At 53.4% G+C, this 113,844-nt stretch overlaps 3 protein-coding genes and 1 long non-coding RNA gene across 7 annotated transcripts; 2 read left to right on the top strand and 2 right to left on the bottom strand.

Moving 5' to 3' along the window:
* The first annotated feature begins 6,458 nt into the window (after window positions 1-6,458).
* On the top strand, window positions 6,459-20,290 carry LOC141977709 (acidic leucine-rich nuclear phosphoprotein 32 family member D-like). 2 transcript variants are annotated; one of them, XM_074939317.1, is made up of 7 exons: window positions 6,459-6,575; window positions 12,913-13,062; window positions 14,923-15,045; window positions 15,586-15,787; window positions 16,172-16,287; window positions 16,798-16,843; window positions 18,407-20,290. In XM_074939317.1, exons 1-7 carry the CDS (start codon window positions 6,522-6,524, stop codon window positions 18,493-18,495), a joined length of 780 nt encoding a protein of 259 aa, XP_074795418.1. In that variant the 5' UTR covers window positions 6,459-6,521; the 3' UTR covers window positions 18,496-20,290. The 2 variants fall into 2 exon arrangements, with proteins under 2 accessions (XP_074795418.1, XP_074795417.1); XM_074939316.1 differs by having other exon boundaries at window positions 16,169-16,287; window positions 18,407-20,288.
* Window positions 20,291-27,213: 6,923 nt separating this feature from the next.
* ZNF414 (zinc finger protein 414) lies at window positions 27,214-50,042 on the bottom strand. 3 transcript variants are annotated; one of them, XM_074939409.1, is made up of 9 exons: window positions 49,902-50,042; window positions 36,454-36,607; window positions 34,633-34,743; window positions 33,547-33,654; window positions 32,323-32,428; window positions 31,115-31,653; window positions 30,029-30,079; window positions 28,558-28,716; window positions 27,214-27,704 (listed from the first exon to the last, which is right to left on the bottom strand). In XM_074939409.1, the coding sequence occupies exons 1-9, from the start codon at window positions 49,983-49,985 to the stop codon at window positions 27,628-27,630; spliced, it is 1,389 nt and encodes a 462-aa protein (XP_074795510.1). In that variant the 5' UTR covers window positions 49,986-50,042; the 3' UTR covers window positions 27,214-27,627. The 3 variants fall into 3 exon arrangements, with proteins under 3 accessions (XP_074795510.1, XP_074795511.1, XP_074795512.1); XM_074939410.1 differs by having other exon boundaries at window positions 34,633-34,740; XM_074939411.1 differs by lacking the exon at window positions 30,029-30,079.
* On the top strand, window positions 46,226-70,989 carry LOC141977754 (uncharacterized). The gene is made up of 3 exons (XR_012636280.1): window positions 46,226-47,229; window positions 49,721-49,812; window positions 70,959-70,989. It is a non-coding gene; the product is annotated as an uncharacterized LOC141977754 (long non-coding RNA).
* MYO1F (myosin IF) lies at window positions 60,154-106,430 on the bottom strand. The gene is made up of 28 exons (XM_074939412.1): window positions 106,387-106,430; window positions 93,638-93,775; window positions 85,188-85,277; window positions 84,143-84,237; window positions 81,779-81,866; window positions 81,040-81,129; window positions 80,041-80,172; window positions 79,446-79,580; window positions 77,601-77,733; window positions 76,856-77,052; window positions 75,834-75,914; window positions 75,058-75,144; window positions 74,450-74,536; window positions 73,891-74,058; window positions 72,859-72,944; window positions 72,041-72,122; window positions 71,846-71,952; window positions 70,888-70,986; window positions 70,529-70,673; window positions 69,618-69,732; window positions 68,308-68,477; window positions 67,641-67,786; window positions 66,889-67,035; window positions 65,911-66,059; window positions 65,289-65,372; window positions 64,256-64,457; window positions 63,492-63,658; window positions 60,154-60,379 (listed from the first exon to the last, which is right to left on the bottom strand). Exons 1-28 carry the CDS (start codon window positions 106,387-106,389, stop codon window positions 60,303-60,305), a joined length of 3,300 nt encoding a protein of 1,099 aa, XP_074795513.1. The 5' UTR covers window positions 106,390-106,430; the 3' UTR covers window positions 60,154-60,302.
* Window positions 106,431-113,844: the final 7,414 nt, after the last annotated feature.

Here is a 113,844-nt window from a genome sequence, read left to right as displayed (position 1 = left end):
ACACCAGTGTCTTTGATCCCAGGCTCTGTCCTTCTATCGAGGAGAAGATTGAATGGAGTTTTACTGCAAGGTAATGTCCCTTTACATTGCTTGGAAATGGCTCCCCTTACTGGTCCCAGCATGTCTCTGCAGTTACAATGGAGCCTAGGAAAGGCTTTCATTGCAAAGAGCTCAGGGCTAGAATCTCAGCTGTCTCTTAACTCAATGGAACTAGGCCCACTCACACCAGCTGAGATCTGGTCTTCAGTGTCTCTGATAGTAAAGGAAGGGAGGATACTGACCCAGAAGGACCAGCAAACTAGGCCTTAAAGTCTATGTAGCTGTGTGTTTTGCCAACCCCAAGCATTATAATAGCATGAGTTAGGGTCCAATCAATTTAGCTAATCAATTTTGGGTTTTCTTTATTTGCTTTTTGCTTTCTTGAGTCATTAGGGTGCACCCAGGTCATATTTTCAAGCTTTTCTTTGCAACCATCAGAGGAACCCAGTGATATATATATATATATATATAGAAATATATATATATACATTTTAGTGAAAGCTGAGATTCTCACCTAATCACATGCCTCCAGGAACTGGGGCTTTTTGGAAAAATGCCAAATATTGTGAGACTTGCAATTAAGTTGCAAGAGTTGGCAACACTGATTGTAAGCTCTTTGTGGCAGGGACCATCATGTTGTTTGTGCAGCACCTAGCACAATGGAGTCCTGGTCTAAGACTAGGGCTCATAGGATCTACCACAATATAAATAAATAATAATAATAATAATTAATAGCGTATCCCTATATAAAGGTTTTGGTTATGGGATCACCTATGAGGTGAACCTTCATCCTGTATTTTAAGAGACATCCCTTGTTTAATGTCTCACCATCTTTCCCCAGTAAGCAGCTACTGAGAAGCATTTGATCAGATAAAGAAAGGAGCAGACCTGGTGATACAAATGAGAGTTTTGTCCCAGGAATGAAACATTCTGGGAGGGTGCTCCTTAAAAATAAGCTTTGCTCTGGATTTGAATGTTGTCATTCTTTCCCTTGAAACGTAATCCAGTTCCGGTCACCAGTTCCCAAAAAAAGATATGGAAGAAGATGGGTGGGTTCAGAAATAGGAGATGATTGCTTCCCTATAAAGAGAAATTGGAAAGACTGAGGCTGTTTTCTATAGCTAGGAAATGAAGAGGACAGGCTATGCAAAGTAATGGCCGGCATGGAAAAATACTGATTGAGAACTTCTGTCCATGCTGACTCATGAGACAAGAACAAGGGGGCATTCCAGGAAATGAAAAGACAGCAAATCTAAACTAATAAAATGAAATACTTTTTTATGCAACATATAATTAACCTGTGGAACTCCCTGCCACAAGTGTGCTTGAAGCCAAGAGCTTAGAAGAGTTAACAAAAGATATTTAGATGGGTAATGAGAACATCCAGCATTATGCTAGGGGAGAAAAGTAGGAGGGTTATTAACTCTCCTGCTTCAGGACATAAACCAGCCTCTAATTAATGGGGGTTAAGAAGAGATTTTCCTGTGGTCCTTCTATAATTACCTACTTCAGGGTTTCTTACACCTTCTTCTAAAACATCCGGTACTGGCCATTGTCAGAGACAGGATACAGGACTATATGCACCACTGATTTGATCTGATCTGACAGTTCTTATGTTCCTATTTTGAGGCTGTGTGATCAGAAAGCCATCGTAATTCAGAGACAGCCATTTATGTCAGATCATTTGTGGTGACTGGTTTTTGGATAGTGTTAAATTTGATCTTAGGGCTTGCCGACATGGAAACTGGAATCAGAATAACTAAATCAATAAAAAAATGGTGTTAGTAATACCAAAATATGGCTTTCTTATTCCGAAATAAGTGTCCACACACAGACTTGCACTGAAACAGCTGCCAATGGGAATTACCTATATAGTTATTTTGGTTCACGATCCTGAATAGCCCAGCCCTTAAATTCATGTTAATTCTGTTGGTGAATTACCAATGTAAGCTAAATCTATGGAAGCAAAGTTTAAAGTGCCTCTTCAGTAGGAGCTTGTATCATTTAACTAGCCTGATTCTAAATCAATTTAGTTACATCAGTGCAATTTTTCTAGTATAGACAAGGCCAAAATTCAACTTTATAGTAAACCCAGTGTAAGGACTGGTCTACACCTAAAACTTAGGCTGACCTACCTATGTCATTCAGGGGTGTGAAAAATTCACACCCATGAAAGACATAGTTAAGCCGACATACGCTCTGGTATAGACACCACATTAGGTTAATGGAAGAATTCTTCCCCCAGCCTAACTACTGCCTCTCAAGGGCAGGAGTTACTGTGCTTCTGTAGGTTTCAGAGGAGCAGCCGTGTTAGTCTGTATTCGCAAAAAGAAAAGGAGGACTTGTGGCACCTTAGAAACTAACCAATTTATCTGAGCATAAGCTTTTGTGAGCTACAGCTCACTTCATCAGATGTAGTGTAGACATATTCTAAGGAATCCCAAATGGCTGAGCACTAAAGCCAGGCTGGGATGATGGGTGCTGAAAGAGGGAGGGGAAGTGGGCAAAAGAGCATTGTCCTCGACAAAAGAACAGGAGAGTACTCTTAAAAGCACCGTTGAAAGGACCTTAAAACAAATGCAGATTAGGAAGCAGAGCAGAACTATGGGGCATATCTTCCAGCAGCTCCACTGGGGATGCATCAGGACCATACAAGGCTGCTTTGGCAAGTGAAGATTCCAGGGGAAGGGGATGAGCCAGCTGGGAGCCAGGCATTTCTTTATTAATGGGACCTTGTTTTATGAAACCTAGATCTTTGCTCTATGTCTACATTGAGACAATAAATCCTAGCTCTTATATAAAGCACTTTTCAGCCGCAGCTCTAGAAGTGCTTTACACAGTGTCATTATACTCATTTTACAGGTGACACCCCTGGATTGTCGATTGCTCATCATCTGCAGGGGGTGGCAATTCAGACTTGATCGAAAAGCAGGAGCCTCTGCTGTCCCTCAGATCAAGAACCCACGTGCCACAGTTGAAGGCTGTAGCAGACTAAAAAAATCTCAATTTTTAGACAGGTTTCAGAGGAGCAGCCGTGTTAGTCTGTATCCGCAAAAGGAAAAGGAGGACTTGTGGCACTTTAGAGACTAACCAATTTATTTGAGCATAAGCTTTTGTGAGCTACAGAAGGAGACAGAGAACCACGCCATGTAAGCATGCGTTACAATAGCTCTGGCTGGATCCCTCTGCAGCTGAGCAGGAGGAGCCACCAAGAGGATCTAGATTAAGGAGTTAATACAGTTTCAAGCTGTTTGTCACCTGGCCTGATTCTTTTACATTTACACAGCAATCAGGCAGAGCTGCAGGGAAGAGTGCCAAGGACTGTAGCTGATTCCCTTCCCCCACCCCTCTCTCAGCTTTGAGATACAGGGGGGTTAAGGGGCTAGACTACACTTGTAGTGGTCGTGGGTTCATGTCTTGCTTGATCTCAGTGAAAGGCCACCTCCAGTTCCCCCCCGCTGCAAAAATGGTACCTGACCCATATGGGTAGGGACCTCAAAGGTGGGTAGATGTGATGCTGGCCACTCCACTCCCTTTATGTATTGTGGCTATGGAAACTGAGGTGCCCTAAACCACATCAGCCTGATGAGCCGCTTGACTTGACCCCCTTCTCAGGCCCTGACACCCCCTGCCCCCCACCTAAAACTCTGTAGTGTACCAACTAAAGGGGCACCCATGCTGTTATAAAGGTAGGAAGGAGATGCCAGCAAAGAGGCCCTGCATAGGGAGGGGACCATGTGAAGGGGGAGAGGAGGACGAGATGGTGGGGCAGCAGGGGAGAGAGGAACAGAACAGCTGGGAATGGGAGATGAAATGAAGAGTGAAAGCAGGCAGTGAGCCGGATTGGTGCCTGCCAGGGCCCACGTATCAGTCACTCACACCTGTGCAGTGGGGGTGTACAAGGCTCCTGCTGACCTGGCTGGAGGGGTCTGACACGGGAGTATTGACCCAAGCAGCGGGGCAGATAGAAAAGCAGGCCCAGGGGGCCAGACCCTGATCTGGTGAGACTGGGGCTACACCAGCTCGAGATGTGGGCTGGTGAAATCCTTCTCCCATTAAACACACAAACACTCTCCTAATATTACTTTGTCCTGAAGGCAATTGCTGTCATCGCCAGAGGGATGCTGTGCCTGGTGGCGAAGGAGGCTGGAAGGGGTGAGGCCTATGAGCCAATCATTCCACGAGCATGTGGCCCTCGCTGCACTGGAGTTGGGGACCCAGGGGGTTCTCTAGTTTGTAGAAACTGGAGCGGCTTTTGAGTTAGGGGAAATTACTGTGTTATAAGGGGGGCAAATTTGGACCTAAGGGCAGGAGCGAAGGATGCAGCAGTGGGGATCTGAAGGTGAAGAGGAATAGCAGCAGGGTTAGGCTCCCGGCCAAAGGAGAAAAGGGGAGTGGCCTGTGGCAGGCGGTACAAAAGTGATGACCCTTCCAAGTTCTGCCATCAGATGTTACTTCCTTGTCAAGGGCCCACTGCCTCCAGGACAAACCCATCGACCCTTCCACCTCCATCTCTCCCAAGGTGGGCAGCGGCTGTGCTACGAACACCTGCTGGGCAAGCCACGTTTTCCCCAGGTTCCTGCTGATTTCGATGGGGGCTGGGCCATCATACCAGCCCCACTGGATCCAGGCTCATTGGTGCGGCTTGCCCGTCAACACGGAAGGACAAAAGAAATACATGGGAAGGAGAGAGAGAAAGGGACTCCTTCTTGGGTTTCCTTCGAGAGCAGGTAAGGTGCTGAAGTATTACAGCAATGAGCACAGAGTAGCATTAACGGCTAGCCAGATTAGCTAGGGAGAAGCCAAAGGTTGTGATGCTGCAGCTGTGCAAGTGGTCATAAGACGTGAGTTTGTCCAGTGGCCAAAAGCTTCTCCCCCCCCCCAACGTAGTCACCCTTCCCCAGGATTTTTGGGCTACAATAACTTGAGTATTAATTTTTGTGGGAGCCACTTGTCTCCTCTGATTTCCCCCTGCTTGGAGACATCTGGGATACAGGGGCCAAGTCCTGGGAAAATTCCCTGTAGGTCAGTCTGAGGACGGGAGGGTTTTGCCTCTCCCTGAAGCATAAGTTTCTGGCCCCTGCCAGAGGTAGAAGACTTGGCTACAGGGACTGACGGTCTGATCTGGCGTGACAGACAGTCAGAGACGGGGTTATCGGGGTTGATGGTCTGATACAGCATGGGAGGCGGCTATAGGGATAAGAGGCTACAGGGATTGATGCTCTGATCCGGCGTAGCAGGGGATTGGATACAGGGTTATAGGGACCGATGGTTGGATCTTGCACAGCAGTGGGTTGGATACGGGGCTGACGGAGCACAGCACTCCCAAGACAACGCTATCCTTGTGCACTCTTGGCAGAGGAGAGGAGCAGGGGGCTAAGCCAGACCTGTTCCAGCCTCTCAGTTCCTTGCCAGGCTGGTGAGCCAGGGCTGTGGTGCAGTGGTTAGTCAGTCAGCAGAGGCTGCCACAGAGTGGGTGGGCCAGGGAGGCAGCACAGTGGTGGTCCTGACCAGCCAGGGGTGCCACGGGCTTGAGGGGCAGTGGCGGCGGTGCAGTGGTGGGTCCCAGCCAGCAGGGGGCGCCGCAGGGAGGGTGGGCCAGGGCAGCAGGAGGTAGCGCAGTGGCAGGTGACTGCCAGCAGGAGGTGCCGCGGGGCGCTGGGGTGGCAGCGCAGTGGCTGAGTCCCAGCCGGTAGGGGGGCCGCACAACAGCCGCGCAGTGGCGGGTCCCGGCCGGCAGGGGGCGCCGCCGGGCGGGCGGTCTGGGGCAGCGGGCGGCAGCGCAGTGGCGGGTCCCGGCCGGCAGGGGCCGCAGAACAGCCGCGCGGTGGCGGGTCCCGGCCGGCAGGGGGCGCCGCGGGGCAGCGGCGCGGTGGCGGGTCCCGGCCGGCAGGGGGCGCCGCGGGGCAGCGGCGCGGTGGCGGGTCCCGGCCGGCAGGGGGGCCGCAGAACAGCAGTGCGGTGGCAGGTCCCGGCCGGCAGGGGGCGCCGCGGGGCAGCGGCGGGTCCCGGCCGGCAGGGGGCGCCGCGGGGCAGCAGTGCGGTGGCGGGTCCCGGCCGGCAGGGGGCGCCGCGGGGCAGCGGCGCAGTGGCGGGTCCCGGCCGGCAGAGGGCGCCGCGGGGCAGCGGCGCAGTGGCGGGTCCCGGCCGGCAGGGGGCGCCGCGGGGCAGCGGCGCAGTGGCGGGTCCCGGCCGGCAGAGGGCGCCGCGGGGCAGCGGCGCAGTGGCGGGTCCCGGCCGGCAGGGGGCGCCGCGGGGCAGCGGCGCAGTGGCGGGTCCCGGCCGGCAGGGGGCGCCGCGGGGCAGCGGCGCAGTGGCGGGTCCCGGCCGGCAGGGGGCGCTGCCCCGTAGGTTCCCCCTTTGTTGCCTTTGGCGCCTTCCTCTATATAAGCGGCTCGGGCGGCGGCGGCGCTCTCCTGGCTCGGGCGGCGGCGGCGCGGGGCGGCGGCGGCGGGTCTGAGGTGCGCGGCCGGCGGCGCAGGATGGAGATGGAGAAGCGGCTCACGCTGGAGCTGCGGAACAAGAAGCCGGCGGAGGTGAGCGGGGCCGGACCCGGCCTCCCCCGACACGTGTCCCCGGGTGCGGGGCCGCCGGGCCGGCGTCTCGTGGGGCCGGCGGCTGCCGTGAGGGGCGCCGCCGGGGGGGGGTGAAATCCGTGTGGGGGGAGGGGGAGCCGAGCCCCCCCCGGCGGGGCGGGTGGGGGAGGGGGAGCCGAGCCCCCCCCGGCGGGGGGGAAGGGGCCGGAGAGCCCCCCCCGGCGGGGGGGCGGTTGGCGGCGGGGGAGGGGCAGGAAAAGGCTCCGGCCCCGGCTCGGGGGGCGCGTGGCGGGGCCGGCCCGGGGGGCCAGCGGCGGAGGCTCGGCGCCAGGCTCGGGCCCCGCGGGCCGGAGAGCCGGCGGCCGGGGCTGGGGTTGGCGGCGTGTCGGGGGCTCCGGGCCGGCCGCGGGCAGGAGCCGGGCTGCGCACGTGTGCGGCGGGCCGGGGCCTGGGCGCCCGGGCGAGCGTTGCGGGGAAAGCCGGGCCGGGCCGGGGGAGCTGGCGCCCGGGGGCCGGGGGCGCTGAGCGGCTCCCCCCCCGCCCCGGAGCCGCGTGTGTCCCGGGGCCCGCCCGCGCTGGCGGGGAGCTGGTGGCAGCTGCTATTGAAATACAGATCCTGTTAATATGGCCGAAGCGTGACGTGCCTGCAGCCCCAGCCATGCCGGCTCCAGATCCGCGGGGCCTTCTCAGCCTGCTGGTCCCCCCTGTCGGGGGCCTGCTTTGGCCTGTGTCCCCCAAGTTTCACCGGAATCCGACCGAAAAGCGCCGGAGTGTCACCGCGCACGGGCCCTGAAACGCTGCTTCCCTTCTCATTTCGATCCCAGGGGTGTAAAATCAATTGGCCTGTAAATATTTGTATTTGCATTTCAGGGTACAGTATGTAGAGTCGTAAAAAGCAAGTCCTGGTAAGGAACTTCGGTTTGTCCGGACTTCGCTAGTGCTTTTTATGTAGCCTGTTGTAAAACTAGGCAGGTATCTCGGTGAGTGGATGCGCCCTCTGGAAGACCTCTGTGTACCCTGGGTTGAGAACCACTGCTCTAGAACATGGTGTGTTTTTTTTAAATAGTCTGTAAAACTTGCATCTGGTGGCCCCTGCCCGGACACAGTGCAGGCAAAAGACCTATCTGGCTTCAAGATTAAACTCGATAAGTTTATGGAGGGGATGGTATGATGGGATAACATGATTTTGGCAATTAATTGATCTTTAACTATTCATGGTAAATAGGCCCAATGGCCTGTGATGGGATGTTAGATGGGGTGGGATCCGAGTTACGACCAAAAATTCTTTCCTGGGTGTCTGGCTGGTGAGCCTTGCCCACATGCTCAGGGTTTAGCTGATGGCCATATTTGGGGTGGGGAAGGAATTTTCCTCCAGGGCCTCTGCCAGTCTGCCCTGGAGGTTTTTCACCTTCCTCTGTAGCATGGGGCACGGGTCACTTGCTGGAGGATTCTCTGCACCTTGAAGTCTTTAAACCACCAAGTTGAGGATTTCAATAGCTCAGACATAGGGGAGAGGTTTATTGCAGGAGTGGGTGGGTGAGATTCTGTGGCCTGCGTTGTGTCGGAGGTCAGACTAGATGATCATAATGGTCCCTTCTGACCTTAATATCTGAGTCTGATGTCTAACCATGTTTTCTCCTGGACAGTGTTAGTAGAGTGCCCTCTTGCCAGTGAGGATGGGCACCTGAAACGCACATGTGGCACTCAGCCATGTTAGATCTATCCTCAGAGAAGGTTGCATACGTCTCTTGCCTTGGAATTTGGTGTTACTGGTTAAAAATTAGTCAAGGGGTTTTATAATTTTTTTTCCATTTTATGTAACTGATGTTTATTCCTTGAGCAGTGACTGGCCTTTCCCCACTCAGTGTAGCTGTGCACAGAGCTCTTCTCCTTTTTGAGAGCTTTATTCATAAACTATCTCCCTGCTTTTCTCCACATCACCCACATGAATAATCCTGTTGAGTCTCCCTGGTGTACTTCAGCTTGTCATGACTGCTTTGCATCCTCCCTGTTATCCCTCATGGCCTTTCCTAACCGCACCATGTGTGGCATCTGGCTCCTCTGACACTTTGATGCCCCCTGTAGTATTTATTTCAGGCCTCCTGCCCTGTTCAGAGTTTGTGGTGAGTGTTGGCTGGTTTCATGGACTGCTTGTGAAAATAATATGCCAGATGTCTTGTGACATCAAAAATGGATTCCACTGATGCTTGGCAGGGGCAGTTCCTGGTCTCTGAATCAGGGATTTGTCTTTGAAGCTTACCCAGGCTAATACAACCCATTTCTTTCTTCCATTATCTCCCCTAATTGTTTGCGTGTGGTTCAAGTGGACACTTTTTTTTCAGTTACTGGAGGTTGGGGCTATTGTCACCAACAACTTTGGCTAGGTTAGGAATAAAAACACCTTTCTTCAGGCTAGGAGTCGGCTCAATTTGATTGTGCCTACATTGGTGTTCGTTGGGGTTTTCAGTTAACACTTGCTTAGGTTTTTAACTGCTAAAATAGCCCTAATGGTGTTGAACTGTCTGCATTTTTAGTGGCGTTTTCGATGCAGTTAAGTTTGCATATATGTTGAGCAAACTCATTTCAGGTGTGGGGGTTTGACACCCTTTGTGCTAGTCTAGATGAGAGCCTGAGTGGCTCCTCAAACCTGGCTTTTGTGGGGTTTTCTTAGCTGTTTAACCACCTTGTAAAAATGCTGTTGATGACTCGGAGTAGTATGGGAGTGGGGGTTCAGAGAGAACGGTGAAGAATGGTGTAGATCCATGCTCCAGTGTGACGGCTGAGACCCCGGACTTGGTTTTTGTTAATACCATAGGTGTTTTGCAATTTTTAAAATAAAAACATTTTCATGAAATAAAGTGGAGCCAGTGTTTTGCTAGGTTTATCCCTTCACTGCAGTGATTGCAATATCAGGATTGCAGCATTGAAAGGGCAGAAGAAAGGACAAGTGACTGGTCAGTCTTTCACTGAGCAAAAGGAGTGAAATGTAAACAATAAAGCAGCAGCAGAGATAGGGCACATTAGTGACTGTCCCTTTATTTGTATTGTGGTAACTCCCAGGAGCTCCAGTCATGGGTCAGGACTACACTGTGCTAGGTGTTGTACAAAAGAATCATTATTGGTACGGTCTCAGCAGTGGCATTGTCATGGCCTGGAATTGCAGGTGAGCATGCAGGGGGTCTTCGAAGGAACTGGAGAGCAAACAAGACTCTGGTAGCTGTTTGTAGGCTTCTGGAGAAAGAGAAGAATGAAAACGTTGATGGCCTTTAAAGCATTGGAGGGTATTGAAATCACTGGGATGCAGTGCAGTAGAGAGCTAGGCAGATCTGCCTTGATGGTGGGGACTATTGGGGCTGAGTTCAGCTGGTAAGGAATCATTTAAAATTCCCTAGTTGGTCCTTGGTAAAAGGATTGGAACAACTTGACCTGCCTGTTGATCTGTAGGAATTCCTGGTGATGTAACCTGCAATTTGGAAGCGATTTGTGGCCTGTTTAAAACCTAGTCTGATTCTCTGCTAGGTTCCCCTGTGTTTGGCCAGCCTGTTAGCACTGTGGCTCCCTTTGGGCTAGTCTCTCAGACCCAGCTCTCTAGAGAGGAGCAGAAGGCTGCTAAGCTGTTTTCCCCAGTGCTCGTTGAGAGCACTTAACTTTAATTTCCCCTGCACTCTTCCCCCATGCTCCGCTCTGATCCTCTGCTGTAGCCACCCCAATTTTAGCTGGCTGTTGTCCAGGTGCTGGGCTTGAGGCTACACCTTGCAGTAAGTATAGGAGTGGAGCTGAGTTGCCAGGCTACTGAAAGGAGTGCAGGGGTTCCTGCTGCTCAGCTCACCATTTGAACCCACAGGGTAGTGAAATGAACTTTCTCACATTGAAGGTTGGAGGAAATGTCATGCCCAGTGTCCAAGCCCCAGGGAGCAAGTGCTGACCCTCTTCCCCCAGCCCTGCTTGAGATACTTCCAGGTTATGTGATTCTTCCCCTTCTGGAATTGGGGCAGCTGAAAAATTCACCTTGTGAGCTGGGAAAAAGTCAAGCTAGCAGAACAGTGTTCTCTGCCTAGTGCAAATGAGTTAATGGGGAAAGGAATAAAGAACTCTAACCTCTCCCGCGTCTCCCCAAATGTAACTGAATATGTTAGGGGTGAAAAGGGAGCTGTTCCTATGTGTTCCTTAATATAGGGAAATGTGGAGGCATAAGTGGACACTGAGTGCTGTGGCTGGGTGGGAGAGATCCTGGCTGTTGGTCTCAAGGTGAAATTGCCCTACAAAACTGAGGTCTCCTGCAGTGGGAGGAGTTAAATCTCTTGGGGATGGCTGGTGCAACAGGATATGGAAGGGTCAGCATAAAGAATCGGGGATCTCTGGTAATGCCTGATCTTTGGGGAGAGGGGTTGATCAGATGCTTCTTTGAGTAACTTCTCCCTTTTCTGTAATCTTAGTCAGTTGCCTTGGCTGTTCTTTTCAGCGAGCTGGTTGGCTGATCTTTTGTCTAGCAGAGCTATTGGTGGCTAGCACCTCCTTAGCCAAGCAAGGAATGCTGCCCCCGCCTTGTGGTGGGGCCAGTTCAACTGCATTGTTGCTGGAGTACTTAGACAACACAGCTGAGCAGCTGAATCTTGAGCATTGGACTCCTGCATCCTTCAAAAGTGCTTTGTCTTTCATGCCTGGGTTCATGGGTGCTGGCTTGACTTGCTATCAGTACCAGGCTTTGTTTATAACAAGGCCTTCCTCTTATGTAGGTACAATCTTGAGTCTAGGTAACATTTATGTAGGGAGATACGGTCTTGCTCTTGATTCACCCACAACTGTTTGGCAAGCCAGAGGAATGGTGTGGATCAACTTTAAATAAGGCTAGGGACGTAAGGACAATTGTGGGCATTAAATAGGACCTGACTCGGGCTAGACAAAATGCTTTCTAGATGGTGGGATGGCAGGGGAGGCAGTAATAGCAGGAACTGGGGTATAAAACTTAGTCAACTGCAGGGTACCCTTTTACAAACAGAGTATTTTTTGATATTTTGCAGCACATTAATCACTTGTACTCACTCATTACGTCAAATGTTGCAAGCAGAAAATAGGAAACTCTAAAGTACGTGAAGTGGCAAAGAGGGTGGCTTGTGCTTGCTGCTTGACTCTAAGAAACTCTTCCCACTACCAATTTTATTGTGCCTGATAAGAAACTGTCTTTAAATGTGGGGTTAATGTGATCATTCTAAAATAGGTTAAACGGTTTTTCTGGTCAATGTGAACCGAGGAAGGTGGGATTCAAAGGATGAGTTTGGAGAGCATCAGTAGCTTTTTAGCCAAGGATGTGACTTTTGGCCTGCTTTGAAGAACATGTAGGACAAGAGCCCACTTTGGGAATTGAGCCTGTAACAACTGCTGTTGGAGTACTGGGACCCCTACTTGTTTCTGGGGTTCTTGCCATGCATGTTTGCCTATCTGACAAGTCATCAGAAGCAGCATGTGTGGCTGTGGGGTGCATGTGCCTCAACTGAAGGGAATAGATTTTTTTACTGTGGTAAATACTGAGTGGATGTGAGGTCTGAGTGTGAGCTGACCATGTTAGAACCTGTTTATAAAAAAAAAGTTAGAGCAGAGGAATTGTCATGCACCCCACTGTGCTGTGCTCCTCAGCTGGCTGGGGGCTAGTGCACAACGTAGATGGAGAGTCTGGCCTTTGAGCCGGGCTGGAAATGCTGCTTTGAAAGATTTTTCCAGCATAAGAGGGAAATCCAGATGGATGGAGAGATGGGACCCAAAGGGGATTAGTAACTGGATAAAACCTTGTAGTTTCAAATCTGGGTGAAAATAATTGTCATATGAAAGCTCTTTGGTGCCATATGAAATGAGTTGAGATATTTCAGTTCAGCTCAGTTTTGATGCCCTTGTTAACATTTCGCTGCTTGGACGCCACGAATTAGCTGGGCCACAGAGACTGAGCTCTTTTTAGAGGTGATCCCACCATATCTTGGTGACATGGCATAGTGGCAGTGAAGATTATCACTGCCTTCCCTTTAACTATGGGTAGGACTGTGGTATCTAGGGACTGCCATGTCTGGCACCTTGTACCCACACTAAGGTAAACTTGGTTTACAAATAGTGGAGTACTTGCATACCCCCTTAACAGGGTGGCTGAGGGGGGGTTATTTGGTATTGGTGCCTTAGACTGGTGCATGGTGCTTCAATTTTAAATCGGTCCCACTCAGGAGCTTGATATTAATGGGTTAATTTGGTAGGTTAATACAAATTGATTTTAGAGCTGAGACACTCCAGCAGTTGTAAGTGACAGTGATGGCTCCTTGTGCCAGCTGCTGAGTATTTCTCCCTCCTCCTGTAGGTGAAGGAGCTGGTGCTGGATAACTGCCGCTCGGACGATGGGAAGATCGTCGGCCTTTCCTCGGACTTTGAAAATCTGGAGTTCCTCAGCATGATCAATGTCAACCTGCTGTCTGTCTCCAATCTCCCCAAGCTCAACAAACTCCGCAAGGTAAGCTAAGGGGTGGTGCCAGTCGGACATGAGGCTGTGCAGCCCTACCATGAGTTTTCTGGCAAATGGGGCAGTAGTGGCTGGCATTAGAGCTGAGCTTCCCTTATAGCTATTACTCCATCCCCTTGTATCGCTGTCCTACTTCATCAGATGTATCAGTGCCTGCCTCCTGCTTTCATGCACATATGTGCTAGAATAGCCTCTTGTGATCTATTCTGAGCACACCTGAGTGTCTCAAGTTGAGCACCCAAAACTAGAGACCACTTTTGACAATCTTGGCCTCTTCCCTAAGCCTCTCCCATCACAGGGCCGTTATGCCTCTTTTGGTGCTGCAGCTACCTTACTGCTTTGAAGTGCTGAGCAAAAATCCCTTTCCAAACTGAAGTATGTTAAAGAAACATTTCTTAAAAAGCAGGAAAGGCCTGAAGCCTAAATTAATCTCCCCTTAGCCCATATGCATGGACCACACTAGAAAAATTCTGTTGCTGGTCCTGGGTGCTAACAACTGGCTCAGCACCGGTTCAGAAGCCATGGGGCCGTCTTCCTCTCAGGCATTTGCAATGAGTTCTCAACTCTTGCTGTCCTCGGCATGTCCCTCTCTACACCTGCAGCTAAACCAGCATGCGAACTTGTTGCTGACACCTGTTGTGGGTACTGCCTTACATCCCTCAGCTGTGTGGGGAAGGGGCCTGAGCCTCTCAGGAGCTGCTTTGCTGCACATGATGTTTATATGGGGGTTAATTGAATAGAGGTGGGAGCAGTAACCAAGCAGGGTGACTGTACAGTCTCATTTAACCATTTAATAATCTTCTGTCCTCCTTTGAGAGGTTGAAGATCATATATGTGATGGCGATCACCCTATGTGCATGTGACTCCAATTTGCTGGAAAGCACTGTGGTCTTAGCAGATGCCTGTGACTCTGATCCCAGAAGCAACACTGCCTTTGGGGGGGCGTACCTCATTGTGATGGGAGCTGCCTGGTGAATGGCTGGCTGTGCTAGCTTCTTTCTGAAAATTTCCATCATTGCAAACACCTCTGGAGTGACTGAATGTTGTAGGGTGGACTGAGCTCCAGGGTGGCTGTTGGCATTTTAAGCACTACCATATTTTCTGTGAAACAATGGTTGAAATGCAGGCAGCTGCCTGGAGTCTCGTCTGCAGTAGCCCTGCCACCAGTGGAGATGCAGTGGTGTGAAATCTTCTGGAAGAAAGGATTAGTGTAACCAAGGTTGTAAAGATCCTTGGCAGTTTCATATCACTGACCTTGTGCTCTGACTGGTGTAAACATGCCCCTTGTAGCTGAAGTCTTAGTGATTTCCCCCCCCAATGCCAGGCATGTAGGAGAGTGGAGGAGTAAACCTCACATTATTGCTTTTAACTTGGATTTTTTGGCACTGCTTCTTAACTTGAGGGATTGTTACTAGTGTGCCATATACGGCCTTGAGTGGGCTCAATAGAGCTCCCTTCTGACATGATCATTCTGCTGTTTGTGTTAGGGAGGGTGGGGTATCAGAGCTGTGCTGGAAAACTGCCCAGTCCCCTGCCCTGATTCCTTATTTCCCTCCCTTTCCAAACAGCAAATATTCAGGGGGAGGAGAGGGGCTCATGTTTGCCTGCTGTGGGTTACATAATGAAGTTAAAATAGATTCTTAATCTGCAGTTTATAGGTAGCAAGGTCTAGTGGCTAGAGAACGGGGTTGGGAGTCTGGACTCCTGTGTTCTGGTCCATGCTCTGACTCACTTTGTGGCCTTAGAGAGTCAATGACTTACCCATCTACCCATATGTAAAATGGTAACGTTACTCACCTATGTCAAGTGTTGAGATCCTCTAAAGCAATGCCTCTGAATGTTTCCTGGCAGCTGGAGCTGAGCGATAACCGGATCTCCGGTGGCCTTGAAGTTCTAGCAGAGAGGACCCCTAACCTGACCCACTTGAATCTAAGTGGCAACAAAATCAAGGACATCAACACCCTGGAGCCCCTGGTGAGTGAAAGGCCCGGTGCATGGATCTAACTGATAGATGCTGTTTCCTTTGGGGGTCATGTGGGTGCAGCTGAAGACAAACTATCTTGATAAATGTTCCAGTAGTACTTTGTGGTTCTAATGTGAACCGACGAGTTGCCCAATGTGTGGCTGGGCTAATAGTTATTGGTGCCTCTGTCTGGAAAACCAGCAGCCAGTTGCTCAAGGAACATGAAATTAGGCTGGATGAGCAAAACTGTGGATGTAATGCTCAGTGTCCACCTGGGAAAGGACTGCTAAGGGGTCGGATGTTTGAGGTAGGTGGCACCTGGGGGTGTCATGGAGAGGACTTGCTTGGTCCCCATGGGGTGTCTGACATCAGTCCTAGGTTTTCTAAGGGGCACATATTATAAAAAATAGTATGCATGAAAGAGTTCCTTTACTATAGGTCAGGTAGTAAACCACCTGCTCCAGGCACATCCTTATATCTCCCTCATCCCTTTGCTCATAGCAGGTTTACCAGAATGGTCTCCTAATGGCCTAACAAATTAATCTTTGCAGAAGAAACTGCCGAATCTGCATAGCCTGGACCTCTTCAACTGCGAGGTGACAATGCTGATCAACTACCGGGAGAGCATGTTTGCCCTTCTGCCCCAGCTCACCTACTTGGATGGGTTTGATGCTGATGACCAGGAAGCCCCTGACTCAGACCCTGAAGCAGATGGTGATGGGCTGGATGATGAATATGATGAGAACGGAGAAGGTAAAGGGGGCTTAGTGGCTTTCTGTAATTGCCTCCCACCCATTTCACTAGCTGACCCCACTGACCCCTCCATAGTGGTGTGAACTCATTACCAAAGTCTAATCTTGCTTCGGTAATCCCATCTCCCGCAAGCATGAACTGGAAAACCAAACTTCATTTGACCCAGCTGGGCTTGTCAGTTGACATACCTCCTGTGCATAGGTCTGTTCTGTGGCACAGGGCTTTACCTAATGTCAGTGGGGCTGTTCTAGGTTAGTTGCTTTTTCTGAGTTGGCACAGCTGTGCAAAAAGTGTCTGGGAGCATTTCCTGGCTCCCTGTCCCTGGTGTGTTGCTTTGAGCACATTGGTGGGGAACCCACTCATCTCCCTCTGTTGTGGTAGAAGGTGAGGAAGAGGATGATGATGAGGAAGATGAGTTGGATGAGGAAGTCATTGATGACGAGGAGGAGGATGAAGATGATCTGGAAGGTGAAGAGGAAGAAGATGGAGTAGATGATGAGGTGAGGCTATTCTTGTTGACTTGACATCAGCGTGAGCCTTTGGGGCTGCCTGTTAGTAAATACTTCATCTGTGCTCTTGCTGATGAAAATCAGTCCTCCTGAGAAACTTTGTAATCTGGCCAAGTATGCTGTATCCTTGCCTGAAAAGTGCTTGCTAGGTACTCAACTGCTCTGGGAAGTGATGTCTGGATTCCTAATGCTGTAGGTGGGGATGGCATGAGGGGGAAACACCTTGCTGTGTTTCCAGGTGACATTACAATTTCTCTTCTTTGTGCCCACGAGTTCCTGTCCCTGTGGGGTTAAGGATGAGGAAGGGGAGCAGGCAACAGGGTGCAAGGATGGGGGTTAATTTTGTTACTTGGCCATTTTGAGTTCCTGTGCTGCCAGAGGGCAGTGTCTTGAAGTCATACTTGAAGAGACCATGAATGATGACTGAGTGGAAAAGGAATTAGATCTCTAGTGACTGGATCTTGGTCCTTGTACAAACAAAGATTCTTTTTTTAACTCAAGGAGGAAGAGGATGAGGAGGATGAAGATGACGACGAAGGTGAGGAGGGTGAGTAGATATAATTCTCCTAATTAAGGTGCAGCACTCACAAAGGTAGCATTAACCATCCATTACTCTGATGCCAACAGTCACTGTCTCCTTCTGGGGGCTGAGCAATAGAACTAGACACTTCTATCTTTTATGGCAAGGAAGTCTCGCTCCCGTCACCACCGAACCGGGACACTGTCCCAGAGCTAAATAAAATGTTAAGTCTTGAGGTTGGGAAACAAAGCACACAAGTCAGGAAATTCAAAGTTAGGGCTTCCACTCTGCTACTCAGTGCATCCTGTGCATTCCACGGGAATGTATTAGTTGCACTAAACGTCCGTCCCAAACTGCACATTCTGTGTTGTTGCGGTCAATGTTGCATTAGAAACACGAACTTTTGAGTTTCCTTATCTTATCGTTTTTTCCAGCCGTAATGCTGCATTAATTTTTGCATTTGATTTGCACATTTAAGGGAAAAGACCTAGTAGGTCTTTAACTGCAGGTGCTCATTGTTTTTAAACCACTATTGAATGAGGGTGGTGAGATCCCAGAGTGTGCTAATGTAAACATGCTGACTGAACATTCAGTGCAGCTAACTCAGATTAAATCAGTCTCGGGTAGAATCCATTTTCCTTCCTCAGTGAACTCTATAAAACAAGCCATGGTTTGTAGCTTCTAGCCTCAGATCCTGGAGTCCCTGTTTCTTTTGCGACTTATGGGGAAATGGCTGACCTAACTTTGCACTCTTACCAAAATACTACTGCTTTGGACTGAGACCAAGCATGAATCTACAGCCCAAGAGAAACTGGTTAACACTAGAACTAAATTATACCACCATCCCAAGATGTTTAAAACAGTCAGTTGGTATTAATAGGTTGTCAATTGCTAAAAAGCTGATCAGGTAGATTGGCAAAATAACCCAGTTCTGTGTAATTCAATATGATACTCTGGAAGGAGGAGAGGCTCTAATGGAAGCTCTGCTGTGTTAGAATTTTTATAAAGCACTTGTTCTAGGAACTGTGGTTTCTTTTATACGCTAGCTGGGGTATCACTTCACTCTAGGCAACAAAGCACTGGACATCTCCTTCTAACTTTGAAGAAAATTCCCTAGATAGTTGAAGACTGGATCTGGATGGGCTTACATATAGTTGATTATTTGTAAGGGTATTTATAGGAAAATGGAGGTTGGCGCAACTCTTGAATGACAAATCACCAAGAATAAACTTGGCTGAGAGTCTCAAAAGTGACTGGTGATTTTAGGTGCCTCAATTTTTGGGTTCCCCAATTTCACACCTTGAAAAAGGGGACATTAGAGTTCAGGTGGCCACAGTATCTAAAATTTGGGCCCTCTGAAGTATCTCGAGCACCAAAAATCACTCGTCACTTGAAAATCTTGCCCAAGGCTTTTGCTTGGATGCCATGTAAAATGGAACAGTGGGTGGGACTCCGTACAGCAATTGCTGTGATTCTAGTTCGTACTTGTTCACCTGCGAGATGTGTAGCTTAAATAGCCTGTGAAGAATGAGATCAAATGCAGTTCTGCAAGACTGCGAATAGAATTTAATTCTTACTCCCTCCCTGCAGACCTTCCACAGGGAGAGAAGAGAAAAAGAGATCTAGAGGATGAGGGAGAGGAAGATCCAGAAGATGAAGAGGATGAGGAGGATGACTGATAATCCTCGCGAGCCAATCAGTTTTACGGACTATGACTGTGCTTGTCCTAACCTCCCCGTTGTGTCCACGTGAGACTGTAAATCCCCTCTCCTGGCCCCTCCCCCCTTTGTATGGCTGCAGTGTCCACAGTATATTTTTTTAAGATGTAGAATACCGTAGGTGTTCAGGGGAATCTTTCCATACAAGACTCACTGTCAAGTATTTTATGACCAAAGGCTTTCTCCGTTCTGTGGTTTGCACAGCATTTTGCAAAAAAAAAGTTCTCCTCCTCCTAGAGCATCTCTCATGTCTGAAATCAGCCTTACCACATGGGACCGAGAGCTCCAGCAACCCTTTGCCATCCCACATGACCACAAGTGGCAAGCGCTCACCACCTCTGCATACATGTCCTCAGCCCAGCATTTGAAGAAGCTGCAAGCATTCTGAGCAGCGGATGCAAACTCTGCTCATGAAAGTGGACACTGAAAGCAAACAGTCACCCAAGGTGAACTGAAATCACAATAGTGGTGTGATAGTTGGAGATGCTTGAAGATACTTTGGGGGTTGGGGGAAAGGGCTCGAGTCCCTGAGAGAATCTACTCTTTGCTGCATCTCAGACCTGTTAGGAGGAACTTTGCAGTAGCCTTGTCTCATGCTTTCCTATTTTTTTTATAAACTGGAATTTTTTTAGCCATTAGCTACTTCTTTGTAGCTTTCAGTTCTTGGATGTCTGCAAAGCAATTCTGGTTGGCAGCTGTGAATATCTTCACTTGCCATAAGGTGGCTTTCTCTGCCCCCTGCCAACCTACACCTTCAAAGAAGGATAGGAAACATCAGGCAAGGGGATACTGCACTGCTACCAAACTGCATTTGTCACTGTACAGAATAACCATTATCACTGTGATACACCTAACTCGGCATTCACCGGGAGACCGTGTTAGCCTAAATATTCTCAGGGTCCTTCTGGCTAGCCAGTAACAGCTCTCAGCAGTGGCCTCAGTCGCTAGCCTGGCGCATGTACACCTCTCCTTTCCTTTTCAGAGTGATGAGAAGTCCAGCTCTTTCCCATTTATGCACTATGTGCTGTGACAGCTGTCTCTCTTCCCCTTCACCCCAACCCGTAGGAGTGGAGCCACTGCTTCTCTGACCTGTTTGAGGCATTTTTTTTAGAACAGGGAGGGTGGAATCCTGCCAAGTGCAACATGGGATTTCTGACCTGAGTTCACATGATACATCTGTTAGTTTCTAAGGAGGGCTTTGGCCCCATGGCACCAGGGGCATTAACCAACCCTTCAGTATTGAGTGCCTAGTGATCTCTGCTCAGATAGGTTGGTGAGAGTGGGGGAGAGTAACTACCTTTTAACCAGGTTTGTGGGGTGTTCCTTGAGGCTTTATACTAACGCAGATGCATTGGCACTTAACAGGGTTCTCCCTCAGCCACTGTGGGCAAATATGTCAGCACCCAGCAGTTGCACGTATTCCTCTTGCAGCAAGAAGAGAAAAATCTCACCCCCCTCCTATAAAAGGCAATTTTTGCAAAGGTGCGTTGGGTACTGCAGCACATCTGGATTTCTAGCCCTGCCCTTGTCTCTTGCATTGTACAGTAGCTATAACCATTCAGAGATGAAACTTCTGTAAAATGCAAACTGAGTAACTTATAAATGCTAAAGGAATTTAAAAAAAAATTCAGAGCAGCAGTTGGTATTTTTAATTTCTTCCCTGCATTTTTTCAGCAGATTGTATGGATTTTATATTAGCCTAGTAACTGTCAGGTTTTGATTGGTCAGACTAGTCCCAGAAATAAGGATCTTCACCCCTTTTGTATCTTTTTTTTGTTACAAAATTTGGATAAAACTTTTAATAAAGACTTCAGTTTTTAAAAACCTATTGTAACGGATGGTGTGTTCACTGCTTCTTGGGAAACTTGCTCAGAGCAGGGTTTTCATTCCAGGACTCCTCATTCTAGAAGCACAGCTTATGGCTAGCTTTTCTTGTGAATGCCAGGATCTCTTCAGGGAAGCCAATGACTACTTTGTCTCTGGTTACCTTTAATAGGTAATAATATAGGCACATGCTCTGTATTGCTCCTTCATGATGTATCAAGTTCATCTTGGGCTTAGAAATATTCTGCTTTTTACTCTTGAAATAACTAGAATATGGAGCCTTCATTTATCTCTTTGCTGGAATGGAAGACCTGGTTAAAATCTGGAGGGCTTGTGCTACTTTATTAGCTCCATAGGGCAGATGCCCTTAAATTCCATAGGAAGAGGCTGACTTTCAGGTGTATTGAAAGGGATCAGGTTGATTGGGTGGGGAGGCAGAAGAAATTCCAGATTTCTTTCCAATCCTGCTTGATTGGCTTTTCTGTAACATCCACACTTGCCCCACAACACAATTCCTGCAGAGCATTTTGCCATGGCCAACTTGCTTAAAGGGACACTGGCCAAACATGTTGCCTAGACCACTCACGCCTTCGTAGTCTTGATTTGCAAGGACCCTTCCAATAACCCTGTCTGAGGAATTGTACTCCAGCCCTGCAGCCTACTGCCAGGGCCACTCTGGGTGCAAAGGAAGTTTAGCTTCCTAAAATGAGATGGAAAAGACCCTACCAGATGAATTTCAATCTTCCTCCCTCCCCCATAACAGGGGCAGGGTTGCTCTATATATTGGGTTTTGCTTTGCTGGCTTTAAACAGTCTCTTCCCCCTGCCCCATCCTGGTGTAAACAAGAGGAAGTTGCGTCCCAATAGTGACTGATCAAACTCTCCTTGTCTGGGATCTGTAGGGGCCCCCACAGCATGCTGCTGTGGCCAGCTGAGCTACCTTATGTTGTCAGGAGAAGGCCTGGCTGCTACAGCAAGGTGGCAAGACCGGCAACCGTGACTCTGCTCGAGGACAAAATCAAGTGCTCACACTTACCCAAGACCAGCTGCGAGTTGGGAAGCAGGTACCCCCAGGAAGGATGGACAGACAACCTAGAGTGGTTCCCATAGGAGATCCAGGCTTGGGAGAAAAGCACCACCCCAATAGGCCCACAATCTACAAGGAAAAAGTGGAGGGGGAGTTCTGCAGCAGGTCCTGAGCACTGGTCTACTGCAGAGCTGCTTTGGCTAGTTTTCTGTTCCACCTAGAGGCTGCTGGGAGGCAAGGAAAGTCCTGTTTTGCCAGCCTCTGATTCCTTCTGCTGGTCAGACACCCACTTTCTTCCCTTCTGGTGGCCAATAGGAGAATCTGGCCCTTTGCTGGGAGAGAGCCCTGATCAAGACAGCTGTGACTCTCCTGCTCTGCGTCCTAGCAGTTTCTTCTCTCTGGGGCCTGGGCTTTCCACGAGCCTTGCAGGTGGGCAGATCTCTGGGGAAGGCACTAGCTTGGGCCCAATCTCTGGGGTGGGGGGGATTGAGGTGAGGGACCATGAACAATCCCTGCTCCCACTCTATTTCCTGCTGCTCTGCAGAATTAGGAAGTGCTTGCCCCATCCAGTTAGCTGTGTGGGCAAAGCTGCTATTGGTGAATAGCAACTTCCCTTCATAGCACCAGCAGGGCTGTGGCTGATTCTGGGAGCTTGTGGGAAAGGGAACCTGTGGCCTGTCAGATGGCTGGGATGCCCACTTTGGTTTTTCAATGCAAAGGGAAAGGCCAGTGCTCTAAATATTTAATTACAGTATCACCCAGAGGTCCCAAACCAGATCAGGATCCCAGTGTCCTAGGTGCTGTACAGACATGAGACAGTCCCAGGGACCCTGCTGTCTAAATAGAGAAGACACAAGGTAACAGGTTAAATGGAGGCACAAGAATGACAGGGACTTGCCCAAACTCAGTGATGCAACCAGTTCTCCTGAATCCCAGGCAGGGCCTGATCAGTAGGCTGCTGCCTCCTGAGAGCTGCTTTCCCTTCCCTGGAGAGAGGGTTCCACAGCCTGACTGGCAGGAAGTTCCTCCTGATTGTCTGTCTATTTACTCCTTGATCTGCTCCAAATACCCTTTGCTGTGGTATCCATCTCAGTAAGATGCAGGCATGTCCTCTCCTCTCCCCTCCCCAGCCGACTTGCTGAAGCTGTTCCCACAACCCAGCCCCTCACAGCTGCGCTCCCTCTGGGCTGGCTGGGTGGAGTGGGCTTGTTGCTCTCTGGGCTCTCTGTTTATGCTGCCTCTACATTGTGCCAGACCCCCCCCCCCCTTTGTGAATTCCTCGGGAGCTGAGGGCTCCGCTGTGTGCCAGCAGGAAAGAGGGGTCTGGCTCTCCTGCTGGCTGACTCATGCAGGGTGTAGTTGCCACAGGCAAGTCTGAGGAAGGCTTTGCAGTTGAAGCTGCCTGGACAGATAGCTGCGGGAGGAGGTGGGGAGAAGGAGGGAAATTAACCCTTCATGGTCTTGGAGGAACTGCTCACCAGCTGTGCTGGGGTACAGGGAGTCTCCTAGCCCAGAGTGGCTGCCTACCCCTTCTCTCTGACTACCCCTGCATAAGGTAACTGTATAGTTCCCCCTTACCACACTACCCTGGGACCTGTTCTCATACGGCATTCACCACTGTGGTATGCGAATGCCTTCCACTAGAGCAGTGGTTCTCAGACTGGGGGTTGGGACCCCAAAGTGGGTCATGACTAGGCATGTAAATATTGTTTAAAAGTTAACCATTTAAGCAGTGAATTATATTGCTTAACTGGCTAACTGATTAAAGGGAGAGGGGCTGGGGCTGCTCCGCGCAGTGCGGCTGGGGTTGGTGGGCCAGCTGGCCTGGGGTTGGGGGTTAACATTTAGGATGGGTTAACTGGTAAGACTAATGCTTACTGGCTAACCATTTAATATTTTAAATCCCTCGTCAACCCCATTTTAATGCGGTTGCCAGGGCTAGCTTAGACTTGCTGGGGCTAAAGCCTGAGCCCCACAGCCTTGAGCTCAGGTTACAGGCCACCTGGCTGGGGCTGAAGCTCTTGAGCTTTGACTCCTTCCTGCCCAGGGCAGTGAGGATCAGGCTTTGGGCTCCTCCCATCTGGGGTGGTGGGACTTGGGCAGACTCAGGCTTTGGTCCTCCCTCCTGGGGTGTAGTAATTTTTTTTTTTGGCAGAAGGGAGTCACAGTGCAGTGAAGTATGAGAGCCCTGCACTAGTGCGTCAAGCAGTGTGATGTGCGTCATCTGTCTTGTTTGCTCCTGTCCTCTTCCCAGGGGGAGACTTGAGGGTGGGTGGAGTGGTTTGTTTTTGATGGGGTTTTGTTTTGGATTGTCTTACTGGTCCCATTGCTCTGTTTATGCTGGAGCAGGCAAGTCAGAGAAATGTGCTTGGTCCAGGCCATGGCGTGCCTTGATGAAAAGGACCGAGAAGCCGGTGCAGAGAGCAGCAGACAGGTTTGATGTGCTCACATTAGGCTGCGCTGCTGAGGAGCTGGGTGCAGTGTTCTTAGTGAGGGTTTCCTGAGGGCTGGTGGCCTCCTGCCCAGGAATAGGGTGTTGCTATGGTCCAGCTGAGTGGGGATGAAGACTGGTATAAGTTGATGCCAGAGCATCATTCACCAGGATAGGACAGGCTCCCAGCCAACTGGTGATGACAGCATCACTGTGAGCCTCCTGAATTGACCAATTGTGGGGGTGAAGCTTCAAGCAGGGCCTGCGTTACAGCTGCAAACTCTTCAAAGTGCTTTCCTTGTGTGCCTCCTCTCCGCACCCCAGCACCTCTGCCTTCCTCAGGTTGAGCCATGGGGGAAGGAGAAGTAGAGCTGGGTACCATCTGCCTGGCAGTGCTAGTTGAATCCCTGGCATCTGATCTGCTTCACCTAGTGAAGGCAAATACAGCCAGAGTCAGAACTGAGCCTTGGGGGGAAAAGGGGTGTGTGGGAGGTGGAGTCGCATGATGGAGGGCCAGTTTCCATGCTGCAGGTAGCCAAGTATTAAATCCCTTTTACAGCTGAGGCCCAGCAAGAGAAATTTGTCCAAGGTACCCCAGGGCTGGGGCAGACCCTGTGGCGGGCAGACTAGCTGCCTCACTCTTGCATTAGCCTGCACCTTACCCACAGGTAGGTGTGTGACTCCGGCAGCTTGGCTCAGTCCTCTGCTGAGCATTCACCCTGGGCAGCTGAGGTGGGGTGGCTTTCCCATGGGACAATAGTGCCATTGTTTGTATTTCCCAGCCCCAGCCTGTGGAGCAGGTCGGTGAGTGAGATGGTGCCTTGGCCCAGTTTGTTGTTGGGCCACTTCAAGGGCCATGCTTTGCTCTGTGGAAAGCAATAAGTAGGGGTGTCCCCCCAGTGCTGTTCAACATATTCATCAATGATCTAGAAAAAGGGGTAAACAGGGAGGTGGCAAAATTTGCAGATGATACAAAACTACTCAAGCTAGTTAAGTCCAAAGTAGACTGTGAAGAGCTGCAAAGGGGCCTTACAAAACAGCAGATGAAATTCAATGTTGATAAAGGCAAAGAAATGCACATTGGCAAACGTAATCCCCATGACATATAAAATGATAGGGTCTAAATTAGCTGATCCCACTCAAGAAAGAGCATTGTGGATAGTTCTCTGAAAACAGCCACTCAATGTGCAGGGGCAGCTAAAAAAGTTAACAATGTTGGGAATCATTAGGGAAGGGACAGATATGATATTTTCTATCTAAAGCCATGGTATACCCACAGCTTGAATACAGCATGCAGGTCTGGTTGCCCCAGCTCAAACATGATCTGTTGGAACTGGTACAGAAAAGGGCAACAAAAATGATGAGGAGGCTGGAACAGCTTCTCCATGAGGAGAGATTAATAAGACCTGGGACTTTTTAGCTTGGGAAACAAATGACTAAGGGAGGAGGGATATAAGTGGGGGAGGCAGGTCCTATAAAATCATGATGGGTGTGGAGAAAGCAAATACTTACGTGTTATTTACTCCAGCTCATAAACAAGAACTAGGGGTCACCAAATGAAATGAATAGGCAGTAGGTTTAGAACAAACAAAAGGAAGTAATTCATACCAACACCCAGTGGAACTCAGCCTTGGCCTTCACAGCACCCTTTGGCAAACAGCATTTAAAAAATAATGAGGTAAGTTCATGGTGGGGGTGGGAGTAGGTCCATCAATGGCTATTAACCAGGATAGGCAAGGATGGTGTCTCTAGCCTCTGTTGGCCAGAAGTTGGGAATGGGTTCTAGGGGATGGATCACATGATTACCCGTTCTGTTCATTTGCTCAGAAGCACCTGGCATTGGCCACTGTCAGAAAACGGGCTACTGGCCTTGATGGACCTTCGGTCTAACCCAATGTGGCTGTTCTTACGAATGGTGAACCTAGCACTGTGGCTGCTTCCAGGCTGCTACTTGATCACTGTGGGTGGGTGGTAAACAAGAGGCTGGCAGAGCGTAACTGATGGGTCTGTGCCATGCACCCTATTCCCCATCTGGCCAGGCTAGCTGTTCTTCTGCCTCCTTGTTGTTGAGATTTGTGGGCCAGGCCCCTCTCCCCTCCCAGGGTTGATGTAGAGCACCTAGCATGGGGGGGGAGCCACCTGCTCAGAGCCTGTGGGCACCACTTCAGTACAACTAATTCACAGGGGAGGCCAAACAGCCTGCAGGTTGTGTAGGGCAGTGTTTAGAAGTAGCTTCTCTATGCACCCCCCTGTAAGACTGAAACAGGCTCTGGTTGGAGTTAGAAGAGGTAGGTGGGTATCAACTGCTGGCTGGATATAACTTAGGGTTTTGTAAACCAGTCTGCCAAGAGTTACAAGCTCCCCCTGAACTAGGGAGAATTTTCACCTAGCCAGGCTGAAGGGGTTTAACTGAGCAAAAACAACCCCCCCCCCCCACATATTGACAGGTTTGCCTCCCGCTACCTTCAGTGAACCTCACTTGCAAGGAAAAGGCAGCCCCTAGGCATGGTGTGAGCCATGAACCAGCTGCACTTGGAGTGGAGGGAATTTCCCCTTCCCTCTCGCCTCGGGTTATACTTGAGCCCGCTCAGTCCCAGTCCCTGAGCACCAGAGCCAGGTTAGCCTACCCCCCTCGGGTAGATACAGCTAGCTCAAGGCTTCTGGCGCCCTTGCTCTCCCATCCCCGAGAGCTGGATTAACCAGTTGGCAGGAAAAAACCTGTTACTGCCAGAAGCATCTACACACTGGTGCTACATCAGGAGCTTTGGGCAAGTCCCTTAGGGTCAGATTTGGGAGGTGTAGAGCCAAGGAGCTTGGTTTCACCCAGAGCATGTGGCACATCGGGGTGGGGGGGGGGCGCACTTTTGAAAACTAGGCCCACCAGCTCTCTGTCTCTGTTTCCTCTGCTGTGAGACATGGCTAGCTCTGCCTTGTTTTCTTAGAGCAGAAGCTCTAAAGGGCAAAGAGGGGCTGGGTGTTTGCACAGCAAGTCCCAGCCTGCAGGTGCTGCCAGTAGAACAGAGCACTCCTGCTCAGGCCAGCTCCCTCGGCCTGGACTGATGCTGTCAGCCTCTTCCTTCGCTCTAAGCAGAATCCTGCAGGTCGACCATGTCCCCCTGCTCCTGCCACGGTGCTCTGAGGGAGCCAGGCCCTGCTATTATTACCCTATTAAAAGTCAATTATCCGGCCCTGAGGCTACTGCCTAGCCAGCCCCTCTCCTGTAGAGCCCTCCGCATGCAGGCCCACCCCCCATCCAGCTCCATCCCCCAAGGGAAACTCCCAACGGTTTCTACCCAGCTGCAGCCCACGCTCAGAGCCCTGCCTAGCAGCCCCCTGCTCCCCGCCTGGGGAGAGGTCATGCCCAAGGCAGTGTGACACAGAGCAGACGCAGCCCCCTTCTGTCCAATTCCCATTTATTTCTTAGTGACCTCATCCCCGAGAGGAAGTCCACTAACTCCTGAGCAACTCTACCAGGCTTTACAGCAAACCCTTGAGCCTGGAGCAGTAAAAGCTGGAGCAGGGGGGGGAGACATATACAAGCTTCCAGGCCTTAAATTAAAGTTTCCAAAAAAAAAAAAAAGACCCCAAACCCAAGAGAAAGCCCCCTCCCTGCTCAAACTCTTTGCAGTGCACAGCTTGAAGTCAGTGGCATGGCTACGGGTGAGGGGACGGGTGCAAACACAGCACGGGAAGAAGGGAGAGGAGGGTAGGTAGGTTCCTGCTGCAGCACTGGCTTTTACGTACACCCGTTCCTACTGCATTCCCATGCACACCTCCCTCCCCCCCTCCCCACCCCTGGCTCAGCAGGAGCATCAGAGCTGTGAGTACAGGGAGTTCTCCATCTCCGGCGGGAGCTTTGAGTGGAAGGAGGCGAGGCCGACGCCGAAGTCTGCAAGAGAAGCACAAGGTTGAAGGATCAGCGCTAAGAAATCCTCCCTGGCAGCTGCTTGAGAGGCTGTGGGGAAGTGGGACACTGGGGGCATGGCCTCCTAGCTCGTGTGGGGCCAGCGCTCTGGCTTTACGCCACGCTGCTGCATCTCAGCGGAGGCCCACGGTGTTGGGTTGGTGTAGAAGGCAAGCTTCTAGCCCAGCTGGTGACCAAGAAAACCTGGTCAGGTCCAATACAACAGGAGCTGGCAGAAAGGCCCAGGCTGTTATCTGCTCCAGGCACGTCACCTGACTCTAAAGCCTAATGATAAGTCCAAGGTCACTGCAGTTTGGTAGAACCATCCAGTTGTTCTGGGCTCGTGGGTGGAGCTGGAGTCAATGCACTGGCCCTATAGGAGCACTTTGGCCAGGACACCCGGGCAAGGGGCAGGTTTCCCAGACAGGTTGCAGGATGGAGTTGGTGCCGCTCAGACAAGTGGGGAAGCAGTTAACCTCAGGGGGCCATTTCTATGGCAGCTTTAGCAGCATCCACATCTCTCCACTCCCTGGGCATTGAGGCTTACTCCCCTACCTAGATCAGCGAGAAGTTTTTCTCCCCCCCAACAAACCTCACCAAGCCAGGCTCCCTGCTTCTCCAGCCAGGAGGGGCAAACTGCAGCCCTGTCAGGCTCTGGGGAAGGGTGTGACTTTGGGATATGACCCACTCCTTCCACTGAGACTCCAGGCACACTTGTCATGCGAAGGAATCTGGGCTGAATTCCGGGGAGCCGGATCCCCAGATCAGCTCCAACCAGCTCCTCCCACCAGCAAGCATGGCAGATTCCCATCCCCCACCTCCCCTCACTGGACCGCACCCATCTCTCCATCCAGGCGGCTGGGCAGGGGTGGATTCTTGTGCTGATCCTCAATGTGCAGCGTCATCTCTTCCCGCGAGGCGCTGGAGTACGGGCACTGCATGCAGGTGTAGCGCCCCCGCGTGTGCTCCCACACGATGCGGCTGTTGGAGGAGTGGCCTGCAGCACAGGGGGGGCGGAAAGCATGGGTGCTGACTTGCTGGTGCCCTGGGATAGCAGTCACACAGCCATCCCCCCTCGGGCATGCTCAGCTGTTGGGCAGCACCTGGGGACACACCCAGCAGCTGATGGCCGCCAGGAAGGGAGATCCGAAGGCCAAGGCAGGCAGCATGGTATATCGGACAGGGATTCAGGATGCCTGGGTTCTATTCCCAGTTCTGCCACTGACCAGCTGGTCCCCTCCCGCCCTTGGTCTGTCTTGTCTCTTGAGACAGTATGCGCTTTGGGGCAGGGACTGTCTCTCTCTGGACAGCGCCCGGCAGGGTGGCCAGGGTTGCTGGTGCCTCTCACGGCTACTGTAATGCCCCAACCTAGAAAAGGGGCAGGGGGCTGGGCTAGTGGCTGTTCCAGCTAAGCCCCAAAAGGGCAGGTCATTCCCCTGCCCAAAGCCTTCACTGCCACATGCTTGGCTCGGCTGGGGAAATCCAAGCCTCCCTGGTAACACAGGAGAGCAGCCGATTTCCCACACCGCCCAGCAGGGACAGGCCAGCAGACGCTTCTTTCAAGAGCTACCAGGCCTCCGAGACCATCCCTGCTCTGCAAATGGTCAGAGCCCGCAGAAACTGCAGGGCCACTCTTCCTCCCCAGGTATCAGGGCCAGCGCCCCACAGACACACGCTAGCACCCCGGCACACAGCCTCAGGCTGAGGGTAACAAAGCCAGCCCCGCACAGGGTTTGGTTTAAACAAGAAGTCTTGTCCCTCAAGACACCACAGCAGCAGTCAGTCCCAGACAACGGATAGACTTTTCCCCCGGCCAGGGCAGGCAGCACCCTCCCTTGTCAGCTAGAGGTATTAAACGGTTGACGTACAAGGCCTCTGTATTATGTCCCTTATCGAGGGGTTCTGAGGTCCCCCATCCAGTGACTGAGCAGTCTTGGCCCTGCTTAGCTTGCAGCGCGGAGGCAATCAGGGCATGTGGCTGCAGGTTAGAACGCCAGAATGGCCAGACTGGGTCAGGCCACCTCGCCCAGTATCCGGTCTTCCAATGCCAGGTGCTTCAGAGGGAATGAACCGTTATTGGACTAAGCCTCCCAACCACACCTATTGTGGTTGTTTTGCCCCCTGGGTGGTGCCCTTGGGCCTTCCAAGGACTAAGAGCCCTTTGTTGTCCTGTGTGACGTGGCTAATTCAAGCCCTCCTCCCTGCTTTCCTGGGGTTCCCCAGTTCCCAGGGCAGGTCACCCCCTCACTGCACAGCAGCACCACCCAGTGACCAGAGAGCAGCCCAAAGCCGAGAGGTGCCGGACTAACCTGAAGTCACACCTGAGCCAAAGCATGGGAGGCGTGGGCCGACGCACACACCTGCGAAGGGAATCGAGGGGCGAGACAAGCATTAGGCCTTCCCCTCCCTTGGCTGGGGGGGAAGGGAAGCGACCGAGAGGCCCTGGCTCGGATGCCAGCGGTGTCCAGCTGCAGCTGCCACTGGCTTTTCAGAACAAGGCTGACAAGACCAGGGGGCAGCGCTCCACGCGCTGCCCCCGCAGGACTCCACGGACATCTCCAGGGGGCAGGAAGCGGGACGGAGATCAGGGGTGGGGAAGCTGAACTGGGATTTTTTTAGCACAAGGAGGGACTTTCACGCTGGAGCAAATGAGAGCCAGGAACACGCCCCGGTGCCCACACCATCCGCAGGTTTGCCAGGGCGTTAGCTGGGCAGCAGTTGCAATAGCCTGTCACCGGGGCTCCTCCTCCCGCCAGATCCTGCGCCGAAGGGGTCCCCAGCGCAGACCGACGACGGCCATCACAGGAAAGGGAGCGGGGCTCACCAGCTGAACACAGCGGCCACAGGCTGGTGGGAGGGAGCGAGGGAGGAACAGGCCAGGGAGGAGTCTCGGCCTCGGTTACAGAACTAGAGGGAAATTCTCAGCTGGCGTGGTAACTCCTGAGGTTGGTGGAGCCAGCGTGGGATTCAGCCCAATATGCCCCCAGGCCTTGGCAAACAGAGCAGGGCAAATGGGATCCTGCATCACGCCCCATGTCTGGGGAGTCCTCCAGGACGGACGTGGGCCTTGTGATCAAGTTTCCCCGTCAAGCAGCTGGTTTGTTGGGGGTGAGATCGTGGGACGAGGGGCGGAGAAATGGAACCCACCCCACCCACCATGGAGCCCGGGACAGAGGGAACCTAGGAGCTTGAGCAAGTGGGATCTCTCTCGTTCTCAGGGTGGCAGGGGGAAGACAGGGCAGCTGGTGGGTAGCGTCCTCGGCTGGAAGTGCCTCCCTGCCCACCTGTGGGTTCTTGCAGCAGCAGCCTGGGGCGAGCCTGGAAGGAGGTTTGCTGTAGCATGGGGGATTCCCAGCTGAAGATGACAGATTTACCTGCTGGCCCTGTGTTCTCACCTTGACTTTTCTTCCACACAGCATTGGAGACCGGGAGGCCTTGGCTGGGCAGGTACGGCCTGAGGCGATGCTGAACCGAAGCCTGAGGTAAGCTGTAGGGAGACGGGTGCATGTAGGACAGGAAAGGCCCCGGCACCGTGGAGTGAGGCTGGCCCGAGAACCGGGTCAAGGACGATGGCCCGAAGAGCGAGGGCTCCAGCAGAGGGAACGGGTGGGAGGCCGGAGAGACCAGAGGCATGGACTCCAGGGAGCCGTGGAGACCAGGGAGACTAGTGGGGAGTGAGGCTGGCACCGCGGTGGAGACAGCGTCCATGCCGGGGAGGATGGCTTCTTTCTCCATGTGCCGGATGACGCTCTGGAGTTTGGGCAGCCCCTCCAGGGGCTTGGCCGGGGGGTCCTTCTCCAGGCCGGAGGTAGCAGGAGGGGTGGGCTTCTCAGCTTTCTGCGCCGGAGCCGGGCTGCTGGCGCTGTCGGAGCAGACGTGCAAGTGCTTGAAGAGGGAGCGGTGGGTCCGGAAACGCAGCAGGCAGTTCTCACACCTGGGGAGCGACAGGAGAGGGCGAGTCCACAACAGCCCGGCCCGAGGGGAAGCCCCCATCCTGCAGGCTCAGCAGAGAGGCCCAGAGCCGAGCGGACCAGGAACTCTCTCTCTCTCATGTAGAAAGGAGCCATCCCAGGCACATGGCCAGAGGTGGAGCCATTTTCTGACCCGACCCTCCCCCCGCCAAACCGGAGTCAGTGCTGCGGCTGCTTCCTGCCCCTGGGGTTGGCACAGCAGTGCCAGCGGCCGCGGGCCCCTCTTGTCAGCCGCCGCCCCCCTGCTGCGCTGCCCAAGCTGTGCGCACCTTGGCGGTCACTCCGCAGCACAGACCCTGACCCTCGGAGGCGGGTCCTGTTGGGTTGTGGGGCTCTAGACCGCAGGGGACAAAGCCAGCGCCAAGGAGGAAGAACTGGCCCATCGGATCACGCAGGGGCACGGCCACAAGCAGAGGGACAGCACAGAGCGGAGGAAAAATTTATACCCTGCAGGGCAAAGCCCACTGCCTCCTGAACAGTCCCCCAAGCCACAGGAGAGAGCCCCATTGCTTGGCACATTTACGACAGTGCCCTGGAGAATAGCTTGGTGGGTGCAGTGCCCTGCCTAGGAGATCTGGGGGCTCTGGACTCGCTGGGACCAGTGAGGGGTCGGTGGGGGAGAGGGGACTTACTTGAAGTAGCGGTTTGGCTTGTAGTGCACCTTCATGTGAGCCACGAGGTCCTGCATGCTGGGGAAAGTTTCCGTGCAGCCCTGGGTGGGGCAGTGGAATATTTTACCTGGCAGAAGAGGGGCAGAGGGGTCAGTGAGACACTCAGTCAGGGCCACCCTAGACACAACGGTCTCAACTTATATCTAGGGGATTCTTTGTAACCAGCTACGCAGTGGTTATGGAGCCCAGCCCCTTCGTCATGCACAGTGCTCACCTCTGCAAACACACACAGAACGTCTATTTGCCAGTAACCCTCTGCAGGGAAGGCAGGGAACCCAGTTATCACAGCAAGGCACATTTCAAAGGCCTCCCCGCCCCGTTTAAAGAAAAAAAAAAAAAAAAAAAAAGGATAATTAGACAGTTTACCAGCGCAGCGGCTCGGCAGAGGGTGGCTGATAAGATGAGGGGAGGGGGTTCGGAAGAGAACCTGGAGGTGGGGAAGTTAGTGAATTAGCTTCTCCTCTGATAGCCAAGGGGCAGATTTGATCTAGGTCCCAAGCAGCCAGACGCACAGAGCGGGGGCACGTTGGGGAGCATGTGTACGATCAGAGCCAGTGGGCTGAGCGTTTGGGATCAGCGAGCTGCTGTTTGTGGACACTTGGCTGGGCGAGTGCCGCTTCACACTGTCTTGGGGGGCGCGGGGGGGTTTGAAACACAACCCCCCACCCCCAGTTTTATAGCTACGAGCTCCCATTCCCACGTACTGCTATAAAAAGTTACGACCTGAGTACCCAGCACCTCCCGTTGTTCCTTGTTGGAGCAACTGAGAACTGAGCTCCTGGGAGAGTCCCACACCTGTACCGGAGCCAAGCCCATGTAAACCTGGCCTTGCAAACTTGTGCAGGGAGAATTGTCACGGTGCAAGAGTTCCAACCAGCCGGTCAGTGGGTAGCGATACCGTGCGACTTCAGTGGACAATCACAGCTCCGACAAAACACTCACGCGAGCCACCCACAAGCAACCCGCAGGCTGGAGTCTCGTCACCAGCTGCTCAGTCATCAACAGCAAACCGACGCTTTAGAAGTAGCCCAGCGGGGCCGATGCCCCAGAGGAAGCACTGGGAAGGGATAACGAGGCCTCCCCATCCAGCCTGCCCGAGCACGCGGTGTCCTGGCACCCACCTCTCGGCAGCAAGGCCCCCTTCTCCCAGCACCCCGCTGGGATGATATGCAACCCAGGTCTTACCCTCCAGGGACTGGGTGGGTCTGTAGTGGACTCTCATGTGATCCATCAGCTCCTGCATGCTGTGGAAAGCCAGCTTGCAGCCGTAGCTTGAGCACTGGTAATGCTTCCCTGGAAGGAGAGAGAGCCGCCGGAGTCATTTCTCTCCCAAGCCCCAACATCTCCCCTCCCTCTTCCCCAGAAGAAGTGCAGGGCCCCGCTGGTTCTCCGCGGCTGGCGTCAGAATTAGCTGGCTTGGGCATGACGCACATCAGCCACCTGTGAGGACACGGCCGGCTGCCTCTCGCAGAGATCCTGCGGATGGGACACGTAGCGGGTTTACCCAGGAAAGGGGTGCAGATGGCAGCAACGGCCTTTTGCTCCCCCCACAGCATACCTCACCCCGGACCTAGGGGGATCCCCCAATGGCTCATTCAGGCTGGGACTCTCTGCCGAGAAAAGCCACCAACGGGGCCAGTTCACACGGCGCGATGGTGATTTTTGCACTGTCCCTGATGAGACCCACCAAACTCATGTCATACAGGCTGCTGAGCGGTCAGATGGCAACAGTTTCTAGTCCCTATCAGCCTGGGCTCTGCTTGGACCAGAGACAAAGGGTCCAGAGCTTCAGTTCTCCCTTAGAAAGATCCCATCACGGCCCTTTTACAGTGTGGTCCCCGTTTTCTTTTCTTCCCACCTCTGCCTCTCTCCTGCCACTGCCTGGTCTCTCTCCCCTGCTCCAGGTAGCCACTGCTTTCCCTTGCCATCTCCTCTGGGTCTTCTCCCTGGGACCGTTCTCAGGGCGAGCAGGAAGAGTTTAGCAGATTAGCCCAGGAACATAGTAAAGGAGTCCGGCCCGAACCCAAACCGCTCCCCCTTCTCTAGCTTAGATGGAAAGCCCCGAGAAGGGGCAACGTCAGACTAGCAAGAATCCCAGGTGAACACTTAAGGGACAAGTTCGAGTTAGTCTCCCTAGAGAAAACGGATGAACGGTCGTGGCCCTTTGAATGTACCTGGAGCGGTGCCCTCTGCTGGAAGAGAGTTGACCTGCTGGGAATCGCAGTTCTACCCCCTCCCCGCCCCCATGCACTGCTACTCCCTTGAGCCCACCTGGGAGGGGTCTGCGCTTCGGGAGCCGCAGGTCCTGAGCTTGAGCCCCGCTGCCTCCACTTCCCGTTGGGTGCATCTGGCTGCCCGACACTGCCGGGTCATTGTCGCCTGCTGGAGAGATCCTGAATTACGACGGGCGCGTGGCCACCGGAGACGAACTCCCAGCAGCCGGGCGAGGCCGAGCTGCAGTCAAGAGCAATGTCGCCCAGTGCATAGCAAAGCTATTGCCAGTCAGCCACCAGGCAGAGGCCATCAGAACAGGAGTGCGCTAGGCACAGTGGGATATTTCAGCCGTCGTGGCGGTCTCAGAGTTCTGTATTTCGATCAAGGCCATTGCTGGGTGCCACTTCCAGGAGTTTGGATTCCTTTTCAATTGAACCTGGGTTTTGGTTTTATTGGAAGCATCTGAGCTGGTCTACCTTGCAATTCAAAACCCACGGCTGGCCCGTGCCAGCCAACTCAGGCTTTGGGGGCTCGGGCTATGGGGCGGTTTCAGTGCGGTGTAGATGTCTGGCCCCAGGATCTAGGACCCTGCAAGGTGGGACGATCCCAGAGCTTGGGAGCATCTACACTGCAGTTAAACAGCCCCTTAGCCCGAGTCAGCTGGCACAGGCCAGCCACGGCACAGACCTACCCCCGAGTACATCATCCCGGCATGGGTCTCACCTGAGCTTCTTGACATAGGCTCTCAGCCGGAACGCCAGGCTATTAACACCTCGGAAAGGTTTGGGAGCCACGCTGGGAGGGAGCCACATGCAGGCCCCTCCACAGGGCATCTGGGGACAAGGAACCAGCTCTGTGGTCACGTCTCGGCTCATCTCTATTTCCTAGCTGCTGAGGCACCAGGTCTTCCACATCCCACCTTCGGAGGCCAGCAGGAATGAAGGCCTCAAGGCCGTTTAAAAGTCAATGTCCAGTTCATGCACTAAGTTCTGAGGTCTGTTTGCTCTGGAGCAAAGAACTATTCTTTGCATAAAATTCGTTAGCCCCTGGATCCAAGAAGGGCATGCCCAGAACAGTTCTACACATGGGCGTCTCTCGCCTAGGGACGAGTCCCACGGAGCACATTAAGGATGCACTTTGGAAGTCAGAACTTTTGTTGACCCAAATGGATTCCCCCCCCCCCCCCCCCGAAAACTAAGGGGAGACACTAGATCTTCACCACCACCAGGGCTATGCCACGGTCCAGACCTGGGGGCAGGGGGTTTGTAGGTCCAAATTCAGCTACATTGAAGAGGGTAAGACATTTTTTCAAGTGGGAAAAGCATTTATTATCCTGTTCTCCCATAATTCCAAGAGAGAAGCTGGAGAGATCTTTCCACCGTCTTAGTCTGATCCATTAAATCACCCACCCACCCCGTCCAAGCCTGAAGGACTGGAGGAGGAAGGTTTCAGAATGGGAAGATGGGGGGTTGGAAGGGAGACAGCTTGGCGCTCGTCTAGCTCACATCACGGCCTCTATTCAACCTGAAGAGGGACATGCGGTCTTAACACGGGTGGGAGGTGGCAGCGATGACCACGAGACGCACACCACGCTAGAGGAGTGCTCAGCTGCGTCAGCAGGAGAATTCTGCACGTGGTTCCTGATATCCCACGTTTGACACCTCCCCGAGCAGAGCCTTGCGGGGGGAACCCACGCAACGGGTTCCGCTTGTGTGTTACAATGAGCGGGGGCTTTCCACAAATGGACGGCATCACTCTGCAGCCTGCCACACACACACACAGCCCGTGGCTCTTCCCTCCCATGCCAACTGCCTTGCAACCTGCATCCACCCTCCGCATCTCCCACAGACACTTCTGCTCCCTCTGAAACGTATTTACCGCCCAAGGAGAAGGAGGGCAACGCTGCGTCTTTCTCGGTCTTCAGGGCTTTGCTCTTGACGGGGCCAGGCGAGGCGTAGTGCTCGTGGTAAGCGAGGGCCGTGGTGGAGCGGGCAATGCTGGGCACTGGCGAGGGGCTCTTCTCCTGGTGATGCTAAACCAGACACAAGAGGACAAGGTCAGCCGTGCACAGAGAGGTCTTGTGAACGTGCAACGATGCCTCCCGTCCCCAGCTGCCAGATGTGATGGACTCCTGCAGGGGATAGGTTCTGTAGGAGAGGAGGCTGAAAAGGCCAGGGGTGATTAGTCTGGGGAGGGATACAAAGCTGCGTGGCCCATTGGAGCGGGGAGCCCACCACATCCTCTGAACATCATGCCAACCGCTGGCTGCCCCCCAAAAGCAGGGCCTCCTCTGCCCCCTGAACCAGTTGCTCCTTAAAACACTTTAGCTTCCCCTGCCCCCCCCCACCCCCCCGGGGCGTGGCATGGGACAAGCTGCTTGAACAGCGGTGACCAATTCCCCCCCATCCGCCTATTTGCTCCTCAGCTACTGGGGCATTTGGGTGCTAAGGAGGTAGCTTTACCTCGGCCTGTGGCTACAGGGCCCACGGGAGCATCAGACTTCCACAGCGAAAAAACAGGAGGCCCCTTCCAACGGGGAGGGGAGGAGCTCACAGGGAAGATTTTAGTCTGTGTGGGGAGGCATGTTAGGGAATTGTCCTGGCCCACCAGCATTCTGCTGTCCCTTGCCACTCACCCTTCCCTGCCCCTTGTCCCCCACCACCGAGGAGAGGCCAGCGTGGCTCGAATGGAGCTGGACGGGGGCAGCGGCTGGTCAGAAGGACCTTGGGGTGGACAGGAGCACATGGTGCTGGGGAAGGAAAGGAAGGGGGAGCTGCTGGAGGGGACGGCTGGCGAGGTGGGTGGGGACTGCTGCTCATTCAGGGCCTGGTGAAGGACCTGCCCCTACGAAGCTGGGTCAGGCTCTCGGCATGAGCAGATGGCAGGGCCTTCCTGCTCTAGGGTGACCAGACAGCAAATGTGAAATATCAGGACAGGGGGTGGAGGGCAATAGGAGCCTATATAAGAAAAAGACTCAAAAATCGGGACTGTCCCTATAAAATCGGGACACCCTATACTGCTCCCTCAGGCCAGGGTGTGGGGTGGCAGCACCAGTCAGGAACAAATCCTGTCAAACCAACCAAATGTCCTTCTTTGACAGAGCTCCTGGCGCAGTGGACAGAGGGGAAGCTGTAGATGGGGGACCTCTTGGATTTTAGTAAGGCTGTCCCACATGACGCTCTCATAAGCAAACTAGGAATTACTACAAAATGGGTGGTTGAAAGACTGCACTCAAGTCGTAGTGATCAGTGTCAAACTGGGAGGGGTAGTGGGGTCCCACAGGGGTTAGACCTGGGTCTGGCGCCGTTCAATATTTTCATTAATGACTTGGATCACGGAGTGGAGAGGATGCTTCTTAAATCTGCAGAGGTCACCAAGCTGGGAGGGGTCGCCAGCACTTTGGGGGGCAGGATTAGAATTCAAAACAACCTTGACAAATTGGAGCATTGGTCTGAATTCAACAAGATGAAATTCAATAACGACAAGTACTATATGTAGGAAGTGCGGGGGGGTGGGGGTGGGGGAAATCAAACACACAACTACAAAGTAGGGAATAGCGGCTGGGTGGTCATACCGCTGCAAAGGATCTGGGGGTTACAGTGGATCACAAATTAAATAGGAGTCAAACCATGTGATGCAGGTTTGAAGAAGGCCAATATTCTGGGATGTATTAACAGGAGTGCTGTATGCAAGACACGGGAGGTAACTGTCCCACCGTACTTGGCACTGGTGAGGCCTCAGCGGAAGGATGGTGTCCAGTTCTGGGTGCCACACTTTAGGAAAGAGGTGGACAAATTGGAGAGTCCAGAGGAGAGCAACAAAAGATTTAGAAAACCCAACCAATGAGGAAAGGTTAAAAAAAAACCTCAGATGTTTAGTCTTGAGAAAAGACGACTGAAGGGGACATAACAGTCTTCAAACATGTTAAGGACCGTTACAAAGAGGATGTTGATCCGTTGTTCTCCATGTCCATTAAAGGCAGGACAAGAAGCAATGGGCTTAAACTGCAGCCAGGGAGATTTAGGCTAGATATTAGGGAAAAACTTTCCAACTCTCAGGGTAGTTAAGCTCTGGACCAGGCTCCCAAGGGATGTTGTGGAATCCCCATCACTGGAGGTTTTTAAGAACAGGTTGGACAAATCCCTGTCATGGATGGTCTAGGTTTACTTGGTCCTGCCTCAGTGCAGGGGGCTGGATTTGATGATTTCTCAAGGTCCCCTCTTCCAGACCTGCTTTTCTATGATTCTCCTTGGATCAGTGCAGCAGGTGGCCAGGCATGCTGGGGGCCGAGCGAAACCCAGGATCTTGGCCAGCCTTAGCCAGACCCCAAGACAGTCCTGAAAACTAGGAGACTCTCACAAAATTGGGCCACATGCTTAGCCAAGCGAATAGGGGATGAACAGGGAGCACAGAAGAGTATCACATGGAGTGAGGGGTTTTCAGACCCATGGTGGGCTCCCAGCTGGGGCCTGGTTGGACACCCAGCACTGAGAGCCAATCATCTATGAACAGACACCACCCCCATAGAAATAGCAAGAAGAAGGACCCTATTTGACATGTTGCTCTAATGGGGCTCTCATATCACGACACCACACTTGAAACTCAGTGTCAGCTTCACGGACAACAGGTCTTGTCAAACAAACAAACTGGACATTGTTCTCTGGCTGGCCCCCCAGAGCGCATCGTGAAGGGCACCGAGTTGAAATGGCGTGTATTCGGCAAGGCGTCCAGCCCGGAAGTCTACACAGCAATGAAACAGCCCCGTGAGCCTGAGTCAGCTGGCATGGGCCAGCTCTGGGTTTTCCCTTGCGGTGTAGACATACCCAGAGTCTACGCAGCTAGCCCGTACCCCATCCCTGACAATGCAGAGTTGCAAGAACCTCCCCAGTGGACAGCTAGGGAATAATATGCCCGTAAGGATGTTTTCCCCATCCTCTGGCAGTTAGAGGTGGGGTGTGCCTGGAAGCAAGAGGGCTCCCCCCCCCGCCCCGGGATGTTCTAGTTCTTTGAGCTCCTACGCATTTTTTCAGGATCCAGATCTTCTGCTGAGCGCCCCCCAACAGGCCACTGGAAGATACCCTGCATTCGTATCAGGAGCCTGCTCCTCCCAGCCAGCGCATGCACCCAAACGCACAGTGCGCGCCCCACAGATTGGGCTGGCCTCAGAGGCGCGCACCCGCCAGTGGCCGGTTTTTGCAAAGTCTTCCCCACACGCAGCACTGAAGACATCAGCGAGCTCAGCGCCTGCAGCTAAGCTCCTGCGAGGAGTACGTAGATCAGCTGCAAAAACCCCTTCGCCTCCCCATGGCAAGGAAGGTGGGTCAGATGCGGGAAGACACTGGCTTGGTCGGTCATCTGCCTGCCAGGACAGCTGATGACGGAGCAGTGCATGGTGGGAGCCTGCTTTATCTTTCTCTCCCCCACAGGGCCAGGGAAATAGGCCTTCCCTACGTGGGTCCCAGCCTAAGCCTATTAGAAACAGACCGTCTTGAAAAGCCATTTTGAGTTTCGTTAGCTGCAGCGAGGATGAAGCATTGAGGAGCGGCAGCTGCCAGGCTGACAGACAGATGGGAGCGGAGGCAGGGAACCACACACTCACACACTCTGCTGGGTGCTGTGCAGAGACGGGGAGCCAGTCCTCACCCTGAGAAGCTTGTCATCTAAATGAGGCCAAGCTGCCAAATGTATTTCCCCAAAGCTGTCGGAGGCACAGCTCTTTAGGATGGTGCCGAGATCGACCACCCCTGCAGAGTGGCTGCATTAGCCTTGGGCTGTGAACTCCTCTCTCATGTCGGGGACTGGGCTGTTCCCCCCACCTGCACAGGGAGGCAGCAGTGGGAGGTAGAGGACAGGGCTGTGTAGGGGACCCCATGCCATTCCATCAGTCGGCTCAATGCCCCACCTCTCCCCATGGACGGCTCAGGGCAGCCCAGCTGCTTGGGGACAAGGAGGTGCCAGAGCTCACCCTTTGCTCAGACTTTCGTGCAGGGATGAAAATCTAACGCCAATGCTACTAACTACAGGGCAGGTCCAGCGGGAGAGCATTGGGCCAGTCCACTCCAGGCAAAGCGCCCACCATTACAGCTAGAGCTGGATTTCTGGTTTGCCTGGGCAGATGTCCTTGGACCAGTGGGGCTGCTTCCCCCCTGGGCATGGGCGTGTAGCTCTGGTTCACATTGGCACATCAAGAGCAGGGCACCGCCGTGGTGCAACTCACTAACTTGTTTCCAGTAAAGCCTGGTGTTTACTCTGTACCAGGCCTGAATGCAGCCGAGTACCCCACAGCCCTGACCACGGGGGAGGGTCACATAGGTTGCTCCATGGCCTCCTTGATGCTGGCCTTTCTGCCAGTTGTGGACACTTGCCCCACTAGGAACTGGCCTGTGACCATTAAACTCATTTTCATGCAAACCACTAGTCAGGTGAATGATTTTTGATCATTATTGCCCTGGACAGGATCTGAACCCATGACCTAGAGGTGCAAGGCTCCCTACTGCCAAAATCCCCAGGATACCCGCCACATCCCCCTAGTATCTAATGTGTTTCTCCTCCTGGCACCCAGTGAGGTTTGACGTTTTACAGATGACATGCCCATGGTCACACAGGAGGCCTGTGGCAGAGCGAGGAATTAAACCTGGGTCTCCCAAATGGAAGGCTAGCACCCTAACCACGCCTCTTGAAAGGGCCACAGATGGATCCCTCGCTGCCAGGGATGCCCAGGCCGCCTGCAAGCCACCGGTGAGCGTGGCACCTGCCATGCTTAGCTCAGTGCTTGGGGCAGCTGGTACTGCACAGAACCAGACCCCCTCAGGCGCCTCCGAGCAGCGAGGCTGATGGCGGGCAGAGGCTCGGTCCTGGTTTGTACAGAGGCAGCAAACTTTAAAAGCCTGCTCTGTGGCACACAAAGAGGAGCCTGTTTCCCCTCCTGGCCGTGCTGCAATAGAGCGTGTCGGGGCTAGGGATTCCCCAAGCGAACGCAGGCCCCGTGCAGTGACAAGCATCGCAGTCAGCACCAGCTAGGGATGGAAGGAGATAAGGACCTTGCCCCAACAAATTTGCCACGTGGCTTCTCAACCCAGCTGCACTGTATGGGAGTTGTCAGCCATGGGGATTGAACCTGGGACTTCTGGTTCGGAAAGCAGGCAGCCCACTGCCTGAGCTAACATCACCCCCAGCTGCTGGCAAAGGGCCGTAGCAGGTTCATTGGCCTTCGTGGGCCAGCCACCACCCAAGCACCACTCCGACCTCCTGTCTTAGTCAGCCATATTCCCCTCATGGATTTTTCAGTGGAAAAGTAAAAGCGACAAGGGAAGAACCCAGGCAGAAGAACGTCCTCGCCATGCCCAGCAACTTCCCATTTGCAGGTATAGTGCAGGAAAATACTTCCAGGTTATGGCTGGGTGACATCTCACCTTTTGTTCACCACAAGCATTTAAGCATGATCTTAAGCACTGGCAGAATTGGGGCTGAAAATTGTACTGATCCGAGGCTGGCTGCTTAACTTTGCGGTTTGTATTTAAAACAAAAAACAAACAAAACAAAACAAAAACAAAAAAACACACCAAACAAAACCCAAAAAATTATCTAGCTCTTTTCATCAAGAGAGCTCAAAGTGCTTTACAGAAATCACTATCCTTCTTTTGCAGGTGGGGAAACTGAGGCATAGGAAGGCAAAGGCCAGAACACCAGACAAACCAGTGGCAGAGCCAGAAACTGCACTGGGATCTCCCAAGTCCAAGTCCAGTGGCCTATCTACTAGGCCACCTTGCCTTCCTCTTAGGCCAGATGTCAGTTTTAGGAAGTTGGGGGGCTCAGCTTGTTCGCTTGCTGGTTTGGGGGCCTCTTTGCAGCCATCAGCAATAGTGTTACGCTACCTGCCCAGTCTGTGCCTTTAAAGCCAGAAACTCCCTGGCCTTGTCTAGAGGATTTTGCTGCCGCTACACTGTGGGATTCATTATGGGGTGAATCATCTGAGCCCTCACAGGGTCGGCACAATGAGGCTACTGCTGCTGCTCTTTTACTTCTCCTCCTTAGAGGCCAGGAGGGGAAGGTTCAGGGGCAGTTGGGAGGACAGTGGGGAGGAGTAAGGACAGAGCCAGGGAGCCAGTGGTGCAGTAGGGGGATGCGTGCAGTTGGTAGATGGATATTTGGGACCCATCAGGTGCAAAGGCTTCAGGGCCCTGCAGCTCAGGTGCCTACACGACTCGCCTGAGAAGTGGTACCTAGGACAAAGGTGAGTTACCCTGACACGTTCCAAGTGTTTCCTTAAATCCCAAAGAGGGGAACAGACCGGGCATATGGGGAGACGTAAGGCACCTCACAGGGCTATGCCTCTATCAAGGATGCCTTAGAGTGGTCCCTGGACCAAACCACAGACCCCGAGCGGAACCGAGCAGCCTACAACAACCACACACAAGCAAAGGGGGAATCTTTCAGTGGGGCGACTGGGACTTAGCTCAGAGGTGATGCCTCTGCCATCTTCTCGCCCCCCCCGCCCCCCCGAGGGATCAGAATTCCTCCCCCTCCCCCCCAAACCAATACAGGGGCTGGAAATTCTACGCTCTCTACCCTTAGGCTGGGGTTTTCCCCAGGCCGCCGAAGAATTTTTGCCCCAACCCCCAGCAGGGGTCTGAGGCCCCAGAGGGTGTTTGCTTTGTAAGCTGTGAACTTTTCAGCACATCTCCTCCTTTGGAAAAATAAAGTAAAGAGACACACAAAGTACCATGAGCCATAGCGTCAGCTTGCGGGTCTGTGCATTTGCGATCGTCAGTTTCTGTTGGAAATTCCCCCCCCCGCCACGTACAATCTCTGCAGGGGTAATTTTTTAAAACAACAAAAGCGAGAGCTACCAGGTCAAAAAAATCCCTACGTGCAAATGTTCAAATGACCCCCCAGAGGTAGAACAAACAAAAATGCTGCATAGCAGACAAGTCTGAGGGAAAGTCAATCATTCCGTCCACACTGGGCCATCCCAAAGGTTGGTTTGGCTCAGTCCCACGGACACACAAGAAACAAAGACCGACAATCACCTCCAGCTAAAAGTAATCTCAAAGTGCGTAGAGAATTCCACAAAGATCACGGAGTCATCTGACTGCCAGAGCGAAGTCTGCACGTACAACTTTAGCTCTGCCCCCACTTGCGTATGTGCCTTAGGGTAAAGGGTTAAGTTTTCCCAAGAGCACTTAAGAGACTTATGACCTAAATCCCATTGAAAGTCAACTATGCTGGGCACTGGACAGACCACAAAAGTGACAGTCCTTGCCCCCAAAGAGTTTACAATTTAAGAGAGAAGACAGCAGGTAAGTGGAACAAACAAGGAGCAGGAGGGGGGAGAGAGGGGATAGGACAACATATAGGATGTTTCAAGGACTGTGTCAATATCTAGTCTTGGGGTACTGTGAACCAGACACACTGAAAGTAATTGGTGTTCTAGATTTATCCCCTGTAGGCTAGTAAGATGTAAGCTGCAGAATATTAAATTTGGGAACGGCACGTGACCGATACAAGCCTGTATCATGATGCATATACACAAAGGGACAAAGTTAAGGTTCTACGTCAAGGTTAGCACAATATTAAGGTGGAGTGGCTAAACTGGGATGTTAAAAAGCACCTGTTTGACTTTGAAGCACAAGTCCCACTGTACATCAATAGGATTTGTGCTCCCCTCCCCCATGCAAGTTGCATACGAGACAAGGGCTCCTCATTTGCTGAGCCCCTGTTCCAAAGCTTGCTTTAGCAAATGGGCATCTTTCCATCAACGTCCTGGGGCTTGGATCAGGCCTGAAGCACGCCAGCCACACCAGTGAAAAAACTGGAGCTGACTGGGACCCAGAATTCCTGTTCTGTGGGAAATTCAGATGTTTAGAAAAAAAAAATTCTTCCAATTGGGAACGAAGAACAAAAGTTTCAGAATTTCCTACAAAACAAAAAGTAAAATAAAAATAATAATAATAAAAAGATTCAGGACCATCAAAATATTTCATTTCGATAGCATTAAAGTGTTTCTTTAGTATGGTTTGATTCATTCTGACTTGTATTAAACTCAATCTACTAAATCTACCGAATCTTAAACATTGTGTAATATAAAAGTCTGAAGAAGCAAACTGACGCAACTTTGTCAAAATGAAAAGTTTTGCCTTCCCCCGCCCCATCCAAAAAATTACACGGACGTTAAGAAGCTCCCACAAAACCTTCTGGATTTCAAAGGAAACCTGTTCTGTTAAAAGATTTTCCACCAGCTCTAGTGTAAACCTCCAGGTGCCGAGCACAAACCGTACAGCCACATAACTCAGCACGTTGTGAGTTCAATCCCTGAGGGGGCCATTTAGGGATCTGGGGGTTGGTCCTGCTTTGAGCAGGGGGTTGGACTAGATGACCTCCTGAGGTCCCATCCAGCTGCACCCCAAGCGCCGGTGGACAGCCCCAGGAGGAGCTGGAGATGAGGGGACAGGAGCGAGTGCCATAGAGCAGTAGTTCTCAACCAGGGGTCCGGGGCCCCCTAGGAAGTCTCGAGCAGATTTCAGGGGGGCCTCCAAGCAGGGCCAGCATTAGACTCACTGGGGCCAAGGGCAGAAAACCAAAGCCCCGCCGCATGGGGCTGAAGCCCAGATCCCTGCCACCCGAGGCTGAAGCTGAAGCCTGAGCAACGTAGCTTCGTGGGGGCCCCTGTGGCAAGACCCCGGGCAATTGCCCTGCTTGCTACCCCCTAACGCCGACCCTGGTCTTTATATGCAGAAAGCCAGCTATCGTGGCACAGGGGGGCCGTGGAGTTTTTATAGCGCATGGTGGTGGGGGGCAGGCTCGGAAAGGAAAAGGTTGAGGCCCCATGCCCTAGAGGATCTTAGATCTCCTCTCCGATCTGGAGCTGGAGGCCTGTGAGCCTCCACTCTTCTTCTCTCTGAAAGCCAGGGGTATTTCTGAACGGCTCTCCCTGAGCTTTATGGCCCAGCGTGCCATGGACAGGGCAGAGGAGTGGCGAGAACTCAGTGAGCCATCGAACAATCCCTGCGGATTTGGAGCAAGAGGATGGAGAAAAACCTTCCCCGCGCCCCACCCCAAATCAGCAGGGAACGGGACAGATTTTCCCCAGATTCCCCTGCTGATTTATAGCACCCCAGGTCAGGCTTCTCCATTGGGAGCAGCACCACTCGTTGCTATGGCAACACCTATTCAGCCTCCTTTCTTCAGGGGTTCGATCTACAGCAGGGAATGAGCATCTTCGAAGCCCTACGGGAAGCAGCGAGCGTGCGCCTGCGTAGCGGGAAGCGGCGGGGGGGGGGGGGGGGGGGAGAATCCAGTTTTTGGCACAGAACGTTCCGAGTTAAGAAAGGGAAGCGGCGGTCGGGTGTTTGAAATAGGGAGATTTTTTTTCAGATCCTCGTTCCTCACTTTGGACACTGCGTCAGCTCCTCCCCAAACGGCCACCGTGTTTTGAGAGCCAGAGAAAGGCGAGAGAGAATTTTAGGCCTGATCTCCCCTGGGGTTTAGCCCCCATTTCAGTATCTGGTACAGAACAGCAACCCCCCCCCCCCCAACTCCAATTCTCCAGGTCCCCGCTCCTTGTTGCGCCCACTCACCCTCAGTGCAAAGCAGGGGCAGCATGTTACCAGATCAGAATGGGAGTGCTCTCGGCCCGCCTCCAGATCAGACCATGCCCTGGTGGGACTGCACACGGTGCAGGGCCATGGGAATCAGGGCCATAACTCCTTGGTGTATTTCTGTCCTCCAAACCTTAACTCTTACGGTATGTCTGCAGCACAATCAGAGGCAGACGCACCCAAGCTCGCACGATTAAAAACAGCAATGTAGATGGGGCGGCATGGGCTGTACCAGCACGCCGGGAGCCTGGGTAAACGCTTGCGTTTCTAGCCAGCCTGCACCGAAGCCCGGGCCACTGCATCGTCACTGCTCCGTTTAGCGGCACGAGTGCTGGTTGAGCCAGCTCAGGTCGGCCTACCCACGCTGCAATCACGCCTCAGATTGCCGAGTAGACACACCGTTCGAGTCAGGATTCCAGCCCCGATTGCTAATTCAGAAGTCACTTTCTGCAAGTATTCTGCTTGGTTGTGCAAAAATTCACCATTCCCCACCCCCACCTGGAGAGACTTTCCACTAGTGAGCTCTCTCACTAGAATAGCTGCAGGAAGCAAATGCAGCCAGAACACGGTCCTTTACAAAATTCGAACAAACGGTCGTTCGTGGGGGAGGTGTTCACAGCAACTACGCAGCCCTAACGAGGGGAGAAGTCACCACTGCTCCGTCTGTTAACTGCCCTGGCTTGGCTCCCCAGTGCAAACACGAGGGCTCCTTCAGACCAGCTAACAGAAGACATTCACGAATCCACAGCAGCGGGCTACATGGAACAAATAATCCTATTTGAGGATCTACACCATGCTCTGCAGCCAGAGGTTTAATACAATTTCTGAAACACATCGTCACACGCAGAGATGAGAGACAAAGGGTTTGGAGCCAGGGACTCCTGATCACTCACTACAAACGTAATAAAAGAGAAGGGGCCTAGAGATACAGGAAATAAATGCTATGACAGCAGAATGGCTTTTTCACTGATCGTTCTGCTGAGCTTTCAACCCACGGCTCTGGCTGCTGCTCGCTCAGTGTTTCCTGCTCAATCTGGAAAGCATAAATTTGTCTCAGGTAAGCCTTTTCCTTTCTTGATGTATACAAACAGACCAGGGATCACAGGGTTAATTACGTACACGTTAAATAAAAATAACTATGTTAAAAGAACACTACAACTGAGCTCAAATTGCATGAAAGTGAGATAATTCAGATTTCTCTTCCAAAGTCTCCTTGACTCATCCCCCCTCCCACACGTGTGTTTTGTATTATCGCATGGGGCTGACCCTGAACTTCAACGCCATAATCTACAGTTTATAATGGATCCAGATGACAACTCTTGTTTTTCCTTATTTCAGCCTTAAACATAGATTTCTTCCTTTCTTTTCTTTTTAAATGACGAGGGGAAAAGACAAGAACTTTGCATTCGTGATTAAATACATTCTCGGTGGAGATCACTCTTATTTATGAAGCATCTGACCCATGCTAGTCAGAGGAGCACACAGAGTTGCTTTGAATCCTCCCTGCACCAAGCCGTGATCATACCTCGGTGTTAATTTCAAGATCTAGTCACTGGAATAAATGCGGCTGTGATGGTGGATTACAGCATTTTCCCTGCTCTTAATTATTTTCAGAGAGGGCTGCATGTCAGGGTCCTACATTTATGATGCTTTCACCATTTCTATGCCAGCTTTTAATGGCCCCAAGTCAAGTGACTTGCCCTAAGCAACCTTTTTAATACTCCTTCTGAAAATGCTTCTTTCAAATCCCTCCTCATAGCTCACTTAGGACATGTCCATTCTCTAGTGGAACAGCTTACGGCACCATGGCATAGACGCTTCCTACATGGAGGGAAGGGGTTTCTCCATCAATGTTGTTAACCCACCTCTCTGAGAGGCAGTAGCTAGACTGGCAGAAGAATTCTTCCACTGACCAAGTCGTGTCTACACCAGGCTTAGGTCCACCTACCTGGAGTGCAAAAATTTTTAAGTGTAGACCAGGCCTTAATTTGGAACCTTTCATCACTAATCTCTGCCTATTCACATGCCTGGTCATGTAAGTCAAATAATCAGGCATTAGGAAACAGAATACATGATATGATCTACCGTCATCAGTAAAACCACCTTCTCCCAAGAAAAAATAACGAGGAGTCTTTCTGGCACCTTAGAGACTTACAAATTTATTTGGGCATAAATAACTTATTAAATAAAATATTATAAAGTATAAATAGATATCTATGCCCAAATAAATGTCTTAGTTTCTAAGGTGCCACAAGGACTCCTCGTTGTTTTTGCCGATACAGACTAACACGGCTACCTCTGAAACCTTCTCCCAAGAGCCTCTCTCGCTCTCCTTCCCCCTCCACCCCGCATCTGACAGTGATCGGTTACCACAGCCCCATGTGCTATCCTGCAAATTGAGCTGCAGAGGAAGCCTCCTTCCATGCAGGGCCCATCTGAAGTTATTTCAGCTTGCAGGATCTTCCTATGCATCCGTACTTCACCACACACACACACCAGGCATTACAGCAATAGGGGGTGAGGGGGAGAATTGCCCCCCCCAAAAACAAAGGCTTGAACCCCAGTTTTCCCAACAAACAGCCACCACCAGCCCAAACCGGTGCAACAGCCCACCCATTGTCACCACATGCAAGCCGTTCAGGCCGCCCTGAGCCCGCTGAATAACTGTAGCATCCCAGGGCATCTGCCACAACTCTAAGATGACGACAACAACAACAAAGCCAGTGCAAGCAGCTCTCGGACAAGGAGCCAGCTAACATGTGCAGTCAATCGGGATTGGGGGTGGGGGAGAGAAACTGAGGTTTCCCAGGGGTGGGGGGGAGGGGGCAGAGAAGGGAGGGTGTCCTTTGCAAACAAAGACAATTTATAAAAAGGGGAAAGAAAAAAAATCAATATGAAATAAACAAACAGCTTCCTGGGAAGAAAAAACAGGGCCACTCCAGGTCCGTGTGACAGATGGGCGGGAGGGTACAATGGGCAGGGCGCAGTACAACGTGAATTCCCATTAGCAACCCTATACCAGGTTGGCTCATGATCATCCTTGGGGCAGGGGGGGGAAGATTGGCTGTAATGACTGGGCCCCTGCCCAATGGTGCCACTCCTCTCCACCCCCCAGGAGCCATCTGCCTGGCTCAGCCAGTTTCAGTTTTCCTTTCCCCTCGGAGTATAGAAGCTGCTAGCCAGCGGGCTAGTTTAGAAGGTCCTGTATCCAAATCCAGGAGCCCCCAGAACCAGGCCTGTCATAACCAAAGGACATAAGGCCACCGAGAGCGCCCCCTCCCCCGCAGGCCCGCACCCCTCCTCCCCCACCAGGGCTTGAATCCCCCCGCCCCCATCTCCACCCTAGCAGATGGGGTGACATTTTCTCCCTTTGCAAAACACAAATGCGGTGGATTATTTTAGGGCGGGGGGGGGGAATATGTAACGCTACCCCCCCTTTTTTTTTTAGCATGACCTGCCTCTCTCTTTGTGGGGGTGAGGAGGGGGCGACCCCCCCCCCAAACAGCTCCTCCTCACTTACTTTCAGCCCCTTCTGGTTTATTTCACAGGCCCAGAGCCCAGCTGCCTCGGGTCAATTTCAGGCTCCCTCTGTTGTACCGGGCTCGTTTATTTCGTGTCTCGCCTGGCCAGGATCAGGGAGGTGAGAAGGGGGGGGCCCTTGCCCCCCAACACACACACACAGACAGACACACACGAAAGGCTGCTCCTGGATTAGCAGAGGTCACCTACCATTTCTCTGGCAGGTCCTGCAGGGGAGGGGCTTTTGTTCTGGCTTTGGATCCCAAATTCTCCCGGAGCAGCAGCGAGAGACATCACAAGGCAAAGATGTTACATTGTAGCCATTTTATGTTAAGCAGCTGTCGCGAGACCGAGGGTGATGGGGGGGGGGAAGGGGGAGGGATTTGTTAGAGGAGGGAAGTGAGGGATTAGATTCCTCTAGCAAAGGGGGGGGGATCTCCTGGAGTTGACAAGACTCCAACACAAACCCAAGAGGCGGTGACTCCAGCGCCCTACCCCCTTGGTCCCCCCTCCTCCCTCTCTCCTATCACATGGTTGTGTCTCTCATGTGCTTCTCTCCTGCTTTTTGTTTGCTTCCTTTTTTCCCCCTTCGTTTTTTGTTTAAAGGCCAGAGGTGATGGTGCTCATAGAAGGGGGTAGATCCCCGTCTTCCCCCTTTCCAGCCCCAAAGCTCCGCCCAGGCCAAGGGGCACCCGGGCTTTGTTTAGGGCAATGCACGGAGTGGCAGATGTGCACCGAGCCATCGCATCCAGGTGCAGAAAATGGCGGCAGCATCCTGACCTTTCGGGTGTTTGTCGCGGGCGTGGGGTTTGCGGCTCGCTGGCAGGTGTTGCTCTGTGCAAGGCCAGGCGTGTGAGACGCCCCCACGTCTGTTCGTTAAGAGCAGCCACGGGATCTGAGCCCATCTCACAACAGCCCTGAGCCAGCAACAAGGTCCGTGCAGATGGACCCTCTACTCTACCACTTCAGGGCCTAGCGGCAAGATTTGCCAAAGAGTTTATAGGATTTAGGCACCCCACTCCTGTCAACTTTCAGTGGGAATTGGACAACTCATTGCTTGAGGCACTTTGGAAAATCCCACCTTATGATTACATTTTAGGTTCTTTAAGAACTTGCTAGGCTTGACTAGGTTGAATTGGCATGGCTATTTGTACCGCAGAAGTCCCTACAGGCCCCAATCCTGTTCAGGGCCCCATTGTGCTAGATACTGGACAAAAACAGAACCACGAGACAGCCTCTGCCCCAAAGGACTTTCACAGATCCTGGATGACAGAAAAGGAGAATATTAGGTTCTCACACTTGCCAAAGCCAAAGATGTCTTTTCTCATTATTAAAAGGACCAGCAGCCCCTCCCTCCATATCCCCAAACGCTGCGACTGAGCATAATGCTGTGTAAATGCTGTAATTGTACAGTAAAATCCTGGTACCTTGGGGCCTTAGAAAATGTTCACATGGGACCCCAAACCAGTCTGTGGCCCGCTGACCTGGGTCATCCACTAGATAGTGAGGGATTTCCTCTAATTATCTACTGCTTTGTCCAGTCTAGTTTTCAATAACTCTTAGTAATGGGTCTCGCAGGAATGAGATGAATGGCTGAGACTGATGTTTATGTGTTTATTAGATACAGAAGAAACCTCTGGGCCAGATCCTGCCCTAGGTTACCTTTGTGCTATTCTTAGTGGGAGCTGTACAAACCTTTCTGAAGGGAGACTAGGCCCCATGTTTAGTAGCTCTGCTCCTTTAAGACAGAACCTCATGGCTCTTCTATTCCCAGCTCACCTACGGGCCTGCTGGGTGACCCTGGCTAAGTCACTTCCCCTCTCTGTATCTCAGTTTTCCCATCTGTAAAATGGGCATAAGGATATTGACCTCTCTGGTAAAGTGCTTTGAGAGCTGCTGATGCAAAGGGTGAGTGACGAGCTAGGGGTTAGTATTGTTAAAAGGAGTCCTGGGATCAGTTTCTGGCTATACTGCAGACATGCGGTGTGACCTTGGACAGGCCACTGCTCGTCAATGGAGAACACCCCTTCCATCCTTCCCTCCGGTGAGGAGCCTTTGGTCTTTAATGTACAGAAGATGCTTAGCTATTACAGCCATCAGCCCCTTGGAGAGGCCTATGATTAATGCACAGTAAGTCCTTCTTCTCAGGCATTTGTACATTTTCTGAGTTGCCCTTTGGGCCGAAGTTTCTCCAGTTATTCCCAGACCAAAGGCATGTTTAGCTCTGAGGAAGTTCCACAGGGTAGTTTTTGCTGTTACCAGGCGTGGCTCTGGGTGGAAGGGGCGGCATGTGGTACCAAGCAGCAGTATAGACTCAGAGGTTTCAAGGCCAGAAGAGAACCCTATAGTCATCTAGTCTGACCTCCTGCACCTTGCAGGCCACAGAACTGCACCCACCCACTCCTGTCATAGACCCATAACGACTGGCTGAGTTATTGAAGTGCTCAGATCATGGTGTAAAGACTTTAAGTTACAGAGAATCCACCACTGACATTAGTTTAAACCTGCAAGTGACCCGTGCCCCATGCTGCAGAGGAAGGTGAAACCCCCCCAGGGTCGCTGCCAGTTTGATCCAGGGGAAAATTCCTTCCTGACCCCAAATATGGTGACCAGTTAGACCCTGAGCAAGTGGGCAAGACCCATGAGCCAGACACCTGGAAAGAACTCTCTGTAGCAACTCAAACTAACCTTTTCCTTCTACCTCAGGTAATGGCTTCAGATTAAACATGGCCTCCCGATCCGTCCCCTCCCGATCTGCTTTGTCCAAAGCCAGTCAGTTTATAAACAATGAAGACTGAAAAATCACTGGAAGCAACAGCCTACCGTGCACCCTTCCAGGGGGTTGCGACTCCAACAGCTGCACGGAGATGGGAGACCCAGCTATGCAGATGTTCACGCAGCATTTATTGCAGTGATGCGTTCGTGACCTCGCTGGGAGGAACCATAGTTGACTGGTGGCAGCATAGGGACCCAGGAGACATGGTGCGATCGGCCTCTGTCACTGATTGCATGCAGCGGTGTTGTCACCGTGTCGGTCCCAGGATATTAACGAGACAAGGCGGGTGAGGTAACGTCTTTTGTTGGACCGACTGCTGTCTCTCTCACCAACAGAAATTGGTCCAATGAAAGATATCACCTCACCCACCTTGTCTCTGTCACTGATTGGCTGTGTGTGCAGGTTACACACACAGGGGCAAGTTATTAGGTCCCAGCTCCTCAAAGGTATTTAGGCATCTAATTCCCATGGGAGCTAGGCACCTAAATGTCTTTGAGGAGCTGGGCCATCGCCACACTGTGCCTCAGTTTCCCCAGCTGTAAAATGGCTGCTAATACTAGATGATCCCCACCACGCCTGTGCATGACGGGTTCTCAGCTCTGGGGGACCTGGAGTGCAGGCCATGGCATGGGGGAGAGCCACATCCTTGGCATCATGTCCCCTCCCTGCAGAATCTCCCCCGCCAGGGGTTTTTGCGGCCTGGTGGGGCAGAGCAGGCCACCCCCTGCTTCTGCTGATGTCTGAGCAGCTCTTTTACCGGGAGATTCTGCTGCTTGAAGAACCCATGCAGGAGCTGTGCTGCTGGAGAGGGCAGGTGCAGAGAAGCATCCAGACCAGATGCCCCGGTCTGTTCAGGATGGGGGCTCCCCTTCCCTTGATCACCATAACCGTGGGGCACTTTCCCAGCCCCCAAGGGTGCCTAAGAGGTTTGATCGAAACGTAGCACAAGGGATTAAACAATTGCGTCTGCTTCACCTCCTGGCTGGTGAGGTTCTGGGCTTTCTGGCTGGGCGCATGGTGCCATCTAGCGTTAACTGTAGTGAATTAAAGTGATGTAAAGGTTACTACTTTCAGAGTAGCGGCCCTGTTAGTCTGTAGCCGCAAAAAGAACAGGAGGACTTGTGGCACCTTAGAGACTAACCAATTTATTTGAGCATAAGCTTTCGTGAGCTACAGCTCACTTCATCGGATGCAATCGGCTGAAGTGAGCTGTAGCTCACGAAAGCTTACGCTCAAATAAATTGGTTAGTCTCTAAGGTGCCACAAGTCCTCCTGTTCTTTTTAAGGTTACTACTGTTCTTTGTATCATTAGAAATATCACATGGTAACGTCCTTGTTTAGTGTTCATGGATGCTTTTTAATAAAATCTAACAAGGCAATTCCCTGACAAAAGCTCCATTGAGGTGGAGGTCAGGCTGAGAAGGGAGATCAGTAATTTAGGGCAAACCACGTTAGGGTTTGTTCCTTTTTTTACGTTGTGGGTTATCAGCAGGCTTTGAACCCAGGCCCGTCACATGCAGAGACAGCACAGACCTCTTCCATTGAAAGAAGACAGTGGCGATCCTGAAAGGGGCGTGGGGGTGGGTGCACAGTGGAGGCCTGGGGGATTTGTTGAGTGTGGGGGACCAATCTCTCCCCTCCACGTGTTCTGTCCCCCCACCCACAGGCATATTCACTCAGCCCTCCTCAATGCAGGTCCCTGCTGGCCATTCTCATCTCCAGGTGGGGTGGTTTTCCTAAAAGATCGGCTGTAGGAATTATTTGGGGGAAGTTCTCTGGCCTGTGTGATACAGAAGATCAGAGATGATCCCAGTGGTCCCATCTGGCTTTGGAACCTATAAATCACCACCCTCCCTCAAACATTGAGCAACCCCCCCACCCCCTTGTCATCTGCCCCCCTCCTTTGGTCTCCCATCCTCCATCCCTTGTCCCCTGCCCCCTCTTTCATCTCCTTCCTCCCCTTCTCCAAAGTCCCCAGAGTCAGTTTTGCAGCAACCTGGGGAGAAAAAAAACCTCATCTCCCAGCAACCCCCGTGCCTGTGTCCTGTCACTCCCCGCCCCTTCAGAGAGAGAATCTACCCCACCCTAGAGAGAACTAGCTCTAGGGTGACCAGCTGTCCCAACTTTATAGGGACAGCCCTGCTATTCGGGGCTTTGTCTTAGACAGGCGCCTATTACCCCTCACCCCCGTCACAATTTTTCACACTTGCTCTCGGGTCACCCCAACTAGCTCCCACAGCCCCTGCGCCTGCATCTCCCCTCCTCACCGCAGAGAGTCTGCCCCACCCTACAGAAAATGCCATCGCCCCCATCACTTCCGGAGTGGAGCACCTGCTTGGCAGGCTTGGGGCTGAATGTGCGGGGAAGGGCTCCCGGGGATGGGGAGCAGAACCGGGTGGGGGGGCGGAGAGAAAGCGGGCCTGGAGGGGTTACTAGTCCGACGACGGCTGGCTGGCAGCGGGCTGGAACTGTACAGTGGGGCTGCGGAGAGCCATTGAACCAAACTGTAAACCCTGCATATGATGGAAACCACTTCAAGCCAGGGGGTGCGGCAGCCCCCCCGGGACCCCTAGTTCCAGCACCTCTGCCGGCTGGCCAGGCAGGGAGCACCACACCTGCTACCACTGACCTTTTCATCACCTTCCCCCTGCAGACTTCCTCAAAGCACAACCAGCAGATCGCAAATGTACGCACATTTGCATATATACATTTGCATAACGATAGAGAGAGGAAGGAAAGAGGGCTGCGGTGAGGAGTGATACCCCCAGCCACTGGGGTCTTTACCCTGTCCCCACCCTCAGCCATTTCAGCCCTTAGAGACCCCCTCCTCCCAAAGCATACCCTCCTCTCCTTCGGCAGCACCAGCAGGCTCTCTGCCCCGCTGCCCCACAGAGCATTGGGAAGGGGAGGGTGGAGGCAGGGGGGAGTCTGAGGCCAGCCTGGTGTGTTTGGAAGAGTTACTTTGGCCCAAGGGGGTGCTGAGGGGCGGGCAGCCATAGGGTGGCAGAATTCCAGCGGCCGAGGATGGGCAGGGTAGTTGCAGGAATGGTAAACGTGTATGGAGCGGCTGGAGGAACACAAGAGATGTCCTGTCAGGTGGCCCAATCTTCCCATTTCTCTGTTCTGTGGAGCGCGTGTTATAAGATCGTAAGAACATGAGAACGGCCAGACTGGTCGGACCAATGGGCCATCTAGCCCAGTATCCTGTCTTCCGACAGTGGCTGGTGCCAGGTGATTCAGGGGGAATGAACAGAGCCATGCAATTATCGAGTGATCCATCCCCTGTCATCCACTCCCAGCTTCTGGCAGTCAGAGGTTTAGGGCCACCCAGAGCATGGGGCTGTGTCCCTGACCATCCTGGCTAATAGCCATTGACAGATCTTCTGAAGTGCTTCACAACATGGGGAATATTTCACTACAGAGCTAACTTGGGTGATGGGGTCTCACAAGAAAATTTTTGATGGCCTCAGAGTGCGGCCACCAACTCTCCCCCCAACCTGAAGCAAATACTCACTAGCAACCACACACCACACAACAAGAGCCACTAACCCAGGAACCTATCCTTGCAACAAAGCCCGTTGCCAACTGTGTCCACATATCTATTCAGGGGACACCATCACAGGGCCTAATAACATCAGCCACACTATCAGAGGCTCGTTCACCTGCACATCTACCAATGTGATATATGCCATCATGTGCCAGCAATGCCCCTCTGCCATGTATATTGGTCAAACTGGACAGTCTCTACGTAAAAGAATAAATGGACACAAATCAGACATCAAGAATTATAACATTCAAAAACCAGTTGGAGAACACTTCAATCTCTCTGGTCACTCGATTACAGACCTAAAAGTTGTAATTCTTCAACAAAAGAACTTCAAAAACAGACTCCCACGAGAGACTGCTGAATTGGAATTAATTTGCAAACTGGATACAATTAACTGAGGCTTGAATAAAGACTGGGAGTGGATGGGTCATTACACAAAGTAAAACTATTTCCCCATGTTTATCTCCCCCGCCCCCGACCCCGTTCCTCAGACTTTCTTGTCAACTGCTGGAAATGGCCCACCTTGATTATCACTACAAAAGGTTCCCTCCTCCCCCCCGCCCCCCGCTCTCCTGCTGGTAATAGCTCACCTTAAGTGATCACTCTCGTTACAGTAAAAAGAAAAGGAGGACTTGTGGCACCTTAGAGACTAACCAATTTATTTGAGCATAAGCTTTCGTTAGCTACAGCTCACTTCATCGGATGCATTCAGTGGAAACCTCTCGTTACAGTGTGTATGGTAACACCCATTGTTTCATGTTCTCTATGTATATAAATCTCCCCACTGTATTTTCCACTGAATGTGTGTGTGGACAGGAGGGGGTTGGGGCAACACCTGGGCGCAGGGCTGGGCTAATGCTGCAGTGAAGACAGACCCAAAGTTCATACAAAGTGGGGCCGGGGTGCGTGTGTGGGGCTGACGGGACCGACGGCTTGGAGCACACAGACACACACACAAAACTGCCCCCTCCCCCGGGCAAAGAGCCTTCAGCTGGTACAGGGGAAAGATGAGGTACCAGCACTGAGGCCTGGTGGGGCTGGCCCCTGCCCCAGCACAGCTCCCCCTCTTTGAAACAACCCATCTCAGTCTCCCCCAAACATCCCCGCTCCCCTTCCTATTACCCCAGGGGGTCACAGCAGTAGGGGAGGCCTCTGGGATAAGAGGCTGCAGGGGATACCATGGTGTATTGTGTGTGTGTGTGTGTGTGTGTGTGTGTATCAGGAAAGTCCTGGGAGCAGGGAAGGGAGCATGCATGGGGGTCAGGGAGAGATAGCTATGTTGGGGTTCCTCCAGATTCACGCTTCCCTCTGGTCAGGCCTTCCTGCATTCATGTCCATCTTTCAGGCTTCTGCAGACATCACGAGAGGTCTTGCAAAAAAGAAACAGTTCCTCCTGGTGGACAGAGTGCTGTTCTGGGACTCAGGAGACCTGGATTCTATTCCTGGCTCCGCCACAGGTCAGCTTGGGGACCTTAGGCACGTCACTGCCCTGCTCTGTGCCTCAGTTTCCCCAGCGGTACAAGGGAGCTAATGCTACTAAGCCCCCCCTATTTTGAAGGGGCTTTGAAATCTATGGATAAGATGAGCTAATTATTAGATTGCCACCTTGTAGCAAACAGCGTAAGACCCTGAGAAGAGGAGAGGGGAGGGGAGAGCACAAGTTGTCAGTGCCGAAAAAGAGCCCGGTCTTTACAGCACATGGAATAGCCCAGCCGGTGAGGCCCCGACCCACAAAGAGACTTAGGCGTTGTGACGCTGAGCCTGCAAACATCTCCCTGGAAACTCACAGAAACAACACCGGGCCCTACAAAGCCTGAGCTGGGCGCCTAGGGGCCCCGTGTGATAGGTGCCAAAACAGCCAGCATGCGGAGCAGGGAGCTGCCTACGCTAGCCACTGGGAGATGCCAAGGAGCGGGATATGTCCTAAGCCCCATTCCCCCATCGCTGCTTGCAAGCCACAAACTGGGGATGACAGGTGCTGCTTGCCTTAGGCCCCGGAGCACCCACAGGAAAAGCTGAGTGCTGAACATCAGCCTCTGCCCAGCGCCTCCTGCCTGCCCCACTGATCGGGGGGGGGGAGCAAGGAGGTGCTGGGGGAGGAGCGGGATGTGCCCAGAGGAAGGGGTGGGGCCTTGGGGAGCACCCCCTGGCACATTAGAAAGTCAGCACCTATGCCCCCTAACTTATGTGCAATCGACATGCTCGGAGGTTGCCTAACACCACACAAAAGAGCAACAAGGAGGCAAAGGCAGCCTGCCCTCCCTTACAGCCTTGAGCTCAGCAGTTAGGGCACTCACCTGGGACACCCCCCTCCCGCAATTCAAGTCTCCTCTCTGCCCGATGAGAAGGGATCTGCTACCTCCCAGGTGAGGCCCCTTAGCACTGGGCTAGAGCGATTCTTGCGCCTTCTCTGGCCCAATTAATATTGGGTTATTCAGTGATTTAGTTAGAGAGGAACAACTTGTGGGAGACCTACAGCAGAACATCCCACACTACCTGTGCGGGCCCAGGTCTTACCAACCACCCGCAGAGACTCCCACTCCCCGTTTACACGGATGTCAGGTCAGAAAAGAACAGGAACGAGGAAAAAGTTTTAGCCAACCCACAAGGACAGTTTTGCCACCTTGTTTCTCAACAAAAACCACTCAGCAACTGAATGTGAAACTATTTCCAGCCGAAGTGCTGAGGGTCTGAGCTGAGAAGCTTTCAACCCATGGGGAGAAAAACAACAAAACCCATTTCCCAGATCCTGAAGGCGACATTTGCACCGGAAGAACAATGCAAATTCGGAACTATTTTGTTTCAGCTTCAGTCTGTCTCTCCTGCTTTACTAGGGGTGAGACTCACGAAGACAAATCAAGACAGGCTGCCCACCAGAAATCCTCTGACGATATAAGATGAACATCCATTCACAGTCAACCCGGCATACAAAAGAAAGCAAAATTCTCCCTTTATTGATCTGCTAATTTGGGGCAGTCCAAGCTCTTTATTAGCCATGTCAAATCCCTACATCAGCTGAGACAGTGGTTTTGGAGCATCCCAGTCAACCAGGGCCATAAGACCGGACTTGTCTGAAAATAAATCCCCCTCCCCAGAGAATAATTGGCTCTCAGCACTTCTGTTAAATATTCCCTGTGGCTCTTTCCCCAGGTAGTCAGATAAGAGCAACACACGCACACGGTTCTGTGGCACCAGGTTCCCCAGGTTCTCGCACAGCCCGTGCTGTTCTGGAGGTAGCGTTGTTAGAATTCCCTGACGAATATGCATCCAGATCCCCCGTGGGGCCCACAGGGTTTGCCCGAGCAGTTCAGCCTAACGTTGCGCTGCTCAGACGTATCGAAAGGAGACTGTACCTCCGCCATCTTTCGAGAATGGCCGGTTTCCTTGCTCCACCCCTCTCCAGCAAAATCTAGATACAGAATCGTCTTCTTTGAGGTAACTGTGCAGTCTCAGGAGAGCATCCCCACTGTGTTGGTCCCAGGTTGGACGGCAAGAGTTCCTATATCACTGCAGGGGGCCCTGAGGAAATCAGTCGTTAACCATTGCTGGGATTAACCATGGCTGAAATTTCGGATCCCCCATCTGTGCTTTCCCCACAGCTCCGGGTTCAGGATTCACTGTGCAACAGCAACAATGTATGAGTGCGGTGTGCCAAGTCACACGGTCAAAGTCACCACTGCTATAAGTGAGAACAACATCATTCTTACTTACTATTTGTCCTCTTCCTGTCCCGCCGTGCTAGGAGCTGTACAGATGTGTAACAAAGAGCCAGTCCCTGCTCCCAAGAGCTTACAATCTTAACTCGCGACACAAATCAGTGCAGGTAACTTCCGTGGACGACGCAACGTGGCTCCAGGTCACGGACAACAGCAGAGCAGCAGCCCGGGCTGGGCAGCAGAGCCACGCCGCAAGGGAAAGGAAACCAGAAAGGGAGTCGAAGCACTCGGTAAAATGGCAGCTTCAGCAGAAGGGCACAAGAAGCAGCTGCCAGCAGCCATCTGGAGTTAACTCTGCCCCCACCCACCCACCCAACTTTAAATACAAGCATAAATGACAACGCCAGCGTCTGGAAATCCGAACAACGCTCGTGCCATAGTCTCTGCACCATGCTTGACCAGTCTCTGCTACACATCTGGCCTGCAGCTGCTCTCCCCACCCCAGTCGGCAAGGGGAGCCGGTGCTCACTGGGCAGGGTCTGTTTTCTCTTGATCAGAAGATGAGGTTGGATGAATTCATTTGTCTCTCTCTCTGCTCCACCCGTCTGGGCAGCCTGCAGACTGAGGCTTGCTCAGATCTTCTGCACGTAATTCCCAGGGAAGAGCCCTTCTTTGCCATGAAGCCGACCTTTCCACCATCCGGAGGGATCTGGAAAAAAAGTGACGGGATCATTATTATTCAATGTAGGGCAAGAGCAGTGCTGTTGGCGTGGTATTTGTGCCCTGCAATCTCCATCTTACTCGGGCAGGGGTGGGCGAGAGGCAGAGAGCTGGGTCCATGTCTGTGTTTGTTTGGTGAGCTGCACGGCAGAGTGGTACATGTACCCATGGCTCACCGTAGCAAGCCGATATAGGTATGGCCCAAACCCAGCGCGTAGCTCAGTAGCCACCTGGCTAAGAAAGCAGCCCTTTTAAGGATTGTTACTCATCCCTTTTTAGGAAGGGGTTAGAAACTATTGTCCAATTTAACCTTAACGAGCAAGATTACCACCCTGGCAAAACCATTAGCCATCTGACAAAATCCTATGGCCTGTGTTGAAGTTCTCTGGCCTGGGTTACACAGGAGGTCAGAAGACAGAATTGTATCCGTCCCGTCTGGCCTTAGAAATCGACGAGTGAAATGTTCTCCAAACAGATCGCTTGCCAGCCAGCTATGGAAATACAACTGCACACATACCAACCCCTCTCAGGGAGCAAGCAAAGACCTCTGAGGCTATGAGCAGACTCCCTGGGGAAGTCAGATTGTCCTTGGTAGTGCACACTTCTCCGACATCGTGTGTTAATTCCACGACCACAACACAGGGAAGATGATTGTACATGACAATTCAGCTGGTTCCTTGGTCAGAGGCAGGAAGCCAGGGTGTGTCCTCAGCCCTGTGTTGCTCTGCTTGTCCACGGAGCGTCCCACTCCTGAACAAGCGAATAGGCATTCAGTACAGCACAGTCAGCTGGTACGAAGGGCAGCGGGGACCCCGAGATGGAAATACTTCCTGATGGTTGCACCGATGGCTCCATTACATTTTCCAGTCTCTGCAAACAGGTTCTGTGCTTCTGCTAAGTTCTTTGGTCTTGATTCTTCCTTTTGGTTCTTTAGTCTTTTTGTCCATCTGAGGCATCTGTCTGCAGGTGACCCATGTCCTCCACTGTCACCCAGTTAAGCGATACTCTGTTGGGTGCCATGTCCAGGTTCCTTTACCTAGACAGAAGCCTCTCACATGACTGTGAGGTGAAGCAGCTACTCCTCAGGCCAATGCCCTGGTGGGCGGAGAGGGAGCATTTGGAACGTGCCTGATATAAGGATCCAACCCAAGCCAGGTGGTGGGTTTCTCCTCTGCTTTATGATGGTGCAATTGTAAGCAGGGGAATAGTCCCGCTCTTGTGGGGAACTTTCCTGGCTTCTGTACTACCCCGGTGAAGTGGGCTAGTGAAAGGATCTGAGTCCTCGCTCCCACCTCCTTTACCCAGTGGCCTCCCTGCCCTTGAGGACTGCCCTTCCACTCTCCTGTCTGGCAGAGTCCTCGTAACCCCAACAAGCCTGGGCCCAGGATTCCTGGGGGGCTCGACTCCCAACCCTGCTGTGGTCACCTAGGACAGGGGCTAGGGTGTCCCCACTCCGGGGCACTCTCTCTGCACTGGGCACTTCTCTGACCCACTGACCATTACATACAAGTTAAAGCAACTGCAAGTTATTTAATCAACAATTAATTTTAAAAAGAATAAGGGGAAATGGGAAAGGTTAAAGGAAACACATCACCCCGCTCGGTGGCAGGGAACATCACAAACAGTGTCTCTGGAACGTCAGGGCAGTTCACAGTCTGTTCCTTGTAAGTCCCAGGCCTCCTGCTCAGGCCCTGGCCGTGCTGCAGGGATGCTGTGGGTTGGACACTCGCTCTGGCGGTGGCCACACACTCTCAGGCTCTAAGTGGCAGGACCCTTCTGCCCAGTGTCGCCCCTGCCCCGTTGGGGTTATGATCCAAGCCTGGCCTGCAGAGCCTCCTGGCTGAGGCGTCTCCCTGTGCTGGGCCCGCTGCCCAGAGTCCCCCTCGCTCTCTGCAGCTGCTCACCGCACCCAGCTCCGGACTGCTCCAGCCCCAGCTCCACCACTCGGTCTCTGCACCGCTGCTGCTCTGCCCCCAGCTCCCTGGGCTGCTTCTCTGGCCCCTCTGGCTCTGGCTGCTCCCAGGGCAAGTCTGCTCTCTCTGGGTTGTACCTCTGGCTTTGGGGCTGCAGCTCTGCTCCCAGGACAGGGTCTGCTCTCTGGGCTGTGCCTCTGGTCCCTCTGGATCTGGACCAGCTCTGCTCCCCAGCTTAGCTCGGGCCCCTGCTTTCTCCTTAGCTCAGCCCCACTCTGTCTGACCCAGGCAAATCCAGCTCACACGGAGGACAGGACCTCCCTGGCCTCCTGACTCCCTGATCAGCCTGCTCGCCCTGTCATTCTGGCTGACCTGGAGCATTGGCCTCTCCCCATTGTTCCTGGGGGCTGTCAGTCTCAGGGCCCTGATTCTCCATCAACCCTTCCCCCTTTTTAGTACTGGGAACTAGCAAATAAAACACCCCCACTGACTGTTAGTAAGGGGGCAACAGTCCCCCCTTACACAATGAACAGGTAAAGAGCTGGTGCTGCATTAACCCTCCATGCATACAGCGATATACTGAAGATAAACCAGCCGGACGGCCAGTGAATAACGTGTTGCTCATGACAGCACAAGTGGCTGGCACTGAAGCCCTGATGGCGGAGGAGAATCAAGATGAGCATGTTCCTAAGGTGCCTATTGAGAGGTTCTTAAACAACTAAGCAATGGAAAAGGCTCCCAAGAGAGTCCGAGAACCATGCAGAGCTGCTAAGTGGGCAGCCAAAAAGCGTGTAATGTCCCATCGCCCAGAGCAAAGGCCACACGGGATAGGGAAGAGGGTGTCCCAGCTAGCTGACAAAGCCACGTCCCTCATGCCAAGGCCACCTGCACTGAGCAGGATCCCACACTCTTTGGACATCCCTGCTGATGGCTTGTGTATTGCCAAGACCCAGGGCAGGAGGGATCTCTAAAGACACGAGGACGCAGCTAATCAGCCACAGAGACACCTTCGGATTCCCTGGCAGCCAAGCTTGCAGAGGAGGAAGGACGCTACAGCAAGGCGGGGTTGCTGCGTCCATAGACTCCTCTCCTTTCCTTACATCCCTTCGCCCACTGGGCTGCACTGCCCGCCCCTGCTCAGGTGTATGACACGGGGTGGGGGGCGGGCAGCAGGTGCCTCATACGTACCTTCCAGCAGGATGTCTATGACGTCCCCGACGTTGAAGCTGAGCTCATCCACGTCCTGCCCGATGTACTGATACAGAGCTTGGCAGCGTGGGCCGGTGACCTTGGGCTGGGGCTTGGGGCGTCCTGCCGGAGGGGGCCGCTGATTCATGCTTCTCTTCCTCTGCATGCTAGAGGGGCAAAGAACAAAAGGCACCGGCTCAGCGTGGTCCGTGCAGCAGCAGAATGTGGCAGGAACAGGGCAGTGGGGACCCAGAACGCACAGCCGGCTACCTTTCCCTTCCAAGGGCAGGAGGGTCACAAGCTCCTGTGGGTGGATTCCCCTGACCCCGAGCATACCAAAAGGGAAAGAGGCTTTCCAGAGGGGCACACAGGTTAGAGCGCTCTTTGCTTATTCCCTAGTGCCATTGTCTGGACTTTCCCTCCCGAAGTCTCCCATTCCCAGGCTGCATGGGAGCTGGTAGCGTCACCACCCAGGGGGTAAAGCTGCAGGGGAGAAGGATGTGACAGAAACTCTCTGTCTAAACAGCCTCTTGGATCCTCTCTGCAAGGTCACACAGCCCGGGGCTGGAGATGTGATGCTGATCTCCCGCACTGTGATGAATGGGCAGGCTGTGCTATGTCACGGATGAATGCAGCAGGAGGGAGCTGATTAGAAAGAGGAGAGGAAATGTCCCAGTGCCCAGCTCCGAGGCCTGGGAGGACCCAGGGAGCACGCAGTCTCTCGAACAGGCTGGCAAGAGGGGCCCGACTTTTGCAACACCTACCCTGCCACCCCTTGGTCGGGCACATTCAGGAACTCCAAGTTTTGCTCAGAGGGGGGTCGTGCCCTGGTCCTGTGGCTCATGCCCTGTTTGGGCAGCATGGCAGCAGGAGGCCCCTGCACCTGTTTCTGGGTCATGGAGTACATCTGCTCCCGCTGCCTGTTGTCATTACGGGGGAACTGGGCAGCTCCGTTCCTGCAGGTCCCTGAAAGAACCACCAGACAGGGATCGGTTACCCAGGAATACTTCCCACCCAGCCAGCCAGCCGGTGCCATCCGTAGATCTACGTGCCGCAGCCTTATGTATCCCATTTCCCAGACAGGGAATCTGAGTCAGTGGCCAAGCCAGGACTAGATTCTGGTTGTCCTGATTCCCAATCCAGGGGCTGCTGGCCACTGGGCCCGCCGCCTTTTCCATCTGAAAAGGTAAAGCCAGGACTAGATGACCTCCGGAAGTCTCTTCCACCCCTAATCTTCTCTGATTCTATTCTCTGACTTGGATTAACCCCTCGGAGGCTCCGTGGACACTCACCACAGTTCCGAAATGGGGGTGCGTGTACAGGGGCTCTGCTGAAGTGCCTTTGCCCAATCTTGCCCCTTTAATGTGAGCTTTGGGGCTGAATTCACAGCGCTGGAGACAGCCCTCTAAGTTCTCCACCGAAGAGGGACAGCTCAAGGCAAGCTGCCACCTCTGACCTGGGCTGCGCAGGGCTGAGATAGGAGCTCAGCGTCCGTAGCCAAAGCTCGGCCCCTCTGCGGAGACTGGCACCAGGCCTGTCAGCCAGAACCATCTGAGATAGTTGTTTTTTGCAACAGGGTCACCTGCTCAACAGGGGCTGGTCTGAGAACTAGCAACTCATTTCACATGTGCCACTCAACAGCCATCAGATGGCGACAGCTTTGGGTGCCAAGGGGCAAACTTCTGTATCCCCCGTCTCAGTCCCCAGAGCCACTCATTCCTGCCCACCCCTCCCACTGAAGGTTTGCCTGGGGATGGCCCCTGAGGCAGTGCCCCCCTTTGGCTCTGTCCGTCTCACCTCTGGGGGCTTGTGGGGCACTTCTGGAGGGCGCTGGTTGCTTGCGGTGGCCTCTGCTCTGCTGGATACCTTTCTTAGTGGGCTCTGTTGGGACAAAAGAGAGCAGGGTGGATGGGGGCTGGGCCCAGGCTCATAATAGAACCCAGGCGTCCTGCCTCCCTGTTCCCCCCCCCCCCGGCTCTAACCACTAGACATCACTGCCCTCCCAGAGCTGGGGATAGAACCCATGCCTCCTGCCTCCCTGCCCCCCCCCCCTCCACTTTAGCCACGTGGGACAGAGACCAGAAGCCCAAACTGTGTGACATTCCCCCTGACCCCAACGACTGGGGAGTGCAGGACACCAGGCGCTGAGCGGAGCCCCTGCCAACCCGGTTCGCAGCGGGTTTCCAGGTGGGCCTATGCTGCTGTTAGGGAGGGGCACCATTGCTCAGCTGGAAGGGCCTGCAGTCGGTGTTATCCCGGGAGCAAAGGGCCTGGTTCCGTACAAGCGCTCGGTACAACAAGACCAGGGCGCAGAAACTGGGGGGTGCTGGGACTCCAAAGAGGCACCTTCCCAGCAGCCCACGCTAATTGCAGAACAGCCCCCCGAGTGCAAAGCCCAGGACCCGCCGCAGACACTCACTGGAGTTCTTGGGGAGCCCGTCCCCGATGCTGACGGCCAGGTTCTTGCCTCCTGCTTTGAAGACGGCCACGTCGCCCTGGCCCCTCAGGAATGTCACGCTGCGGGTGCCGCCCCCACCCCACCCGACCTTCTTCACCCGGAACTGTAGTCTGAGCAAGTGGGGAGAAAGGCTGTCAGGGCTCAGGGTCCAACCAGGGCCCCCCACACCTGGGGGGGGTCTTTGTTTGAAAAGCCCTAGTGCCACTGAACTTGACAAATCAGGGTCACAGGCTTCCCCTAACTACCCGCAGAGCCCCAGACTAAAATAATGACTTCCCCCACCAGCCATTCTACAACCCCACTCCCCTCTCAGAGCTGGGAACAGAACCCAGGAGTCCTGCCTCCCAATCCCCCCCTCTAACCAGTAGCCCCCACTCCTGTCTCAGAGCTGGGAATAGAACCCAGGAGTCCTGCCTCCCAATCCGCCCCCCCACTCTAACCAGTAGCCCCCACTCCCCTCTCAGGGCTGGTAATGGAACCCAGGAGTCCTGCCTCCCAATCCCCCCCCTCTAACCAGTAGCCCCCACTCCCCTCTCAGAGCTGGGAATAGAACCCAGGAGTCCTGCCTCCCAATCCCCCAACCCCCCTCTAACCAGTAGCCCCCACTCCCCTCTCAGAGCTGGTAATGGAACCCAGGAGTCCTGCCTCCCAATCCCCCCCCCCCCGAACCAGTAGCCCCCACTCCCGTCTCAGAGCTGGGAATAGAACCCAGGAGTCCTGCCTCCCAATCCGCCCCCCCACTCTAACCAGTAGCCCCCACTCCCCTCTCAGGGCTGGTAATGGAACCCAGGAGTCCTGCCTCCCAATCCCCCCCCCCGAACCAGTAGCCCCCATGCTCCTCCCAGCGCTGGGAACACAGGGCTCTCTAATACGCTGGTGGAGCCGAGTGGCAGATTGGCCCCAGCTGCACCCCCCCTGCCCTGCCCCACCGCCTCTCACGTGTCAGCGAAGCTGAGCTGCAGCTTGCGCTGGGTCAGCTCCTCGTAGCGTTTACACAGCAGGCTGATGAGCTCGGTCTTAAAGATGGACTCCAGGAAGCTGTCGGCTTCCTCCTCATGGAGGATGAAGAAGTCGTCCTGCCTCGTGCTGGCCAGACAAAGAACCAGAGAAGAGGGTGTCAGAGCCCAGCTGGGAGGAACCCTAGGGCTGGCTGGAGGCCACACGGACCCATCTGGAGGCCACAAGGGCCAGGGAGCTGTCAATTTGTGAAGCTGCCCCTGGCTGTAGGGGTGTCCACGGACTGTGACGCTTTGCCTGGGGCCTCCCCCTGCAACCCCTTCCTTGCACCCCCACCCCGGTCTGTGACGTCTTCATCTCCAGCAGGGACAGGAAAGTGTCCGTGGCTGCCAGGCTGGCCCTGAGGCTTTGGAGAAGTTCTTGCAAAATGGGGGGTGGCCACCAGGAAGAAGGGAGACACTGGAAAGGACAGCAGGAGAGCCCGCCCACCAATGCGCCCTGTGCTGTGGGCCCGGGGCATTGGTAGGAGGGGTTGAGCTGGGTGCCCATAGGGCTGAGGCCATAGCAGTGGGTTGGTTCCCTGGTGGTGGGGGGTGAAGCTGAGGACTTCTGGAGGAGGAGTCACTATGCCCACATGCAACCAGACCCACATTTGTGGTCCCAAGACCTTGCAGGGGGATGTGGGGGTGGGCAAGGTCCAGGCAACTAGGGGCCCTGCCAGCTGCAGGGGTCACCTGAGCGAGACTCTGCAGATGGCCTGGATCTCCACCTTCTTCTTCAGCACCTCCTTGATCTGGCCTTTCTCGGGACCCTTCTTGACCTTCTCACGGCCAATCAGGTAGAAGTACTTGGGGGTCAGGATGAAGTCACGCTTGATGGGCTGCGGGGAGAGATGGGGCAGCAGTATGAGGGGAGGTGAGTGACAGTGGGAGAAGCCTGGACCGACCCCAGGGAGTCAATTGCCACGTCTCACAGGGAGCAGCACCGGGGACCCCAGGGCAACAGCGGGCGAAGCTGGGGAGGGGAGGCCAGCTCTTTGGGGTCATCGCTGGCGCAGGGGTGGTTAAACCAATCACTGTCTGCAGATTTCAGAAGGGGAGAATTCCCACCCCGCTCCCATGCCCCTCCAAAATCTCTCTCTGTTTCCATCTGGGCAAGGGGAAGCAGAGTCCATTTTCAAAACCCAGCGGCTGCCAGCTCCCGGGCAGGGAGCAATGGACACATCCGAGACCTGACCGACTGCAGCCCTGCCGGAGGAATGGGTAGGGGATCCCACGGACAGCAGGGCCCTTGAGAGGACTCTCCCGTCCCTACAGCGCAGCCTGGGATTTGCCTCTCCCTTTCTGAGAGGAGGAGGAATTCCGCTGGCCCCTGCCCCCAGCCCCGGATGAGTCCGGTTACCTTGAATCTCCGGTCGTACTTGGTGACCGAGTCAGCGAAGTCTATCCGCTCCCTCTTCCCCATGAACTGACGCAGCTCAGGCCTGTCCTCCATGCCCAGATAATCGCCCACAAAATTCCGGTTGATGCTGTTCTTCCTCCTCTCCTTGAAATTGTACAGGATGTGGGAAGCTGGGCAGGGACACACATCAACAAGAGTCAGTCACAGAGCGGGTCAGTGGCCCGTCCAGGCAGGTATGTCATCCTTGTGTTGGAGGCTTTCAGAGGATGGTGTTAAAAGTCCACAGAGTACTTCACTGTGTAACCCTATGCAATGGGGGTGGACATATCTTCCTGACCCCCAGTGTATGACCTGAAGCCTGAGGATTTATAGCTCATGGGATTTTTGTCCTAGCTATTCTAACTGCAAGTGCTATTCTTGGTCATATAAATGTCCCATCTCACTGAGCTGCTGGCTCAACAACATCCTGCAGCAGCAAGTTCCACAGGTTAATTATACATCACATAAAGTGTTTTCTTTTAGCTGTTTGAAGTTTGTCAACTTTTAACGATGCTGACTACCCTCTAATGCTTGTGTTGTGGAATGGGAGTGCATGCCTGGCCTTCTTTGCACCATCATTTTAGGTGCTTGTATATCTCCTTTCGCTTTTGGCGTGAACAATTTGAGAGTATTAGTAAACATCTGCAGTGGTATTAGCAGTACAAGTAGGAATACCTGCGCTTCCATATTACGTTACAAACGTTTATTAATTAATTAAGCTTCTTAACACCCCAGCGGAAACAGAGGCATGGAGAAATAAGTGGCTTTCCGGAAAACACAGAAGAAATCACAGAAAGCTTGTAAAAGAGCTAAGGATTCCTGCCTCCCACTCCCCTACCTCTCTCCCTCCCAGAGCCAGGAATAGAACCCAGGAGTCCTGGTTCCCACTTCTCTCAATCCAGACCCACAGCCAGGAATAGAATCCAGGCGTCCTGCTTCCCAATTCTCACAATCCAGACCCACAGCCAGGAATAGAACCCAGGAGTTCTGCTTCCCAGTCCCCCAAATGCTAGATATATTGCTTTTTAAACAAAAATGTATTAAAAGGCCATTGTCAAAAGTTGGCAAGGGCTAACTTTGTGCCCTGCCTGCTTGTCCCCCGCCCCCAAATGGCTCCCCAGCTGCTCCTCCCTGTGCAATCCAGCAGGCGAGAAGGTGGAATGCCCAGTCGGGCTAAGTGCACTTTACCCCAGGTTGTATCAGCTCCCTGCTCAGTGTCTCCACAGAATCTCCCACCCTGGGTCTGCTGGCACAGCTCTCGGCCCTCTTACCCTCCTCTCGCATCTGTTCGTACTTCCGGATGGCGATGTGCTTCCGCCAGGCCTTCTGGATAACGCGGGCAAAGCCATCAAACTTCCGCTCCCGCATCTCCTCCAGCAGAAAGAGCTGGTGGCAGAAAAAGACAAATGCACAGGGAGCGTGAGACCCAGCCAGACCTATGCAGAGACGGGGTCGCAAGACAGAGGCCAACCCGTGCTCTCCTTAGGGGCTGCAGAAATGGTGCGAGTAGAAAGACGGACAGACAGACAGGTTTCTATCTCATCTAAACCTCTCTCTGTATCAGCGATCACTCCCTCTAGGTTGCGCTGGATGATAGAGGTCACCAAGCTGGCTTTACAGGGGCTGCGCCCAGTTTTCTTCATTCCCCACGGGGGGTAGGAACCAGAATTGCAGCCTCCCCAAAGCCTCCTCCCTTCTACCCATCAGCTGAGCCCCTGTGAGCCAAAGGCTGGGGAAATTGGTGAAAACATTTGACACCGACTCGGTTCACGTGTTTTTTTGCACCCTGTAATGTTGGGTGTTTACCCCAAAATTAACAAGCCCGGGAGCTCTCTGCAGAACCCTCCTCTCTTGGAAATGCTTTGTCATTCCTTAGATCCCCTCTGCTGATGTTCCACCCATTAGCTGCAGGGCAGCCCTGGGAAAGAGCAACACAGAGTCACCGAGACCAGGCGGGAGGCCCTTTGCCCCAATTTCATGGTGATGGCTGGTGATGGCTGGTGACCGGCTACCCCTTCCAGCATCTATGCTGGCTGGAGTCGGGTGATTTTATGGGGGCTGCTAAGCACATCCATTGCCCCCGCCCCGAATCCTTGATAATCCTTGGGGGGCAACGGGTGAACCCACATTGCAGCAGGCAGCTCCAGTCTTAGGGGAGATGGGCCGGAGCAGGGACACTTACCGATTCTGGGTTCTTGACAAAGATCTTGCTTCGGCCCATCTGATACTGGTCGGCATCCATGTTAACAGACCGCAGCAAGTGCTGCACACCCTGGTGCTCGTCCCCGCGCCAGCACGGCCACGTCTCCGCCGTCAGGATGGCGTACCTGCCAGGAAAGGGGCAGGTTAGCTGACGGGCTTTTGGGGACTGCAGCTCAGATGCCTTCAGAAACAAGAGGTCCTCTCTGGAGCTCCCAGGCCAGGTGAGGATCTAGCTGCACTGATTCCTGGCGCAGTGGGTGGGGGCCCAGCCCTGGCAGAGTGCACCGCTCTGGGGGGGGGCGGGGGGGGGCCCTGCAGCACTCGTGGAGATGGCCTTACCTTTGTAGAAACTTGTGAAACACCCGGCGATAGGCAAATCCTGCCCTGCGTACCCGGATGTTCTCTTTCAGCCCCAGATATTCCACTTGGTGCTTCACCCTGAAAAGCGATGAGGGGAAGAGAGACGCTCAGCGCAGGTGACCGACGCGCCCTGCGGATGGACTCTCGGACTGGAGGGGTGCCACCTGGATTTTGCCGAGTCTTGCTGGCAACGTGGGGGTGGGCATGTACATGCAGGTGTAGGAGCGTGAGTGTGCGCATGTATGGAGGAGCATATGTGAGTGTTTGCATGAGCCTGGCCTGCTGGGTGGCTGTGGGCTCTGTGCCTCAGTTTCCCCCTCTGTAAAAGCTTTGAGATCTACCGATGACAAGCGCTGTATAAAATTATTATTATTAGTATTAACCCTGTCTGGAATCACAGAAACGAGAGAGAGAAAAAAAACCTCATGTGAAATTTTCAAAAGGGCTTCAGGGACTTAGGAGTGCAAACCTATTTTCAAAAGTGACTCATTTTCAATTAAATTTTGGCTCATAGGGGCCAGGTTTATAAAGGCAATTAAGGCCCCTAAAGATGAGGATCGTGGGGTTGTCCAAAGCACCTGAACAGATGAACTGCCTGACACCCATCAAAGTGGGTTTTTGGGGTTTTTTTGTGTGCAGATAAACGGTTTTCCTGGAGCTGCCTAGTAATTAATCTTTGGCTTCTTGCTCACTCACCCGCAGTGAGGAGCAGTCTGACCCAGAAGGCACTAGTGTTGACTCAGGAGACCTAGGTGCCATTCCTGGTTTGCTCCTCAGAGACCTCGGAGAAGGTGTTTCCCCTCCCACCCTTTGTTTAGACCATCAGCTCTCTGGGGCAGGGACTCTCTCTCACGAGGTGTATGTGCAGCGCCAAGCACAACGGGTCCTCTAGGCGCTACTTGTAATGCAAGTAACGAACGGCGAAGGCCTCTCTCACCTGCTTTCCTCCCAGTCCTTGGGTCTCTTGGTCTCATTGGGTTTGATGCAGCGGATGTAGTGTGGCGTGCACTTCATGAGCGTGTTCACCAGGTCGTTGGCCTGTTTCTGTTGGAAAGACCGACGTCGACAGTGTTAACAGTCTCACCAGCTCCCCGAGGGAAGGGAGAAGCTCTCCCGTAACCTCCTGCCGTACCTTGATCTTGGAGCTGGCTGTGGTCGGTCGGCCCTTCTTGTCGGCGTCTAGTTTTTCTGGGAAAAGCATCCGGATGAAAGCACTAGAAGGCAGAAAATAGTCACCAGCGTGAAACCATCACGGACCCACCGAGTTTCGGAGCTCCCCGCGGCAGGGTCTGGCCAGTTCAATGAACTCATTTCAGCTCTGGATCAGGCAGGTGCAGCTGCTGTTGAAGTTCACGGGAGCCGCACCTCTTTACACCAGGGCTGAATTTTACCCCAAATTTTCCCAAGGGGGCTGACCAGCAGCAGGGAGATAGGAGCTGCGCTATCAGATCAAACCAGTGGTCCATCCAGTCCAGTGTCCTGCTTCTTACGCTAGCTAATACCTGATGCACCCCAGGAAGATGAGCCCCACCCTCCCTTAATGGACTGGTGCAATGCTGCACATGAAGGGGAGACGCTTGCCTGACCCCTGAGAGCTGCTATGCAACAGGCCAGTGTATAACCCAGCAGGCTAGGGCACCACTTGTCCGAGGCCAACAAAGGGTTAATCTCAATTAAGCTCTGGGGAAGGGCTGTTTGGGAGACAGAGGGGAGAGAAAGCCACTGGGAAGGCCAGGCTCCACACTGGGGGTAGGGAGGTGTCACAGCCCTGTCCTGTCCTCCTCCCTGCAGGGACAGGGCTCACTGAGTGCAGCAGGGCTTGTTTCTCCGGCTCATCTCAGCAGTTTGCACTCAGGCACTTTCGGAGGCTGCACGTAGACAGAACTCAGGGCAGTAACTTTAACAAGACCCCTGTGATGGGACCGGCTACGTGGCCAGTGCAGCACTCACTATTCGCTGCTCTGCATGAGCTCAATCAGGTCGGTGAAAAGCACGTCCCGGTTCCGTTCACAAAAGCCATTCACGTCATAGGAGACCTGGAAGGAAAAGTCAGAAATCAGCCCTCTGCAGACCAGATCGACTGGTTGCATGAGCCGCAAAGACCCGTACTTTGGAAGAAATACACGTTTGCCGTCAAACTTCCCATGAGCAGGTCGCATATTTCTTGCATTTATTCCACGTTATCCCTCCAGCGATTCCCTCGGGTCATGCTGGGTCTATAGCCTGTTTGCAGGCTCTCTGTGGGGAGCACTCCCTATGACAGGACGAGCGTCACTCTTGGAATCAGGCATCTGGTACAAATGCCTCTAATGCCAGGTGACTGCAGCTTTGCCGAGGTGCCTGACTAAATGCAGTCTATGGATCCGGAGCAGTAATAACTGCATGTGTCCATACGGTGCATATCCACATGTATACACAGGAATCAATGGGATAGCTGGACATTATCCATGCAACAGGTGCACATCATTCGCTCTCTCTAGGCACTTACCTGGTCCTTCGTACCATCATACCCGCATCATACCTCGCCCCTGTGAGCTAGGGAGGTGTTATCCCCATTTTACAGCTGGAGAACAGAGGTACAGGGTAGATTGAGGGATTCACCCATGGGGCCTGTGGCAGAGGCAAAACTGAAAGCAGGTGCCCTGAGCCCTAGCCCAGTGCCCTATTTATTATTATTTGTGTTATCGTAGCACCTTGGAGCCCCCTCACGGATCAGGACCCCACTGTGTTAGGTGCTGTACAAACACTGAACAGAAGGTCAGCCGCTAAGAGCTTATCCACCAGACCACCCTTCCTAGCCATTCGCTGCATATCCCCAAGTATCCATGCAGTGGGCAGCTGAGTCCACGTGATGTGCGTGTACTCCCATCGGATTACGTGCAGGCGCCTGTCCATGCGGCGTGAGCGGACAGGTATCCATGCCGCACGCTGGTGTGTACACCCGTGCGCAATGTCGCTAGGCCCTGCGTCCATGCAATATACCTTGCCTGCATAGTGGTGTATTACGAAGCCCGAGTTCCAGCTGTTAAAGTGCTCGTGAGTTCCCACCGCCGCCTGCAGCTTCTGCAAGAGGGTCTGGTCCGCCCCTTCCCCCGTCGCATGCATGGTGGCACAGACATCATCGAGGACGCTCATGATCCCAGGAGGATTCTGGGGGAAAGAGCAGACACAAAAGCAAGGAAGAACGTGGATGAGGGGCCCTGTGTTCGCTGCATCGCTGACCTGCAAACCTGGGTGCTGCCAGGATTGCCCCTGAACGCTGGGCCAATCCCCGTGCCAGGCTTTGGCCGCTTCAGCCCAGCCACCTGCTGAGCGGGGTTATTCTCCACTCAGGTCAAGTGAATTAACCCCTTATGCAGAGCATGTGAGGAACAAAGTCTCTCCCCAGCGCTGGCTCCTTACCTGCCGTTCTGCAGCTGAACACTGCACAGGAGTTTCAGCCCCCTTCAGCGCCCAGTGGATTAAGCACCTTCCTCAGGGACAGACCCCCACCCCCCGCCCCGCCCCAACCAGGAATGATAGCAGAACTCCCCTCTCTTACCAGCTTGTTCTCTATCAGGTCACACACCACTTTGTTATTGAAATACTGGATCGGGGTCCACTTGATCCCCTCCTGCACATACTCTTCCTAGAACAGACAAGAGAGGCCCAGCTGATCCAGCTGTGCCAGGCAAGGACGGAGCTTTGGAACCCACAGCTGGGGCACAGGCTGATGGGGGAGGGGGCAGTTTCCTTCCTGGGGAGCAAACCACCTGCCTTCCTTTTATGCACATAGAGTAATTCCCTCAGGCGCAAAATTGTCTCTGGGCCTTGGGCTTACTGCAGATGCATTCAGGACTTTTGAGCCAAGATTTTCAGGAGTGGGGGCCTCAGGTGAAGTTCCTATATCCGTACTGAAGCACCTACTTTGCAAAAGTGCAGAGCACCTTGCAGCCCGCCCCCGTTTCCCTAGACTCTGCCAGGGGGCCCATCACGGAAAAGAAAAGACCATATGCAAATGAGGTAATGCATACACACAATTATGCAAACAGAGCTCTACCTCGTTTGCATAAATTCTCCTGATTTCAGAACCTCCAGCCTTAATGGGTCCGTCTCTGCTCTCTCCCCCGCCCCACAGTGCTTTGCCCCGGTGTGTACTGTGTACCGTACCTGCTCCGCTTTAAGGGTCAACTCTATAAAGATCTGCTGAAGCTTCTCATTCACAAAGTTAATGCAGAATTGTTCAAAGCCGTTTTTCTACAGAATTATAAAGGAGAGAGAAAAAGTGAGATCCCAGCTGGGGGGTTGGCTCCCCCACTCACACCCTGCCGCTCCCAGGTCGCTCCTGTCGGGCCCTATGGGGCGTTGAGAATAACCAGCATTCTGCAGGGGGTTCCCCGTGAGAACAGCCAGCCCCATCTCGGGGCTCTCCCTCTCCTGGCTGGTGGGTCCCAGGGGCACTGTGGCTCTGCAAGGCCTGGCGATCGGCTCCCCAGCTGGCTTGCAAGGGGAGACATTGGCATGGGGGTCTAGGGTGATGGCCACTGACTCCAGGGCCAGTCAGTGGGGAGGACGGGCATCAGGAGGGGCAGCTGGCAGGCTGGTCTGTGCAGAACTGGGTGTTATACAGCGGCGGGGCTGACTCACAGGCAAACACAGATCAGTCCCCAAAACAGTGGAGCCCCGAGGAAGAGCCCAGCATTTTGGGGTGTGTGCCAAGAATGAGCCTGGGGGGGAGGGGGCAGGTGGAGGGGGAGGAAAAAAGGCTTAGTGAGGAAACAGTGACTCTGGAAGGGAGGTACCTTTGGGTTCTGCATCTGGGAACCCCTCTTGGCAGTCTAGGCTGCAAGGGGAACCCCCGCCTTTCCCTCTCAGCTGTTCTGTATGGAGTGATCATGCCCTACGGGACGGGGGAGCTGGCACCTCCCTTCAAGTGTAACAAGTACCTGGAATATTTCAAAGCCGTAGATATCCAGCACCCCGATACTGTACTCCTCATTGGGCTTCTGCATGGCCCTGTTAATGGACTGCAGGGGAAGAAATGGAGAGAGGAAGTGAGCGAGCGAGCAAGAGAGAGAAGCGGGAGAGGCGCAGGGAGAGCTTCATCACCAGGACGTCTAGTTCTCCGACACGTTACAGTGCGTCTTTTTGGCCTCGCGGCTCTCATGCATGGGCTGACCCTGGCCCTGGGGGAAGGGAGAGGGACCCTGGTGAAAGCCAAACCCTGTCCCTTACTCACATCACACCTAAAACGAAAGCCAGTCACAACGGCTGCTTTGGCCCCAGGGACATCGTACCCAGCGGAGAACGTGAAATCTAAGTCAGACACGTCCCCTCCGTCACAATTCAACACACCATTCACCGCTGCTAATCCCAAGTGTGTTGGAGGATGGATCTATCTATCCATCCATCCCCATATACCCCTCTATCTATCTATCCCCATATACCCCTCATATCTATCTATCTACATATACCCCCTCTATCTATCTATCTATCCATCCATCCCCATACCCCGCCCTCCTCCTTGGTATCTGAGTGCCAGCCAGAAGCCCTGCCCCATACTCAGACACGGTTTGACAACTTCTGTAAGGGAGGGGCCAGCAGCTGCTTCTTGATGAGGAGGTGGAGTAGCTGCTGCTTAAGAGACAGGTTGAAGGGGGAGAGATAGGACCATCATATCCTCTGCCTTCCCCTCAAGTGTTGGGGCAGTTTGGGGGCAGGGAGGCTGAGGGGAACCCCGGCCATGGTCCTCTTCAGGCAGCTGCTGCTGGACCCACAGCTGGTGAGATGGGAAGCCTGAAACCACCCCTGGGTAGATGGGACTCAGTTTCCAAGGGGCATCCCATCCTGGGGCTGATCTCCCCCAGATTCCTAGCCAGGACTTGGGAACAGCCACAGAAGAGATTTCACACAAAGCCAGGGACCCACAGGCTCTGGTTAACCCAGGAGCTTGGGGCACGACCCTCACCTCCACGAGAAAGTCAAAGACCCGCAGGTAGAGCCCCTTGGCCAGGGCGTCGCGGGTGTAGGACGCCTGCTCCACGTTGAGGGTCACATTGATAGACTCCGACCGGCCGCCCCATTTGCTGTCCATCTTCCTGCTGGTGACCTTGTCATTGAGCCTGTCCTTATCAATCCCCAGCAGGTAGGCGGGGAAGGCGAGCACTGCGCACAGGGAGTAAAAGTCAGGGTGTCTCTAGACACCCCACCAGCCCATACAACTCCCTCCCTCTGCCGTTAGTTGTTGTTCCCCAGCTTAGCCACACCCTCATGGACAAGGGGTGGCTGTAGTCTAGTGGTTAGAGCAGAGGTCCCGTGTGCCAGGACTCCTGGGTCCTATTCCTGGCTCTACCAATGTCTTGCTGAGTCACCACGATCCAATTCACTTCCTCTCTCTGTGCCTCAATTGCCCCATCTCTAAAATGGGGACAGTGATGCTCAGCCATGTCTGTATTGTGCTTTGAGACCTGCTGGGTAAGGAGTTTGCATACAAGTTCAAAGCATTATTAAAAGCATCTCCACATGATCTCACAAACTGAAAAGGCTAGCTTGAGGCATTCCGGTTCTCTGTCCATCTTTAAATCCCGCCTGGATATTGTAAGCTGCTTATCTGCCCTGACACTGGATGGAAATCTGCCCATTCAGCTGCCTCCTAGTCTTCTCTACTGGCCCTTTCCCGGGGGGGGGGGACGGATTCAGGCTGCCGGACTCACGGTCAGGGTTCTCCACCTGGGCATAGTTGCCCTGTTCTCGGAAGCTGATGTTGCCCAAGTGCAGGATTCCAGCCACGATCTGTAGCACCAGCTGCTGGTCCTCCCTGGCGATGCCTATCACCTGCATGGCATTCTAGGGGGCAGAGAAAACATCCCATCAGCCTGATTTAGTTGGGGATTGGTCCTGCTTTGAGCAGGGGGTTGGACTAGATGATGGGCCCCACACTACAAGAAGGCTGTGGAAAAATTGGAGAGAATCCAGTGGAGGGCAACAAAAATGATTAGGGGGCTGGGGCACGTGACTTATGAGGAGAGACTGAGGGAACTGGGATTGTTTTGTCTGCAGAAGAGAAGAATGAGGGGGGATTTGATAGCTGCTTTCAACTACCTGAAAGGGGGTTCCAAAGAGGATAGATCTAGACTGTTCTCAGGGGTAGCAGATGACAGAATGAGGAGTAATGGTCTCAAGTTGCAGTGGGGGAGGGTTAGGTTGGATATTAGGAAAACTTTTTCACTAGGAGGGTGGTGAAGCACTGGAATGGGTTACCAAGGGAGGTGGTGGAATCTCCTTCCTTAGAAGTTTTTAAGGTCAGGCTTGACAGAGCCCTGGCTGGGATGATTTAGTTCGTGTTGGTCCTGCTTTGAGCAGGGGGTGGGATTAGAGGGCCTCCTGAGCTCCCTTCCGACCCTGATATTCTATGAGTCCCTGGTGTTATGGCTGTAAACTTATCTTGGGAAGATTTGGAAAATAAAAAACACCAGCAAAAATAAACCTGCCGTGGACATTTTGGAAATGGAATATTCAGCCCAAAAAAAAGAGAATGTGGTTTTTTGACAGCGAAAACAGTTGGGGTGTCCTGCCGGACTCCCAAGGGGTTTAGGCGTTTCCGCATGTTCAGAAATGTTGCCCGAGAAGAAAGCAGCATCCGCTCCCGGGACACAGTGAAACCCGGACACGAACAGCCCTGCTGTATCAATCTACCACCACGCAGACAGCACTACTGAAAAGCAGCCACCTCTGGGGTGGGAAGAGAGCGACGAGGTGGCAGGTAGCGCCCTGCACAGTAGTGGCTGGTTGACGTTGGCAGAGGACTCGCCTCTGACAAAACGTGCCAGGGGCTCATTCCTGCACACGCAGAGCAGGCGGGACCAAGCAGGTGTAGAAAGCAGCCTGGGATCCAGGGTACCTGCCTCAGACAGGAAACCGAGCTGGTGTTAAGAGGGAGCTTGGTACATTTATAAATGGGACAGGGTGGCCCGCGACAGCAGAGGACTGGACCAGTGACCCAGGAGGTCCCTTCCCATCTTGGGTTCCTACAGATGTGGCTGAGTGGACCTTGGAGGCCCTTGGCAGCTTTGCCCCTAAGGGATGCTTTTGGTTGCCATGCGAATGCTGGGGAAATAATACAAGATGGTGGCACCCCTGGTTCAGAGCCCAATCCCCACCCATCTCCAAGTGTCCCCCTCTCAGACGGCGTGCGGGGAGCCCAGCCTGGCTGTGTATGGCCATGGGCTCTCGGCACATGCCCAGCACAGTGCAGGAGGGCCAGCTCCGCCAGCCTGTCCTGTTGATGAGCTGTTATCTGGCATGTGGCTGCAGGCAGGTTGCCACTGTCCCCACCTGGATGTCCAGCCCTTTCTTTCAGCTCCAGCCAGTCCCTCTGGAATACGGGGCTGGAGGGCCTCAGGAGTGGGAGAAGATGGGGCCCAAAGAGCTGCCTTCCTGGGGGGGTCAATCCTGTTTTCATCCACAAGCTGGGTTAGGTCAGATCAGTCCAAAATGTACAAAGACACATTCTAACATGCCCCACTGTGAGCACCCTCCCGTCCCCCCGGGCCACTCACCATGGTCTCGTGGAAGTCGCTCTGGTCGTCGGTGCCGTCCACCTTGTAGGTTTCGGACTGGTTCAGGTAGTAGTAATAATCGGGGGTCATGATCCCCAGGTTCTGCTGCTGCTCTTGGGAGGCCCCTTCAATGAGCTGCCGGTAAAGGAGAGGTGCAGAAGCAGGGCTGGGGTCAGCTCATGGAAATGAACCAGCCCTCAGGGATCCCCTGCTCTGCCGCTTGGGGCCGGCTGTCCCCACCTGGAGGGCCATCTCCGGCTCAGCCAGAAACTCAGGCCTGTCAGCGGCTCTAGGGCAGAATCCTGCTACAGACATTACAGCATAAATGCATAGGGGCACGCTCGCTCATTTCCATGCACGGATGCCAATACACAGCCGTGTCCATTTGCACACTCAGGCACACTACGATGCCCACATGAACGCATATGCACGTTCACTTACTCGCACACACCCACGCTCGCACATTCGTAGGCAGTCTGGCACCCACGTGCTGATGTGCACATTCACACTCAGCCATGTTCACACTCCTGTTCACACGCACACTTGACCGCCATGCAGCACCAGATCCCCCGAGTGCCCTGGTTTGTCAGGGTACCTGGTAGTAGATGTGGAAGTTCCTCTCGCTCTCATTCTGGTTCACCACCCTGGATTTCTCCAGCAGGAAATTGGAGATCTTCCCTCCATCCGGCTCACCGCCCCGGCTGAACTGGATTTCAAAGTATTTCCCCTGCCGAGGGAAGACATTTCAGCCGTGAGGCTGCAGGGCTGCGGTTCTCTGGGCATCAGCCAGAGGCCGGGCCATCTTGTTTCAGGGACCCCCCCCATCTATGGAAGTCTCTCCCACCTCCTCCCAAGACCCTCTGCCTTCAGGCCTCAGCATGTTTCTCTTCCCCACACCTGCTGTCTCTTGTCACTGGCAGCTTTCTGGGGCAGGGCCTGTCTTTGATTACATGTATGTACAGCACCTAGTACGCCAAGCTTTTGACTCCTGATCGGGGCTTCTAGGTGCTACTGTAAAACAAATAATACCAATAGACAGGACTCGGGGCAGGGTCTTTCTTTTTGGGTCTTCTCATCTCTGACTTTCTTCCTGTCCCCTGAAGGGTTATCTTTCCTTCCCCTCATCTGGGGCCCAACCCTGAGAGGCGCTGACCATCCACAATGGCAATGCCTATTTAGGTCCTTCCTACAAACACTGCCCCGATCCCTTTCCAGGCTGCACCGCCCACAGAGCCAGCCTTCCCACTGGCAGCAACCCGAGCAAGAGCCCGTGCTGCTGGAATGGGGAAACTGAGCCATGAGTTGCTGGTGGGAGTATGGGGCTCTGATGGTGAGTCCCAGTGCTGGAGAGGGATATAAGCCAGTCTGTGGGATTCAGAGATTGCACACACAGCCTGAAGGAGAAGTGCCCCGAGTAGCCACTAGCTTTGCTTGTGCTTCAGGCCAGCTCTGTTCCTATCAGACTTCCCCAGGGGATGGGTAGGCTGCAGAAATGAGCCAGATACCAGTGCCTCCCATGGAACTATCACATCTCCCTATCCGCACACCCCTCCCCGGGACCGACTAGCAGTGAAATCTGGCCCTGGAGACTTACAAATCGGCTGGAGTTGTTGTTCCTGACAGTTTTGGCGTTCCCAAAGGCTTCCAGCAGAGGGTTGGACTGCAGGATGATGTCTTTCACATGCTGAGGATTAGAGCAGAGACTGGGCAAGTCAGAGACGGGGCAGGTCCGTTGGCTCATGGGGGACTAGTCACAGCTTGGTGAGGTGCAATGGCAAAGGGCTGCCAGCAAGCTGGCAACGTTGCACTTCACTGTTTAGGTGCAGGGGATTATTGGTAGCTCTTGGCTTGGAGCAGGTTTGCTATTTCCAGCTCTGGGTTAGTAGGATGGAAGGGCATTGCTCGATGGTAGGCTGGCACAAGGCGGGCACTGCCAGCTCCTTCTTGGTGTGTGTGTGGGGGAGAGCTGCCGGATCTTTGTTGGGAGTGGTTGGTTTGGAAGGGCCAAGTCCTGGATTAGAGCAGGGCAGGCATTGCCAGCTCTGAGCATGGAGGGCGGGGTTTGAAGAGAAAGCATGGTCTGCTGCCTGGCATGTCATCACCTTTCCCGGGCTAACCTAATGTGATCTCAGCCGGCGGGGAGAGCTGAGGAGCTGCAGAAGACGGGGAAGGAGGAGCTGCCCTCTGGCAGAGAGAAAGACGATTCAAACCTAGGAAAGCGGGTGGGAGGGAAGGACGGGATGGAGCAAGGTGGGGGAAATGGAGAGCAAGAATGAAGAGCAGATGAGTAGAGAGAGGGTCAGAGAGAGCCCGGGCTGCAGAGGGAGCCGTACCTGCACTTTCTCTCCACCTCCGGACACTTTGGAAATGTAGCCCATAATGTACTTGGCTGCCACAGTTTTTCCAGCCCCGCTTTCCCCACTGCAGAAACATTCAAACAAAACAGGGGGAAGTGAAATAACCTGCCCAGTGCCTACATTTCCAGACAGAACCACTGCCCTGCTGGAGGTTTCAATCACCTCTAAGCCTGCTGTGGGTCTCAGAGGCAGATTATGCTTTTGTGGGGCCCTGGGCCACAGCAAGGGGGACCCCTCCCCACCCCTTCCACCTGCAGTTCCCCCCGTCCCTCTCATGCTCCTGCCAGGGGGCAGGGTACGGGGGCTTCCCCTGCTCCCTGGCAGGAGCATCGGGCAGGCAGAGCAGGGCAAGCCCCCTCACCCTGACCCCGCTTCCTGGCAGGAGCACTGGGCAGGTGGGTAGAGTGGATCCATGTGCGGGGGCGCCCATTTTTACGGGCCCCCGCAGTTGGCCGGGGCCCCTGGGCATGGACCTCGTTGGCCCAAAGACAGAATATTCATTCCTACCCTAGAACGGGGTGCAGACAGTGACAACCGTCCATTGATGACTGAACTTCCCTTTTTGGGCCTGTTTTTCTGACCCTCCTTTGTCTATTTAGGTAAACACTATGGGATAGGGACGGTCTCTTGTTCTTTCTGTGCAGCGCCCAGCACAATAGGGGGCCAGATCTCCCTTGGGGCATTGCAATAGAAATGATAAATAATTTTATAACTCGGAGACCCTTCTGTATTCTCTCTGTGTCTGCGGAAGGGGCGCTCTTGCTGGGTACAGGAGGCTGGTCCAGTTTTGAGTTAAATAGCTCTTCCTGGTCCCTGTGCCTGGTATTGCAGTGAAGGAGGAGCGGAGGTGTGCAGCGATATGTAATCCTGGCTTGACGGCATTGCAGCAGGGTGGCGACGAGATTCCAAGCACCGGACACTCTGGCTCCTGGCTGAGGCCGATGCCTGAACTGTTACTAGTCCTGGTGCCTTGTACCTGGAAGGGAAGTCTCTGGACTTGCCCCACATCCGGACAGCTTCTTTGCAATATTCAAACAGACACATGACTTGCGTCAAGGTCATTTCCTGTGCTGAGCTGCCGTCCTCTTGCATCCCAGCCAGGCATATTCGCTTTTAGCAATGTGGTCCAGGGGACTGAATGCGGCACTCAGATTCAGTAAACCTGGGCTCTATTCCCGGCTCTGCCACAGACCTGCGGGATGACCTTGTGCAAGTCGTGGCCCTTCGTTGTGCCTCAGTTTCCCCTCTCAACCTTTGGCTGACTTGTCTGCTTAGACTGAAAGCCTTTGAGGGCAGGAACTGTCTTTTACTAGGTGTACGTACAGCTCCTGGCACAACGGCGGCGAGCCATGATCTTGCTTCATAATGAAGCATGCAAAGTGGCAGTGCGGTGGATCATGTGAGAGAGGAAATACATTAGGGCTTGTCTACATGGGAAAGGTTAGCTAGTTATACCACTATATAGTCTAGTTAAAACCGCGTTAGCTATACCAGCGTCCACACACACAGGTATACCTCTAGCAGTTTAAATTCACACCTTCGCTTATACTGCTCTAACTTTCCCCTTGGGCTGGTCCGGAAGCTTGTTCTCTTTAAAGTGGATGGGAACTATAACATATAAAAGCCTAGTGGTGATGACCGGTGACGGCAGTACACAGACTACTCATTACATGGAGCGGTCCAGGGAAAGGGAGGACTGATTTTGAGTATGCCTGAGAGAGAGGGCTGGTGCAAGCTCATTCTTAGTGGGTTTGTGGAACCCTCTCCTAGCCCAGCGTTTCGTTGGACACCGTACCAATGTGCTCCCTGCTAGGAATGCAGAGTCCAGGACGTCTGCCAGTTCCTTTGATGACAACACTGATGAACAACCTCACACTGCGATGGGGCTTTCCATCCCCGAGCACTTTGCAGATTACACACATCCACGGGGCTCGCTGCACCCCGCCACTGCAGGGCAGCTGCCTTTGCAAGGCAGCCTACCCGCGGCTTCCCGGAGCATAGCAACGTAGGAGAGGAAGTGAAGAATGCTGTACCCAGTCAAAACTGGAAGAGGAATTTAGGGAGGCGGGACTGGAATTCAGCCAAGACACCAGCACTAACAACCCTGGCCATATGAAAAGTGTCGTGGAATCTCTAATGACCCCAAGAGGGCAGGACTTTAGCCCCACACTTCTGGTTTACTTCTTCTCCCGAAGACGGCACCGCTCCCCATAGCGCCGCAGTGGGGTATTGGGTCAGTACTGGCCTTGGGAAACAGACCTGACCCTGCTCGACAACGGAGATCGACCCCCACGTCCTCCACCCAAGTCTCTCTGATTTGGGAGTCGGCGTTCTTGCTACCTGATAATGACGCACTGGTTCTCTCCATCGATCAGCATATTCCGGTACATGTTGTCGGTCAGAGCGTAGATGTGGGGCGGATTTTCATACTGAGCCTAGAGGCCAACAAACAGACGACGAGAACAGTGGTTACTGACTACAACTCAGAGTCTAACGCACAAACCAGAACCCTCTCGGTGACCAGCGCTTTCCCTCCACTTCCCTTCTCCAGTGAGGCACTCGAACAACCTTAACTCTGCCCTACAGCAATGCCATGTGGTAACTACACAAGTCTGACCAGCGGCTGTCAACCTATTGACCATTGTGGGCCTCGTATGCAGCACTGTGTGTGTTATGCGGGCTGCATCCACACAAAATATATACGACCCGTATGGCCCTGAGGATGTCAGATGGGCTGCCGCTGTGCGTACCTGATTGGGCCGCAAGCAGCCCGCGGGTCGCAGGTTGAGAACCACTGAGTATGACAGTGGCATGGTAATGCTTGCGACTCCAGGTTAGATTAAACTGATTTTTAAAGACACATTAGAGGTTTTAAATCTTTCCCCCCCTTCAGGGCAGAATTAAGGTTTTTGGGGGGCCTTAGCTGTGAATTTCCATATCTTAATACCTTTGGGTTTCTTTTAAGTGTAACCTTAACTCTGAAGTTCCTGGGCTTATAAAGCTGTTTTTTGGAATAACTTCCACTGCTCAGTAATATTTTTTTACCCTAAGTTGCTGACATGTACTTTCAACCTGAACACAGGTTTTGTTTGGAAATATATACTGCAGTAACCCCTATAGGCCCTAGAGCTGGAGAGGAGAAAGACACCCAGGGAGCTGCCCACGGTCACCCAGCAGATCACAGAGTGAGCTGGGACCAGAGCCGGGCCTCCTGACTCCCAGTCCGAGGCCCTAGCCTAGCCTGGGGCCCGTTTATACAATCTGTTAGAAATGTGTCCACGCCTTGCACGTTATCCAAAGGTACAAGACAGAGTAGCCCGAACAAGGGGTCATGTCAAACAGCCCCGCCGCAGTTCTAACCCCCAAGACCAGCCGGCCTCCTCACCGCTCCTTGGTAGAGCTCAACCTCCCGGTCCGTGAAGTAAGGCATCTGCTTGAAGGGATTGACTGAGATAAGAACTGAGCCAATGTAGGTCTGAGCTCTTTGTTAAGGTCCATCAGCTTCCCTCGTGTTTCTCCTTCCCCCTTCCCACCCAGCCCTGCGCACCAGACATGCCATGGTACCCAAAGCCAACAAGACCCAAAAGGACCACGGTAACTTCAGGAGTATGGTGAGGACTTTGATACAAGATATGGGTCCAGACCAGCTCCCCCACCCCCACCTGGGGGGATTTGGGATCTGGAACAGAACTTGGCAGAGGTGCTGGAACTAGGGGTGCTGCAGCACCCCCGGACTTGAAGTGGTTTCCATTAAATCCAGGGTTTACAGTTTGGTTCCATGGCTCTCAGCACCCCCACTGTACACATTGTTCCCACACCCCTGGAACTTGGCAGCTTATTGGGGGGCTCACTGCAAAAAATCTCCCCATGGCTCAGTTAAGGCCCAAGGAGAGTGATGGCAGATGGACAGTTCTGGGCTTCTCTGGCTCCTTCTAACCCCGGGGCCATGGACTGGTCACACAGATTGCCATCCCAGGGGAAGGGGCCATGATGCTGCACCTTGATCAGCAGGAGAATTAAGGGGTAGCAGCAAGCAGGGGTGCTGGAACAATTTTTATACCGGGGTGCTGAGGAGGGAAACCATGGGAATCATGTAGTTGGTGTTTGTTATTACTACTTCAAGCCAGCAGCCCTAGTTCCAGCACCACCTGGCTGTAAGTAAAACACATGGTGTGCCTTCCCTGCTCATGGTAAGGGAAGAGCTGGGCTGCAGCGGGCTAGGGTGACCAGATAGCAAGTGTGAAAAAATCGGGATGGGGGGGGGGTAATAGGGGCCTATACAACACAAAGCCCCAAATATCGGGACTGTCCCGATAAAATTGGGACACCTGGTCACCCTACAGAGGGCTAATGGCACAGCCCCTGTCCCTCCTGGCAACTTCTGACAAGGGACTGCAGGAAGGAGGCACTGGATTTCCGCCAGGGGCAATGTTGGAGGAGTTTGTTCTTTGGGACCAGTTCAAAAGGCAGTGCCACCCAAGAGCCACATTTCAGGTGCCACCCAAGAGCCACATTTCAGGCGTTCGGCTCCCTTTTAGGCACCTCGAGAAGGGCCTGGGTTTTCGCCGGACTTCTGAGCTCTTTCGAAAATCTGCCCACTTAGGGCCGGTGCCGAAGGGGGAGCGGTGCGCTTTTGGAAATCGGGCCCCAGCTGTGGCTGCCGATATGGAGCACGAGTGAAAACTCTGCCCCTTGTGGCCAGGAGGTTTCCCGAAGCCCGCCCTTGCCCAGCAGCACCTGGCGGGTGGTCTCCCTCCAAAGCCTTGTCCTGCGGAATAACAAAGCGTTATTGTGGCGGTCTTGAAATGGGCTCTGCTCACATGACATCACCCCGTGGCGAGGCTGCGTTGCCACCACAGAATATGCAGAAGGCCGGACGAGGTAGACTGTGGGTTTGAGCCTGTATTGGAAAAAGGACACTGCACTAGACGGACCAGTGGTCATCTCCTATGCAGCAGGAGGTTGGGCACTGGACGAAGACGGGCCAAGGGTCTGGTCCAGTGTAAGGTGGCTCTTCTCTTCTCAAGACCTCTCCTCATGATGCACTTGCAGAGTTTTCGCCTCCTACCCAAGCTCAACAGGAGCTTTCTGCAGCCTCGGGCTGGACGAGCGCCCAGGACAGGCCCATGAAAACGGGGGCCGCCCTGCACAATCAGATCCAGGTGATGACCCCGTTTGTAGGCACCCACCACCTCTGAGTTGTGGCCTCCCCAGCGAGTATGTCGCAAGCGAAACAAGTGGTGAAAATCGCAGCCTGTTTTGGAAGGGCGGCCCCCAGCACTGCTTTGATGTGGCGGAACAGCCGTGCCACATGAAGGGGGCAGGAGGCCCGGCTCTGCACAAGGAGCAGAGCATCGTCGTTCCAGCCTGGAGGTTAACTGGCCACAGCACTCTTGCCAGTAGCACCCTCCGGGGTCCCCAGTCACTGTGGCTTGGCCCGGGTCCTCAGGGGAGGGTTCGTGCGCAGCACAGTCGGGATGGAGCACTCTGCTGCTCATCACACGTTACCACTACTTCCGGCCACCTCGGCGACGCTTGCCCCTGTCGGCGATGACAGCTCTGTGTTCTGCAGCCCATCTGGTCGCCCGAGTTCCTTCCTTCCTCGTCAGCCCCACGTACAGCAAACCTGTCTGCACAAAACCCCTATAAAAAGCGCTGAAATCGGTAGAGATACGCGGATTCACGCTGGCTGAAGATCTGGGTCTAACGAATGACATTTACGACACCCTGTGTGCACTTCGCCCAGTTATTATGACCGACACTCAGCACTTCGTAGGTCTCAAAGCCCTTTATAAAGGGGGTACAATTACCGCCCTGCTACAGATGGGGAAACTGAGGCACGGAGACACCTCACGGCTTGCTTAGTGAGCCGGGGTGGGGCTGGGGAATAGAACCCCCATGTCCTGACTCCTACAGCTGCACCTTCTGCATGTACTTGGGCTGCCTCCCTCCTATAGACCTGCCCCATGGTATCTACCCAAGGTGGACCAAAGATGAAGGCACATGCACAGGAGACCCCAAAGGTGGAGAGATACGAGGTGGAGAGCGGGAGGGGCTATGGGAACAGCAGGGCTGGGGAGAGCAGGGGGGACCGTTGCAATGGAGGGCTCCGGGAGAGGAGGGTGGGTGCTACGGCGGGACAGCGTGTGGGGTCATACAGAGCTAGGAGAAGCCTCACTCCCTGCAGCAGACGTTTAAAGCAGGACCTGTCCCCTTCATGCCCACTTGGTTCAAGAGGCCAGGTGTGGCTTGTCCCTCAGGAGAGGGAGTGACAGTGGGGAATAGCGTGTCTCTTACAGAATGGGAAAGGGTGATGTAAGAGGAGGAGGCGGGGCTGGTGTTTCCTGGGGAATGCAGAAGTGCTCTGGACTGACTCATGGCTGGACACTGGGCCCTTACAGAGCAGCAGGAAAAAAAAAACCCCAAAAAACGGAAGAAGTAGGTTTCTGGGGTTTTCTTCTTTTCTAAAAAAAACCAAACAGACCAAACAAATGAGCAGCTCCAGCCTTTCCGGGCTGTTGTCACAGGCAGGAGGAGCACCCGCTCTGAGCTGTCGCAGAGCACAGCCTTGTAAGGACACAGCCTTGCCTTCGGTGGAAACCGCAGCCCACTTGAGCGCAGTGAACTCTGTCTCTGATGTGCTCCTCTTCCCTGAGACCTGCTGTAGCTCACTGCTCCCAGCTCCCCTGCGGGGGAACATTGTTCCCAGCCTGATAGCCAGGGAATTCAGTGCTCGGCCAGACCTAGAAAGATTTCCCTGCTGCCAGCTGGGCGCCTCCTAGTAGGGATGGGACGTGGGAGCAAAAGGCGCGCTCTGGATGGCCATTGGGACGGTGCAGGCCCTTGTCTGGGCACAGGGCCAGGCTCAGTCTCATGCTTCTGTGGGTCAAACCCCATGATAATCAAATAGAAGGTCAGGGGGAGTTTATGTTCTCAGACTGGTGAGCAAGGAACCAGCCAAGCAAAGAGCGACCCTGCAGGGTTGTGCTGACTGTCTCCTCTGACTGGCCTCGCAGCGAGCTCCTTAACACCACTGCCCCGATATAGGCAGGATCAACATCCCCGGCCAGGCGGCCGTCAGAGACTCGAGCAGGAGGGTCGCTTCAGGCAACTCAGCCCTCCACAGAAACCTTCGCCCTTCCCTGGTGCAGTGCCCCATGTGGACGAGCGCCAGGGAAGTGCATGAGACTGAGATCCCAATGCAGGAGGCTAAGCAATATCGCAGTGACAGAACTAGAACCCTGAGCAGCAGCTGGGCTGCCAGCGAGCACCTGGCTGCGTATGGTCCTCAGAGACCAGCTGGGCTAGGGATGGAGGTGAGGCAGGGCAGCGTGAGGTGCAGTGGGACATCAGGGCTGGGATAGCAGGGGGTCTTGGCCTTCACAACTTCCTCTGGCAAAGAGTTCCTCAGGTTGACTGTGCATTGTGTGAATAAGAATATACGAACGGCCATGCTGGTTGTCTAGCCCAGTCTCCTGTCTTCCAACAGTGGCCAATGCCAGGTGCCCCAGAGGGAATGAACAGAACAGGGAATCATCAAGTGATCCATCCTCTGTCACCCGTTCCCTGCTTCTGGCAAACAGAGGCCATGGACACCATCCCTGCCCATCCTGGCTAATAGCCATTGATGGACCTATCCTCCGTGAACTTATCTAGTTCTTTTTTGAACCCTGGTATAACAGGTGCCAAAGGACCATAACTAACAGGTGCCAAAGGACAAGGCTGGAGTGCATGGGCAGAGATGTGGGGCAGGCCAGGACTGGAAAGGCAGGGGGTGTTGCAGGGGAAGCTTGCTAAAATTGCATTGGCCGAGCTGCATAGAGGGCTCAGGACTCAAAAAGCAAGGGGTGCGCAAGGGCAGGGACTGAGACCCATCAGCACAGCTGCAGTCAGGTTGCCCATAACCTTGCGAAATCCTCCACGCCATCTTCTCCTATTTCACACCCCACCCCTCTCCGCCCTGAAGAGCCAGCTGCCGCCATACATGCCAGATGAAGAGGAACAGCTGAAGCGACTTTTGGAGTCCATTAGCCTATTCCTCAAATCCAGGAAGTGCTTCCCCTCCCTGACACAACATTGCCACAGAGCGCTCCCGGATCGCGCCAGAGAAGCCCGGGGCCACTCCTTGAGCCTGCTCAGCTGGATTTGCTCTCTTTGCTGGCATCCACTGACAGGGACACGTGAAATCAGCGAGAGCCCCAGAGCCGCCGAGCATGCTGTGTGCACTGGGCAGTCCCAGGATTCTGCAGAGGCCCCCATTTTGGAAATAGCCTTCGGTTGGAGCAGTGGAAAGCATTGTTCTTTAGAACGGCTGACGTCAGAGAAGCAGCTATGGGCCACTTGAGAGGCCTTAGCATAAACCACAAAGTCAGCCACTGGATCACAGTGCTATGGGGGAGCACAGCCACACCGCCAAGGTGAGGGGCTGATAGGAAACACAGCTGTGTCAGGGGGCGAGGGGCAGGAACCGGGCCAGCGAGGGCTGTCTGCCTGTGCCACAGAGCACAGAAACTTTGGGCTGGGGGCTAATGGTCTTGGCACTGGGATCTGGGAAGGGTTCCAGTGCTGGCCCCAGAGCCTGAGCCCTTAGGCTGGGGGTGCAAGGTAGGAGGACACCACATGGAAAGAAATAACAACCATGCTTCCTTCCTTTAAGCCCTCAAGGAAAATTCTGTCCCAGGACCTGTCTGGCAGCAGCTCTGGTGTGGCGCACAAAGGCCCGGGGGCAGGAGTTGAGAGGGACTGCGCAGCTTAGCTCATGGGGGCTAGCTGAGGTTGCTGCTTTTTGGGGTTTTTTTGAGGAAACTATTAGCTATCCTGGGTTGCAGAGCTATTTGCTAGACAGCAGAAAAAATCAGCAGGGCTCATGCTTCCTGGGTTCTGTCCGTAGCTCTGGGAGAGGAGCATGGCCTTGGTGGTTGCACAGAGAATAGCCAAGCACATAGATTGGGCAGATTCTTTCTGAAACACAGTGTGGCTGAGACTTGGGTGTGCTATACCAGAGAACTGGATTCTGTTCTCAGCTCTGTCCGAGGTTACTTTATCTGTAAAATGAAGGGAATGGCACTTGCCTGTCTCATAGGGAGCGGTACGAAGCCTCGCTCAATTGTAAAGGTTGCACAGAACCAGCAGAGGGTGAAAGAGATGAGCCTGGCTCTCGTGGTCTCCTGGCTCCCAGCTCAGGGCACCTTCCCTGTCACAGGGATGAAGGAGGCAGAACAGTCTCCTGAATGCAGGGACCGACTGCAAAATTTGCCAGGTAGTGCAAGGAGGCAAGGAATAGGGCCCCGATGTCCAGACCCAGCGGGGGTGCGGATCTTGCCACTTGAGCCAGTCCGCCCTGAGATAAGGGGATGTGGAACTGAAATGAATTCCTTCAGCAGCGGTCATGGTGCATCGGAGGCCCAACATTTAGATTTTGTAAAGATAAAGCCACTAAATACAGAAAGGGCCCGATTCTCCATCATCCTGCCTCTCGTGCACTCATTTACACCCATGCAGTGGGAGTGCAAAACACAACCGTTCAGCTCTGGGAAGATTTGGCACCACTTTGCACAGTCTAAACACTGGCACAAGTCACAGGGCAACACAGCACCTGGCCCACAGAGTGATGATACTTGCCTGACTGTAAACCGATATTAAATGGAAACGTTATTTCATGATTGGGGTTGTTTTATATCTTGTCCTGCTGCAGTGCTGGGAACCAAAACCCCAAAGTGCTGTCCAATGGATGAGAGCCAGGAAGTGAAACTGACCAGTGTGGTTTCTGTATCTGAGCAGACTGAGAGGCACCAAGGCAATAAGTAGCATCAATGATAGGTAAACCGGTTTCTGTGCAGGGCAGGACGGTGGGAGCATGTTCCATTATGCACCATACTCTGCACTGGCTGTCCATTCATATCGGGGGGCAATGCCGGGTACCTCAATGGTCTGTGCCCCAGGTGTTTCAGAGGATGCCTCTCTCCCGGGCTCTGTTGCAGCAGGTGTGCTCCTGCTGTCTGTCTGAAGGCTGGAGCTCATGGGAGCTGGCCGTTGGCTCCCATCAGGAATACATTCAACTCTTTTACGGCGATGCAGCTCTGATTGCCGGCTTTCCACTTGGTGCAGGTTCCGGATTCTCCCGTCACTCAGCCTTGCTTTCTTTTGAGGCTCCCGGTACTGTCCATGCCAAACTCAGGGGGGGTTCAAGCCAGCTACAAAAAGGCAGAGGCTTAACTGAAGTGCTGATGTGTTTTCCCATGAAACATGCCCTGGTGCTGCAGTGTAAATACTCATCCTTTTATCACGCAGATGGACTCCGGCAGATCGGCTCCCAGCTCCAGTCAGCTTAGTTATACTTGGCCTCATTATCCCACACCCTGGTACCCTGTGTCTTCCAGCCAGCCCCCTGCACCGGGGAATTTATACTGAGGCTGCAGTGGGCTGGCCACAAATAGAAGAGATTGCTCCGCATGCTCTCGCTAGGACCGGTTGGAACTGTTTTTTGACGGAAAATTGGGTTTTCAACCAAAGAATTTTTGTGTGTGAAAAGTGTTCAGTTTCTGCAGAAAATTTAGAAATTTTGTAAAAAACCAAAACATTTCAATTAAAAATGTCTCCTGGGAAGGGTGCAGTTCAGGTGGCATACATTCCCATTCTCCTCTGTGGGCCCGGCTTTCTGGCCAGACTACATCTTCCATGATGCATCGCAGCCAGGGACTCCTAATCACCAGCTCCCTTCACCAGCAGGGTAGAAAGTGGTGCACCATGGGAGATATATTCAGGTTCCTTATACTCCTCTTATGGCCAGCCAGGCTTTTTGGCTGGATTACATCTCCCATGATGCACTGCTTTCTACCTTATTGGTGAGGGGAAGACGGCATCATAGGAAACCCTGGCTGTGATGCATCATGGGAGATGTAGTCTGGCCCGAAAGCCCAACTGATCCAAAGAGGAGAATGGGAGCGTAAGTAACCAGAACTATAACTCCCATGAGGCACTGCTGCCCCCATTTCAATTAGAATATTTTGGTTTTTGGCCAAAATATTTCACCAAAGATTCAAATGGCCAGATCATCACGACACGGAGGCCACGGGTCCGACTGAGCCCGTCCTGCAGAGCTGGGGGAAGTGAGCTTTCCAAGGGCACCTGGCCCGATTGCTAGCACCAAAGGCCAAAATATCCAAAGACCTCAGGGCTGGAATTTCAGAAGCGCTTCGTACCCAGCAACACCCACTGAGACACTCCCTGGCACATTTTCAAGTGAGCTCAGCACCCCACGGGCAAAGCTCTTTTGAAAATCCAGGCGCTTGGTTTGGTGCGTAAATGGGAGCGGACTTCGTTTGAAATTCCGGCCCTGATTTTGAGTGCCGGAAAATTCTGCCCTTAGGGGCCCAGGGGGAGTGTGCACTGGTCCATTCAGCCTTTCAGAAACACCAGGTGTCATTGCTCCTCGTGCCTTCCTATGCGAAAAGCAGGAGCTTCCATACACAGATTGAGACAGGCATCTGGTTTTGTGGCTGCGGTTGAGAGTGCCTGCATCCACTGCTGAGTATTGTTCAGAGACTCACAGGAGATATCCCTACGCCTCCTACGACAACAGGACAATTGGGAACTATTTCCCCCCTGTATCTCCAACCCTGGAAGGACATTGCTGATACAAGAGCCTGGGCTAGCCCCCTGTTACAGGGCTACCGCTAGATCCACCCGTAAAGGGGAGACCTAGAATTGCCAGAACAGACCCCAGAATTATTCCACTGAAAGGCACTTAGGTGCAGCCTTGCTACCCCAAGCATGGCCTGTTTTGGTTTCTATGAGATGCCCCAGTGCCCCCAGCATGGCCCTTGGAAAGGATACGAAGATGTAATCGTCCATGAAGCGCTTTTTAAGATTTTCCACAATAGCGTCCTCGGAGATTTTGGAGAGAAGGACCATGTCATCCACTCCGCTCTGCTTGACATTGTGGCTCTGCCAGTGAAAGAGCTCCTTGCTGCCCTGTGGAGAGATGGGGGAGAATTACTGCATACAGCAACGCAAAGGAAATGCTTTTGAGAAAGCAGTGTGGTCCAATGGCTAGGACTCGGGTCTGTGAGTCAGGACCGGGGTGTGTGTGTGTGTGTCTGATCCTTTCGCAGCCACTGACTCACCATGTGACCGCTGTACCTCAGTTTCCCCATCAGTAACATGTGAACAATAATGCTCAGGCCCATTTATAAGGTGCTTTCAGATCCCAGGAGTTACATAAGAGCAAAGTGTCCCTATTATTTATGGTTCTAACTCATTTCCAAGATATTAAAAGCGAAAGTCTCTGCTAGTAAAACAGAGCACAGCTACAGCAAAGTCAAGGGAGCGGTGCCAATTTGCAAGAGCAGAGAATTTGCCCCTTGATTTAAATCAAGTACTGTTACCCCCGCACCCACTCCTCCACCCCCACCCCCACCCCGCCTGCATGGTATCGCAGAGATTGGCCTGACGTTTGGCACTAGGCCGTATCACGTGAGCAGCACTTGTTGGACACGTCGCTTTTGGGGCCTGCTGCTCAACATCATCCAGAAAGCTCAAAAGGCTCCTCTGGGGAAACGAACGAGGGTTGGGGGTGTGGGGGGAGAAGGAAAAAGCAGAGGCCTGCTTTGGGTGCAGGCTTTGCCATGTTCTGCAGAATCTGAAATCCCAGGCCGTCCCGATACCAGAGCCTCCTTCCCCTCCTGTGAATCACAAGCTGGAGAGGCCCAGCCTCACAAAGATGACGCCAAGGAGAACTGCCATGTTACCGCCGTCTGGTTTTGGTCCCCAGGCCGCCTCGTTTTGGACCCCAGGCTGCCTCGTTTTGGCCCCCAGAGCAGTCCAAAGTCAGGAGGAAGCAACAGCAGTGTACACTTTAGCTGGTGTTGCCACTTCTGAGGACAGTGGGATGAGCCCGAGCCCATCGAACTGGACAGCAGGCAGCGTGTACTGAGCGCCCTGACCGATTTCCTGGGACAATACCTCAAAAACCGGACAATCCTGGGAAAACCTGGCCAGGCGGCAGCCTTGGCTTTAGCCCACTTCCATCCTGCTGGGCTGCAAGCTGGAGGAGCTGCATACAAATCTCACCCCACTACGCTATCGAAAACTAAGCTCACAAACGAGAATGCTTCTCTGTATAGAGCCAGTGCCCTGTGCTCTCCCACATCCCATATCGGTCTGTCTCCACCAGTTGCCTCTTGACTCAAACATGGTGTAGCAGACCTCACCCCTCACTAGGGCACCCCAGGCAGCCAGCCACAGCGCAAAGGATGGGTCCTGCCTCCGTTTCCCCTGGTCACTGGGGCCGACTGAGTTACCCAGTCACCAGCCATCTCACCTATTTGGGAAAGGAAATATGTCCTCCTTCAAGTCCAGGGAAATGCCCACTCCTGGGCATAGTGTATAACTGCAAGCTTCAGCCGCTCTCTCAGAGTAAGACAATTCATCAACCCCAAACAGGGGCTTTATAGGGAGAGCCCTGATACTGGGGGCTCTGTCTTATACAGGTGCCTGTTACCCTCCCGCCACCCCCATCCTTGCTCTCTGGCCACCCTAACCCCAAAGCCTTCTCCAGCTGTGTTGCACCCAGTTCCTCCGTCATTCTTCCAGGCCCCATTCTCACGGCCCAAGAGTGAACAAACCTTGGCTCACAGTTTCCCACGCTCCTGTTCCATGGCTTCCGCACCACTGGCCTTTTACCACACTTCTTGTGACTGTTCCCCTACAACCCTCGCCTCAGGGCTCCTCTGAGCAGGCTTCCCACAGAGTTCCATGCCCCTGGCCCCTCCGCTGGCAGACCCCCCTGCGGGGTCACCCTCGTGCTAGCCGGTTCTTCCCCTTTACCCAGGGCCCCCCGCAGAACTCGTCCACCTAGTGGGGTTCCCCAGGTCTGTCACACCAGCTCCTATTCTCTCCCAGAAGCTTCCAACTCCTGCTCGCCCAGGTCCCTGCCACTCTCTTCAAGGACCCACCCCCGCATTAGGGTGACCATATTTTCCCACAGGGCTGGCCCGAAGCACCCCCCGACCCACGCAGGCTGTCCTGAGCCCTCCCTGCCTCCTGCCCACATGGGGCTCACCCGAGGTCCTCCTCCCCCTGCCCCCGGCGCGCAGGGCTGACCCAAGCCCCCCCCAGCTTCCTGCCCACGCTGGGCCACTCCGAGGCCACCCTCTCCTCCTCTGCGTGTGAGGTGGTCCAAGCCCCCGCGCTGCCCGCCTGCGGCCACCCCAAGCCTTCCCTCCTGTGCAGGGCTGGCATTGCCGCTTGCCCCCCCACATGTTCCTCCATACCCCGCTAGGGGTCGCACCCCACGGTTTTGGCAAAACTGTGTATTTGTTCAGTTTGCTTTTGCCAACTGGTGATCAGCTGGCAAGAGCAAATGGGACAAATGCCCAGTTTTGCCCACCTTCTGTCCTGTTTTAGGAAACCTGGCCTATGAGGAGAGGTGAACGAAAACTGGGTGTGTTGAATCCTGAGAAAAGAAGACCGAGAAGGGGACCTGATAACAGTCTTCAAATATGTTAAGGGCGAAAGAGGACAGCAATCAATTGTTCTCCACGGCCATGGAAGGTGGGACCAAAAGCAATGGGCTCCATCTGCAGCAAGGGGGTGAGTTAGGTTAGACGACAGGAGAAACTTTCTAACTTTAGGGGATTTAAGCTCTGGACCAGGCTCCCCAGGGAGGTTGTGGAATCCCCGTCATCAGAGGTTTTTAAGAACAGGTTGGACAAACCCCCCGTCAGGGATAGTCTAGGTTGGCTTGGCCCTGTCTCAGTGCAGGGGGCTGGACTAGACGACCTCCCGAGATTCCGTCCAGCCCAACCATTCAATAGTTTTATGACTTTCCCTGAACGGCTGCATGGCTCTTTATAGCAGCCAGGTGCCCTCTATCAGGCCCTTATGGGAGGCAGCCAACGAGTCGCAGGTGAACTGGACCTGTTCCCTCTTAAAGGAACCAGTCTCCCTGTGACACTTGGGCCCAGATTCACAAAGGTTTTGAGCCCCCTAACTCCCACTGGCGCCACGGAATCATTTCCTCTCTGTGAGAGATGAGTAGGAATTGCTTGTTTCCATTTTTCAGTGTATCATGGAGGAAGTCTCCTGAGGTTGTCTATTTATCTTTGTACTCCCGTGGCAGCTGGTTGGGAGGGAAGCTGCGGCCTGGGATTTAGGACTTTCCAGGCTATGCAAAGGGGATCAGAATGAACTGGGTTGTGCCAAGTTACTTTCCCTTGGTGGCTGCCATTTTGTGCTAAACTTTCATTTTAAAAAAAAGTATCTAATACTTAAGGCAGCAAAGAAAACCTTCCAGAGGGTGACCTGAGTGTAAACTAATGCAATGATGCCTACCTGGGTCTGCAGGCAGCCTGAAACAACAGCTCGGAGAGAGGTTATCTTAATAGGGCGTTAACTCTGAAACTTAATAATGACAATTTAAATATCAACTTTGTTCATCTCTTAGAACCTGGTCAAAGCAGACAAGAAAGAATTCAGGTTATTATGGTGTGATGGGCTGCCCAATCCACTGTGAGTAGCATCTTGTTTTGGTATCACAAAGTGGTTGTGCTTGGCATGTGGGAGGAGTTTGGTATGGGGGTGGAGCCGTAGAGAGTACAACCATTTATTTGTTTCAAGGCTGACCCCCGCTTTGGTCACTCCTCGCCGGTCTCTTCCCAGCCCAGTTCATTGCTCTAGCGAATTTCACTACGTTTCACTCAAAGCAGGAGCCGCTCATCAGGCCCTGCCCATCCGGCAGTTCCTAGCTCAGTGAATCTTCTGCATGTGGCTGCTGCTGCTCCGGAATTTCCTTTTTTCACTTGACGTGCATCAGCACCAGCTTTCACTTCTCCCGTCAGCCAGTTGTTTCTTCCGCTTCCCCTTTTTCTTCTCTTCCTCTTTTGCTTTGTTTTCCTCTCTCTCCTGGAGCCACAGAGCTGATTTTGGACTTTCAGACTGTGCCACATACTAATATAACTCTGGCCCAAGGATCCAGCTTGATTCCCACAGGAAATCAGAGCCGGTGTGACCCAAACACCTGCTCTCTTTGTCCCCTCCTCTCTCACATGTACCGCTCTTGTGCAGCCGGACCTCGCCAGAGCAGCTGGTTTCAGGCATTCTGTGATGAGGTCACATCCACTTGTGCGGATCAGCCCATTTCCCATCCTTGTCATTCCTGTACCTTCTCCACTGTGTCACCTGCCTCGTGGGCCAGCAGACCCGTCTCGGCTGGACGCAGCCAGGGACATGAAGCCTTCGGTATTGAGGAAACTCCAGCTGGTGTAGAAGGATGCAGCAACACAGGCTCCTGGCAGCTCATCACACCTGTCCTCTGCTCTCTGCATCGGCTCCCCACAGAATTCTTAATCAGGTTCAAGGTCTCAATGCTTATCTTCAAAGCACATCACGGCTTGGGCCCAGGCAATCGGAAAGCGCCTAAAGCTGCAGGATGAGGACTTGTAGTTGACAATGGGGGTACAATGCACCCCTCCAGCCCAATGAAACGCTCGACAATAAGGGTACAACTGATTCGTGCAGCAGACAGAACTTTCTCGGGGGCTGGCCTGAGACAGTGGAATGAACTCCCCGAGAAACCGAGGCCCATCGCAAACTTCCCCACCTCCTGCTCCAAGTGCAAGGCACCTTTCTTTGCCCTTGCCTTCTCCAACGTAACCACATGGCACTGTGTAGATTTATAAACAACAAAACACTCCACTGCACCTGCGTCTTGGGGAGAGGACGACCAACATGTGGTAGAAGCTGGTCAAAAGAACATAAGAACGGCCATTCTGGGTCAGACCAATGGTCCATCTAGCCCAGTGTCCTGTCTTCTGACAGTGGCCAATGCCAGGTGCCCCAATCATCAAGTGATCCATCCCCTGTCGCCCATTCCCAGCTTCTGGCAAACAGGCTAGGGACACCATCCCTGCCCATCCTGGCTAATAGCCGTTGATGGACCTATCCTCCAGGAATGTATCTAGTTCTTTTTTGAACCCTGTTTAATTGCTTAATACACGACTGGAAGGTGCTCAGGTGATGAGCACGCTGTAAGAACCTATCTAGAATAGACTAGGATAGCAAGATCCCAAGGGAACACTGGGGTTAGTCATAGGCCACAGTATGTGACTTCATGGGCCAAGTTCAGCCCTGCTGTAACTGTACTGACTTCAGTGGGGATGAGCGCGGCCCCCTCCTGTCCTGAGTCACATGAGGTTGGGGGTGGGGGAAGAGGGGGAAATGATACAGTCCCTAGGTGGAGATAGATGGAGGCCACCAAGCTGTGCCTCCCCGGTGACCCGAGCCACATCACTTACTAGCCTCAGGACCTGCTGTGGGGCTGTAATACTAGCCGTGAAGCTGAGTCATGCAGTGGGAAGCGTGACGGAAAAAAAAAAGCCGTTATTCCATATAAACCCAACTCCACCTCCCTCCGGGTCCCCGGGGCACAAAACTCTTGCTAGACGGAACTGTCGCAGGATTGCGGCTAGTTAGCCGGGATTCTTAGCAGGAAGGACTCGGTGTAGGCAGGATTTTGAGAGACCCTTCAGAGAACTCAGCCTGTTCTTCCCTCTTTCTCTAGTTCCTCATTTGAGTTCCTTCCTCTGCCTCACTCCCCCATACACTCTTTCTTCCTAGTAAGAAGTTATGAAAGAAACCCAGTGAAGATGGGATCCTAGTTCAGATTAATCATGCTGTTTTCCTGTTATATATTATTAGCTGGACAGTTGTATGACTATTCATAGCATTTATAATTGTGCAAGCGAAGCAAGGGGCTAATCGAGCCTCATGCTTCAGGGCATGGTCAGCTGGTCCTGACAAAGGTCAGGAAGGGATTGTTCTTCCATGCACAGCAGTTCGCAAAGGGCCAGATGCATTCTGGGGCTTTCTGGCCTTCCTCTCAGATCTCTGGGATTGGCCATTACCAGAGCCAGGATACTGGTCAGTCTAGGCAGGCCCGTGGTGTTATCTGGTGTGCGCATCCTGAGCTTGCTGCATTAAAGGATTACGGCAAATAGTTCAATTTCCTGTATCACAAACAGGCTTTTGATCAATAATACACCCAATCCATTTCAGCCACACACTTGGCACCATGGGACTCCAGACAGATGGCTGGTTCTCACCCTTAGACATAGACAACTCACTGTTTCTTGACCAAGCTACCCTGCACATGCCTTCCTGCTCCCGCATGCAGTGCCTCAGTAAACAGCCGCAATGGGACAATCCTGGTCCCATTTAGTTCAATGAGAGTTTTGTCACTGGCTTTAGTGGGAGCAGGAATTGTCCCCATGACAGTACTTATACAGCACCTTCCGCTGGAAGAGCTCAAAGTCCTTTACAACTCCATGTGAGTTAGGCCTCACCATACCCTGTAAGGCAGGTCGGCCTCATCATCCCCTTTTGCGGGTGGGGGAACCGAGGCACAGGGAGGTCACACTGCACGTCACGCACCCAAGGTCACACAGTGCATCAGTGGCAGAGTCTGGAATGTGTGATGTGCAGGCTGTGGTTCTGACCACTAGCCGCACGCCCTCCCTGTCACATACTAACCCCTGCCAATGAAAACTGTGAACACAAGTTTGTGAGTCTGACTCATTCTTCACAATAAACTACAGGGTGAAGGGAGGCCCCTCCATGCTAGCTCGGCCTGCTGAGGGAACTCACATGCTCACGGCTGGAGGATAGCTAGCTTCTGACTGGACAGAAGGAAGTTCTGGTCTAGGGCTTAAATCATAGGGCTAGCCGTCAGGAGGCCCAGGCTCTATTCCCAGGCTCCGGCTCCCCCTTACTGGCAGCCTTAAGTAACCATCAGCCGAGAAGGGGGCAATAAGTGAGTTTGCTTTCACAACTGTTAGCCCCCAGTTCCCCTTTTCCTTCCGCAGTAGCATCTTGTGGCTGCAGCACAAACCTCAGGCCCAGCCTCTTGCAAAATCCCAGAACTCAAGAAGTAGGGCTTGAAAATGTTGCCTGCAGCATTTCAGATGATGTCAGTGGGACAGTCACACACATGCCACCCCCCACCCCCGGGAGGAGAGGGGTTAAACCCTCACTGCCAGGGGGCAGAAAATGCCCTACCAGGGTCCTTTTCCTCTACGTTCTCAACAGCGGGGGCCTTTCAGATACCCTGGACGTGACTCAGAGACCAAGTTCTTTGGGGGCAGGGACTGTCTTTTAGTTCTGAGTACAGCGCCTAGCGCCACAGGCTCCTGGTCCATGGCTGGCGTGCCGAGACACGACTGCAATACAAACACATAAGTAACGACAATTGTGATCATCACTCTAATCAGAAAAGGTTCCACCTTCTGTAAGGCTCCCAGGGGCTGGATTGGCTTCCCACTGGTAGTTTTAATTACTAGGGCCCCGATCCTCGGCTGATTTTTGTGGAAGTTAAGAACCTAAGTACCTTTGAGGACCCGAGTCGAGGACCCTTGGCTTGGAGCCAGGGGGTCCGATTTGACATTCCAATGATTGGGAGAGGTTGTGTTTCACGCCCACCTTGCACTGGTGCAAATGACAACACAAGGTACCAGGCGATGGAATTTAGCTCTTAGTTTGTCTCCCTGGCTTCTTAATTTTTCTCTCTTCTGCTGTTATTTCTCTCTGAAACTGCCTCATTTAACTGGGAGACAGTTTGTACGTTTAGTGTCGTCCCAGCCCAACGGCAAGTGCCTTCCTGCATTCACCCAGCCCAATGAGTCTAGATCAGATTTACAGATTTTGTAAGGCCAGAAGAGACCATTAGATCATCTACTCTGACCACCTGTATAACACAGGCCATTCCATTTCACCCAGTTACCCTGCACTGAGCCCAGTAACACGTGTTTGACTAATACACCTCTTCCAGCAAAGCAGCCAGTCTGGATCTGAAGAGATGGAGAATCCACTACTTCCCTTGGGAGCGTGCCCCGTTGATTAATCACCCTCACTTATTTCTGTGCCTTATTTCTCATGTGAGTTTGTCTGGCTTTCACGCCCAACTATTTCTCCCACACCCTCGTGGAGGAGCTGGCTCTAGGTGTGAGTCTAGTGGCTGCTACTCATCTGTCAGCTGCGATGAGTGCACACTGATAACGAAACCTAGGGCCTGATGCCCCATTATGCGGCACCTTGTGCAGCCAGCCGTTCACACCAGGACGCAGAGGGTGTAAAATACTGCTAAATTGATAAAAAGAAAAAAGAAAAGGAGGACTTGTGGCACCTTAGAGACTAACCAGTTTATTTGAGCATGAGCTTTCGTGAGCTACAGCTCACTTCATCGGATGCATAGCATATCGTGGAAACTGCAGAAGACATTATATACACACAGAGACCATGAAACAAAACTTCCTCCCACCCCACTCTCCTGCTGGTAACAGCTTATCTAAAGTGATTATCAAGTAGGGCCATTTCCAGCACAAATCCAGGTTTTCTCACCCTTCCCCCCCCCCCCCCCACACATACAAACTCACTCTCCTGCTGGTAATAGCCCATCCCTCTTTGAAACCTCTCTTTATAATGCGCATGATAATCAAGGTGGGTCATTTCCAGCACTAATCCAGGTTTTCTCACCCCCCGCCCCACACACCCCCCTCCAAAAACCACACACACACACTCACTCTCCTGCTGGCAATAGCTCATCTTACAATGTGCACAGCAATAATCCAAGTTTAACCTGAACGTCTTGGGGGGGGGTTGTAGGAAAAAAACAAGGGGAGATAGGCTACCTTGCATAATGACTTAGCCACTCCCAGTCTCTATTCAAGCCCAAATTAATAGTATCCAATTTGCAAATGAATTCCAATTCAGCAGTTTCTCGCTGGAGTCTGGATTTGAAGTTTTTTTGCTTTAAGATAGCGACCCTCATGTCTGTGATTGCGTGACCAGAGAGATTGAAGTGTTCTCCGACTGGTTTATGAATGTTATAATTCTTAACATCTGATTTGTGTCCATTTATTCTTTTACGTAGAGACTGTCCAGTTTGACCAATGTACATGGCAGAGGGGCATTGCTGGCACATGATGGCATATATCACATTGGTGGATGTGCAGGTGAACGAGCCTCTGATAGTGTGGCTGATGTTGAACCCCCCCCCCCCCAAGACGTTCTGGTTAAACTTGGATTATTGCTGTGCACATTGTAAGATGAGCTATTGCCAGCAGGAGAGTGAGTTTGTGTGTGTGGTTTTTGGAGGGGGGTGTGTGAGGGGGGGTGAGAAAACCTGGATTAGTGCTGGAAATGACCCACCTTGATTATCATGCGCATTATAAAGAGAGGTTTCAAAGAGGGATGGGCTATTACCAGCAGGAGAGTGAGTTTGTATGTGTGTGTGTGTGGGGGGGGAGGGTGAGAAAACCTGGATTTGTGCTGGAAATGGCCCTACTTGATAATCACTTTAGATAAGCTGTTACCAGCAGGAGAGTGGGGTGGGAGGAAGTTTTGTTTCATGGTCTCTGTGTGTATATAATGTCTTCTGCAGTTTCCACGATATGCTATGCATCCGATGAAGTGAGCTGTAGCTCACGAAAGCTCATGCTCAAATAAACTGGTTAGTCTCTAAGGTGCCACAAGTCCTCCTTTTCTTTTTTCTTTTTACGAATACAGACTAACACGGCTGTTACTCTGAAACCTGCTAAATTGATGTCGTCAGTGACGATACGATACACAGGGCAGCGGGGATTCTACACCCACTTGTTTGTGCCCTAGTCTGACACGCGATGCTTCATCACCGGCTGTCCCCGGCGCTTACATTTGCTAACTGCCTCTCCCCCCACTCCCCCCGACAGCTCAGATTTTTTTGCACAGATAAAGATCTGACACAACTTCACCAGCGATCTTGAACACCATCTCAGCTTTGTTTCAAAGTGCAATTCCAGTCGGGAAAGCAAGAAGGAAAAACAAAGACAGCACAAAGCGGGGCAAAGCATCACTTCCAAAAGGGGGGCAAACTTAATACCCCCTGAACTATCCAAAAGACTGAGAAAGGGATAGTGCATTACCAGCCAGGAAATCAAAACCAATCCAAATGACTAGAGCAAACAGGAACGGGGTGTCCAACTGCCCCGGCACAAAACCCCACCTAGGACCTGAGAACCCAGGTGTGTTTGAGCTACCACTTACGGGAGTACGAGTGACAGGAAGGATGAGTAACCTTGAGGTCAGAGCACAGAGGGGGCTGTCAAATGCCCAGTTCCCAGCTCTGCTATCGACTTCTTGTACGGCCTTCGGCTAGTCACGGAACAACGTCGTGCCTCAGTTTCCTCATTTGCAAAAGGGGGCTGATACGCCTGACTCACCTCGCCAGGGCAGGGGTGGGAGAGCTACGTGAAGTGCCTTGAGATGCTCAGAGAGGAGCGGGGAGCATCGGAGCTTGCAGGGCAGCCAGCTAATGCGGGGGGTGGGGTGGCAAAGCCTCTAGCTCGCTCCCCCGGCTCTGCAGGACCAGGAGAAGGGAAGGATGGAAGACACAGAGGGAGTAGATATCTTGGGGGAGGAGTCCTGCTTGTATCCGCAACCACACTCTGAAAAGGTGCACCGTGCTGCTGCTTCTCTTGTTCGGGGTGTTTTTTTTTAATCACACCTCTCGGCATGACTGAGAGCCATCCTCACGCTGTCTGTATTTAACCCGAGGGCAGATTCAGCTCTGCACCGACACTGGGACAGAGGCAGCTGGCATCTCACCTATTCAGGATCTCCTGAGCCCTCTGGCACAGGCTAGGGCAGCCTCAGAATGACTTTCAATTGAGACCAGCCAGGCTGGTGGGATGCATAGGGGTCGTTTAAAACCAGACAAGCCAAAGGCCTGACTGTAGGGGCAAGTCTCACACTGCTCCCCACACAGGGGACCTTCCCTGGTGTGCGGATACCGTGGGGATGGGGCCTTTGGAATCCCCTCGAGAGACGGGGCCTGCCCCTGCCTCAGTATCGGCCGCGCTTTCCCCTCTGTGTTCACACTCGCTGCTGTGTCCCATCCTGGAGAGGCAGAATGGGATTGTCCAAGCTGGAATTTTGCCTACAAATTCGACTCCTCCAAAATGTGTCATGGGCTCCTTGGTGGTCAGAGCCTTGAGAGATGGTCTTGTGGCTACAGGACAGGCCTAGGGATCAGAAAACGTGGGTCCCCCCAGGTCTTATAGACTGTGATCCAATCAGCCCTTTACTTTCGCTTTGTTAAGCTGAATAGCTTGAGCTCCTTGCATCTGTCACTATAAGGCATGTGTCTAATCCTTTAATCATTCTCTCTGCTCTTCTCTGACCCCTCTCCAATTTCTCAGCAGCCTTCTTGAATTGTGGGCACCAGAACTGGATGGACTGTTCCAGCATCGGTCGCACCAGTGCCAAATACAGAGGTAAAATAACCTCCTGCCTACCACTCCAGGCTCCCCTGTTTATGCAGCCAAGGACTGCATTAGCCCTTCCGGCCACAGCACCACATCGCGTCATAAGAACACAAGAAGGGCCACACTGGGTCAGACCAATGGCCCATCCAGCCCAGTATCCTGTCTACTGACAGTGGCCAATGCCAGGTGCCCCGGAGGGAGTGAACCTAACAGGTAATGATCAAGTGATCTCTCTCCTGCCATCCATCTCCACCCTCTGACAAACAGAGGCTAGGGACACCCTTCCTTACCCATCCTGGCTAATAGCCATTAATGGACTTAACCTCCATGAATTTATCCGGTTCTCTGTCCCGCTGATTCTCTCTCCTACGCCCCCATGTCTTTTTCGGAGTGAGGATGTTAGGCGTTCCCTGTCTTGGCCTTCCCATCTGTATCACTGGAGGGCAACACCAAGCTCCCTCTCGGTCATGTTGTGATGCCCAATAGCAGGCCAAAGAGTTACAGCTTTCTGTAGCTCCCAGAGGTGGCACCTCCTGACACCAGGTTCGACAGCAGCGGAGAGGTCCCCCATTGCAACACCGACACAGCTCACACCTGCCTAGCTGGCAGAGCACGAGCTGGGCTGTGGTCTCTGCCTTGCTCTCTTCGTGCATGGAGATGACGGTGCCGCTGAAAAGCCGAAGCAGCAGGAACACTTCTGAGAAGCGGGGCCAGCACGTCAGGGTCCCTCCAGCCCCCTGGGTAGCTCACAGGCCCCGGTGGGCAGGGCCAGGGAAATCAAAAGCACCACGCTGCCTGAACCCCTCCATCACCATCAGTCCCTAGCCCCCAGGTACAGCACCGACCCTCACCCCCAGCGCAAACAGCCCCCGACAGCCAGGCCCTACCCTGGGCAGCTGCGGGTGAGAATCCAGCTGAACAACGGCCACAGATAAGGAACAAGCCAGCATGCAGCCGGTAAGCAGAACATCCTCCCTGCTGTCAGCATCCAGCCCACTGGGCTCCCCAGCGCCCCCCGCTTCCCTGGCCCTCCCCTGCGGACCTGGACGACGCAGGGATGTTAATTCTCATTCAGCCCCAGCCCCACAGGGGCTCACCTGGCAGCCCCAGGGTGTTACTGGGGAGGGAGCAATGACTCCAGTGGGTGCAGGGGCAGGGCGCAGTGACACACGGTGAGTGCAGAGCAGGGCCAGGTGCAGTGACCCCAGTGGGTGCAGGGATGCCCAACAGTGGCAGAGCAGGGGGCAGTGCCCTGGCCTTTGCAGCATGGCTCTGATCTGCTCTACTTACCATGGTGTCCCTGCAGCCTGGGGGTCCTGCTCTTCCTGCTGCAGCCCTGAGACGGGGTGGGGTCGGATCCTCGGGGAGGGGCTGCTCTGGGCTCCTGTCACTGGGGATCAGGGAACATGGTCACTCCTTGACACTGACTCTCCTCACTTTGCTTTTCTGCAGCAACTGACAAAAGTGCAACTAAAATGAGGACTGATTTCCTTTGTCACCCCTCCCCCCCCGCTTCCTCATTTGAAGCTGAGTGGTGAAGGGGAGGGGGGGAGCAAGTGCTGTCCACCTGTGAGAGCTGGCACTGGGCACGGGGAAGCACCCACTGGGCACCCATGCCTGGGGTGTGGAGCAGGAATAGCGCCACGAGGAATAGCGCTCTCGAACAGCCTGGCATTTGGGCGGCAGCTGGCTGCCTGGGGAAGCATATGGCTCTGGAGGGGCTCTGAGCAGTGCCTGCTGGAAGTTGAGATTACAAAACAATTTCCATTCTAAGCAGCTGTTTTCCGACTCCCATGGATTCTGGGCTGAAATGAGCCTCCGGGCTCAAGCGGATTATGGTTTAATTTATCTACTGTTTTGCTTGTGCAAAGTTTGAGCAAAATTTCCTGGATCAGTTTTGACTGGCTGAGCCCCACCCCACTCTTGCCCTCCCCTTCCTGTCTGCAGAACCGATGGCTGCCCTGGGTGTGCTGCAGAGATAACTCCAAGCCGGCTGCGCTCTGACACCCGCCTGCACAGAGCCCTCGGCAAGGAGCATGGCTTGCGGCTGGGACCACGCTTGATAAAATGACACGGCTAAAACGGGAACAAATCCATGGCTGCCTAGCACTTCCCAAGCGTTGCCATATGTCACGCTGCAGCCGAGCAGGGGCCGAACTCACATCCCCCCTGTGGCAAAAGCACAGGCCCCTGCCTCATCTGCTAAAGGTGAATCTCCTTTAAGCAGTACGGGGCCTATGCCACACAGCTGAATCTTTCTAATCCATTTGCTCAAGGACAGTGGTCCACGTAAGTGCAGACACACTAGCCAGTTCATTGCAGGAATACACCACAGGCACCGGAGCAGGGATCCCAGCTTTAGGCCGAGCCCCCTGATGTTTAGGGCTGCGCCTGTCCTGGGTGCGAGGCTCAGGGCCATCGCTCATAAAGCCACAGCCCTTCTGAGCATGCTCAGTCAGGAGCCGCTAATGTACTTGTGAAAGCAGCCCCTAGTGAAGCCCCGCCCATTTGTGACATCACAACCGACTGTCCCCGCCCAGCCCGAATCGGTGTTGCCTGCTTTGGAGACAATGGACCAGGTTTTCATCAGCGCCCAGCCAGTGAGCTCCCTGGGGCTCCTCCCGCTCTGCAAAGGGGCCGCTCCCTGCATGGGCAGCACGTTACCGACGGCGCCGCTGGCTGGGCCAGGGCCGCCCCCTGATTCAAATGCAGACAGACAGTGGGGGAAATCGCCTGCTAACTAACCAGGAAGTCATGGCATGGCTCCAGCCCATAATACTCTGGTGACCACTTTACTGCATCCCTCTTAATGTACAGCCCGGATATAGCCTTATAAATAACCAGGGGCTCTTCTCTCATGCACAGCGGAGCGCCTCTCTGTGGCAGTGGGGAGCAGTGGTCCAATTCCCCCAGGCTCCTGGTCCACCAGTTCTGTAGATACCCCCGTCTCGGGCATTCCCAGCAAAACTGCATCTGTTCCTGGCCTTGGCTCCTCCAGGTGGTTGCCACCCAAGGGCGGAGGTGCCTGCATGTCATTCTGCTCCCAAGGGCCTTACCATCCAACCATCGCTTCACTGGACTTGAAAAGACAAGGGGCCAATTTGCTTGAGGATGGTACCTGGGATCGACGCTGGCTGGAGTGTATTGAAACGTTGGGTACAGCCCATCCCATGTCATAGAATCATAGAATATCAGGGTTGGAAGGGACCTCAGGAGGTCATCTAGTCCAACCCCCTGCTCAAAGCAGGACCAATTCCCAATTTTTGCCCTAGATCCCTAAATGGCCCCCTCACGGATTGAACTCACAACCTTGGGTTTAGCAGGTCAATGCTCCAACCACTGAACTATCCCTCCCACTTGGGCCCAGCTCTCTGTCTTTAGTGTAATAGGCATGGGGTTGTTTTCGGAAAGCTTGTTGCCTTAGCACTTCCCCCTCCAGGCTGGGATGGATTAGATCCATGTGAGCTCTTATCTTCCTGCCCATCGATAGCCAAGTGGGCTCGCACCCAGCGCAGTCAGAGCACTGGTTCTGTATTTCCAGAGAAATCGAGCTAGCTTCATTCCCGAGCTGCCATTAATCATCTTTTCATCCCCTCTTTAAAGATCCTCTCAGCTCTCTCTGTGAGGCCATTGCAGGCTGGATGAGATGGGGAAGTTTGAATAGGTTTAATCCCATGTTTGTTCGGAAAGTCTTTGAATTCCATGCTTGTAAAAGCTGGTCCATTGTCTGTGCCGAGGACTCCCTGGTAGCCCGTGTGAGGTTTAAGGCTGTCGGAGCCGTTCCCAGGTAGCAGTGCAGGTCGTTGAGCTCATCACATGCTCATGGGGCAATTTGATGCCTGGCATCAGGGAGGGACAAGGGAAAAGCGTCAAATCATTGCAGGTCTCCTGGGCCTTGGGCCAGTGGCATACACTGTTTGCTGCCATCTACAAGAGTCTGCAAACTTCCGCTTTCAAGGTGACCTGCAAAGCGTGTGCATGTACGTGCCCACGTGTATGTGTGTGGCATGTATGCGATGTGTGCACACACGTGTGTTTGTGAGCAAGCACGTGTGTGTGTGTCCATATGCATGCATGTGTGTGCATTTTCTAGCCAGTGCCAATCTGACCCCCGAGCAGTAGTGTTTAACAGCCGTTACCATCGCACAGCTCTGGGCGGCCTGTGCAAAGTGTGGGTGAACTCGCTGCAGTTCCTAGGGGAGCCCCACACTTGTCCCCCTCATCGGCAGCCTCGTGAGAGAGGCCCCAGCACTGGGCTGCGGAGTCGGGCCTCCCCTCTCGCACCCAGAGACGCTCACTCCCAGGGCGGGCTGGCTAACTGGCTGAGTCAAACAGGAGTGAAGCAGGGCTGGGGCTGGGGATAAACAGGGCAGTTCGGGGCTTGCAAGCCTTTATTTGGCTCCACATTCTTGTAAAACCCCAAAAGACTGCTGCTGATCTCGCTGGCAAAGTCAGCGAGGAAAGGACTGGCAGATAACGACCAGCTTTGTTGCTCCCGCTGGTGGAGGACGCTGATGGGTCGTGCCTGGGGAGAGGCTTGTCCTGTCCTGCGGAGCTGTCCTCTCTGCAGCGCCTGAGCAATTCCACTCATGGGCCCAGCGAACAAGACTGGCCTTTTTCTCAACCCGTAGGAGAGAGGGGGCTGGACAGGGCTGGGCTTTTGGGGCATCGGTTAGCTGTGCCTTGCGCTGCTGCGTGTCTCATTGGGCCGATGGCGGCGCATTAAAGGGTTATGTCACGCGGGTTAGTTCGGCGGATGTCGATGATGGAGAGGCGTGTGTGAAACCAAATGCCAGCGAAAAAACTGGCAGGCAACTGACACGCCTAAGTCAGCATGGGAGCTGAATGCCAGCTAACCTTGTGCAGAAACAAAGGGAAATGATCAACGAAGAACCACTGACAATCACAGGAAACGGACGCCATTGAGGTACACCCACGTGTGGAGCACTATGAATAGCCAGGCAGAGATGGTCTTTAGAAACGCCTACTGTGTCTAGTCTCAAACCCCAGTGTGATGATCAGAGGCAGCGGTCACAGCGTAACCAACAAATGGCTGCGTACCCACTCAGCCCCCTTGGGCGTTAGCAGGGATTGAAACTTGGCCCATCACCACTACGGGTGCAGGCCGCAGAGTCTCGAGCCAAACGAGAGCTCCTGTAACTGGGCTACAGTCGTAGCCTTGTGCAGCTGGATGCTCAGGAAACGATACCGTTGCCTGTATTTGCAGCAGGTGTCCAATCTGACCCAGGAGGAATTAATGATCTCCGGGCAGGTAAATATACAGGCAAAAAACGTCCCAGTCGTTTTGTTGGTTTGCTGGAGTTTTGCTCATTTACCAGGCTCAAGTCCCTCAAGCCCCTTGTCGTTCAAATGCGCTGTCGTCAGAAACGTTCAAACTCGGCTGCCTGGAGCGAGACCCCTCCAGCTGAATGTAGCCACCCAGATGTAGAGGCAGCCTGATTTGCAGAGGCACCGAATGCGCACAAACCTGCCAGAGCTGGGGGTGGCAATCAGCAAATCAGACTGCTTATTTCAGACTGGGCTTTGAAAGGCTCTTTAAGGAAATTAGGCAGTGGGGGAAGGGCACCTATGGATTTAGGGGTCCAACTGTGGGCCCTCAGGGTTGAACATTTTGGCTTGTGTTTGCCCCTTTTCACGGCTGGGGGCCATCACTCATTAGGGATAACTAGTAGCATTTGGCAAAGAAAAGAAACACCCGTGGAAGGAGCTGGATTGTACGTGCGATCGCTTGGAAAGCCACATGCACTGCTGCGGTCCTTGCTCAGCAGGTGCAAAGAGTAGCTAAGAAGCATAAGGGCTTATCTCAGGAGGATCTTACATCTCTGCAAGTGAAGGGGTGATTCTGTGATACGCCCTCCCAGGGCAGGGAGGGGCCCAGAATAAACAAGCAGCCAGGGTTAACGGATCTACCAAGCTCTGAACACTACAGCAAGACCCACGTAACTAGGGCGCTGTTCTTCTGTGTCTCTGCAGTGTGATGCTGGTGAGCTGGGACAGGTCACCCTCCTGCTATTGATTGCTCCACACACAGGACCATATTATGGAATAAGTCTCCTAAATTCCGCCTGCCCACTGACAAATCCCTGCCCATTCGTAAGAACAGAGTTATAATGCCAGCCACTAAACGGTAGTGAACCCACCACACCTGCAATTCTTTAGCATGCAACCAGGACCGCAGGGCTGGTCTATGCTGGGGATATTTGCATCCCTGCAATTCTACACCGTAGCGGCAACACAGAGTAAGCCATACGGGGTCAGCCCCATAGTGCATCAGTGCAGGATGTCTGCACTAGGGGGTGGGAGGAAGGCATGTTGCAGAGATGGGATAAAACCCATAAAACCCAAGAAGCCATAAATCTGGCCAGTGGGGAAGCTGGAACAAGAGGTGATCAAATGAACTAAAGTCCTCAGCTCCACCGCTGCGTTAAGGATCATTTAGTGTCTCAGGCGTTGCTGTTAGATTTGAAAAAATGGGAACATTATAAACCAGCACTAAGAGACCCAGCCTCCTGTTGGGCAATCTGGCCATGGCAAGTGATGGTTTGATTTTTGTTTCTCTCATATGGAACAAGAAGAAAGCAGGATTTCCTGCCCCGAAACTATTTCAGACTTGGAGGAGTGTTGTGCATGGATGCAGAAGGACATCTAGTGGCTGATAACTGCACTGCACCCCAGGTTCCTACAGGCTGGTTTCCTTCCCTGAGATGATCATCTGGCTACGTCTGGAGGACAGAAGTCGGACAAAGGTGACAGCTATTGAATCACCCAGGCCAATTCCTGAAGCAGTTCAGGTTTGATCCTCGCTGCAGCTGGGCAGAGGCAACTGGTGTTGCCAGCGCTGGGGATATTTGGGGGTTTTCTTAAAGCCCCAGCTCCTGGAATCAGGCTAGTTTGCCAGAATCCCCACGTTCATTTCAGAAGAAAAGGTTCCAGGCCTCATGGCAACAGAGATGGAAAATGTGAGGTGAGTGCACCTGAGAGGCTCAGAAATGAGAATGCAAATTAAAAGCCCCCCCCCCTTTACTAGTTAAAAGAATCTTGTGATTTGGGGGGTCTGATTCCTCATTTTTGAACCCATGGAGTTGGCCATATAATGTCTTTGGGAGCCTCAGGATGCTGAGCTAAGCTGGCCACTTTCTCATAGACTCAGTGTCTTTCCTTTGGCTGCTTGCTCCTGCCTGATCGCAAGACTGGCTGCATTCAGCCCTTCTCCTCATTCCAGCCAGGCAGGACCCAGGTAAAACACTGCCCACCTGCCACTCACCGTGATGTCCTGGCCCATCCTTCAGGGTCGTGGCATGTGTGCATGGTGCAGGGATAGGCGTCGTCTGCTCCAGAGATGGGTGGGAAGCTCCTATGGGCTGAAGCCATGAGACAAACCTGCAGGGAGCAGCCGGCTGGGATCCAATGACAAGGCAGGAGGGGAAGGGAAGAGCGGGCAAGTCACCTGGCAGAAAGGAGGCAGCAAAGCAGGTGCAAATGCAACGTGTCCTGCCCCCAAGCTTAGCAATCATCCACCCTCCTCTGCGCCTCTAGGGATCCAGAGCTCGCCTTGTCCCGGGCCGCTCCAGAGACCCCGGGGAGGAATTTCTCCAGTCCACTTCCCCACCTTGACAGTAAACACTTTTAGATCCTCTCTTGCCTGGGAACCCCCGCAATGCCGATTGGGTCAGGGGAGGACAGGGATGGCAAAGGTGCGCAGTCCTGTGTCAATCCAAAACACGTCCTGCTCCCCAGGGTGGAGGGGGATGGGGGGGGGAGTCCTCAGGGTGGGTGAGGGTGGCCTAGAACGGGCCACTGGGCAGATGGGAGGCAGCTGAGTGCCCAGCGCAGGGCCCCAGGCCATCCAGGCAGGAGCGGGGCAAGCTGAGAAATGACACTCGGACCAGAAGCTGCCCGGGATGGTAGCTACTCCTTTATTATAAATCATGCCGGTATTTTGCGCCGCCTTCTCAGAGTTAGTATTTTAAACAATTTTTGTTATAATATATTTATATAAAATCGTGAAAACAACGCCTCCCCCCCCGGAGTAAGCGTCGGAATGGAACATTCCACCAGGAAGGAAGACAATTAATACCCACGCGCCAGCCTATCAGGAGCCAGCCAGCACCCGAGAGGCTGTGATTGGCTGGTGAGTGGATGATGCTGTAGCAGGTATATTAATAGCTAGAGACACTGGGGCAAGGGAGGAGAGAGATGTTCGTCGTTCCTGCACCGGACAGGCGGTCTGCAAATGGAACAGACCCCCGGGCTTGGGCCTTGTGTTGCTTCGTTATGATGGGATTTAAAAAAAAAATAAATCCATGTTCTTTCCACATTGGAAACTCAGGTCCGGTCTAGCCCTGTTTTTCCTGGAAGACTCTGTGGAGAGCTGGGGAAAATCACAGGACGATGACACCACACTTAGCAAGGCAGCGGCACCTGAATCTTGACAGGAGACAGCTCTGCTTTCCACGGCTAAGGCCCCAGGCCCCAGAAGGCAGGGCCCTGGACTGGGATTCAGGAGACCCAGGTTCAATTCCTGGCTTTACGGGTGACCTTGGGCAAATCACTTCCTCCTTGTGTTTCCTCTTCCAACCTTTCTCTGTCCTGTCTATTTAGATTGGAAGCTCGTCTGTCTCTTATTATGTACACGTACAGCACCTGGCACCACAAGGCCCTGACTTCAGCTGGGGTTTCTAGGTACACCTCTGTGATACAAATAATAATAAAAGGCTTCAGAAAACC

This window comes from Natator depressus, chromosome 25, assembly GCF_965152275.1.
Source record: "Natator depressus isolate rNatDep1 chromosome 25, rNatDep2.hap1, whole genome shotgun sequence".
NCBI lineage: Eukaryota > Metazoa > Chordata > Testudines > Cheloniidae > Natator > Natator depressus.
Note: the sequence above shows the minus strand (reverse complement) of the source record. Positions and strands in the feature narration are given on the sequence as shown.

Excerpts from the sequence above, each read along its gene's own strand:
- ZNF414 (XM_074939409.1), bottom strand. The coding sequence starts at position 49,985 with ATGTCTCTCGCTGCTGCTCCGGGAGAATTTGGGATCCAAAGCCAGAAC. Across the intron at positions 33,655-34,632 it reads GAAGCGCAGACCCCTCCCAG|GGAAGCATTACCAGTGCTCA; the intron begins GTGGGCTCAAGG and ends CTCTCCTTCCAG. Across the intron at positions 30,080-31,114 it reads TGTGTGGAAGAAAAGTCAAG|GTGTGTGCGTCGGCCCACGC; the intron begins GTGAGAACACAG and ends TTCCCTTCGCAG.
- MYO1F (XM_074939412.1), bottom strand. Across the intron at positions 67,787-68,307 it reads AGTACGACCGGAGATTCAAG|CCCATCAAGCGTGACTTCAT; the intron begins GTAACCGGACTC and ends CTCTCCCCGCAG. Across the intron at positions 67,036-67,640 it reads ATCTGCAGAGTCTCGCTCAG|CACGAGGCAGGACGACTTCT; the intron begins GTGACCCCTGCA and ends TTGTCTGGCCAG.
- LOC141977709 (XM_074939316.1), top strand. The coding sequence starts at position 6,522 with ATGGAGATGGAGAAGCGGCTCACGCTGGAGCTGCGGAACAAGAAGCCG. Across the intron at positions 16,288-16,797 it reads AAGATGGAGTAGATGATGAG|GAGGAAGAGGATGAGGAGGA; the intron begins GTGAGGCTATTC and ends TTTTAACTCAAG. Across the intron at positions 16,844-18,406 it reads TGACGACGAAGGTGAGGAGG|ACCTTCCACAGGGAGAGAAG; the intron begins GTGAGTAGATAT and ends CCCTCCCTGCAG.